Raw genomic sequence first — 125,890 nt, forward strand, 5'->3', positions numbered from 1 at the left:
TCAGACAAGTATAGCATTTAAAATATTATGGAGTTTACTGATAGGGGAATGCTGTTCTGATTGGAAAGATGCGCTAAAGAAAAAAGAAAAACATTTGTCAGCCAAACAAGAGTGACAATTGAGAAATGTACAGTATTACAAATGAATATAACTATTGTTCTGACAATTCAATGTCTGGAACATCCACAACAATACTAATGGAGTGTCTTTAATAGAGCGAAACATTATAAAGAATGAACCACTATGAAAGATTCCTGTAGCCAATACTCTTACATGTAAACTAAACCAACCAAAATACAAATGAAAATAAACCACGCAAAATAAAAGAAACAATGATATTATTGAATTGAAATAAATAAAATAAAGCTATTGTACAAAACTGCATTAATATGTGCAAATGCTTGTGAGATAAAACAAAATGAAAGAATGAAAACATGAATGAAAGCAAAAACCAGTGGGAAAAAAGGTACACCAGGGCAGTTGTTTGAGCCTGTAGCTTCACTTGGCTTATTAAAATAATTCCAGTACCATTCCACAGTGCTGACTCACACAGTATGCACATTACAGTACATGACATAGCACACCATGTAATGCATGGTATATTAGTATGAATTTTTTCTCTCCCCGGGCACACACACAGCGAGATCAGCTCTCCACTCAGCATGCCACACCCTAATCATTTCCCTGGCTGCCTGCTATAAATAGAAGCACTCATGCTATTTATAGCCCGGCCAGGTCTAAATATAACCCGCTGGCCCAGGAGACTGTGAACTGGACAGTGTAGGGTTTGTTCGTTCTACACATTGTAATTAGGATAAACTGTATGGCTGACTCCACTCTCTCTAGTCCTACTCCGTGGCTACATTTTGTACACTCCCCTTGATATTGCATTTATGCTGATCATGGTCACACAGGGGATATGGAAAGCCAAGCATCTATGCATCTGCAAGGATAACTTGTGCGTGTAGGAACGGCCCTATCGGAAAAACACAATTACATTGGCAGCAGTCTGCAAATATAATCAGATTCTATTTATAGCCCCGCTATGAATGCATATTGAACACTAATCACAAGGCTTGAGTGTGCATTTTTTATTTTTTATGAGTGTAAATTCTGTAACGCACAATTTCTTTTAGAAATCGTCTTTCCATTTTCATTTCAGCCCAGACACCGCCGACGTACAGGGGTTACACATGGCACAATTTACTGAAACAAGTGCGCAGAATTTCTCATATAATGGAAGGTTCTTGTATTGTGTTGGATAGAATTACAACAGGACAATAACTAACACGTATTGTGGTTCACTCTTAGTGTCTATGCATACATGTTACGCCTGCATCGCAAATTAACTTTCACTAGTAATATTAAATTACGGATACATACATTTCTGTAAATTGTTATCTTATCATTCAGCGTTTTGGAAAGGAAATTCTTTCCCCTGTTCCTTTTTTTTTTTTTTTTTTTACTTTACTTACTGTCATCCTGAAAGGAATGTTACAGAATTGGTAGGAAACCAAAATCGTGATGATCACAGATTTACATAAAACATACACAGTCTAATGGTGACGATAGTTGAAAACATCCCTTGAAATATTTCTGTCTGAAATGTCATATTTTATGAGAAATAAATAATCTAATTTCGCGTAATTGGTGTTTATCGCTCAGTAAGCGTTTTATTCATTTTTGTTTTGGCGTTGAATGCAATGCAAAATTTTAAATTGGTTTTTCACTATTCTCTCGTGACCGAGATGGCCGATCGATCTCAAACTTCTACTTTACAGGTTTGTCAGTTCATGTATATATAGTGGATTACATAAAATGCTTATGCCAGCAACTTTTTGGCTAGCAAAACCAATTCTGTAATGTTCCTTTGAAGAGAGAATGGTACAAAAATTGAGCTTTGAGACATTGTGTAATACAAGATCATCGGAATACGTAACCATAGTATTGGTACTCAAAAGAGAACAATTTCATCTGACGTACAACAAATCCTGCATTTTGGAGAGGAAGATGAACGTAAACTTCTCCGAATAAACCACAAGGAAAAAATTGTTCGGGGTTCTAAACAAAGACAAATTAACTAGAGTGGGATTTTAACCTTCCACCTCTGCGTTAACGTGCCAGCAGTCTACCACGTTCACCTTGCTTCAATTCAGCGTGCTTCGGCCAAAATGCCCAACAGATTTGACAAAGACCTGGGGGAGAGCCCTGTATATGAACTCACATGATCTATCTGACTTCACAGTACATGTACAGCATGTTAAATTGCACCATCTCTTAACCCCCCCCCCCACCCCTCCCTGATGAAAATCTATTCATTGGGCACCGGGCAGGCTTTTGTGTATGCCCCAGTCATTCCTAGTTACTACTCTGTCTCAAATCCTGTTATGTGCAGGCATATCTTGTTACGCTACAACAGCTTTTTGATGTACGCTTAATGCAAAATAATGTAGCTGTGAATTGGTTACTTGCAAGATACTTTAAAGGGATAGTACATTTTCAGGAGCGGCAGATACTTTTTGGATTTCTGCAATTTTTGTAAAAACATATATCAAATAAAACTAATCCATGACAGATCGATTGCAGTGGATATTTATTTATTTGTTCCCTTTTTAGAGAAAACAAGAATTAATTACAGTAATTGAGTATACGACTGTTACATGTAATACAAGATCAGTATGATTTTTAAAAGCTTATTCCGAAAGATAACTGCTTATGGAGTTTTTACCAGACCATTTTTCTGTGAAATATTTCCCTGAAATTAAGTTGTGTTCGAGAAAACTGTATCTAAAAACCTTTTAAAAGATACGCTGGAGCTGATTAAGATGTGATGTTTTTTCCCACTGTTTTTTCCTGACTCAGTCACAGAATTGATCATGCATAATTTTTCCCCCCGTTTGTTATTTCATGTTTTGTTGAGCACAAGAAACATAAACCCTGTCTGTGACTAATATGTAAATAGCATAAATATTCCTCTTATCAAAATCTTTCATAATTAAAGCAGAATATATTTTCAAATTCAAGTTTTAAGCTTTATAAATAGGATCATTGAGGAGACAAAAGAAAAGTAAGGTATTTTTTAAACAAGAAAAATTTACATAAATATTAAACTATTCTGAAAACAGGGTGTTTTGGGAAAACGTACAAACATCCGATCTGGAACTGAATTATACAAACAAATGTTTATCAAACTTAAAAAATCCAAAAGCTGCACGTATCAATTCACGTTTCAAAATCTGCCATCAATGCACTTTGTATGTAGAAAGTTAAATATTTGTGAAGGACTCTCAAAAACAAAACCCACACAAAGTTGCAGTGCTGTGTGCATCAAATTTGTTTGTGCTCCTCTCTTACAGAAAACATGACCACAAAATAAAAACCTAAAAAAAATGCGGGAAGAAAGAGGATTCAGATGTTTTGATTTACTTAACTCAGCAGGAATTGTCACAATATTGCTAGGTACCATTCAAACCATGCTTGTGACCACAAGACAGAGTTGTGTGGTGGGCAATGCTGATTTGAGTTGTCAGTAGGCCAAGTTGCACTCCAAGCCAGTCGTGGTTTTGACACTTTTTCTTTCGGTTAACAATGCTATATTTAGAAACAGTTTGTGCACGTTTCACTTTTCCTTCCTCTGCTGTCCCGAGGTTACTGTGAAAATTACTGAGCTGAGAAAATTTGCGAAGACTTTCAATCAGGGAGACTTTGTACCTGGTGAAAACCCTATGTACAAATTCTAAACAATTGGTTTTATAAACAGTCAAATAGCTGCTTCAAATATTATCTAAACATATTCCACTGTGTATCTGTCTGAAAGATACGTGTCCAAATTGTTTTGGAAAGTGTGCTGTTTATGGTGCTATTAATAGAACAGCAACTGATAAGTCTCAGTGTTGTGAAACACTAATGTTTTCAATAATACTGGGTAGGTGGGAGAACTGTACTCTGACCTCAAACCTGACCTTTGCCCTCATCAAGAGCAACCAATGTAAACATTTCATCTCATGTTTGTTCTGGTTGTGAAGTCGAAGACTCTCTTGAAACGGTGAACTCAATCAATATACAGGGTGTCTCAAAAATAACTATACACTTTTGAAATGGCTGCCAAATAAAAATATATTTGATTCTGGGGGAAAGGTTCATAATGGATAGCTTATGGACTCAACTTTCATATGACACCAAAAAGTCTGAAAAGATTCATGATTGGTTGTGAGCACTGCTCATTTTTGTAGTAGGGTATGCAAAGTAGTTTGCGCAGTAATTAGCCTTCCAATTTGTGATTGAAGCTTACAAAATTCACTCCAAGATGTCGGCTTCAGTGAGCAGTGCTCACCCATGAAATATTTTTAGACTTTTTTGTGTCATATGAAAGTTGAATCCATAAGCTATCCATACGGTTAACCTTTTCACCTAGAATCATACTTTTTATTCGGCAGCCATTTAAGAAGTGTAGGATCGTGTTTTTTGAGACACACTGCTCTGGCCCAAAACCAAATTGAGAGAGGACAAGCAAGGGCGTTTCAGCGAATTTCTTGCATCACAAGAACAGTTCTATCTAACTTTGACTGCTTGTAACACATGTTCCTTGTTTTTCTTATATCAATAGCCAAATAAAAAATACCATCAATGGGAAACTTGACCCTTTGGTTTTCCTTCAGACCTTAAGCATCTTGGCATCACTACACTGCCATCTTAGCTTAACAAATGGATTCGTCCAATGAGCAACCAGCTTTTGAGCTATGCACGAGGGCACCCTACAGCCATGATGTCATGTGACAGGAAATTACAACCTTCTATCCATAAGGTCATTCATTCACTCATTCCTTTTTGTTAAAACACCAACTGACAGCACAAAGCCTGTTGCAACACAACAAGGTAAGAAATCATCACAGACGACAGCCTTATCCAAATTTGCGTTTACAGCTACAGCTACAGCTGTTGCTAAGTGTGTTGCTAAGGACATCCTATACCTTAACGCATGATGACGCGGAATCTAGCTGTAGCCCTAGCTGTAGCCGCCAATTCAGACATAGCCAAAGTCACACAGACCGTCTTGAATAAATCAGAATCCAACAGAAGGAACTTAATGTTTTCTTGATTCCACTCGCACGGTTTAAGGGAAGGTACACATTTGGTAATTGTCAAATACCAGTCGTCTCACTTGGTGTATCCCAACATAAGCATAAATTAACACCCTTTGTTGGACGAATTTGTGTGCGTTCAGATAGGAATAAAAGACTTCTGGCTAGAAGCCTTTTATTATTTTAGTAACAAATTACCTCTTTCTCAAAATCTATAAGCTACTTCAGAGGGAGCCGTTTCTCACAATGTTTTATACTATCATCAGCTCTCAAATGCTCATTACCAAGTCACTCTTTAAGTTAATATTTGTTTTGATTAATTACCAAACGTGTACCTTCCCTTTAAAAAGCCTTACAGCAAACTGATGTGGGTCATGGCCTACAGTCATTTCTTTAGAGTCCTACAGTCTAGTACATTATGTACAACTAATGATTGGATACCAATAGATTCATTGGTGTTGTTGAAACCTTTTGGGAGCCAGGGTAAGGATTAAGACAAACACAACAACAACAACAACAGCAACACAACAACAACACCAGACAAACAAATCAAAAGAAGCAAATTCTACCAAAACGAGTTAAACCCAAAATAGGTATTAGAAGAAAGTTGACAAGAAATTGTTAGAGGAATAAAAAATCCAAATTGACTTACTATTGTGCACTATCTATAAGTTGATATTCGTGTGATCGGTCGTAACACGCCTGTACACCTCCATCTTGCCATAATCTTTTCGTATGCTCCCAAAATTCCTGCACAGAAAAAAAGGAAAAGCAAAACAAAATTTAAGTACAATTTGAAACTTTGCATGATGAAGGAACGATCTTGTGAAAAATGTTTTTTTCTTAACATTTCAAATATGTTGTTGAACGATATTTTGTTTTCAATTGTTTTAGATATAGGGGCCTAATATTAATTGTTGTCTAGTTTATTATTAGTTGTTGTATTAATATTTGTTTAACCAAAAATGGGGAAGAAATAATAATGGACAATAGAACGCCCACACCAAGGTGAGAGTGAACACACCCTCAACTGTACACGTATACATTGGTCCAGATGATCGTAGCAGCAGGCTTCGATGCAGTATGGTAAAAGACCGTAGATTAATGAAAGAAAAATATTGATAAAACATTGATAATGCCTGCCACTTGGCCTTGCACTAAAAATAGCTCACCTGGGCAACGCAACCATAAACAAAAACACCCCAAAATAGACTTGTTTTACATACGTGGAATATCAAAACACAGATTAGAAAGTCTCAGAACTCTAAGAATAGACCCGGCAAACCTCATGTGTAAAAATAATGAAAGTGTGGAAAAGAAGCCATCTACACATAGGGAATAAATGCGCTTTAATGGGATGATAGATCCTTGGGCTTTTTAAAGCAATGGACACCTTTGGTTATTGTCAAAGACCAGTATTCTCACTTGGTGTATCTCAACATAAGCATAACATAACAAAGCTTGACAACTTGAACTCAATTGGTCATTGAAGTTGCGAGATAATAATGAAAGAGAAAAACATCCTTGTTGCACAAATATGTTGCTTTCAGATGCATAATAAACGGATTCAGGCCTGAAGTCTATTAATATTTGAGTGAGAAATAACCTCTTTCTAAGAAACTACATTACTTCAGAGGGAACCGTTTCTCACATTGTTTAATATTATAACACCCCTTCTCATTATTCTGCCTTTTCATTAGTTTAGAGCACGTCAGATGATATGTCTTAGTTTTACTAGACGACAGCCCTGCGATAGTGCATCGGTTTGCCGTGTAATAGTGCATCTATTTGCTGTGCGCTAGTCCGAAGACTATCACACGGCGTGCAGTACCCAGACGTCCGTTGCGTGTACGAGGATGATAAATTATGTATTCGCGTCGTCCGTGGATTGAAACATTCAGGTCTGTAACTTAATAATAATAGTACAGTATTTAGAAATGTTTGGGGTGTTATAAAACAAATATTGACTGCTTTTACTCGTACAATGGTTAAAACTATGACTCCCTCGGTGATCCCCAGAGCGTTCTATTTTCCCTCCGCTTCGCCTCGGGAAAATAGAACGCTCCGGGGATCACCTCGGGAGTCATAGTTTTAACCATAGCACTCGAAGCAGCCAATATTTGTATATTCCAACAGCTCCCCATAGCTTGTTACCAAGTAAGTTTTTATGCTTACAATTATTGTTAGTAATTACCAATAGTGTCCAGTGCCTTTAAAAGGGCTGTGGCAGTAAATTTATTTAAATAGTCTTGTTTTCTATCGGGTACATGCGCAACAAACCTAGACCCATGGAATAGTGTTTGGTCATGAGGGTGTCTTTGGGTCTTGGGGGCCAGCCTATCATTACAATTTAAGAAGCCTTACGCTACATCTGCCATTTACATGCGAAAGTATTGTGATGAATGAATTCTTACTAATTGTTTTATATTTTTTTTTATTGGGATGAATGTTTTTTGGGGGATGTACGTTCCGTAGGAAAAAAAACACAATGTCCACAGGATTTACATTAAACTTACACAGTTTGAAGATAATGATGATAGAAAGCTTCCCTGAAAATATTACTTGCTGAGGTGCTGTAGTTTTTGGGAAATTAGTAAAACAATGTCATGAAAATAATTTTTGTCTCAGTGATCATAATACAAAAAATTATTTCAGCAGGTAAAAACGTATTGGCATGACATTGTTTTACTCATTTCTCAAAAACTACAGCACCTCAGCAACTAATATTTTAAGGTACGCTTTCTACTATCATTATCTTCAAATGGTGTAAGATTGATGTAAATCTGTGGACATTTGGTTTTGTGTTTCAAAAAGTACCAAAATCTTTTATAGAGAAATCTAAAGATTACTGGAGTGCTACTATCAAATTTTGTGAAAAAGTCAGCGCCAATATTTGCATCTTGCAATCAGGAAGACTTTCTACAACAATCGGACAATCTCGGTAGTCTAGTATATAAGACACTGCTCTAGAATTGAAAAGGTCGCGGGTTCAAATCCCACCCGAGTTATAAGCCTGTGATATTTTTCACAGGACTCGGGAAAGTACTGAGTATTCAGTGCTAACACACATCAGTGTATGGGTAAAAACCAAAAATTAATATGCTTTAGATGGGCTTTACATAAGGCATTACCTCAGTTAATACAAAATTAATTGAATATTCATTTCGGGGGTCAGAATTACCGTAGGTACTTTTGTTGAACATCCTTGCCCTTTTGCAAAACATGGCAAAACTAACTTATTTGTTTGTTTCCCCTCAGAACAAGACTGTTCAATGAGGAATATTCTGTCGCCAGAAGCAAGGAGTGGAGTAAATAATTGTCGCTTCGGGCAATCACCATAAACATGAAAGTCGTAATCTGCCGGTAATTTTTACCACATGAGGCCGTATGTCAGTTGAATTAATGTCATGCAAAAAATTAAATGAACTGTTTTTTCCCCATTAGTTAATTCTGTTATAACATATATTATTTATTGGTCCATTGATGCAAGAAAAAAACATACACGCGATAAAGTAAGATAAAACTGTAGGTTTGTGATAAGTTGAAAGCGTCCTCATGCAGTCAAACATTTGCAACAATATGCGCATACTTTTGTATTGTGAGGGCAAGTAATTTTTCCTTGAAGTAAAGGGAACCCCTCGTAACACACATGAGGGAAATAAGCCTACAAATGTATGTGTGTTGAGAAATGTCACACTGCTTGGAAGCAAAACTAAGAAGGAGAAAACTACATTTACAAAAAATATGAAAAAATGTCCACTTTGACTACAAAAAAAGTGCCAACACACATCGGTGTTACACCAGATTCAAATTTAACATCTAGCTGTTAGACAAAAAACTGTTGATGCTCAAAGTTTGATGTTTGCAAATTTCAACGTTTGATCAAATGTCACACACATATTTGAAGGAAGGATCCTAGATTATATGTTGTCAAACAAATATTAAAAATGATACAGTGCAAAGTCTACATGTACTTGCTGAGAGAGAAAAAAACGCCAATATTTTATAATCATTGAGTTTGATTTGTGTCTATATTGAGATGCATCCCATAGAGAGTCAAGTAAAATATGAAAGTGAAACCGTTTTTGAAACTGATGCTGATATTCTCGAACAAAACCATGATTTTCTTTTCAAGAAATATTTACAAGCTAGGAAAGAGAATAAGAAACAAATGGCAACAAGCAATTACAGCTTTCAGTGTATAGAGGCCTTCATGAAAATGCCGAGTGCAAACATTACACTCTAATGAATGCAAAGCAGTTCCTTCTTACTAGCTTTTTGAAGAAAACCGCATTCGCAAAACCCATTTCGTAGAAAAAGTTTGTCATTATATACATTGTAGGAAGCAATACAAATGTTGATAAGGGGTTTATTAACAACATGTAGCCAAAATGAAAGTTAAATAAAAAACACTTTTTTTGTTGGTGAGTTGTTTGAATTATTGGCGTGTCCATTTTCTATGGTTAATATTTTGTAATAATTTTTTAATGCTGTGTGAGTATTTCCTCTTCTTGTTTGGTGCTGTTTTAATATCTACAGTGTTTTGGGGTCCAGTCATGTATTTCAAGCATAGTTTATTATTACCCAATGTTCAGTGTAGTACAGTGGGTTCTACATAAATTTGTAAATAAATTGTTTAATTTGGCGTACAACTGATTTTAACTGAAGTTAAATTTGCATCTGGGGATAAAGAATACTAATTTAATTGTTTTACCTTTACACTGTAATGCTACACATATTGGTGTAAGGGTAAAACAAAAAATGACCAAAATGTTGATTTTATCTCATCTTTAATGAGTCCTCAAGAAACTTCACTCAGTACATGAAACATATTCATGTTTGCACACGTGGCAGTTCTACCTAAGATTTAATATGCACTGCATGCATCAGAGCACCAGTTTATGACATGTCCCAAGCATGGACGAAGAAGCATCCTACATGAACCTGTTTTATCTACTTGTGTGCGCAGAGCTTGCTTGTTGCTATAAATAACCAGGAGCTATTTATAGCAATGGACAAATAGTACAAAAAGGTTGCATGGGGTACTAATGGTCAAACTACAAGGAATAACAATGCCAAAGTGCAATGGCGAAGCCTAGGATGCTATAGCCTGTGAGATTAGCCACTTCACTGAATCACAATAGCCAGCCCAGCAACCAGACACAAAGAGGTGGGGGGGGGGGGGCTCTGCAATATATGTTAACCACCATCCCCAAAACTTTCTCCAGTATTTAAAGACAGTGGACACTATAGTATTGGTAATTGTCAAAGACTAGTCTTCTCACTTGGTGTATCTCAACTTATGCATAAAATAACAAAGTTGCGAGATATTACTATGACAGAAAAAACACCCTTGTCACACAAAGTTGTGTGCTTTCAGATGCTTGATTTCGAGACCTCAAAATCTAATTCTGAGGTCTTGAAATCATATCGTGGAAAACAACTTCTTTCTCAAAAACTACATTACTTCAGAGGGAGCCGTTTCACGCAATTTTTTATGCTATCAACCTCAAGTGTTTTATACCATCAACCTCTCCCAATTACTCGTTACCAAGTAAGGTTTTATGCTAACAGCTATTTTGAGCACATGTACCAATCGTGTCCAATGCCTTTAAACATGAATGCACAAATGATTTCTTTGTTAACATGAAGGTCTTGAATAACCTCAAGGCTACAATGTACACTTATAAGGTTGTTGTTTCAGGAAATCTTGCTAAGCAAAAACTAACATGGGACACATGACAAATGGCTTATTGGCCCCTGGTCCGGTTAACCCTCGGTACTCCTTGGCGCTCGGTCATTCAACACATCACGGAGGACTCTCTATGCATGTAACTCATATAACGGGCCTTTAGGGCTCTACACACAGTATCAGGCTCTCTAATAGAACGTCTTGACCGTACAAGAAGACGATGGGAGATGTCTTATCATGTAATGTATGTTTGATTTCATCAGTAAACCTCTAACAAAAGAATGATGGAATCCGATCTATACAAGATTATGAAGTCTATTACTCAACATGCATCTAATATCAAGAATTCAACATCAAAAATGCAATGGATGTGGGTTCTTACTTGATCTGTTGTGCATAAAGACCCCATTAATTTAAAGCATGCTCAATGCACCAGGAGAATTTCACAAGAAGAAAATGCGGGACACTGTACATGAATACCATTCTTGTTCACACAACCATAATAACAGTGTCTTCTTCTTGCCTTTGGAAAATTTCAGTGCAACCAGGAACAGGCGTGCAACTGTAACTTCACCAAAATGGAGGAAATTCCAATGGATTGGTAGTGGGTTTTTTCCAAGTTTGAATGGCAAAAATGAAAATATTATAAAAAAGGGACTCGGCTGATCCGAAGAAAAGTTGCATAATGCAGGAAGAGTATATTGATGACTCCTATTGAAAATATACTGATTTGCGCATTGTCCTAATTTACACGTACCGGCTTGAATTCACGCATATTGGCCAGAAGCGCAATTTTGTGCATGGGGGCGACTGAGAGGCCTGATTCTTCACAGAGGCAAGGATGGCGATTGCCTCCATGCCCTTTGGTCATTGCCTTGGTGCCCTTGAAAAGTGCCAGTAGAAATTAAAATTTTCTCTTTACCAAGAAAAAAAATGCCTCGGTGCCCTTGCCCCTTTAAGAAACAAAGCAAATAGCCCTCCAATGTAATGATGATTGCTGTTGAAAATGTATTGATTTGAGATTGCGTATTGGTCCTATGACTTGCACGTATCGGCATGCAATGCACACGAATCAGTCAAATATGCTTATAACTTGGAGAACCCTGAAAAATAAATGCACAATTCTTGACCTTTCCCTCCAAAATCATTAAGGCATGAAACAAAAGGTTGACATATCTACCTCAGGATAATCAAAATCCGGCGAGCTGGAGACATCTTGAATATAATCCAGTCTGAATTGGTTCTGTGGTTCTGCTAGTTGAATGGGCGGTGTTAAGGTGCTCATTGCCCCTGTTATTGTCTGAAAAGAGGGAGAAATATAGAATTAAAAAAATTAAAATACAGAAAAATTTGGTTACTTTATTGATCCAATAATAGATGTTAAATTTGCATGGGGGATAAAGCATATTAATTTTGGTTTTTACCCATACACCGATGTGTGTTAGCACTGTATACTCAGTACTTTCCCCGAGTCTTGTGAACAAAATATCACAGGCATGTTACTCGGGTGGGATTCGAACCCACGACCCTTGCAATTCTAGAGCAGTGTCTTACCAACTAGACAACCGAGGTTGCCCGGCAGCTAGAGGCAGTTGATCTTAAACATCCCAACAAGGCTTGAGTACTTCATGCCCATCGCCTTCATGCCATTGGTCATCATTGCCTTGGTGCCCCTTAAAATGATCCAGTGGAAATTGAAATTTCCTAGCCACATTTACAGTATTGAACCACCACATCCCTACATTACTAACCAATTAATATCGCCTACATGGGCTTGGTCATTGCCTCGGTGCCCGGCCCCTTAAAATGTTCCAGTGGAATTTTAAATTTCCATGCCATACGTGTAGCTAGCGTATTGAACCAAATCATTATGTAACGAGGCTTGATACTTCTTTCGCCCTTGGTGCCCCTTAAAGACACTGCTGTCGAACTCACAAAGAGTTAGGACTCGTCTTATCTCGAGTTAGGACGAGTAACTCTTCCTAACTTAGGATTAATCTTAAGGACTGCATGCTACAGTGCAGGGTTGGGACTCGTCCTAAGTCATAAGATTAATCCTAAGCTAGGAAGAGTTTTGTGAAATCGACGGCTGGACACTATTGGTAATTGTCAAAGACCAGTCTTCTCACTCGGTGTATCTCAACATGCATAAAATAACAAACCTGTGAAAATTTGAGCTCAACTGGTCGTCAAAGTTGCGAGATAATAATGGAAGAAAAAACACCCTTGTCACACAAAGTTTTGTGCTTTCAGATGCTTGATTTGGGGACCTCAAAATCTAATTCTGAGGTATTGAAATCTAATTGGTGGAAAGTTACTTCTTTCCTGAAAACTACGTTACTTCAGATGGAGACATTTCTCACAACGTTTTATACTATCAAAAGCTCTCCATTGCTCGTTACCAATTAAGGTTTATGCTAATAATTATTTTGAGTAATTACCAATAGTGTCACTTCCTTCTAAAACATTCCAGTAGAATTTTAATTTCCCTCATATGATAGACCTTCATCACCCTGCAGCCATTTTGATTTTCTCCCCTTCAAACCAATTTAACCAAACTCAAGGCTGGAAGGGCAAAAAGTCTGGTCCATTTTTCTCAATGAATATTAATATCCATTACTGCTGTTGGATGCAGGGAACATGACTATTACATACATTTTGTTTCCTTCTCCAATTCAATTCAATGTAAAATCCAGGCTTGGGAGCAATTAGTCTGACCCCCCCCCCCCTTTGTTAAGTAGCAAAAGAATTTAGCATTCAGAACCTTAACACTGCATACATACATACGGTGTATCATGATGATAATTTACAGGCCGATAATAACACACGGGCCATGGAGGTCATGCCTGCGTTGCCCCCTGGTCTTGGCCTTGGTGCCCCTTCAAAAAGTTCCCAATGGAAGTGCCCGTTGCAAAATTCCAGGCCTGCAACTACATTGTACACTTAAAATGCCAATTATTAAACAACGCATGCCACACTTTAAATATATCAGACGGGATTAGTATGGATACAAAACATAATTGCTTTGATCTTAGTCTGAAAGCTTACTGATTATGAAGTTCATGCTAGAACCTTTTTTTGTGTGAATCATTTCCCTCTGAAATAAAGACCAATTCAATTTGGAGACAGCTGTAGCTGAACACCTCAAAAACACAATCAGCTAATTTTGGTTGGTACAACAAGGACAATGTCTTTACACAATACATTCTAAATACGGCGCACATGGTTTTCTGTTATTCTCTCGACTCCTAAAAAGGATTAAAGACGCTGGACACTATTGGTAATTGTCAAAGACCAGTCTTCTCACTTGGTGTATCTCAACATATGCATAAAATAACAAACCTGTGAAAATTTGAGCTCAATTGGTCGTTGAAGTTGCGAGATAATAATGAAAGAAATAACACCCTTAGTCACGCAAAGTTGTGCATGCTTTCAGATGCTTGATTTAGAGACCTCAAATTCTAAACCAGAGGTCTCGAAATCAAATTCGTGGAAAAATACTTCTTTCTCGAAAACTACTCCACTTCAGAGAGAGCCGTTTCTCACAATGTTTTATACTACCAACCTCTCCCCATTACTCGTTACCAAGTAAGTTTTTATGCTAAAAAATATTTTGAGTAATTACCAATAGTGTCCACTGCCTTTAAGCCCAAATTTTTGACAGACTTGTTATTTCATGTAATGTTTGATTAAAAAAAAAAACACCGTATACTCTACCAAACCTGTATAAAACATTAAAGGTTATTCCATTTTACTTCACACCAGCAAGGGGCACGATGCTCTACATGTACATTGTAAACACTGAAAACACAACACAGTTTGCTTAAACGTGTTGCCATAGGAACCCTTAATGAAATGTCAGTTGCTATATGAGTGGGTGATGCAATGCAACCACGTCAGATCTATATTCGGAGGAGTGACGTGACGTTTCCCGGGACGAGATCGGATGAATGTAAAATCCCTCACAGGACCGATACTTCAAGGAGGCAATGGATGCGATTACCTCCGTGCCCCATGGTCATTGCATTGGTGCCCTTGATATGCTCTGACAGTAGAATTTTACAATTTCCTCAAAAGGTGCCCTTTACCAAGGAGAAAATGCCTTAGTACCTCGTGACCTAAGCTATACCCTCGTTTATCCACCATAGCTCCTGTCAGGTCTTCCAAACTGAGTCCTGCAGTGTCTCTGGAAAAATTTCTAAGGATATGTGAGTGGTAGCATCAAGAGTAAGACGTCAGAGAGCGGTCAGTTTGGTGTAGTGGTGTCTTGCCTCACCTTCCACATCTGGGACCCTAGTTCGAATCCCATCGGGGGCACTATGTAGATTGGGTTTTCAGTCTAATAATTCTTTGGGGTTTTCCTCCCACATCTAAACCTGAAATTTCTTCACGGTCTTCTCTCTTCTCGTTTGGCTCTGATAAAAGCCCTAGCATCAAAATCCAAAATCCAAATATTAACTGGAACTTATCCCTGAAGCAGTGTCCAGTAACTAGCACACCTCTGAGCAACACTTGTCGAGCCTGACAGTATACATGTATGCTCCATAGATGTTAGCTTTCCTTGGGTTGTTTCTCCAAGAAAGACTAGGAACCCTAGTCAGTAGTCTGTAGGGCATACTGGAGCTCCTTCCTTAGGATACATGTTTTTGACACCAGATAGTAGAATGGTTTTTACCATGTAGACCCTACTAGTTTTGGCATCGAATAGTAGAATGGTTTTTCCAGACTTCTAGGAGTTTTTTTCATGGACAGGTTGTTTGCCATATCATGGCTTGTATATATTGTACATTTTCAAGTCTAGGTCTTTTAGTTTTCTGGATATTTTTTTGCGACAGAATTGTGTGACTGGTGGAGTATTAATAGGTAGGAAATTTTGTTTACTCAGAATGACAAGACTCTTCAGGTTTGGATTGCAAACATTCGTAAATTTACCAAGAGTCTAGATGCAGTCTTGTTGGTCAGTTCCCTATGAGGATCCCAAGCTGCGGCATGTCTGTTCTCAATATGCGCATTTTTAAATTCCTCTGTCTTCAACAGTACTTGTTTTTCATGTACCTTAGTAGGCTATCTGCATCATCAAGGGCTATCTTGGCAATTCATACTTTGAAATGGTTTCCTCTGGTGGGGCGAGTAAGGTGTGCTTTTGCCCCCGATTTCAGAGCTGTCCTAACATTTGGCGCCTCCTCACTTTAAGCGCCGTTTCTTTTTTTACTCTTCTAAGGTAAAAAGTTTGAGTGCTATTTTAGGATCTGCTGTTTCTATGACGTTACAGTTGGACTGGTGTTAACGTGGGCAAGAAACTTCCGTACATGAGAGAGCCTGCAGTATACAGTAAACTGAGCAGTCTTCATAAAGTTTGACATCCGCAACAACCTGCTTCCAATCTCTATTCGTAATGGGATCTCTTGAAGGTACATGTACTTGGTTCCGTCTATAGCTGATTTGGAATCCTACAGGATACATTCCTATGGTCAGAACCAATCATTACAAAAGAGTTGCCCTTTGTTCTTATAATGGGGTTTTGCCACTTTTTCCCTGGCCAAATCGTCTACAGTCAATTTGCACAAGATGCTCATGTGGTTAGTGGTGAGACCACAACCTACAAGTATCTAATGGTGTAATGTGGCAGAGCGCTGAAGACACGCTGCACTCCAGCGCTGGTGTTTCTAATCAGCAGAGTGTGATGTGATAATGCTCTTATGAAAACAGAATTATCCTTCACTCCTAGGTAGGCTGGTGAACCCCTCGTGGCCAGATATGAAATCAGAGTTGGTGGGCTGCCAACCATGCCGCCCATGGTTTGAAAGACTTTTCCTTCTACATGTAGGTGAGCTGCCCAACCCCACTTGCCCAGGTTTGATGTTAGAGTTTTCCTTCTCCTTTGGCTGCCTTCTACGATTCACGAGCACCACCTGCCTGGAGCACTCTGATTTCAAGGTGGCATGGTTTGCTTGTGCGTAAAGAGCTCGCCTCTCACCAAGGTGACCCCGGTTCGATTCCCGGCCAGAGCCATATGTGAGGTAATCCTCCCTCGATCTTTGGCTGTGCTCCGTGGTCATAATGGGCTGATGTGGCTGGTAGCCAAAGGTGCCCTTGCATGCCTGCTTCTCAAACACGTTGTAGCTGCGTCCTTCAGCTCTTAGCTGCGAGTAAGGATGATTAAACCCCCCCAAAATTATTATTATAACAGCTCCCCTCACCGAACGCACACCTCTGCCCATGGTTTTTAAAACAGGAATCAGCATATGAAGCCAGGCAGTAGGAGTTTGATTAGAAGAGGCTGTTGGAGGCGCAGACCATGTTGGACATTTATTTTATGGGTGAGAGGTGTCTCAATACTGCTCACAATCCTAATCATTTGACTCTTCTTTTTAAATTGAAGCTTGGCTTCATATAAACCAGAATAAATTAAATGAAATGTACTTACCAAGATTGCATCTCTGATATTCCTTCTTATATCTTCTATTTTCTTCCTCCTTTCTCTGAATAAAAACAAATCAAAGTAAAGAAAACATTATTATTAAATGCTTGCTAACTCCTTGAGAAGCATCCATGCATTGGACAACATTCTGTAAACAATCACCTTTGCTTTGTTAAAATTTGCTTTGTTAAAACAGGTGCCCTTAAATACCGAGCAGAAAACGTCCTTGCCCTATTCAAAATAATAGACCTGCTCACAGTTGATATTTGAATATCCACTTTCATGAAACAATATCTCTTTATTTTGTATGGCTAAGCACACTCCAATACTCAGCAGAATTGAATGATTGTTATCAAACTCAAAGACCACATTCGAACATAATTTTTTGTTGATTTGAAGAAAGTCATGGGCTTGTCGAGTCATGAGTTCACTTGCCCCATGTTATAATCAGCGGCCCAAGTCGCACATTCCAGTGTCAATTTCAAATGCTTGAGACATGTTGTACATGTTTATGCGGGAAATATATATTGCGAAAGCAATAATTATGGGATGAACAATTAGTTATTGGTGCTTTCTCAGCAAGGTTCTATTCCTCCGACCTGCTTGCAGGTCATGCCGGTCATAAATCTATAACGATCATTTTGAACTTATTATACTATGGTGTCCTTCCTTTTAAATACAAAAATGAAATTAAACTTTCAAAGGTTGATTTAATTGTCAATACTTAGAACATAAAAACAATCAAACGGTTAAAAAAAAAACAGGGTACACTTTGCCTACGCAGTTTTACAAAATATTTTACCCAAAATTTGCTTAATGAGCACGTCTGGTTTTCCATTCTGAACGAGCTGAAAACATTTTGATGGAAAGGAAAAAAATTGCAAATTAACCACAGGCCTTGTTTTTAAAACCTTTGTCACAAAGAACAACATGTTAATAACTTGTCAAACAGAACAAAACACAGAAAATGTATGTACTGAATTTAACTCTATACTGCATTTTACATTATGCTGCATTTTGGTCATGGTGAAAAAATATGGCCTTTTGTTTGTTGAAGCCTTAAACCTTGCATTAAGTGTAAAACAAATGTTTTGCTCTTTCCTCACATAAAATTGGAGTATTTTAGAAACCAACCATGCCAACCGTAACCAAATGCCAACCAAAAAAGAACAAATAAAGATAGAATGAAACAGCAGCACTAATGCAGTTCACCATTTTATAAACATCCGCCATCACAATCAGTGTTTCACAATTTTTGTGACAAAATGACACCCACAATTTTAAATCGCTTGCAAATTTGACGAAGATGTACATTATTCATTCCAGATGAGCGTAGCCAAACATTTCTAGGTAGGGACTAGCTTGACTTTGAATGAGTTATTCCCTCTCAAGGCATCGCTCAGGATGCTGTCTAGATGCAGTCTCTAAACAACACTTGAATTAACATGACTAAGACAATCACTGGCTCTGTCACAGCAGGCTGCCAAGGTCATCGCCATGACAACGTGTACATAACATGTATTGTCTAAATGTGTTAAAGTGAACAGTTAAAACAAATAAACAGGCGGACATTTTAAGGGTTCGTGTTACCTAATCAGGTACATATAGCACACAATACCATTTCAACAACGTGACAGACACCTTGACAATAGATCAAGTATGTCAAAAATACTAATTTAAAAAGTTCAATCTGAGAGCTTCTTGACATGGACCAAATTCATAAAGCCAGAGAGCATAACACTTTCTAAGCACAAACAAATCCTGCTTAGCAAAAATATATTTCAAGCCAGAAAAACACAGTTCCAGATACTGATACCCCACTCATAACTTGCTTAGAAAAAGAAATTGCTTAGATATTTAAACAGCTTCATGAAATTTGACCCAGTAGGCCTACCAATCCTTTCAGAGAACATACTTCACAGATTGTCAGAGAATTTTAGCTATAGATGAACGTGCATACTCCATGTAACTAGGCATTCTTCGCTTGCACAGCTAGCGCAGAATTTCTGCAGGGGAAACGGGAATGGTGATTGTACATTTTAAGCGCAGAATCGGGCAGTAAGCAGAGCCATGAAATTGGGCCCTAAACTCCCACAGTTGCTTTTTACACTAACCTTAACATGTTTCTGGATGAAATCACCCAAAATAATGTGTCCCCGATTGCTCTTTGCATCAAAGGCATGCAGGCATGGAATTACACACAGTCCATGGCCCCTGGTCTTGGTGCCCCTTCAAAAGTTTCCCATTGACCTTAAGATTTTCAACATGGAAGTGCCCATTTGCAAAATAAAAAAATAGCCTTGCCCTTGCAACGATGAAATTCCAGGCCTGACCTGTCTAACCAGGGCTCAATTTCATAGAGCTACTCAAGCAGAAATTATTGCTTAAAAATGGTCTGCTTAGCTGAAATGAGTAGGAAACCAGTCACAAATTGTACATGTGACATAGCAGATTGGCTGGCAACCTTAATCTGGTAAGCACAATTTTGTTGTGCTTAGCTGCATTTTGTGGTTTCAAAAGCAGCTCTATAACATTGGGCCAAGAGAGCAATGCCAACCACATGAAGGTTGATTCACTTTACAACCTACTTTACATATTATTACAATACTAAACGGGTCACATCTCAATATGTTTAATCAGTACACGAGTACAGTACATGGCAACATGAAGGCAGCGCTCAGACTTGTGTCTTTGTACACGATGTTAACGTTAATCACAGTGTGAGAGCCAGAGAGATGTCTGGTGCATCTCGAATGCCCTGTTTTAAAATTCTGACCTCCTGTTTCATTGGAAATTTACACAAAATTGGGTGAAAGTGCACCCTGGAAACCCTTTTTTCCCCACTGAATAAATGCACAACAAACGTTGACATTTGACTGGCAAATGTCTTTTAAGCACTTTTTCTTCTTCATTAATAATGAACTTCATAATTTATTTCAGTTGTGCGAAGGTCAATTTGGATCAAGGTATGATCCATTGAGGGGGGGGGGGGGGGGATGTCAAATGTCGAATCGTGCTACCAATCCCCTTCATCCTCAGATCCTAGTAAAATTTAAAATGTTGATGCCTGTTTTATCTGCCAAAGTAAACAGTTTGGACACCCAGGTTTTTTAAACTTCCCACATTTGGAATCCCTGTGTCTGCTGTGTCTTGTCATGTTTGTCTCAGTTGTTGAAAATAAGACAATTGGCAAAATATTTAGTCATGTTCAAGTAGAAATTGTGTCAATTTTGATGCCAAAAATATGATAATCAATAAACTAGGCCTACATGTACGTATTTAACATCGGCGCGAGTAGAAGACAAACACAGGAATGATAGAACCTACTAGAGTGATTGCCTCCATGCCCCCTCCTCATTGCCTTGGTGCCCTTGAAATGTTTTGAAAATTTGCATTTCCTAATTTAAGGATGTGCCCTTTAATTGCCTTGGTGCCCTTGCTCAATGAAGCATACAGGCCAGCAAACACAGCACCATCATAATAAAATAATAATAATAAACCGCACCTATAAAGCAGACCTGACTAAAAAATACAGATCAAGGGCGCCAGTTTGCAATTGACAATTGTCCTGGTTTTGAAATGCCTTTTATAAGAAGAGATGTCAATGCTGCATAAAATTTTGTAATTTTTATTTCAATATTTTGTAAAAACTGTTGCTTTGGAATCAACCATCTAAAAAGGTGGCACAGTATTTGAAATGACGTAACTCACTGACTGTAAAATTAGGTAAGATTCCCAATCACCCTGAAAAATGCTTACACAGATGTGCCGTCTTCTTTATTAAAAATAATATTAATTAATGCGCGCGACATTGACATGTTCCAAAAAAAAGAAAAAATTGTGTATGTTTTGTTTAAAGTTTGTGCGTCAATATTATGATAACAAGTTTGAAATATGAATTGTTTACTTGTAATTAATAGCCCACTAATTTTAAGAACCTATATGCTGAACAAAACATGTTTTCTTTTAGATATTAATTTATCAAGAAATATTACACAGTGACGTTATGGTGCATCACTGGTTTGGGGACAACCTTGACAACCTTGGTTTTTAGAAATTGGGTACATTCTAAAGATGCTTCATGTTAAGTTTGTTATTATAGCTTTGCTTTTTATAAGATATAACTAATGTATTTACCATGTTTTGACTGCAGATAGGGGCATAAATGTTCCACGACCAGATCAATTATTGTTGTCAGAACAGTTCTAAAAAATAAACCAAGGTGGGGGGGGGGAGGGACACGTGAACCGATGCCTTGAACTTCACTCTTGGTGGGGCACAGCAAGTCTCCTATAGCAAAGGGGCACTTAAATCCATCGTGACAATTTTAAATGGTGTTTGAAGCTTTGCATGGTGTGGAGAATAAGAGTAACTATAAATATAAATATGAGTAGTAAACTTGCGGGTACAACCATGGGTAAAAACTCTTTTGAAGGAGTGGTGGCTCTGAAAGGAGCCAGTTTGGTCTTGAGGTTTCAAACAGTATACTGTGCTCGTCTTTAGGAGAATTATATTGGAACCTTGCAGAGGGCACCACAGTTAAATCAAGGGGCACCATGGCAGTTGCTGTCATGGGTTATTCAAAGCCTGACCTGAACTTTAAACAAATTAAAGCTTGCTTTTATTTGTACAAAATTTGAACGATAAACTAACCAGTTATCATGACATCCCTTCTCACAATAAACATAGGCCTAAATGAACAATTTTATAAAGCCGTTCAGCACAAAATTTTTGCTAAGCAAAGTATTTTCAAATTTATAACGACCGACAGCTTTATATGCACTGGTTTGCAACTTTTGGTTGTACACAATTACCTAAAAATTTGAGTTTCAATTGCCTAAAAATGCTACCATCATAACAAAATGAAAATAGTTTTTAAAGAGAGGATACCTAATTACTCAAAAAAATTGATGACCATAAAAATCACTTGGCAATAAGCACTGCAGCTGTTAATGATGTTCAACACACTGCTAAGAAATGTGGTTTGAGAGAGAAGGATTTCAATCTGAGAAATATTTCAGCGTTAAGCGTTTGACAGATTGTATTGGAACATAATTTTTTACAATCTGAATTTTTCGTTGACATAACTGCACCAGATTGTTGACGATATCTCAAAAACACTACCACCTTTTGAAACTGAAATTTTCACATTTTTTGTAAACATCTTTATACAAGATCGAAACAATCAGTGGGTTTCAAAATACAAAATGCATACTTTGCCCTTAGAGGCAGTGGACACTAATGGTAATTGTCAAAGACTAGCCTTCACAGTTGGTGTATCTCAACATATGCATAAAGTAACAAACCTGTGAAAATTTGAGCTCAATCGGTCATCGAAGTTGCGAGATAATAATGAAAGAAAAATAACCCTTGTCACACGAAGTATACCTTTGTATTTTTATCAGTTGATTGTTTAAATTCTAGATAGATGGTAAACATATTCATAGGCTCATATTTGTAGGGCTACATAAAAGATAACTTGTGAACATTTCATTTTAAAATTTGGTAGCGCTTTTGATTAGTTACCAACAATTTTGAGCAAGTCTGTTCACAATAATAACCCATAATTCAAGTACACAATCTGAGAAACATTTCATATAGAAACGTTTCATAAATTATGTTTTACAATCTCTCTCTGTAAAAATGTAACCAAAGTCTTTAGAAGAGATTTGTTTCTCGAAAGTCAAATTGTTACGGTCCTACTACTTGCTACAACTCGCCGACTTTCCGTCAACTCGCCGTCAACTCGCTGTCAACTTATTTTCGTGCAGTCAACTCATTAAATATTCATCAAAAATTTATAAATGGAGCATGGAAGTGTTAAGTCTGGGCTAAACTACATATTTCGGTAATGGTTTTTTTTCAAAAACGATTTTGAGTTGATAAATAAATAATACCAATCATTGACATCTCGGGCCAAGACTAATCCATATGCAGAAAAACCGTTGCCATGTTGTGTAAGCTCTGTGAAAAAGCAAGATGGCGGCCGATGGTTTTGTTGCTTTGAGATAATTTTTTTACAAGTTTTTACAAGAAAAAAACCTCAATTTTTATTCCGAAATGTAACCTAAAACTAAAGGGAATATCTTTTAGCTACTAATTTACAGTTCTATGCTTCTTTTGTGGGTTTTAAATGAATATTGGAGGAGTTGCACCGAGTTGACGGCACAAGTGAGTTGACGGCGAGTTGACGGCAAGTAGTGACCCAATTGTTATACATCACCAACAGCTGCAGTGCTTTTACCAAGTAAGTTTTTATGGTCATTAATTTTTGGAATAATTACCAAAGGTATACCCTCCCTTTACAACAAATTAACAACAAATATAATTATTTTTTAATAAAAACAAATGAATAAAACATTTGAAAACTTACTCTGGTGAAAACCCATCAACGTGAAGAATCCTCATCTGTTTGACAATGGTACTTTTTCCTGACTCACCCGCACCTAAATAAAAAAATAATTAATATTATTTATAAGTTAACATACACATGAACCTTAGTATAATGAAGAGTTGAAGTTCCATTTTAACAGGGGTATGGAGGGTAGGGTGGGGGGGGGGGGGGCCTTACAATACATTTTGTTAAAATGCATCGAGGGTACTTAACAAATTTGAAATTCATTAATTCCCTACGATATTTTGTGGGAAAAATTTCACTTGTAAATGCAAACCATATTGGTAAGACTTGAAGAGTGAACATGGAAACATAAAAAATCAATGAGAAAATACAATGTTGGTAAATGATTAAAACAAAATTCAATCCCTTTTTAATTGAATTGAATATTTTGTGCTTAAAATTTTACTTGTCAATGCAAACCAAATGGAAATAGTGAGGATGAACATGGAAACAGAAAGAGTTTTCAATGAGAAAACGTAAAAAGACGATCGTTTTGCTTCAACAATTTCTTCCTTTTCATCATAAATAGAGGTCTTGTTTATGTACAATGTTGTAACAACGTTCACATCAATAGTAGTTAGTACTGACCCAGCAGAAGTAACCGATGTGTTGCACGGTAGATTTGTTTGTCCTTTTGGAGTTGCTTCTCAATCTTCTTATTTGCATCTTTCCTCCTTCTTTCCTCGTCGATCTCTTCACTAGACATCCCATTTCCGAAACACCCCATCACAACATCAACTCTTGTGTGTCTTTTTGTGTTATATTATAGTATTTGTTATTCACCGGGTGTGTATATTAAAAATTCTCTCGCAATGGCTTTTTCGAGCCAAGCCAACACGGTGTACACACACACGGACGGGCTGTCCGTCTCGCTCGCTCTCGTCGTCTCACTGCAACAACAGTGAAAAGAATCGGCGCTCCCCACACCAACACAAAACAAAACCGTTTCCACCCGAGAAAATGCCGGATCCAGCACCACCAGAACCCCCCTTGCTCGTCGCCACGACGTCCCAAGTTGCTCCTCTACCGGTCCCAGTGCAATTCCTTGACGAAAAACCGTTCCAAATTAGGGGATTTTGAGGTCTTGTTTCGCCAACCATCAGTAACATATCACTCCATAGTACGGCAGTGGTTTATACATGTAAACATATTCACTATGGGGATTTTTTTTTTATTACTAACGTGATGGCAACAACGCGAACACGTCAGGCAGTGCCTTGCATATCGTGCATGCTGTATATAGCATGTACTGGGCGCGGTTTACGCATAGACTGTGCACCTTACGTTCACAGAGTATGGTCCTGCGCGGAAATGAGGTTTAATCATATGTGCGCAGGCGCAGACCAATTAATAGCAGACGACTGGTTAGCAGACGACGCCCTCTTCGTTGCCACCGAAAAATAACAACATTAATCTGCATGTATAATTTTATTGTCTAATAATCTTTTTACCATACAAGCTTTTAGTTCTTCGGAGTTACATTCGCAATTACTTTAAAGGCAGTGGACACTCTTGGTAATTACTCAAAATAATTATTAGCATAAAACTTTATTAATTTTTGTGTGAGAAACGGCTCCCACTGAAGTAACGTAGTTTTCGAGAAAGAAGTAACTTTCCACGAATTTGATTTCGAAACCTCAGAATTAGATTTTGAGGTCTCAAAATCAAGCACCTGAAAGCACACAACTTTGTGTGACATGGTTGTGTTTTCTTTCATTTTTATCTTGCAACTTCGACGACCAATTGAGCTCAAACTTCCATAGGTTTGTTATTTTATGCATGTTGAGATACACCAAGTGAGAAGACTGGTCTTTGACAATTACCAATAGTGTCCAGTGTCTTTAAAGGCAGTGGACACTATTGGTAATTACTCAAATAATTATAATCACGAAACCCTCCTTGGTAACGAGTAATGGGGAGAGGTTGATGGTATAAAATATTGTGATAAATAGCTCCCTCGTACCTGAAAGTTTTCGAGAAAGATTTCGAGACCCGACTTAGAACTATTTGAGGTCTCAAAATCAAGCATCTGAAAGCACACAACTTCGAGTGACCATCGTGCGACAAGGGTGTTTTTTCTTTCAATAGTATCTCGCAACTTCGACGACCAATAATTGAGCTAAAATGTTCACAGGCTTGTTATTTGTGCATATGTTGAGATACTCCAAGTAAAAAGACTGGTCTTTGGCAAATACCAATAGTGTCCAGTGTATTTGAGAGTCGGTTTCGTTACACTTATTTTCTGATTTTGTTGTTACAATAAAAAAAAAATGTTCTTATTTCTAGACAGTGTCCTAGACATGGTTCAATCTAGCAGTAATTGTTTCAACAGCTGACTGAGTATCAATTCTTGACGAAACAAAACAATTTTTATTATTTTATGTGTTTCGACTGGTACGTTTTGTGGGTATATGCCCCATTGTTAGTATAGTAGTTTGGGTGAAGGGGGAGTTGTTGCATAAAACAATTTTTTTTCTTAACCACATTTACTTCGAAGTGAAGTGTATTTCAAAAAATGCATTTTACTATCGAAAGCTGATGTAGCAAATTGCAAGGTAAGTTTCTACTGTCATTAATTTAAAAATCGATTACCAATTATATACCTTTCCTATAAATAATACTAAAACTATTAAAAGTATGTCCACGGTAGCCGCGGAATAAAGACAACAACTGTATGGTAATCTAACATTTTACCGTGGCTGGATTCGGGGTGTAAAACATTTATTTCGGCACAATTTCATGCACATAATTATAAATTCTTGCTGGTAGCAGAAGCCTATCCACGTTATCATAAAATCCAACGTGGGCCGTAGCGCATTTCCCGATGAGTAGCCCCCATTGGCCCAACCGCCTGGACTTTTTTCCACTTTTCTAGAGCACTCAGATTTCAAACAAAATTTGTTTAACTTTCTTTCTTGGAAGGATTTTCCAAATACGTCACATTTTGTTTTTACAAAGTCTGTATTGTTTTCCCCCATTAAAAACAACTATAGGTGATTGCATCCCAATAAAGATCATCATAAATTGAATTTCGTAAGCAAATTTTAAAAGGAGTAAACTACACAAAGCACCGACCTTTTTATTGACACAATTTGTCAGTAATGTTGGCTAATTGCTATTACTCCAATAACACTCAACATTATTCTTAATATCTTATTAGGCATGTAAATATTGCTTCAAGACCTCGTATAAAAAAATAAATGAACCTTTATAAAAACATTGAAAAAAAAATAAAAATAAAAAAAGAACAAGCAACAATCCTGTGTTGTGAAGGGGCATTACTGGGAAGCAATAACAGCAACAGAGGGCGGGCTTTATAAGTGGCTGCAGCCTGCCTTTTTCCATAACTAGCTAACAATGTTCATAGAATTACGCCCTTTTTTAAATTTATATATTAGACAAGTTCAATGAAAGTACATCATAACACTTTTTGCAACCAAAATGTCAGACGGTGAATTTGTTTATGGTGGCCCCGTACAGAAAAAAAGTGTAATGTAGAAAGTATACAGTATAAAATGGCATAAAGCCACAGAAAAGCCACCTATGATTATAGCTCTGCTTTTGGTAGTCCTCTTGTACTTTCCTTTAATCCAATTCTCTTATGTACGAATTTGCGGTCATGAAAAGTGCTATGTATAGCATATTAAAAAAAAAGGTTTTGACATTAGTGTAACCGTCTTCGTTGTTTTTCTTGAATAATGCAACTTGTAAAAACAATAAAAACAAAAACAACCTTTTTAGTTATCAGTGGACACTATTGGTAATTACCCAAAATAATTATTATCATAAAACCTTTCTTGGTGAGGAGTAATGGGGAGAGGTTGATGGTGTAAAACATTGTGAGAAATGGCTCCCTCTGAAGTGTCATAGTTTTCCAGAAAGAAGTAATTTTCCAGGAATTTGATTTCGAGACCTCAGATTTAGAAACTTGAGGTCTCGAAATCAACCATCTTAACGCACACAACTTCGTGTGACAAGGGTGTGTTTTCTTCTTTCATTATTATCTCGCAAGTTCGATGCCCGATGGAGCTCAAACTTTCACAGGTTTGTTATTTTATGCATATGTTGAGATCCACCAACTGTAAAGGCTAGTCTTTGACAATTACCAATAGTGTCCACTGTCTTTAAACAAAGTCTCTTACGTACGAATTCGCGGTCATGAACAGTGCTATGTATATATAATTATTCAAAAAAGGTTTTTGACATTAATGTAACTGTCTTCGTTGTTTTTCAAAAATAACGCAACTTGTAAAAAAAAAACATTGCCTTTTGATATGGTGAAGAAATCCATTTATAGGTGGAATGTGTTTTAAAGGTTAAAATTATTACAAGTTGCAAAACGTCTCTCTTAATTTGTGTGATATAGAAAGGTTTGCGGTAACACCATGTAATACTGACCGAAACGTCGAGTTGAAACTTCGGTTCTTTTCAGAACCACCTCAACTCATTAAAGATAGTCGTTACATGGTGTTTCCGCAAACCTTTCTATCGTATTTCCACCATGCAAAGATTAAAATCCTACTTAATTTGTGTGGTTTTCCATTTTCCCCTGTGAGCCAACACAGGCCACTATTTGTAGAATCATTTTTTTTTTATTCATCAAAAGGACCAACCATGAAGTAAAATGAAAACCACACAAAATTTGAGGGATATATGTGGTTTATTATATTTTATTTTTAAAACACATTTCCAACTACCTTAATTTCTTCACAAACGCTTATTATAGCACAAAGCGACCAAGCGGAGGGCAATGTCACATCACTTAAAGGCACTGTACATGTTTGGTAATTGTCAAAGACCTGTGTTCTCACTTTTGTATCCCATCATAATCATAAAGCACAAAATAACAAGCATGTGAAAATTTGGGCTCAGTCGGTCATCGAAGTTGCGAGAAAATGATAAAAGAAAAAACACCCTTTTTAGACGAATTTGTGTGCTTTCAGATACTAGGAATAGCTAGAAGTCTTTTATTATTTTAGTGAGAAATTACCCCTTTCTCAAAATCTATGCTACTTCATAAGGGAGACGTTTCTCACAGTGTTTTATACTATCAACAGCTCTCCAATGCTCATTACCAAGTCAGTTTTAAGTTAATATTTGTTTTGAGTAATTACCAAACGTGTACCTTCCCTTTAAGGTTTTGAAGTATTTGCGTAAGGCCTCCCAATAGTCTCGTCTAGACATGGTGGGCAAAAAGGGCAAAGTCATTATTTTCTTTTATATTGCGGAACTATTTTACATTTGTTTTGTGCAATTACCCCTTCTCCTTTGGGGGGGGGGGGGGAGGGGTGGTTATTATGAGATCTAAATAAAAACTTGTTTTACGTGCGTGAATGTTCGCACACTCAGTCAATTAGAGTTTTAAAAGAACAAAAGCACAGTTTCTTACAACAAAAATGAGAACATTAGGGACCAAAGAGAGAAGCTGTAAATAAATAAAACGGATGTTTGGATAAATAAAACGGATGTTTTGTCTCTGCCAGAAAAATGCAGCACAAGGACTGACAATGAGTTGTGGTTAGGACCAGTTGTGTTACTTTCCTTCATCGTCATAAGAGACAAGTTTCATTTATTATGTTGCTATAATACTGGTATGTTAGATTGCATAATGATGTCAGGAACAAACCCAACCAGAGAAACAAATAAAAAGGACATACTGCACTTTTAAAACAAACTTTGAGCTTGAGTTGTATCTACGTTCCGTAAATAATTCCTTACACCGAACTCACCTTTCCCGGTTTAGATGTTCTGCACACAAGCTTTTTATAGCAATTGGAAGGTATGTAGGAATCGAATATGAACAGCGAATTTGCCCTCATTAATTTGGAGGTTGAAACTGAGATCCATTTTTTACTCAATTGTCCATTATACAGTGCTCTTAGGGAACAAATGCTTAACTTTGTGAGTGGAAATAATGCACATTTTCAGCTGTTTACTAACAGTGAAAATTTTGAATTTCTTATGAGTTCTACAGATGAATCTGAGTGTTGCAAAATTCGTTTTTTTTTATTTATGAGTTTAAAAGAAAAACATAATGTCTGATTACCTCTGTTGACTTTATTTTTCTCCTGCCAATGTAAATTTATGTTAAAATGATTCAGGTTTGAAATGTTGTTGTAACCCTCCCCGGGGTTAAGGGGTGTGTTCCAAGTTGGAATAAAAAACAAATGAATGAATGAATATAGTTATGCATTAGGCTACCCCGAATCTCTGCCAATGCAAAGTTTCAAATCTTATCATCATCATCATCATTATCATCATCATCGTCATCGTCATCATTCTCTTGATCCATCAAGGGGGACGTAGAGCCGCCCAACCAATGCGCTCTGCTGCGGATTGCCACAGCTGCCCAGCCCGGGACCCGAAGTCTGCTTCCAGTTGGCCCACCCAGGGGCCATTTTCATAGAGCTGCTTAAGCAAAAAAATTGCTTAAGCACGAAAATAGCTCGCTTATTTTACACATGTTACTAGCCCAAATTTCATGCCATATGCATTGCTTGTGACTGATATTTAGCTGTTGTTTACTTAGCATAACAATTGAGTGGAGTCTTGGCAGGTAATCTTACTAAGCAAGTATTTTTTTGCTTAAGCAAAACTTTGTGCTTAAGCAGCTCTATGAAATTGGGCCCAGGTGCTATCGGACAAATACATGTCTTCTGATGAAAGGTCAAAGTGTTTCAAAGTCGAAAGTGGAAAGTTCAAAAGTTGTATTACTTGTTATAGTTGATCACTTTTATCAGAGACATATTTCGCCCGGAAAAAAGGGTAACGGAACGAATTGCTCTCTTCAAGCTGCCAAGTGATTTAAACAAGTGACTTGGCTTGGGGCTTTCACGTTAGTACAAAAGAAGGAAAGCGACAATTATTTTGACTATAAGCAAAATTTGCTATCGTGAAGGTAACTAACTATCGTATAACTCAATTACTACACAACGCTAACAAGCTCATGTCCAAATTTCAAGGAAAACCCTGGAAGTATAAACAGTCTGCACCACAGTTTGCTGGTCTACATTTGTCAACTATATTTGCCGCATTGACAATGATTTCAGAAACTACGAAGAAAACAAAATAACGTGAACGGAAAGACGATGATGTTCCCATCGGAGAAAAAGCGGATTAGATGATACAGCAATATGCATCTTCTGCTCCGCAGGGGAACATAAATTCGGACAATCGCGTCTAAAAATAAATTTACAACTGGGAGTCTAACCGGCAATTTACCACCGAAGGTACCGATTCCCCGTAACATTTAGAGAAGAAGGCTCGAAGCATTCCTGAGGCAAACGGATGGAAGGGAAGTCCGCTGCTCTTGTCACAAAAAATAAAGACATTGTGTTAACATAACTGTAAACCTAACTCAGGTTGAGTAAAACAAAAAAAATAGCTGTTGCAAACAACTTACCAACCAAAAGGATGGTACAATTCAGGTTTGATTGAATAGAATTATGTTGAAAAACCCCTACCAACCAAAGGGACCTATAATGCACGAAACAAAATTGTTAATGGCCTGACGTTTCGACCCTAGCAGAGTCTTTCTCGAAGGTTACAATCTGGTTATAATAACGTTATCCCATGACACCCCGGTTTGTAGCGGGCATGCACCGTTGGTGAAGATATCATAGTTCACGATACCGCGTATAAGACAGGCACATACACGGCATCCACACTGACCATTCCACTCAATTTGCAATCACGGACTATAGACGATTTTTTTTCCCGGGCATAAGAAATGAGCTTGTATTAGGGCAGTCTCCTCCCTGGCACTCTCTCTCAGTTTCTCCGTAGCAACCAAGGCTTGATAGTTGCTATTTTTAACCACGGCCAGGCTATTTTTAAACCCCGGTATAAAGACTTCGGGCGGCGTAAAGGGAGGCAGGGCGCTCGTCACGAGAGTCGCGTTTACATCCTCGGGTATTCCATCCGGCCCATTCCACCCGATCGCGATGGTACATAGCTCTTGCGGGAGTGCTGGTAGAAAGTGAGCCAATATTCACCCCCCACTTTCCCCCCCAAAGGATTACCCAACCAGAACCCTCCCTGTGGAGTGCCCTGCTTTCTTGCTTGATGATGGATATGAATAGTGAAATAAAACATGGTTGGAAGATGGTACGGAAGAGCCGAGCAAAGTAAGTGTACATTTTATGCTTACTTTCATATTTTAATTTGACCAACTATTTTTAGGTTACCAAACATTTATAAATAACAAAAATCGTTTAGTTACTCCCATTCAACCACACAATATAAAATGGGTCTGTTTTTTTGTCTGCACTTGTTTATGTCTTTGACGAAGGTCCGGTTTTGCTCAAAAGCTTAGGCCATCTACCCTACTCATATATATTTTTTTATAAAAAATATACGAAACAGCTTTCAAGAATTTACTGAATTGGTAAAACAGATTGAACTGCAAACCTCAAAAATTATCCCTTGTAGAAATCTTACAAGTTGTCTCACAGCCATTTTCGCACCCTACAAAACATCTTTACAAAATGAGGTGCACCGCACTGTATATTACAAAATATCACCTACGACCCATTTATAAAAAATTAAAAAAATCTTTGCGATCTGCAAAAATTGAAAATAATTGCTTCCATAAAAATACATAGGGAATCACCTCTGTATTTAAAACAAATCATTATTAGATGAGGTGGTTACACAAATCAATGAGTCTATAAAAACAATTTGAATATATCTTCTATTATGGACACAAAATGTTAATTACACTCACCGTGCCCATAATAGTCGTATCAGATTATAGCACAGCAGCGCATGCGCATGAGTCGATTTATGAAACGAGCATCTGGGCTCAGTTTTATAGAGCTGCTTATACCATTGCTTAACAATTTTCCGCTTGCCAAAAATGAGCTGGATAGGCCCCTACCAGTCACAAATTGTTCACGTGATATGATAGTTTCGCTGGTAACATTATTCTGGTAAGCATGTTAATGCCTTGCTAAGCTACTTTTTGTGCTTATTATGACAACAGTCTCCATAGCCTTTTCGAAACATGCTTTGATTCTGGCCCAGGCCCCGTTTGCCTGTATGAAGCCAAGATAGTGCAGGCAGATCTATCCAATTAACCGACGGAGCCGAAGATGAAGCTCGACCCGTTGTTTCGAAAAAGTCTTGTTTAAGTAGCCAAATTTTCGTGGAACTATTTTGGTGCATTTCAACCTTTTTTTAAAAGAAAAAACACACTTCGGTTTATAAAGCGTTTGTGAGTTGTTATAATTGTTTGTTTAGTGACAATAAAAGCAAATAAATCGATAAATAAAACACATCATTGTCGAAGACTTGTTGCAGCTCAGTTTGGATGATTAACCAATTTATAGATTAACATTTCCATTAACGTTTTCGTAAAATTGATGCTACCATCTTCGATGGCAATAAATATTAAGCTTTTAACTATTTTTTCCTTACATCACAATTTTGTTTTGTTTTTAAACTGTATCTGACGAGGATACCCTATATCCTACCTAGAAAAAAACACATGCACAAAACAAAAACAACATTTCAGGTAGGTTTTTATGATAATGTTTGTAGCCAAAATCCCGGGCTTGACGCCGCATAATGCATTTTGGCACATTTCCGGCTTAAACTCCGAAGCTGAATCTTAAAGCATAGAAAAAAGCAATAAATAACGTGACTGTCTTCTGTTATCTTCATATTATTCCTTTCGTCAAATCATAGTCCTTCCTCTGTGGTCGAATCACGCTTGACCCAGATGGGTCATCCTGAGCTGGGTTAGGGTTATATTATTTTCTTATCTGATTTAAAGGCACTGGACACTATTGGTGATTATTCAAAATAATGTTTAGCATCAACCGACTTATGATAACGAGCGATGGAGAGCTGTTGATATGAAACGTGAGAAACGGCTCCTCTGAAGTTGCGTAGTTTTTGAGAAAGATGTAACTTCTCAACAGCTCACTCAACATATTTTTTCTTAAACGAACTATTTTTTACTTGTAAATGTACTTTTTCGGCCTGCTTGGCCGCCAGTGCAGTTAATAAATAAACTATAATATATTTAGTCATTAAAATACTTCAAGCCTGAAGCCATTTAGGCATCTATAAATACATTGTATAGCGTTGTTAAGCCTACAGTTAGGCTGACAATCACCTAGAACCCCAAAATAATGTTTAACAATGAAATTTAATTGTCAACAATGATGCAAACGTGCGTTACAATGCTGCCCTCTTTCGGTTTTCCAAGAACGTGCATTTTTATTATTTGTATATATTTGAACTATAGTTAAAGGCACTGGACACCTTTGATCTTTCTTTTTGCCTTTTAGTTTTTATTGTTAGGCGCATTGAGGAATCGTTGACTCATAATGCGCCTTATAAATGCTGTTTATTATTATTATTATTATTATTATATGACATAAGATAGATATAAGATGGTATAAAACCTTGTAAACAACGGATCCCTCTGAAGAAACGTATAGTTTTTGAGAAAGAGGTAATTTGTCACTCAATTAATAACAAAAGGCTTCAACTGAAACATTTTATTGTGCATCTGAAAGCACACAAAGTTGTGCAAAAGAGTGGGTTTCCTTTTATTATCTCTTGCAACCTCGACAAATCGAACCCAAATATGTTGGGATATACCAAGGGAGAAAAGTGGTATATTGACAATTCCAAAGGTGTTCAGTGTCATATGCGTGTGTTACGCACGATTGTGTCCGACGGTGACGATTAAGTCCGACATCATTTTTGAACAATTGTGTCCGCCCGATTGTGTCCGTAGAACCATTGTGTCCGACCCATTGTGTCCTACAAACCATTGTGTCCGACCCATTGCGTCCTACAAACCATTGTGTCCGACCCATTGTGTCCGTAGAACCATTGTGTCCGACCCATTGTGTCCCACAAACCATTGTGTCCGACCCATTGTGTCCGTAGAACCATTGTGTCCGACCCATTGTGCCCTGCAAACCATTGTGTCCGACCCATTGTGTCCGTAGAACCATTGTGTCCGACCCATTATGTCCTACAAACCATTGTGTCCGCCCCATTGTGTCCTACAGACCATTGTGTCCGACCCATTGTGTCCGTAGAACCATTGTGTCCGACCCATTATGTCCTACAAACCATTGTGTCCGCCCCATTGTGTCCTACAGACCATTGTGTCCGCCCCATTGTGTCCTACAAACTATTGTGTCCGACCCATTATGTCCTACAAACCATTTGTTTTCCTCCGGTCAAGTCATCTTTGCTCAAGTCCAGTCAACTCACAAGTACTTTTTGCCTCGTCCAGTTAATCCACAAGAAATTCGCCAAGTCCAGTCAAGTCGCAATTCATTTCCCCCTAAGTCAAGGCAAGTCGCAAGTCAGCCACCGACTCAAGTCAACGACACTCGGTTTGTGCCGCCAACATGGTTGCGTTTTCTAGTACGCTAGTTGAGGCAAACCTTGGTGAGTTATTACCGAACAGAGCAATTTGAATTGACTTGTTATCAATATCATAAGAAAATAAGAAAAATTACCATAAATATTCTGCACGGAGAAGTACTTTAAAAAAGTTTCTCAACGAAGTTGTGTTTTTTTCTTTTTCAAAATTTAACTTGTTAAATCCGACGTTAAAATGTTTAAAATGGTATGTATTTGTGAATAATGCGACTTCTGACAACTTATATTGTAAAATGTATGAAGGTAGATCGGCCAGCAGTGGAGATGGAGTAAACGTGGATGTATTTTGATGCTTGCGCAGCCATTGACACATACCGTGATTTTGCTCGTCGTGACCGCTTGACGGACACTAATATTGTGGACGGCACACCGGTATCGTTATCATACTGTTCGATTTTGTTTAGCATGTATCAACTGGATCTTTTAATAGATGTCAAATTTGCATCGGGGATCGGGGGTACACTACTGTGTTTAAGCACTGTATACTCAGTACTCAGAAGAAAATAAATCACAGGCATAATATTACTTCGAACTGCCTCTACCTAATACCGGGCAACGACTGCTATAGATTTGCAAAGTTCGTGGGTTCGAATCCTCACAGAACTCGGGAAAGTACTAAAGTAAATATTTGTATACATTGCTATTACACATCGGTGTATTGTTAAAACACAAAATGAGTATCAATTGGATGGTTATATAAATAATGTGATGACATCCAAAAGGTTGACTGACTGAAATAATATGTAAACATGTCAGACAGTGTTTGTAAACCTGTATATCGTGTCTCAGAAACGGGCAACTAATTGACGGTCACTACATTAGTATGTTTAGACTCTTAAATTGCGGGTCTTCACTAATCTTTGCACACGAACAGTTGAAAAAGGGAAACGTTGATGACATATAATAATACGACAAAGTGAGTAGAAATTCTGTGAAATGCGTAAATTATTCATTAACATCTGCCTCTCGCATTTTTTTTTTGCGGCGTGTGTGCATGGCAAGAATGGATTCACTTGCATTTTCGGTATCAAGAACAACATGAATTCTTATTTTTATTTATTTATTAACTTTCAGAAACTATTGAAACATTATGAATTTTTTATTAACCTTCGGAAACCGTGAATGTGAAGATAAATTAAAACTTAGATTTTCCATTCATCCAGTTTTTTAAAGTTCCTATTTTTGATTAACATTATTCCGGTCAACCCTGTTTTCAGAATTGAAAATTTAATGGTTTTGGGTCTTTTGTCTAAATAAACTGCTCGTGCAATTGATAATTAAAAACAAAACAAAAACAGTTCTAGTATTGTATTTGTGATTATTATGACGATCAATGGTATTATTACGTCTAACAATAAATTTGACTGTTATTTATTATTTGAACCATATAATGCAATCTGATGAGTTGGTGGATGGACCAAACGGATAGTTGAACACACTATGTCGGACATAATGGATTGTCATTAAGACTCAAAATGATGTCAAAAATGATGGATTCTAATTTGAAACTGTGTCTATAGGTTTGAAGTAGATTTACATGTACATGTCACTTGCATGAGTAGGATTTAGAACTGTACACGATGGAGATACAAACTTTGCATGAGATAGCCTACATTCTAAGTAAGGTCTGAAGTAACCAGGGCCCAATTTCATAGAGCTGCTAAGCACAAAAATTTGCTTAGCATGACATTGCTTCCTTGATAAAAACATGATTTCCAACCAAATTTCAACGTGATTTTCAGGATAAGCAAACAACAGCTGAATACCAGTAACAAGGAATATGCAACAAATTGAAATTTGGTTGGTAATCCTGTTTTTACCGAAAAAAATTAATTCTTAGCAAATTTTTGTGCTTATCAGCTCTATGGGCCCAGGCTATATGTACAGGCCCACTTGAGTAGGATTTGAAACTGCACGGTGGAGATACCAGCTAAGTTTTGCCGTAGAACCATACACCCTAATGAGTAGGGTTTTAAACTTTGTAATGTGGAGATACCACTCTGGTTTGACACCATTGACATTACATGAATCGGCAGTGTAAAAACTCAGGGGTGTAACACCACAGTTTCGTTTCAGAATATATATTTATGTCAACAATAAATTCCCACAAATCACAGACAATAAATATATTCGTATAGAAACAGTTACTGAAAGAAACATCAGCACAAGTTTGTGTTTTTGAAAAAAGCAAAACAAGCTAATGTGAACAAATACAATTCATCTCCTTGACTAAAACCGAACACTAAATTTCCCTCCATGCCGAAACATGGCAACAAACATTGAGAGACAAATACATAAAGGACATTATTTCCATGCCAACATTAACAAAACTAAACCTTGAAATCTTTAGAGCGAGCGTGGACTGCATGCAACGAACGGACACGGCTCGTCCTACCACCTTCTGAGTGAGTACGGTCCTACCGTCGACTGCTCCGTCTTAACGGGTGCTATTCCTTACAACAACTCACGAATGAGTTACGAATGTCAAATTGTAGTCGCAACGTCAACTTCCATCCCATATTCAGCGAAAATCCACAGTATTTACGTAAGAATCCCAGCACTACCGTAAAAATGGACCAGACAGTGGACACAATTTTCAGCACCAATGCACGATGGAAATACTCAACACTTTAGCACCAACTACGATGAAGATACCGAACAAATAAGAGAAGACAAGGCCGAGAAAACCGGCGGTTGAATGGGCTGGAGCTGAAGAGGGTCCGTGGAAAGTCGTCACGTAACATCTTACCCCAAATTCTTATAGTGCTGCTGTTCGCCCTCACAGTGCCGCCTGCACTATATGTTATGTTATATATTCAAATCATTGAAAAACAAACACTCTCATACAAAGAGCCTTGTCAAAACATTATTATTTTGTTTTATACTGCAGACCACAAGTTACATTTAAAGCCATTGGACACTTTCAGTGAACAGTGTTGTCCAAAAGCCCACACTTCGTGTTTCTCAACTTAAATATAAAATAACAAGACTGTGACAATTTAGGCTCAATCGGTCATCGGACTCGGGACAAAATAACGGGAAAACCCACCCTTGTTTCCGCACGTTTCGCCGTGTCATGGCATGTGTTTACTATAAATCCGTTATTCTCGATATCAAGAATTTATATTGTTTTGCTGTTTTCTCAAAAAGTAAAGCATTTCATGGAATATTACTTCAAGAGAAGACTTTCACTATTACCTTCTGTAAACCCTGTAAGTTATTTGTAAATCTGTGAACGTTTAATATTTTTTTCTGTACCGAAAGTGTCGAATGGCTTTAAATATGATGATGCAATAATAAGTAGGATTTGAAACATCTTTAATTAGGTGAGGTTTGCGGTAGAACCATGCGTAATGTTGGTTCTGAATAGAACCGATATTGACAACTCAACGTTTCGATTACTTATGCTCTGTCGTCTTCAGGAGAATTGCAAGCATATAGGCTGCGCACACACAGACGCAAATGAATTGGAAATTGTCTCAAAAGCTAAATGGGTTGAAACATAGTTTAGTTGACTGATTTCTCCTCGGTTTCGAGCTTATCGTTGAGGTATTTTTAAGCATGCGCACAGCTTCAGTGTCGTGACCGCATAGATGACATGTTATGAGTTGACTCAGGTACACACGAATTTCCGACAAGCACTTGATTCAATTCAGAGCATCATTAATCCACCCATTCACAAATACAGTTGTTTTGATTGAGTGACCGATCTTCTAATTTAAAAAAAACAGGGAAAATAAGTTTAGCCACATTCGGCTCTCCATACTGACGTCACAGACTTTAATTTAATTCGATTGCATTCAAGCAATTCTATTGGTCAATGGCCGCCATGTTGTGATGTAAGCATTATTGACCGTCATAATAAGCTGTTTTCACAGGGACGAAATTAATTTGGCAACAATTCACCATTTTTAAATAAGGGAATCAATGTGTGGTGAAGAGGTTTTTAACTAGTGGTTTAAACCAAACGAAGTCTGGTTCTTGATCATTTTACCGAGACGAAGTCGAGGTAAATTATCAAGAACCAGGCCTCGGCGGGTTTAAACCACCAGTTGAAAACCGATTCAACACACTTTGATTCCCATTCATAAATACCTTTTCGGTCAAAAAAATCAACAATTTTTGGTCCAAAAATAAAATAAATGCAACAATTATAATTGTTCAATGATTTCTTTCACTACAACACCACTCCAGCTATGACATGGTATGGCCCTCGGGTAAACAACTCCTTATAAGGGAATGCTGTGCGCGTCGTGCGTATCGCGTGATGTGGCACAACTGTCCAGGCCGTTGCTCTCGACCAATATGAATGAAGAAATTGTCTTATAAGCACAGGTGCAAGCTCGCGTGTCACGCCCATGTTTTTAACACTTTTTACCGGTCATAAACAAAAGTGTATACACACCCACGTGACGCGCTCTCCACAATAGGAATAGCGAAACTGTCTGAGGTATTTGTGAATGTTTATTTTGAGGCGATAACTTTTGTAAACAAATTCTTTCTAGTACTTTCCATCTATTAAACTCGTTATACTTTATACTTGTATTTGTGCTAACTGTACATCTATTTATTTAAACTACAATAGTTTCCAAAATGTTCAATGAAGATAGTATCAACATTGTTGTAACCTGGAATAGCTTATCAAAGTTGAACATGAATTTAAAAATCTGACAATTTAAAGGAATAAACGTTTGGTATTACCTCTCCTAAAACTAATTACAATACAAACTAACTTGGTCAGAAGTACATTAGCTTTAAAGGCTGTGGACATTATTGACAATTGCTCCAAATATTAATTAGCATAAAACCTTACTTGGTAACGAGTAACGGGGAGAGGTTGATAGTATAAAACATCGTGAGAAACAACTCCCTCTGAAGTAACGTAGTTTTCAAAAAAGAAGTAATTTTTTTCCACGAATTTGATTCCGAGACCTCAAAATTAGATTTTGAGGTCCCGAAATCAAGCATCTGAAAGCACACAACTTCGTTTGACAAGGGTGTTTTTTCTCTCATAGTTATCGTGCAATTTCGACTACCAATTTAGCTCAAATTTGCACAGGGTTGTTATTTTAGATATGTTGAGATACACCAAGTGAGAGTACTGGTCTTTAACAATTACCAATTGTGTCCAGTGTCTTTAAAGTATTCTGAGAATCATTCACTTCGAAGTTATGTTGATATATGAAGAAAAAAAAGAAAAGAAATTATGCCAGAAAACTACAGCACTTTAAGTAATATTGCCTGTTAATTTAAACCGTGTAAGTTTTATGTGAATATGTGGGCATTGTGTTTGGTGTCACGTACCAAAAGCATTTAATGTTTCAATGAAACGGAAAAACAAAGTGAAATTGGTTTTGAAATAGTTAGATATCAAAGTGTTGAAAGTTCTAACCTTCAAAAGAGCAGTCATGAAACACTGTTGGTTTTTCGTATTTGTTTTATCTCTCGGGCAATCAAAACAAAATAGTCAAATTAGCACACACAAAAAACATAAAGGAAAACTACATTGAATGTATACTGTAGACCTTTGGAAATTGTCAAAGACCAGTATTCTCACTTGCTGTATCCAATCATTTGCATATAATACTAGTCTTTGAAAATTTTGTATCAATTGGTAATCGAAGTTGCAAGAGAATAAGAAGAAAACACCTTTATGCACAATTTTATGTGCTTTCAGATGACTAAAAGGCTTGAAGTATTTTAGAAATAACCTCTTTCTAAAAAAACCACACGTTTCTTCAGAGGGAGCCGTTCCTCACAATGTTTTTGCTTTGGTTTACTATCAATAAATTTCCATTGCTCATACTTTCTGTATGGTATACCCAAAGAAGTTTTTATGCAAACAATTATTTTGAGTAATTACCAATAGTGTCCAGTGCCTTTAAGATCAAGGCCTATAGAGAAAGAAGTAAATGAATTTGGTAGAGTTGGATTGCCTATAACAATCCAATTACTTTTCACAAAATGTGTTCCTTACCCAACAGAAGAAGCTTCGTCCAGTTCTTTAAATAAGCCTTGAACTCCTTGCCACTCTCCCGGAGAAATTTGTCGATTTCACGGCTTCTTAAGGTGGCTTCGTCCACCGGCCCACCCGTGCAATCATTTCCCATTATATAGTAATCAAGTCAGTCAATATATTATGAAATTCTCGAAGCGTTAATAATCCTTGTTGTGTTTTGTCACTCCTTTTGTAACAGCTGAAAAGACAACCTCATTTCCATTAAACTAACACTTGGTAGACATGCTTATCCTCTTAAATGGTTTTCCCATTATTTGCAGTGAAACACCGGTTGAGTTTACGCCAAGTATTCCAGAAATTTTTGGAGCGTTGTCCCAAGCATGCAGGCCTCTCAGCGTGGCGAATCTGTTGGCGCACGAATCGGAACGCTGGGCCCCACCCTGAAGTCGGGCAGTCCGTTTGAGCTTTCACGCAGAGCGAACCCGAACTCAAGACGTGTTCATTTACTTGAATCAGCTCAAATATAATCAGCTTGATGAACAGAGTTCACTCACGATTCGGGAAGACGTCTAAAATTTAACAACTTTTTACCCAAATCACCGTTGTTTAGTCGGAGTTTAACATGAAGAAACTTCAGAAGCTGTCAAGGTATGATTTTGCGTGTTGGCGGACAACTCTGTACACTTAACATAAATTTGCTCAAAGTTGTTGTGTGTGTGATGATACCTAACACAGATAAAATCAAAATATTTTATTTGGTTTTTTTTTGTTGTTGTTATCTTCTCGAAGTCCAAAAAAGTTGACCCAATAACCAAAAGAAATAGATGATGAAGTTTTGGTCCACAGTCTACAACCCGAACCCGCTGTAAGTTAAAGCGAATGTATCGACTCATTGGAACCACAAAACCATTTAATATTAGCTAATTATATTGTCATTAACAACGAAATGATGTCCATCAGTACCAAAGCCTGAAATCAAACGAGATTGAACCGAAGTCACGTATTTGTTTTTACAGGGTGGAAATCGACGTAGGCCTACACCATTTGCAATGGTGTATGATAACAATGGTAAATGTTGTAAGATGACTCGGATAGGAATTTAACCAAATCTCATTCCCCACTCTGCAGAGAAAATCGACCAAGTATATCAAATTCATTCTCCCATGATCCTCCACACCCCTACCTCAAACCACACTCAAACCATGCCTTTAAATCGGGCCCCTCAAATAGACCCACTCCAGTTTTATCGGAGTTTGTATTTAAACCCAGTTGCGGGTCGAGATAAGACCGGTGGCAGAGAGCGTTTTACCCGGTATGGTTCCTTCCAATCTCTGCTAGCGATAACGGAGTGTCGAGACCGATGGGCTCGAAGTCTGATCATATAGTGGCAATGTGAAGGATTTTGTTAACTTTATCAAAGTTTTCTAGCCTCTACATAACCCTTGTAAAACTAATACAATTGCCACGAACCAAAATACTCCCAGGCCTGAAGTCTATTAATATTTTGTAGGCATCTGAAAGTGCATAAATTTGTGCAACATTGAATGGTGTTTTTTCTTTCATCATTCTCTTGCAACTTCGATGACAAATTGAGTCCAGATGTTCACAGATTTGTTATTTCATGCATAGGTTGAGATACACCAAGCAATAATACTGCTTTTTGACAATTACCAAAAGTGTCCAGTGCCTTTAAGCAGCTTTTTCAAATTTGACCCCGAACATAACCAGCATCGACGCTGTCATGTTTTTTTAAAACATAAACGCACGATATCGTCCGCTGACTCGAAAAACTCAGTTGACGAGGAGTACGTGCACGTGTTTAAAGAAAAGTCCAATTGAATAAGCTTGATAATTTTTTCGGAAGGTACATGTTTGGTAATTGTCAAAGACCAGTGTTCTCACTTGGTGTATAACAAGCCTGTGAAAATTTGTGCTCATTTGCGAGAAAATGATGAAAGAAAAAACACCCTTGTTGGACGAGTTTGTTGCTTTCAGATAAGAATAAAAGACTTCTAGCTAGAAGTCTTATATTATTTTAGTGAGAAACTACCTCTTTCTCAAAAACTACGTTACTTCAGAGGGAGTCGTTTCCCACAATATTTTATACTATCAACAGCTCTTCAATGCTTCTTACCAGGTCAGTTGTTAAGTTAATCTTTGTTTTGAGTAATTACCAAACGTGTTCCTTCCCTTTAAGCCTATTAGTCAATAATTAACATTCGACATAGAAACAGAAAGCATGAAAATTACATGTATTTTGTTATTCATTTTGAACAGAGGCCTATACTTAAAATGGGCATGATTCTATAGGCCCTTTTTCCTATTGTTATAAATTAGCAGCATTTATTAATTAATCAATCGTACTACACAAAACACACAATAAGGCCTCTTTGGTAAAAATAATTACAAGAAAATTCTACAGAATCTTATACACATGCGTAATTGATATTCTTCATTTTAAACATAAAAAACAACATTTATCTTGAACTCTGCTCGTCTGATTTAAAAAAGAGCCAGACAGAAATGTTGAGAATATTGGCCAAGAGTTACCAGATCAAGAACAATCTTTCCGTTGTAAGAACACACTCCAAAAACAAATATTATGACATCTGAAAACATAAACAAAGTAAATTAGATTAATGTACATGTTATCAAGTTTGGACTGCACCAAATTAGTTTAGAGACCACGGATTGTCTGCATGCACATTGGACACTAACAAATTATTCATGGCATATCCTTATCACTTGATATTAAAAAGCAAATAAACAGAGATACGCAATAGTAAAAAAAAAAAAAAAAAAAAAATAGCCAAAATGATAATATCTTGACAATTAAATAATTCTATGATATTTTGTTAGAGGAAGAACCTTAGGTTGAGATTTTTAAAAGTTGTTTTTAGCCTAAAAAGCAACTTTTAAGGCACGTTGGGTCCGAGCGGCTTGGCACATCGGACTCGAGCTCTGGTGCTTTAACAGGGTTCAAATTCGAGTCATCACAGTGTCCTTTAGCAAGATATCAAACTATGACAATTGTGTCCTTTAGCAAGATACCTAACTATGACACTTGTGTCGTTTAGCAAGATATCTAACTATGACACTTGTGTCCTTTAGCAAGATACACTACTATGACACTTGTGTTCTTTAGCAAGATACAGTATGACACTTGTGTCCTTTAGAACTGTGACACTTGTGTCCTTTAGCAGGATAACTAACTATGACACTTGTGTCCTTTAGCAAGATACCTAACTATGACACTTGTGTCCTTTAGCAAGATACACTATGACACTAACGTGTGTCCTTTAGCAAGATACACTACTATGACACTTGTGTTCTTTAGCAAGATACAGTATGACACTTGTGTCCTGTAGAACTGTGACACTTGTCAGGATAACTAACTATGACACTTGTGTCCTTTAGCAAGATACCTAACTATGACACTTGTGTTCTTTAGCGAGATACACTATGACACTTGTGTCCTTTAGCAAGATACACTATGACACTAACGTGTGTCCTTTAGCAAGATACACTATGACACTAACGTGTGTCCTTTAGCAAGATACACTATGACACTAACGTGTGTCCTTTAGCAAGATACACTATGACACTTGTGGCCAAATTTGTATGCTTTCAGATGCCTAACATTATATTTGAGTGAGAAATATACCTCTTTCTCTTCGTTAATTCAGAGGGAGCCGTTTCTCACAATGTTTATACTACCAACAGCTCTATTTTGGTCATCACCAAGTAAGTTTTTATGTTAATAGTTATTCTCAGTAATTACCAATAGTGTCCAATGCCCTTAATAGATAAATCTCTATTAATAAAAGGAATGTCCTATGCATTCTTAAGACATTAGCTTTTTATTTGGACTAACTTGAACATAATCACAAAAACTTGTTCTTACGAAGCTTTACTGTTCTATAATGAGAAACAAATTAATATGAGCTCTTAAAACAATTGCGAAAATGTAAACTATTTTATGAATGTTTATTTTTTAACGAATCACAGGTACACTGTAACAATGACATGTCGACAGAGCGGTGAACGCAACAGTGCAATGCCCGCACTCTCGAAAGCCGATACAGCCAGACGGAACCATCTGTTATCTCCAAATGAGTTCAAACAATAATTTTATATCCAAAACTTGGTCACGTTCCCTGCATTAAGTAATAAAGGACACAGATCCTCAATGAACCGTTAGAAAAGTGTCAGACTACTTTGTCATCCAAGCCTCGTTTTGTCTACTTTGATTTTAGGAGACAAAAAATGTCAGCCACATGGTAAAGGGGAAACATTTTTAAGTAAAAAAAAATGCACAACATCTAAGAGCGACAAAAAAAAAAAAAAAAAACGAAACCCCCCCCAACCAAGAAACACCCCACCTACACTAGCCCAAAGTGTACAAACAACTCACTCTGAAATCTTCTATCATAGCGTCCGAATATTTTTTTCCCCATTCGAAAGCGAGGCTTGGTGGGCACTACTTATTGATCCCTTACGATGAAAACACAGGTATCAATGATTGCGATTCTCTACGAAGAGTCATTAACGAAGATGCAAGCAATATCATATTACGAGGGGAAGACACGAGTAGAGGTTTCGGGCAGTTTACTCCGTCCGCTCAGACATTGACCCGTAAATGATTTAATCCTAAACTTAATCTTCGTCCACAGTAGACCTATCCTCAATGATGTACAACACCCATGTAGGACCATCTCTCCATTACTACATCTTCCTACCATAAGTTCATTTGTATCAAAGTCTCATTAACTTCTTTATTCTTTTAAGAATTAAAATTCTTTCATTGTTAAGGAGAAAAGTGCAATGACTACCCTCCGTTTAACTTTGTCTGCTGAGGAGTGCCAAAGAAGGAAGAAAACGAACCACTCGTTAAAAATCGTGGATTTTGTTTTTAAATCTATGAAACAATTCAGTAAAACTTCACAGCTGGATATGAAGAACCGATGGCTGGCAATTTTGTATTGCTTTGATGAAATGAAAAAGCCCAAACACAAATCCACCAAATTTAACCTGCAATGCGAGACGTGCATTTGAATCACCTTTCTAATCACCTTTTCATTAAAACAAAAAATAAGTGAAGTTTGGTTCCGAGGAGTGCCGAGAGCTCACCCTCAATAATTTAAGAAGAACAGGTTCGAGGTATCGATGTGTTTCTTGAAATGAAGAACCGTCAACTAAAAAGCCAATGTCAGTCACACAACGCAACATTGTGCCTTTTTATGACAAAATTACGAATTGCAAACTAGTATTAGGACGGCCGCAACTACTATACACAAATATATGTTGGCTATCGCTTCTGGATTTTTGTATAGCGGAATGACAATTTTACCTATATTACAGTTTACTAATTTAATTTAAACTAAATAAGCTATAATTTAAGTAAAACATATCTGTCAACATTATTATTAATTTACCAATTTAAGTTTATCAGATGCTGAAGTTTGATTGCTAGCAGTGTATAAGACACACTTTTTGATAAATCAAATGAGAGTCGAAAAATTCAACTTCAAATGTAGACCACTATTGGCAATTACTCAAAATAAATGTTAGCATAAAAACTTACTTATTAGCGATCAACGGAGAGATGTTGATAGTATAAACCATTGTGAGAAACGGCTCCCTCTGAAGTAACGTAGTTTTCGAGAAAGAAGTAATTTTCCACTGAAATTATTTGAATTTTATTTCGATACCTCAGAATTAGATTTTGAGGTCCCGAAATCAAGCATCTGAAAGTACACAACTTGTGCGACAAGGGTGTTTTTCTGCCATTATTATCTCGCAACTTCGACGACCAATTGAGTTCAAATGTTTACAGGTTTGTTATTTTCTGCATATGTTGAGATACACCAAGTGAGAAGACTGGCCTTTGATTATACCAAAAGTGTCCAGTTAAAAGTCACTCCGGTATGAGCAGCATTCCCCTTATGTTGATGTACCGAACCTGGACCGAGAGGCGCCGGCACCGATGAGCGGGCTGGTGCTGAGTATTTCATACCCGTCGTAGGTGCGAGGACTCGGTTCGGTCTGGCGGCGTGGGTACGGTGGAGGCATGAAAGAAGCCGTTCTGCGGAGAGAGGAATCGAACCTGAGATTTTACTCAACCGAAACCGAAGATAGACAAGTTTAAAATCGTACTATTTAAAAGTTTCCTCAAAATGTCTTCAACAAATTATTTGTAAACCCGTCAAAACCATCTCACTGAGTGAATCAGTGAGTAAAAGATCTACTCGCTCCAGGTGTGAAAATGAGATTGTCTTTAATAGGCTATGACTTTGAACATGTCATGGTATTCATGATAATGAGGAAATCTATGAACAATTATTTTGACATTTGGCAAAAGTGAAAAATATTTATATAATTTTTGTGTTTCGACATAATGGACGACTCTATTATGGATTGAAGACCATAATATTAGTCAAAACTCCGAATAAGATAGCAGCTCTCTTTTAAAAAAATAACCAACTAAAAGCAGCAGGGCTTTATTTCAAAAAGCTGCAACTACACAGACATTGAACTTTTAAGAATACTGTTGACAGACTGAAGCTTTTGGTTAAAGGAAACGAATTCAAGTTTCGCGAAGAGAAACAACAAAATAATAATTACGATTGAATTTTTTTTTCTGCTAAGCAAACATAGCTGGACAAACTAGCAAACAAACAAACAAGCGAACGAAGAAAAAACAAACCCCAAGTCCCAAACACACAGTCCAACAACAACAATATACAAACAAACAATCACCCCAGTACAAACACAAACAAACAAACAAACAAACAAACAAACAAACAAACAAACAAACAAACAAACACATAAACAAACAAACAAACAAACAAACAAACAAACAAACAAAACAAATAAACACGTTGAAAAGACACGTGAAGTTCATACAAAGATATAACCATGACCTTACTTACGGTGATTTATAACAGCAAATTTTGAAGCCAAGCGGTGGTGCTATAAAAATGTCTTAACTATTTCGATCACAAAACAATGCCGTAAAAAAACATTTAAACAACACCATCTTTCCGACTGCGTGCATATACCCCGCAGTTTCTTCGATTCAAACAGTTATTGTTTGTGATAGCTCTTCACGGTGAGCAGCAGCTTCCAAAGATATCATTGTTCAAAATGTCTTTAAAACAAGAACAGTCAAGTAAATAATTCAAACAGAAAAACACATTTTTGTTTTAAAGAGCATGACATTTTCTTTAAATCACCCGTCATATAATACACAAACAAACTGTTGATTAAAAGACGAATCTAAAAGAGATCAACTTTCTGACTAAAATTCGCAGAATTCCACTGTACAATAATCCTATACAAAAATAAAACATCTTTAAAATAAGTTTGGTTCTCAATAATAATGTATCCACAGTATACCCCGATCATGCCTCTTCATTATTGATCCCAAATCCTACTTTTCCCGACAGAAACCTTACATTTATTTTGCAGGCATTAATTTCTGCGAGCATTTCCTTTGGGACCTTTTACCAAGGCTTTTTTTTTCTTTTCCGATGATTAAATCCGGAGTTTTTTTGTGAAACTTACGGTCACGTAGGCCTCGTCAGGCTCATAATCATATAAACCGATTTTGTTTCTTTCAATTCAAGTTTATTTCCTTAAATCTACTTATCCTCACACCGCCGTCGATGAACCATTGATACTGTGTTGTCATGTTTGTGTTTTGTCCATATTTATTATTTGTTCATACTAGTTTGTGTGCCTTCAAGTTATACTGTACATTGATCTGTTTGAGTTTCTCCATCCAACAAGCTTGCTTCAGGAGTCTTCCACGTAATCTCTACGTTTTTTATTCTGTCATGTTATATTTTGTCATTTTTAATGATCGGGTAGAAATAAATTTAACTAGAAAATGCGAAAGAATAATGAAAGTTTGTTGTCGATCTCGGGATTTTTTTCTTCAATTTTTTTTTTTTCGTGAGAATTGTCACTGCTCAATCGGGAATTTCACTAAATGTTTTGGTGGCTTTATGAAAAGCTGGAAAGCAGATTTAATGATCCGAAGCCCTCTTCTAAAAATACCAGTAGGTCTACCTTGCAAAACTCAAGCGAAACAGCGACTAGCAATAGAATGTCATGAAACACTACATGACAGACTTGTCAAAACATCCACCACTCCGATTCTTAAATGCAGAAGGATATCATGCGATTTTCGAAAATATATTTAATGCTGGAGTGTAAATATTAACTCCTGCGGTGTAAAAATACAAAAGTCCGAGAATAAATCTAGAGCCTGTTTACCATAATTGTACAGTGCTATACTTTTGTTTCTCATTTCATGTTGGCGGCGTGACTACCGGTATTGATGTCAGCGCAGACCGCGCAATGAGAGCCAACATTGGAAGGGGGCATGGGGGCCGTGGTGCGGAGCCCAACGGCATACGGCTAGGATTGTAGCACCAGTCGTCTCTCCTAAACCTGTCAGCTTCAGATTGGTGACATTTGATTGGACAGAGGTAAAGTAGAATGGCCGCACCTCAATGCAAGTCAACATTGCCCAATTTTCGGACGTTTTGTATTCTTACTGTCCATAATGGTTGCAACACACCATAGCTTAAAATTACCTTCGTAAAAGTTGAAAATAAATCAAAACTTGGGGAGTCGGCTTTCGACTTGGTTGTATACCTTGACTGCATGTAATTTTTAATGTAATTTTTATTTGCAATTTCTTAAAAAAAGAAGAAGTAATTTACAGCCTAAACAAGTTCTCTTCACAGTTTCAATCTCCCAATTACCCCTCAGTGGAAATAGTATATAATGCTAAACACTGCGTAAGGTTACTCAGACCAAGTCTGCAGGTAGAGGGAGCCGCCACAACAAGACGATTTCTTGACGACAGTAACGTTTTGAAAAACAAAAAAGTGGGTGCAGAAACCTTTAGGGGATTTGGTGCAAACGCAATTCCCACATGGAAAACAACTAAAGTGAACAAACTCTTCAACACAATCACTTCTCACATCTCAAACTCCTCAAATGGAGTTGGAAAGTTTTCCCCTATAATTGAAGCAACAATCATTCTTATACACTGTAAGCATTAAGCCTATAATTACAACCGCTTCTTGTCCTGTATGAACTTTCAAAATCCTTGGGACTAACGGCTACCTGAGTGGACATCGTACGTGGCAAACGCCCATTCTTTCACAAACTAACACCTTATTGAATCTGCAATGCCCAAGTCATAATGGACTTGAGTTTCATGCAGAGTTTTGCTGCTGGCATTTTTGGCACAAACAATCTAAGCTTAAAGTCACTGTAGACTTTAATAGAAGCACAGAGTATGGGCGAGAAGAAAGGAAAAGGAAAGAGGGTTCGTGAAAGATCAGACATTAAAATAAAATAAAAACCTGTATGACAAGCTATTCGACTTCCGGCCGCCCTGGGAAGTTTGACTATAACTAATTTGTTCTTTTGTGCAAAAGAAAACTAGCGTGAATTGCTCAGGTAACTCCCCGCCACTGACTCGCTTACTACATGTTTGGATAATTGACACGTACTTTCCAAATAGTAATACAGAACTGGGGACCAAAAACTCAGGTCAAATAAACATAAACAAATTTCAAGACTGTTTTAGTATTTATATATAGTGTGTATTTAATATTTAAGGCATTTTTAATGGAGTTTCTTATAAGTAAAGCCTCAGCATAACTATTTTACAAATTCTAATTAACCCCAAAATAAGAAATCTGGAAGTTTAAGAGTACAAATTGAAGTATAACTTAGTATTTCTACAAAAAGAGTTTGGGTGGGCGAGAGGAGGGGGAGGGTTTTGAAAGGGGATTCAAATACACTACTGTACATGCATTTATTTCTAGCTCTTTCACAGTAAATGTTAATAAGCGCTTGCTTTTTGTTTGACAATTTTTTTGGGTACAAATTCCAAGTCAAAATGGAATTGAAAACAGCCATCAAGGCACCAGACTATCCTTGTTAAGAATCATATGGCAAACACTAGGTTCTTAGTCCCGGAGCTCAAATCTTACACTGGACTACATGCCTCAAGCCAGTTGTTTTAGTGTTCAGCCATTATTTGTGATACCCAAGCCTACATCCATATGGACTGTAAAGAGTGTAACCCTGTTTCAGCCCTAGGAGTAGGTGGCAACAGCCTCTGGAATAAAATAATTGTAGCCCACACCTTGAAGTGGCCTTTAGGCCTTGTGTGTCTGGCGACTCTTGCATAATGACCAGACAAGTCCGGCAGTCTTGTGTTTTCAATTAAATACCACTACACATACCTCACTGGGTAGAACCTTAAACAGAAACAAATCATGTTCAGTTGCTGATTCCGAGTCTGAAACCTTTCATTTGTGAAATGAAGTACACATCCCATGTACTTAAAAAAGACTTGAGGCGATAAATCTTCTCTTGGGACAAAATGTCTCAGTGCAGTGATTATTCAAATAAAAACAGTTAAATGCATGTTGTTAGGACTCAGGAAGTTGGTTCTCATTTTGATTCTGGTATTGTACAACAATTTCTTTTCCAGTAAACATTTAGAGCTACTAGCCCCTACACTTGTTTTTGCAGTCTTGTGATTTTTCCCGCAAAAAATCGAGCCTCGTATCCCATCAAATCATTCCTTGTTTTGGTCACACATCTATCAGTTGTTGGTCCAAACCTCTCATCCCTTCGCTTCAACAGAACACAACGCAATGTGTTTGAATAAATGCCAAAATCGAAATCTTTTAAATCGTTGATAAAAAAAACCATTCATACTTGAATGCAGTTTTTCCTGGAAAAAACACCCAAGGGCTTTTCCGCTTAACCCTTCTCTGAAGAAAGCTTTTTGCCAGGGAAATGTCCATTTCTTGAACGGTTGCCAGAATAAGCAATTTAAGTAAACAAAAATTTCAAAAATTTCCAAGAAAATTTGACCAACATGAAAGGGTGTTTGGTTTGAATCACTGCAGAGGGGAAATTAAAATTCTAATTAAGACTCCCCGGGTCAGAATTGGTTAGCTATTAGGAGGAGATTGTTGTCAACAATTGATAGGTGAAATACACTATCGGCTTTCTGGACAGGCGAGCTAGAAAGGTTAAGGCTGCAGAAAGTAAACAAGAAGAAAAGTTTCTTTGGCCTACTCGCATGTCAGTTGAAAATGGAATGCTTTGGACAATGTTAAAAACAACAGCATGCCAATGCATGAAACAAGACATTCAAAAGGTAAAGCAAAAAGTAAATGCAAAAAGCATTATGAGAGATGTTAACAAAGTCTTGCCTGAAACATAAAGTTAAGTGAAATTCAACATGAATTTCTGGATTTGAGATAGCTTTTGGTGGAACAAAACAAAAGGAACTTCTTAGTGCTTGATCTCACGATTCAAGTATTATTTCTTTGCTGAAGTAAACAAAGGTTGCAGAAGTGGGATTTGAACCCATCATGGTAACAGTTCACTCTGAATACTCTCTTAGATATAAACTCTTGAAGCAGTGAGATCAAATATCTATATGAGTGAAACCACCGACAATGATAGTAGCAGAAGTGGGATGTGTTGTCTCATTGAATGCTGACAGAGAAAGGATCTGATATTTCAAATAAAAAGTTCTTAGATAAGCGTCTCAATGCGCTTTACATTAGTACCCTGGTCATTTGGGCCAATAACATTCCTTTAATGTTCACCAACTCCCTGGGGAGTGTGCAACCTATTTCAAAACAGGAAGCATTTCAAAGCTCCCAAATGAAGACAATCCCAGCAGTGGATCTCAAATACCCTGCGATGGTGGTGGCAGTAATGAGATAAGATCTCTTAGTTTGTGAATCATTGAATGGGTGCAGAAGTGGGATCCAATCTTTCTGTGCATGAAACTCACAAAGATAATGATTGGAGCCTGTCATGGTGATGGTGGTAGTTGAGGGATCAGATCTCTCAACATGTAAATCGTCACAAATTGAATGCATCCAATGACAATGAAGGCTGAAGTGTGATCCAGCTTCTCCAAACTAAAAAACACCACCTGATGAGAACGGTGGCAGCGGTGGGACCGATGGATGGCTAATGAAGAGGACAATGATGTGTACCATCTGCGCTTAAAATCTACAAATTCCTAGACTTTGTGATACCTTCGACTTTCAAACGTGGGTTCCTGTGCACCTGGTACTTGCCTGCCGCCACCCTGTTCTTGACTTGCAAAAGGCATAGCGGGTGGGACTGAAGTACCATCCCCTTTCATCTCTTGAATGCACTTCCAGTTGCCCAGATAGTTTGCTGCATTCATAGAAGAGAAAATACAAAACCAACCTTGAAATAGCAAGACAAGTACAAGCTCAATCTGCTTTAAACTCGTATACAGAGCTGTGTATAAGCCTTTTTGAGATATGGCGGACTCAATGCTACAACACTATAAGGTATGGGTAAATTTGTATACACCCAAACCAAACGGTGCACTCCTATCACGTCCGCCATACCTAAAAAAGGTTTATTGGGAAAGTTCCAACATAGGCCACCAGCTTTTTTCTGTCACATGGTTGCTGGACCCCATTTTCGGTCCAAATGCAGGACAACCCAATAAGTAATTTTGAGGTATGGTGGACACACTACTGCGGCACTTTTAGGTTTGGGTAAATTTGTCTGTATACACTCAAACCAAACGGTGTACTCCTACAGTGATCACCATACCTCAAAAAAGCTAATGGGGCAGATTAGTCTGGCTAGACACTAAAATGGCCCTTTTAGAAAACAAGACTTGGGCTTGAACTCGGTCTCCGCCGGACACGTAGGAAACCTGCGCTTTTCTTACAGGCCTTTAAAGCCATTATACACTTTCGGTAAACAGTATTGTCCAAGTCCCACACTTCGTGTATCACAACTTCTATATAAAATAACAAACCTGTGAAAATTTAGGCTCAATTGGTCATCAGAGTCGGGAGAAAATAACGGGAAACCCACCCTTGTTTCCCCACGTTTCGCCGTGTCATGACATGTGTTTAAAATACATCCGTTGGCGAGAATTGATATTGTTTTAATGTTTTCTCAAAAAGTAAAGCATTTCATGGAATAATATTTCCTAGGACCAAGCTGGTTCCAATTTGTTGGATATATTGAAACAAACAAAAAGAAAGTAGCGGTTAAGTTTGTTCTAAGAAAAAAAACAATTTCTTTTTTTTTGCGTTCTGCCCCCCCCCATTTATTTTTCAATGGTCGGGGCGACACCATTTTAACAACCGGCTTGGCTATTTATAATAAAAAAAAACCGACTGAAATCATTAGAATGTATCCTTTTTTCATTAAAAACAATGGGACAAAAAGGAGGTGGCCTACAGCATCAAACATGGCGTTTACCTTTCCAGAGGCGGACAAGTCCATCATCGCTCGAAGAGGCCAAGATGGTTCCTGTAACATTCCAACTCACTCTCCATACCTGTGCACAAGGCAAGAAGAAGTGATGTTTAAAGGGTCTATGTAACTTTTGTAGAAAAAAAAACACAATGTCCACAGATTCACACTAAACTTACACAGTTTGAAGATAATGATAGTAGAAAGCTTCCCTGAAAATATTACTTGCTGAGGTGCTGTAGTTTTTGGGAAATGAGTAAAACAATGTCATGAAAATAATTTTCGTCTCATGAGACGAAAATTATTTTAATCATTTACAAACGTATATTCATGACATTGTTTTACCCATTTCTCAAAAACTACAGCACCTCAGTAAGTAATATTTGAAGGGAAGCTTTCCACTATCATTATCTTCAAACCCTGTAAGTTTAATGTAAATCTATGGTCATTTTGAAAAGGTACCCAAATCCTTTAAAGCTTTGCACCTCATTGAACCCAAGTCTCGACACTCATGGGGTGACAGGTCTTTTTCTTCAGCCGCGCCACGCATCTGAAACTCTCTACCACTTAATCTTCGATCTTATCTTTGTACCACACAATTCAAGTCTCTTCTCCAAACTTATCTTATGTCACAAGTTTTCACTGACTAATTTTGTTGTGTCTGTTTTTCTTTGTGTTGTGTTTTTGTTTTTGTTTTGTTTTTGGTTTTTACTGCGCCTTGAAGACCCAGCAGGGTGGATATGTGCACATTACAAGTCTTATTATTATTATTATTATTATTATTATTATGGTATCGATCGAAAGAAAAATCCTAGTCAGCCCGTATTCCAATTGGCGTCTACAGCTACGGCTACAGCTGTTGCTAAGGAAGTAGCTTAGGATGTCATATACATCATTGCATGGTATGCTGAAATCTAGCCGTAGCCCTAGATGTAGCCGCCAATTCTTACGAGGCCTTACCATAGTAAGTAAACTTGATGATACAACCAAGGTATTAAATCCTTTTGGGAGAAGTGTTGCCTCTGATAAGAATTTTGAAATAAAATCTACAAAAGTTGCATGTTATACATTTTTTAACACTCAGTAAAATTCTTAAAGATTTTAGTTAAGACTAACAAATAATAACTATAATTATAAATAATAACACAAGACATTGACATTGCGTATAAATGCAGGAGCCTGTATAACAATGAAATACATGTACATGTATATGAAGCAATTTGTTACAAGAAAATAGATTAAAACAAGCGAGTCTTCAAAGGTCCCTTGTAAACAAAAATAAACAGAAGCAATCGTAGTAAAGCATTTTTAAAGGACACATGTGCCATGACCAGGATTCGAACCCACACTCTGATGACTAAACCACCAGAACCTGAACGTGATGCTCTTAACCACTACAAGGTTTTGTTTTTCCAATTAGGGCAGAGTGACTTTAAGCTAAAGGTAAGGTCAGCCCTAATTGAAAATGATGACTTAACCACCAGAACCTGAACGTGATGCTCTTAACCACTACAAGGTTTTGTTTTTCCAATTAGGGCAGAGTGACTTTAAGCCAAAGGTAAGGTCAGCTACGCATGGCCACGATACAGCAAGGTTCAATAGCCAATTAAGACTGAATCACTACTCTTTTATTCCCATTCATAAATTCCCTTTTTCATAAAAAAAGACGAATAATAATGGAAAATCTGTTAATTTGTAACAGACATATCCCCCGGTTCCGTTTTGAAAAGGGTTGCACTGCACACAATACTCGTACAATAAACTTACAAATTCAAAACGCTGTGATTGGTTGCCTTATTACCTGTTGATTATTGTGATCTAACTGCGCAGGCTGCTTTATATCCAATCCAATCGGTCCCATTGTATTTGCATCACGCCTAGGAAACAAAACACACATTGAAAAATTACATGATTGCAGGGTAACAATCGGACCATTCCATTAAGCTACACCCCCTTCATGCATTGACCAATCATAGCCCTCAACTTGGAACGCACAAGCTCTGGCAAAAATCCAAGTCCCACTCTGGCATGATACGTGATAGAGTACAAGGGGTGGTCTAAATATAGGACTACCATTAGGGGTAACCTTTGACAGATTTTCAGGGCCATTCAAAAGTAATTTGATGATTTTTCTGAGGGCAAAAAGAAAATCGGAAATCAGACTACGGGAGGAATAACATCCTACCTGATCCGACGACACAATGTAAACAAAGTACTGTCATTCTGGTTAGTGGGTGTGGCAAAAGTGTTCAGCAGTGAGGATACATACTTAATTATTCTCGTCATACTTTACTTTATTTCATCACCACCAGCAAACAGCAGTGAACAATAACAGCTAAGAAGTAAAGGCAAAGTATTTACTTTGATTTTTGGAAAAATACATGATTGTTTTAATCCAATATGAATGTAGATGTATACAAAAAACTAACATGTGGACATTTCATTTCCAAATGTGGTTGAGTTTTTGAGATATCACTTAAAACCCAGAGCTATTATGTCCACGCAGGAAGTATAATCCCTAATAGGACTTTACGATCTGAGAAGCGTTTTGTATCTCAGATTCAAATTTTAAAACTATCTTGCCAGTCTCCATAATTGAAGAATTTTCGCAAAACTTGACGGACAAAGAACTACCTGAGAGGCTTGAGGGTCATGATGCGGACGTCTTTGGTAGCCACGGCGATGACATGGTAAGATCGACCCATGTTGGGAGCGAAGGCCAGATCGTGGACAGCTTCCGTTATGTTCATCAGGGTCTCCGTTTTATTCCATTTCTTCTTCCTACCAAGACGTCACCAAAAACAAAAAAAGGTGTCACTGATTACAGTCGGACAGAATCGTGGTTACGAAAACTAAACCCTTATCTGAAAGTTTACACAAAAATTTCACTTATAGACCCCTTCAGAGCATTCACAGCGCATTCACACGCACCTATACTGTCCTCCATTTTGGGAGCCAAAATCGTGCAAAAAAGATGACTCCCGAAATGATGGAAATGGTAGGCACGAAAATGTTCGGAGGTGCATTCTCCATGTGTAAGGGGTCTTTATAAATCAATACTTTGGTGGGAGTAAAATTGCATGTAAAACCAACCAAACTAAATTATTCCAAAATGCCTCACCTCTCGTTCTCTTTGTACTCATAAATCTGAACCTTTCCTCCACTCGTTGGGCTTGGATCGTCACTTCCTACAGCAATCATTGGAGGGTGGACTCTACAAAAGAACAAAGAACCACTATTACAGATTGAAAGGCACTAGACACTATTGGTAATTACTTAAAATAGTTGTTTGCATTAAAGGATTTGGGTACTTTTTCAAAATGTCCATAGATTTACATTAAACTTACATGCTTTGAAGATAATGATAGTGGAAAGCTTCCCTTCAAATATTACTTACTGAGGGGTTGTAGTTTTGGAGAAATGAGTAAAACAATGTCATGAAAATACGTTTGTAAATGCTTAATATAATTTGGGTCTCATGAGAGAGAAAATTATTTTCATGACATTGTTTTACTCATTTCCCAAAAACTACAGCACCTCAGCACGTAATATTTTCAGGGAAGCTTTCTACTATCATTATCTTCAAACTGTGTAAGTTTAGTGTAAATCTGTGGACATTGTGTTTTTGTCCTACAAAAAAGTACATACACCCTTTAAAACATACTTGGTAACGAGCAATGGAGAGCTGTTATAAAACATGGCGAGAAACTGCTCCCTCTGAAGTAGCATAGTATTTGAGAAAGTGATAATTTCCCACTCAAATATTAAAAGACTTAAGCCTTTTTAGCCGTCTGACAGCAGACCATTCAACATCATCCAATGTGGTTTTAAATAGTAGATAAACTATGTCAGCCAGCATTACGATATCATTCAGTGAAGGCATTCACACACTACAAAGTCAACCCTCCTACTGTCTGACCATTCCATATCACCCTATGTGGTTTTGATTGGTAGATGAACTGTGCCAGCGTACAATATATCATGTGATCAATGCATCAACACACTACAAAGTCAACCCTCCTACTGTCTGACCATTCAACATCATCCAATGTGGTTTTGAATAATAGATAAACTATGCCGGCCTGCATTACGATATCATCCGGTGAAGGCATCCACACACTACAAAGTCAACCCTCCTACTGTCTGACCATTCAGTATCACCCAATGTGGTTTTGAATAATAGATTAACAATGTCAGCATGCATTACGATATCATCCGGTGAAGGCATCCACACACTACAAAGTCAACCCTCCTACTGTCTGACCATTCAATATCATCCAATGCGGTTTTGAATAACAGATAAACTATGTCAGCCTGCATTACGATATAATCCGGTGAAGGCATCCACACACTACAAAGTCAACCCTCCTACTGTCTGACCATTCAGTATCACCCAATGTGGTTTTGAATAATAAATTAACAATGTCAGCCTGCATTACGATATCATCCGGTGAAGGCATCCACACACTACAAAGTCAACCCTCCTACTGTCTGACCATTCAATATCATCCAATGTGGTTTTGAATAACAGATAAACTATGCCAGCCTACAATATGATATCATGTGATGAATGCATCAACACAGTGGGTACAGTGTGTACATGTACCCAAGTTAGTTCACTGCACAGCTGTGTCACCCTACAGAACCCATCCTGCTGAAGGGTTTTGAATGGTTGGTCACTGGGAGTGTCACCAAGAGAAGGAGGGTTCTTATACAAAAAAGTACTTTACCTGGATGGGTTCCACGATAGACAGCTGCAGTTCAACTTAGTTTGGATCTCTTCCTAGCAGAACAGACAAAATAAAAAAATTTAAAAAGTTTAGTTTAAGATTTGAACCAACAATCTCTGGATTAACATGACGGCGCTCTACCAACTGAGCTATCTAGCCCTATGTTGGCGTCTCCCAATTTTATCAACATCTATTTTTCAGGGGTGCCAGTCAGAAGGCATTCAACCTGTAACTTGGTTTGTTCTTGATGTTTCAAACAATGTACTCTTCTCGTCTCCAAGAAGAAGCCTCCTCCAGAAGATGTTACACTACCTAGAAATAATTATTTTACATGTTAAGGGTGCAGTCCTTTTTGTAGGACAAAAAAACACAATGTCCACAGATGTTCACTAAAGTTACACAGTTTGAAGATAATGATAGTAGAAAGCTTCCCTGAAAATATTACGTGCTGAGGTGCTGTAGTTTTAGGGAAATGAGTAAAACAATGTCATGAAAGTAATTTTGGTCTCATGGGACCAAAATTATTTTAAGCATTTACAAACTTATTTTCATGACATTGTTTTACTCATTTCTCAAAAACTACAGCATCTCAGCACATAATATTTGAAGGGAAGCTTTCCACTATCATTATCTTCAAACCCTGTTAGTTTAATGCAAATCTATGGACATTTTGAAAAAGTACCAAAATCCTTTAAAAGGGTCAGATACAATGAGAGTTTCAACCAACTGCGCCCATTCTTCCTCCAACTTTTTGTAAGGTGAAGTTACTTTGGAAGTTTACCTGTGAACTCCATATCGCTAGGTTTGTGACGTCACTTGCTTCGTAGAAACGTACCACTCCATCCCCTGAACACATCGCCTGAAAAACATGTACAACAAAGGATTGTTAAGGATTGTTAATTTTGTAACCCACATTATAGCTATCAATATAAACCACAAGGGAAACTGACCGGGTAAAATTTTAAATGATTTTTGAGATTGAAGAAAGACAAATTGACTAGAGTGGGATTCCAACCAATGACCTCTGGATTAACGTGCCAGGGCTCTACCAACTGAGCTATCTATGTTGACAGTCTCCCTTTCTGGTCAATATCTTTGTTCGTTATGCTCAACTCTACATTATATGTAACCGGACATAACATTATGTTAGAGTTGATAAATCTCCCGATGATGATAAGAGCAGGCTAGTTGAAACAATGAGATCAAATAACATTGTTAAGGTGTAGCCATGAAAAAGTGTCATTCGGCAGCCTGACACATCAAGTCATATATGTGACAGGCTCTACAAAAATGAGTCGCTTGTCGCACAACCCACTTTCCAGTACAGGGCTGTTGGGTGATGGGGGAGGGTAAACAAAAAACAAAGTTCTAACTTTTGTTGTATGAGGTTTTATGCTGCTTTAGGGTTATATTTTGTGAAAATTTTGCACAATATGTAAACACAAAACCTTTGTTTTTGATCAATGAAGGTGAATAAAACATTTACTTTTTGTTCATCCGCTAGACATCAATAGGTGATGTTTTTATTAAACAGCTGTTTCCCCAGTATGGGTCATTTTTAGATTGTGACATAATCTATTTTTCAAAAGGTCATAACTTTTGAACCAAACATCAAGTGTGTAAGATATGTCAAACTGAAACTGAAGCTTGTTGTTTGCTCTTTTCAGCTATGTTTACAACTCAATAAGTTAGTTTTTCCCCCTTGTGACTTATTTTTTGCAGAGCCCATCACATATGACCCAGGAGCACAGCCAGAGAGAGAAAATGTTTGATTTTTCTGGCGGGAGGCAAATTGTAGGCTGAAGGGCTTGGACAAGGCTCAACTCTAGAACTCTACTCACATAAAGGCCCAAGGAATAAACCCAGGGCTACATTGGTGAGGGGCAGCGCCTTGGCACGGTTGGCTTGTGTGTAAAGCGCTCTCCTCTCACCAAGGTGACCTCGGTTCGATTCCTGGCCAGGGCCATATGTGAGTTGAGTTGTGCGTTGGCAGCCAAAGGGGCCCTTGCACGCTTGCCTCTCGAACACGTTGTAGCCGCGTCCTTCGCAATTCAGCTCTTAGCTGCGAGTAAGGATGATTAGCCACCAAATTATTTATTTTTATTTATTTTTTACACACAAGCCACCAAAGCAACCTATCCAACAGTATGCTTGGGTCCTGCTCTTGACACTTCCATCCATAAGCAAGACATAAACGTTCATCATTCTGATAGCTATTTTCAGCCCTTAGTGCTGTGTAAAAATGTTAAAAAACAAAGTGCATTACTGTTAAGGGAAAGAGTTTTCCCTACTGTTCGAGTACATGAATCCCAGCCTTAAGATTAATCCCATGAAAGATAGTTCCTAGGAGGCAACTCAAGTTCATTCGTTCTAACTTAAGACAGGACAAGTTCACAAGTCTGTTAAAACACTCCCCTGGTGTGGTTGGCTGCAGATTGGGCCGGATTCTAACCCAACTTGTGTAACTCTGTCTTTGCTCATCCAAAATTGCTTGAACCTAACCTGTCCACCTTGTAGCTCCAAAAGGAAACCCTTTAAAGGGAATGTACACGTTTGGTAATTACTCAAAACAAATATAAACCTAAAAGCTGACTTATTGGAGAGCTGTTGATAGTATAAAACATTGTGAGAAACGGCTCCCTCTGAAGAAGCGTAGATTTTGAGAAAGAGGTAATTTCTCACTGAATTTTAAAAGACTTCTAGCCAGAAGTCTTTGATTCCTATCTGAAAGTACACAAATTTGCCAACAAGGGTGTTTTTCTTTCATTGTTTTCTCGTAACTTTGATGACCAATTGTTATTTTATCCTAAGTTGGGATTATACCAAGTGAGAAGACTAGTCTTTGACAATTACCAAACATGTTTAGTGCCTTTAAGCCCATCCTAAATACATGTCACGTATTTTGAGTTCACGACACACAAATGTAACAAAGTGAGCCTGTGATATGAGGAATGATGACCCAAGTTTGTATTTTTGTCCTGATGTCCCGATTGTCTAGTCTGGCACCCATTCGTTTCAATTTGCTCAAAACAAATTCACCTCAAAACAAATTCACACAAAAAATTATCCTAGTATTCTAAACAAAGAAATACTTTTTTTTATACATCATAATATGAATATGGATTACTTATTGACAGAGTGGTTAATCAGAATGGATCTGTCTGCCTGTCTAGATTTTTTTTTGTGGGGGGGGGGGGTGTTCCAATTGATCAAAGTGTTACTTTTTAAAAACTAGACTGATGGTGAAAAAGACACATAAACACAAGTCGGGATGCATGCCAAAAACCAGGCACTTCCGGCCAAAACATTGCTTTTCAAATAGATGAGAATAACAACTTTAAATGGAAGGTATACATTTGGTAAATCACTCTTAATGTTAATGCAAATAAATAGTTTTGGTTAGAAGCCTACAGCAGCTTTTGGTAGTATAAAGCTTTTTCAGAAGCATGTCACTTCGAAGCAATGTGGTTGATGTAGATGTCTCAGAAGCGTTACTGACGCTTCTCAAATTGTGTATTAGCGATTATTCCTCTTGCATTGACATATTCACTCCAGATATTTGGCATTTGTATCTCAAAAACATGACGACCGTTTGAAATTAAATGTTCACATGATAGTTTTTATATACATTTATTTAGGATTAAAACAATTGAACGGTTTCAACAATTTAAGTAAAAATTTAACTTTGCCAGTCTTACCAACTGAAGGCCAAGATGACGTGGAGAAAACTTGACATCCGTCACGGAAGTTCGACTGTCGACCAGTGCAGCACGCTTTATCTGAACAACAACAATAACAACAACAACAGCATCATAAAAAATGTTGCAAGTAAAAATTAACAAAAATCCTGATGCATACTACTTAATGTTGGTACAATGGTCCTCCTTCATAGCCAAGTAATTCTCGCAAAAGAACTCTTACTTTATGAACTAATTTTGAAGAAAAAAAAGAATTCTGTACAAAATAGTTTATAATAAAATAAAGAACTTACCCAGTGACTCTGACCTTTTTGAGTTGGTTTGGATTCACCGACTGAAAAAAAAACAAGAAATAAAATAATTAATGAGCCAACAAACAAGCCAATATTTTGTGCCAGCCTAACTTTCCATAACGGGGAAATGGCATTTCGTGGCCGAGTGTATAAGAGCACCAGACTAAAGTTCTGATGTATCTGAACAGCAGAGTGTGGGTTTGGGTCCCTGTCAACACACTTAAACAGTATTGCTTTGTCCTTCAAACGGGACATTAAAGAATCCAGTGCCCTTATCATAAAGAGAAGGGGTTCACCTCGGTGTTTCTTGTTTGATTGGCTGGTTATTGGACCATCTCACCATGTAAACAAATACCAGGTAGATCCACACCTTGCAGGTTAAAAATACCGAATGCTGGAGCATTTAGGATCACTGAGTGACGAACATTGGAAGCTATAACAAGAAGCCACGATTATTATTATTATAATTATTATTATAAATGGACCCTTCCCGTGAAATATGCTAATCACATTCACGCATGCGTACAGACCCTGTTGGTTGGCAAACGCCATAGAGTTGTGCACTAACCAGACGCGCAATCGGGTCTCCGTCACGCACACATTAGCCGTGTACAAACAGCGCGATGTTCCCTCATTTTGCCAACCAAAATGTTAGTGCGCAGGCGCTACGTGCAATTTACATATTTCATGGGAAGAGTTTATTGAATAGAGGTTGATTTGAACCTGCGACCTCTGTTTTCTTTCAGACAGGACATTTATTTAGGCCTGAGTAAGACATGACTTACCAATTTCTTCCCATATGACAGCTGTTCGATCAAATGAGCAAGAGGCCAGCACTTGACCAAACTCTGGGTGGGCCCAGGTTACCCTCCACACAGACCCACTGTGATGCTGTGATACAGTTCAGGAAAAAAATACAGAGGGAAGAAATTGTGAAAAGTGATTGTAAAGAATTGTGGTGTGTCTTGGTCGAGCGGTCTAGTTTTCACCAGATCCAAACATTGGTGCTGTCACAGCAGAGTGTGGTTTTGATTACCAAGTTATGACACTTGTGCCCTTGAGAAAGGCACTTATACATTTAGCTTTGTGAAAAGGTTAGAAGGCAATGCATTCTGCTCTACCAGCCAGGCACCTTATAGTGAATGATACCTATGCCTACATCCTTACTGACTGGTAAGAATGACTAGTTTGTCTTACCCTCAAGGCTGATTTATACACCCACCAATGTTGTTTTAGTGACTAGCCTTACCATCCAGTATGAATAGTTAGTCTGACCCTCAAGGACCCAGGCAATGATGTTCATTTCAATGAAAACTAGTCTTGCCTTCCAGTATGACTAATTAGTCTTACCTTCAAGGACCGAGGCAATGTTGCTCATTGACCAGTCCTACCATCCAATATGACCAAGGCAATGTTTTTTGCTAAGTAGTCCTACCATCCAGTATGACTAGTTAGTCTTACCATCAAGGACTGAGGCAATGTTTTTTTGCTAAGTAGTCCTACCATCCAGTATGACTAATTAGACTAGCCCTCAAGAACCGAGGCAATGTTGTTCATTGACTAGTCCTACCATCCAGTATGACTGGTTAGTCTTACCCTCAAGGACTGAGGCAATGTTGTTAATTAACTAGTCCTACCATCCAGTATGACTAGTTAGTCTAACCCTCAAGGACCGAGGCAATGTTGTACATTAACTAGTCCTACCATCCAGTATGACAAGTTAGTCTTACCCTCAAGGACCAAGGCAATGTTGTTCTTTAACTAGTCCTACCATCCAGTACGACTAGTTAGTCTTACACTCAAGGACCGAGGCAATGTTGTTCATTAACTAGTCCTACCATCCAGTATGACAAGTTAGTCTTACCCTCAAGGACCGAAGGCAATGTTGTTCATTAACTAGTCCTACCATCCAGTATGACTAGTTAGTCTAACCCTCAAGGACCAAGGCAATGTTGTACATTAACTAGTCCTACCATCTAGTATGACAAGTTAGTCTTACCCTCAAGGACCAAGGCAATGTTGTACATTAACTAGTCCTACCATCCAGTATGACTAGTTAGTCTTACACTCAAGGACCGAGGCAATGTTGTTCATTAACTAGTCCTACCATCCAGTATGACTAGTTAGTCTTACACTCAAGGACCGAGGCAATGTTGTACATTAACTAGTCCTACCATCCAGTATGACTAGTTAGTCTTACCCTCAAGGACCGAAGCAATGTTGTTCATTAACTAGTCCTACCATCCAGTATGACTAGTTAGTCTAACCCTCAAGGACCGAGGCAATGTTGTACATTAACTAGTCCTACCATCCAGTATGAATAGTTAGTCTTACACTCAAGGCTGACTATACACACAGGCAATGTTGTTTTAGTGACTAGTCTTACCATCTAGTATGATTAGTTACTCTAACCCTCAAGGCTGATTATACCCCCATGCAATGTTGTTTCAATGACCAGTCTTACCTTCCAGCAGGATGAGCAGAACCATCCACCATCTTCCCCAAGGTCCCATACCTGCACAAACAAAATTAACAGACCTCAGAAACTCTACAAAACAGAAAATAAAGAGATTACTTACTGAGAGTTCTGTCAAGATGGACTGTATCACCAGCCAAGCATTGACTTAAAAATCATCAATATTCCAGTTATTTCTTTGAGTCTTTTTGTCTTTTTGGAGCATATTTTTGTGGCTTGGTAGGACCTGGTGAAACTCATGGCAAATTGTTGACTGCGTTGTGAATTTGATTAAAAAAACACATCATCTGTTTTGGGGGAAGATCAAATGTTTTTTGAGAGTGAACTTTTCAAAACAAACCATCAATCTTTTTGCTCACTGAGAAGTCATACAAGTTTTCAGGACTATGTTAACAAAATTGCTTCAACATTCATAAATATAACATTTGGTTTGAAAACTAGGTTTTGTCGACCCCCTACAAATGAATTGGTACCACTCAAACTGAGTTACTTGCTTGGCGCTCCAATTAAATTGGACCATGGAGGAAGGAAGAGAAGGAGCTCGAACGAAGGGACTTCAAAAGTCGAACCCGTGGTTCCGCGGTCGTTTAACGACACCTCGTAATCACCCACATACCACAATGGGCGACCTGGTGTATGTGAGTTTGCGCGTGCGCACTTGGTTCTTCACTCAACTATGGTGTCGTATGTCGTATGGATATAATACAGAAAAAACAAATCAAAAAACACAATTGAATACCAATCACCCTCGTGTGCTAATACCCAAATTTTGAACCACCGCAAGCTAGCGAAAGTCACAAAAAATGTAAAAATATGCCATGATGTTTCCGTGAAACACCACAAACGGTAAATGAAAACGGTAAATGAAAACGTGTAATATTCACAATTCTTGTCTCCAATGATTCAACATAACACGAATAAACGGCGCAGTCTGGCGGTACCACACCTTCTGTACAAAGAGATCTAATCCTGCTCGTTAATCGGCCGTCCAGCAGAAAATTGTATTTTTCGACGATGTTTTTTAATTTCACTCAACAAAAAGGAAATGCAAGCATTATGAATGTATATTGAGTAGGTTGGGGAAAGCTTTAGGTGTACAGTACACAGGAAACTTCAGTTCTGGCTGGCTAACGGTCGTAAAACTTTCACCCATCAACGCTGATTTGAAAAACGTATAGCGTTAAAAAGGCCCTAAATATGAGACCCCTATAAAAAAAGTATAAGGCTCACAGGGGAGCCTTATAGTTTCTAGAAGTAAAGCTTGGGTATTTTTCATGAACTAGTTACATCGTGCGTGCGCGTAAGCAGTACACAAGCATAATTCACATAATATAGCCTTTGATTTGTATTCGCGCCCTCATGGGGCCACAGCTCGGCACCGATCCCGATGGCGTCATGCTGAGAGTTAGCTAAGAGTTAGGTGAACACATTCAGCCGGTTTATACTGCCGAGTGGCTCGTATTTTAGGGGGCGCCAGAACTGTTTTATTTTCTGGTTATTTCATAGCTGCATGAAGAAATGGTGTGGACGTGTGGCTATTTAGGTTTTAGCTAGCCTTGGCCACACAAGTGGGGTTAGGTCGGGTGGAAAACTTTCTGTATGCTGCCACCACTTTTTCACAAATTACTCAATCAAAAATTAGATTTTACTTTTTGTAAAAAAATGAGTGAAGAATTTATGGCAGGATACGGAAAGTTTTACAATCTTATTGACTATAATAATAATAATAATAATGGTAACATTTATAAAGCGCTTTATGCCCTAACGACCCCAAAGCGCTGTAACAAGAAACGAAAAAATATTAAAAAAGATTTAAACAGAAAACGATTTGAAACTACAATAACAATATGAATGAGTTTAAGAATAACTAACAATTAAAATAAAACATAAAAACCCGAGCCAGTCAGGAGTGATTAAAAATATACACAATTTGGGTAATCTCGAAAGGTGACAATACAACTAAACCTTTGACAACTATGATCATAATATAAATTATTTAATAAACAAATGACAATTTAAAAAGATAGGTTTTCAGAGCCTTCTTAAAATGGTTTAGTGATTTTGCAAATTTAATGTTATCGGGGAGTTTATTCCATTCTTTTGGAGCTGCAATGGAGAAAGCTCTGTCCCCATAGGAGGACAGTGATGTACGGGATGCTTGTGGAATTGTCAGTAATCCTTTGGCACTGGATCTCAAGGAGCGGGTAGGGGCATATGGATTGAGGAGATTCCTAATGTAAACAGGTGCCATGTAGTTAAGGGACTTGTAGACCATCAAGAGTGATTTGAACAGTATGCGTTTGCGAATTGGGAGCCAGTGGAGATTGTGTAGAATGGGTTTAACATGGTCGTGTTTTTTGGCACGGACAACGAACTATACCATTAAACTGAACTAAAACTAAGCAAAACTAAACAACTGAAAAGTGAAAGATTTAATGACAATTTGTTAACGATAGGTGGCGCTGTTTCAACAATAACAAAAGGTTTTTGCTTACCCGCACACTTTGATCCGTGGAACAAGTTGCAATCCGACGTCCGTAAAAATCATACGCTACATCGTGGATGAGATCTTTATGCTCGGCAGCTATACTTTTCGCAACGAACATCTTAACATTTGCAACTGAAAAACAAAGTTAAGATTTTTATCTTATTTAGGAAATTGCTAGGTGAAGTCGAACAAAGATTAGGAAAACAAACTTGCATGGTGAACTGCTGTAAAATAATACTCGGGTGGTGCCCTGCTTCCTTAATTCGTATTTGATTTTCGAGAAGTCCAGATACAATGCAGTTGGTTCAGAGACAGCGGACGGTGCAGTTTTTCTAAATTAGACACTTGAGGGCGGTATAACATTTCTGCTGCTTAATGACAGCATCAGCAAAAGGGACTTTTTTAATCTTGTTGGTTGTTTTGCAGACAATTCAATCGTTATTTTCGTCACGTGTATTTTGTTACTTCACTCTCCAAAATTATCATTGGATGGCCAATGAGAGATTCGACATTGAAAAGGTAAACTAATTAAATTATTTTGTACACATATTATGTGAATAAAATTTGAACTTTGTATGTACCAAAAAATAAATTTCATTTCTTTTTCTTCTTAAGTTCTTTCTTCTTGAAATTTAGAGTTGTTTAAATTTAATTGCAAATGATCTTTTGATCACAAAAGCAAGTGCTATGGTGGTGCTCTTTGAGATTGGGTCTATCATTGCATCAGCATAGGGAAAAGTTTCCGTATGGCGCCACCACTTTTTCATTCGATATGAAATAATATAGTATCTAATTTACCTCAATGAGATATCCCTTTTTGTAAAAATGAGTGAAAAGGTGGTGGCGCCATACGGAAAGTTATCCATCACTTGACTTATCAGACTATTTTCTTCATCTGTTATGTTTTTACAAACTAAAGTAAAACTTGACCCCCACTTGCTCACACCATAATCATTTATAATAAGTAAGAAGAGTGCAAGGGGACCTCATAGAAACCTTCAAGATTCTAACGGGGCTCGTGGATACAGATGCCAGCTGTCTATTCACACTCTCACAAACTAGTAACACAAGAGGCCATGACATGAAGCTCTTCAAAAAAGGCTAAACAAAGGGCTCAATCTCAGAAAACACTTCTTCACACAACAAGTTGTAGATAACTGGAATAGACTCCCAGCCAAAGTGGTCAAAGCCAAGACAACCAATCAGTTAAAAAACAGCTTCGACAAATACCTGAATGAAAATGGATATGGGGACCCCATATCCATTTTCATTCAGGTATTTGTCGAAGCTGTTAGGGTGTTAAAAGGCATAAAGCCATAAGCCTACAATATTAAAAATTCCATCAAACCTTAAGTGTACTGTAAGTGTAAGTGTATAATGTCAAAACAGTAAGTGAGTAACTAAATAAAACAGTTAGTATTTTTAAATTGTTGCTATTTGTACTTTATTGCTCTATCATCGTCGTCAAGAAATTGTCAGTCTCTTTATTGGATTGCATTGTTACAATCAGAGTGACAAGTTGTCTAGTAGTAGTTACTGACTGAATCCGGAAGATCCTGCAGGATATTTAGGCAAGCATGGGTTATAAGACCAGGTAGGACAAAAAAGAAAAACTTTGCATCTCTTTTTACAAAGGATTCTTGATATTGTAAAGTGATTAAAAATGATAACAACTTTTTGTGCATTTCCTCAAGGTTACTCAGCAGATGACCATGCACTATCATCTGTGAGGTGTCAAAAGATGAGCCCCTACAACAATGCCTCTGGTACGTTTCCATGAGAACCGTGGTGTCAACATTGAACTCCGCAGCGACAACCAGGTGGCCCGGCGCTCAGCCAGCTTTGCCAATGCCATAACATTCACCGATCGACCCCTGAAACCAGGGGAGCTCTTCTTGGTTGAGATTGAAGAGCAGGAACCAGGCTGGAGTGGTCACCTACGATGCGGACTAACCCAGCACCACCCTGCTGCCTTGAAAGTGAACAGACACGGGGATGGAATCTCGGAGATCACGTCACGTTTTTCAGAGTATTCGTTGGAGAGGCAGAGGGTCAGCTCGGCTCCCACAATCCCCCAGTACTCCATGCCTGATCTGACCAATATGGGGAAGTCATGGATTTACGCCATCACGAAATACCACAATAAAGTACAGGAGGACCGACAGGGTTCTCCTGAACTTGGAACTGTTGTCAAGAGCGACTTTATAAAGGACAGTGGGACTGTCCTTAAGATTGGGTGTTCAGAGATCCCGAAACACTGCCTAGTGCATGACTTCATAGCCCTGGATATGGAGGCTGGTCTTATGTCGGGCAAACAGCAGTACTTTGCAACATCTGTTGGAAGTAGGATCGGTGTGACGTACAACATTATCAATGACACGGCTTATATGCATTTTATTATCAATGGGGAGGATCAAGGTGCTTCGATAATGGAAGACGCCAAACCAAACTGTCCATTCTACGGTATAGTTGATGTGTACGGCACGTCAAAACAAGTCCGGCTTGTACAACTCGTTTATGGTAATTATAAAATAGCTTGGATTGTATATATTGTATGTTTGGCAATTGGAACTCACTATTTGTTTCAATCATAGTTGTAGTAATACCATAAACTTAACCTGTACAAATTGTATTTAAAAACGACAACCAGCACAGTGGCGTAACTTTAGGGGGGGGGGAGGGGGTGGGGGGACACACACACTTGAACCTCCTGGTCAGGGCCATTGCCCCCCCTCCCCCCTCCCCCATCCAATTGAGATTGTAAACTATAGTAACCGTGTGGTAAAGCTGTACCTCGCTTAAAATTACAAATGTAGTCTGAACTTTCTAAGCAATCATAAAAAAGCAGCACGATCTTTCATCTAAAATTCTTTAGATGAAGTTTGTTAATGAGGCAATAAATATTGAGTTAATAATTGCAAAAAAGAATGTTTAACCCACCTCATTGACTTTCATTCATTCATTGTTTGTTTCCCCTAGTTCCCAGCTTACAAGAATGCTGTCGCGAATCCATTCGAACCAGGACTGCATCTGAAGCATGTCTACGACAGCTCCCATTACCGAAAAAACTCAAGAGTTACCTACGCTACGAGCTGTGAAGGAGCCATTCAGCAATATGGGGGCTATTCACAACACAATAGCCCTTTTCATGCTACTCTATTCCCTGGGGCAACCCCAAGGAAAAATGGCCGGGCCTTTTACACTTTGCTTTACCCCTGATCTAACCTGGCAAATGGCGAACATAATACCCCGGTGAAAAGTCGCCCCTACTCTTGAGTAGGGGCAAGCGTTAAAACCATGGGGGATTCTTGAAACGTACAGCCGGAACCCTGGAGTAGGGACCTAGGCTGGAACAGTGTGAAAGTGAGTTTGGGTAACCTGGGATGAAAACAACTCCTGGGGCCTCTTTAGGGCTGTATTCCATGAGATACAGTGAGTGTGAAAATGGGCCATACAGTTTCCCAAAATGTGTCAATTAAAAAATATTATACTTGTAACTAAAAAAATATCAGGGCCCAATTAAAAAAAGGCTGCTTTAAGGAAAAGTATCTTTTTGTGTTTTTGGAACCATTTGATCAGTTTTCGAATATAAATATGAATACAATAAAACTAACCTGTGAACATTTCATCTCAAAAAGTGGTTGTGTTTGAGATTTTGCCAAAATTCTGGACTGATTGTACCTGCCAATGCATGAAGAGTATTTTGAACTGTAAACACATCCTGAGAAACGTTTCATGCAGAAACATTATCGAAGATGCATGTCAAGCAACCTTTTAAATTTTTTTTTACAATGGACAAACTCATAAAATATACCTACTTTTTATCCCGTTTGCCAAGATGAAAGCTCAAACCCCAAAACAAATCTCAGCTAGTAACTATCTTTGTAATTTTTAAAGGAAATACAATTCTATATTAGGAGTGATATTTTTTAAGCAAACTATTGGTTTCCCTGGTAATTTTTGATTTCGGGCTAATAAACTGCCAATTGAATTGTCACATTATTCTGTTTTGTGCAAAATTTAATGAATGCTCCCGACTATTTTGTTTAAGTGGAATTAGAACAGATTTTGTTAGCTGTTTGCAACCACTGAAGGCATCTTGCAGTAAGCCATTTCTGGCCGCTAAACGGTCCCCTGCTGCACTCCCACACCTTACCCCTGACCCATGTTTGTGTTTTATTAAATTCAGAATAACTCAGCTGTGCAATTTTGTGCGTTTTTATAGCAATATTTGCTGGTTTGGTTCACAAAAAAAAAAACTAACTACGGTATGTGTGTTGCCATAAGTTTACTTGTATTGATAATCTGGGTAGATAATATTGCTTAAAAAGTTGTTTCTGCCAAGCAGCAGTAAGCAGGATACCAGTCACAGATCCTACATAGGAAATTATTTTTTAGCTGGTAATCTTTTTCTGGAAAGCATAATTTGGTTTTGCTTAGCTAGTTGTTGTTCTTAAGAAGCTCTATGAATGTGGGTTCCGGTGAGCTATTGTAGCTTAGGGAGAGGACCAACCATTTATTAAAGCCATTAGACACTTTGGGTAAACAGTATTGTCCAAAGGCCCACACTTCGTGTATCACAACTTGTATATAAAATAACAAACCTGTGAAAATTTAAGCTCAATCGGTCATCGGAGTCGGGAGAAAATAACAGGAAAACCCACCCTTGTTTCCGCACGTTTCTCCGTGTCATGACATGTGTTAACTATAAATCCGTAATCTCGTTGTCGAGAATTGATAATTGTTATAATGTTTTCTCAAAAAGTAAAGCATTTCATGGAATAATATTTCAAGAGAAGTCTTTTACTATTACCTTCTTTAAACCCTGTGAGTTATTTGTAAATCTGTGAACTTTTATTTATGTTTCTGTTCCGAAAGTGTATAATGGCTTTAAAGGCACGGTATACTTTTGGTGATTGTCAAAGACCAGTATCATCACTCGATGTACCCCAATGTGCGAGTATACTCCAGAGGAGGTTTCTGCTCAGTATAGGAAGATGAACATATGCATAAAAATACAAAACCCGTGAAAACTTGGGCTCAATTGGTCCCCTAGTTGCATGAAATAATAAAAGAAAAAAAACACCCTGTTGCATAGGATTGGGCTTTTTGATGCTTGAGAAAGGCTCCATGCCTGAACACTTCTCAGATTCAATATTTGTTGATGAAACAACACCTCCTCCTTGAAATTAATTTTAAAGGGTGGCTCTCCCAAAAAATTTGTTAGAATTTGGACAGCTCTCAAGTGCACTTCACTATTATAAAGTTCTATGGTCAATAACTTTTTGGAGTTTCTACCAAACGTACACACTCCCTCTTTAAATGGAATGATCCATGCCAAAATCTGGCACATCTCAGAAATACTGAAGTGGCATTACAAAAAATGAAGATAATGCAGGCCTTGGTTATTGCTCTTGATGAGGCACAGAAATGTCCATCTAGTAAGAGGGCACTTCAGTCTTCTATGAGGAAAATGTAAATTCATTTTGGAACTTTAGAAAAGGGCAACTAGGCATGAGCATAGGGCACAGTGGCAGTAGTCGTTGGTGCTGTGGGTTAATACCAGGCCTGGTGATGTCTGAAACATTCTACATGTATATGTAGAGAAATGCTTACATTATAAGCCTGAACGTGGTGTTATTTGAATGCTCGTCTCGTTTATTCATTGAGAAAATAGAACAGTTTTGAGTTTTGTGGAGCAATGAAACAAAATTAAGTAGTTAAACTCGTGGTTGTTTTTAAATATTGTAATATTAACTATTTAAAAGAAAAATAAACCAAGAGTTTGCGAAGGTTCAAAGTAATGAAATAATGCTGTAATAAATGTATTTGTCATCTCAGTTCATCAAATTTGAGGAAAGCATTGTGTGCTCGATATGTGGCTAGTAGTTATCTCCACCCCCCCCCCCCCCCCTGAGATGATTTCAGAGGGGAGTGTTGAAAGGATTTGAACAGTCTCTTGACAATGACTAGGGTAAGCTAGTCGAAACGTTAAGAACTCACTTAAAGACACTGGACACTATTGGTAATTGTCAAAGACCAGCCTTCTCACTTGGTGCATCTCAACATATGCATAAAATAACAAACCTGTGAAAATTTGAGCTTGCTTGGTCGTCGGAGTTGCAAGATAAATATGAAAGAAAAAAACACCCTTGCCACACGAAGTTGTGTCTTTTCGAGACCTCAAATTCTTAACTTGGTGTCTCGAAATCAAATTTGTGGAAAATTAATTCTTTTTTGTCACTTCAGAGGGAGCCGTTTCTCACAATGTTTTATACTATCAACAGATCCCAATTACTTGTTACAATGTGAGGTTTTATGCTGATAATTACTTTGAGTAATTACCATAGTGTTCACTGCTTTTAAGGTAATAGCGATCCACTAAAAGATAAACAAAGTAGTTCCGGCTGATTTTCTACCTTCCGCCCAGGTAGAAGTTAAAACGCAGGAAAGTTCTTTTTAGAACTGAGAAGTCTCCAGAATTTCTAAAATCTACTCCCCGGAAGAAGAATATAAAGGAAGACAGTTTTCAAAAAAAATCTACCTGGCAAGTTGATAAGCAATTGGCATTATCGCAAACTAAATTTTGAGGATTTTAACATTCGGTACAAAATGTGAACAAGTTTTGCCATTTGGATCGGGGTAGAGCAAGACACCCATCTCCTACACCCTAACTCACATGGGTAGACGGTTATCTTGGGCAAGCTGATTAAAGGCACTGGACTTGTTGGTAATTACTCAAAATATATTAACATAAAAACTTACTTGGTAATGATCAAACAAAGAGCCGTTGATAGTATAAAACATTGTGAGAAATGAATTCCTCTTAAAGTAACAAAGTTTCTTAGAAAGAGCCAGTTTCTCACTAAAATATCTGAAAGAACACAAATTTGTGCAACAAGGAAGTTTTTTTCTTTCATTACCTCTTTGCACGACCAACTGAGAACAATTTCTGGAAGGTTTGAGATTATATTCATATGTTGGGATACACCAAGTGACAAACCAGTCTTTGACAATTATCAAACATGTCAAGTGCCTTTATAACCCTACAAAAAATTTAAACTTTTACACAACATTTTTGAAATTAAGCCAGATCAGAGATTCAGTTGAGTATAGAAATTTTTTCTTCTTTTCATTTTTTTCATTTTTTTAATCTTTAACAATGAACTATGTACAAAACTACATCAAGGGCAATATAAAATACTAAATATAGGTTTTTATATGTGTTAATTCAATAGGAAATTGTGATTGGTAGTATACAATTCAAGATTTGCGGTTTATTGTATTAAGTTACAAGTGTTTTACATTAGTAGCTTGCAGTGTCTTCATTTGTCCCGCTAGTATTGGTGAACACACCATAGAAATAAATCAGGGCCCAATTTCATGGAGCTTCTTAAGCACAAAAAGTAGCTAAGCGCAACAAAATTATGCTTACCAGAACAGCTGTCGATTTCACCAAACTCTTCCTTACTTAGGATTTATCTTAGGACTTAGAAAGAGTTAAGTTCCCATTAAACCAATCCTAAGTTAGGACGGGTTACTCGTCCTAACTCGAGATAGGATTAATCCTAGCGTTTCGTGAAATCGGCTGCGGGTTTTTATAGTTAGCAAGAAAACTCATTCAGCATTACTAGTCAATCTACAATGTCAGACATAACATTTTCGACTGGTATCCTGCTCATTTCTATATTCATTTGCTTCAGCAGCTCTATGAAATTTGGACACCGGTGAGTTTGCCCAAGAAATTTGCCATACATGTACATGTAAACAATTTCTCCGCGAGAAATTTGGAGACAACCTCTTCTGCTTAACAGCTTTATAAAATTGGGCCCTGGCTACATGTAGTTGACTGCTTGCCATCCCTACATGTAAACCAGCAATTGTTCTTCCAATTTGAGTCCCACATAAATGACAATGCTTAAAGGATTTATGATAGTAGAAAGCATACCTTCAAATATTAGATACTGAGGTGCTGTAGTTTTTGAGGAATGAGTTAAACAATGTCATGAAAATACGTTTTTACATGCTAGGAATTTTTGTCTCATGATCACTGAGACGAAAATTATTTTCATGACATCGTTCGACTCATTTCTCAAATCTACTGCACCTAAGCAAGTAATATTTTCAGGGAAGTTTTCTACCATCATTATCTTCAAACTGTGTAAGTTTAATGTAAATCTGTGGACATTGTATTTTTTGTCCTAAAAAAAGTACAAAGACCCTTTAAAGCCATTGGACACTTTCGGTAAACAGTATTGTCCAAGGCCCACACTTCGTGTACCACAACTTATATATAAAATAACAAACCTGCGAAAATTTAGGCTCGATCGGTCATCTGAGTCGGGAGAAAATAACGGGAAAACCCACCCTCGTTTCCCCACGTTTCGCCGTGTCATGACATATGTTAAATAAAAGTAATCCATAATTCTTGCTATCGAGAATTGATATTGTTTTAATTTTTTCTCAAAAAGTAGAGCATTTCATGGAATAGTATTACAAGATAAGTCTTTCACCATTACCTTCTGTAAACCCTGTAAATTACCTGTAAATCTGTGGACTTTTAATTTTTTTTCTGTACCGAAAGTGTATAGGAAATCAGTATTAGGCTCCCAACTAATGACATGTCATCCTGACTAGTCCTTCTTGAAAGCAACTGAAATAAGGGGATTAAAAAAAAAAAAAAAAAAAACTCAAGTAACAAATAGATTGACTTATTATCGTTATTACTAAAACAACACACACTTCTGTGGTAAAAATAATATATATATATATATTTTCTACATTAAAATTAACATTTCTGGAAGAAGTTAACTTCATTAAAACAATGAGGGAAGGGGGGGGGGGGAGAGAAAAACAGGCATTGACCCAAATTGGGATCTCCCACTAAACACAAAGGAGAAAAAAATAACAAAAAGAAACAATACTAAAAGAAAACCAAGAAGAACAGAAAGCATTGGCAAAATGGAAATCATCGAAAACTAATAAATACATTTTGAAAATTTTTGTCAATCACATTTGTCAAAGACTTGCTAAGGACATAAAGCCTACTCAACAGAAGTAGCGAGTTACCCGCTTAAGTTCTGAACATTGCGTACGACTGTGTTTCCTGTTTTTAGTGAGCAAGAAAACTCATTCAGCAGGACTTTCTGCTTATCAGGTTTTTTTTCAATTGGCAGTTAACATGGTTAAAAGAAAGGCAAAATAGGAGGGGAAAGGACTGAAATCTCAAAAATTAAACTCATATTTTCGGTAAAACATATCACAGTTTGATTTATGATAAGTTAATAAAAATCAATGTATAAGCCGAGTTTGACTTAAGTGCTCAGAATTTTGCGCTAAACAAGCAATGCCACTGGGGTCAATTTCATAAAAGCCTTTAAGCACAAAATCTTTTTAAGCACAAAAAAGCATTGCTTAACAGGAGAAGGTTACCAGCCAAAATTAAATTCAGTTAAAATTATTGCAACTCGGTCAGGAATCTTTTGGATTTACATCTGTGGTATCTCACAAGAGAATTGGAAAATAATCCTCTTCAAGGAAAGAACATTTGCATTATTTATGGCATTTATTTTAATAAGCTTCAGTTAACATCTTACATTTGTACAAGTGTCTGAAAGTGCAATCCTCCTTTGAAGGCAGTGGACACTATTGGTCATTACGCAAAACAATTATTATCATAAAACCTTTCTTGATTACGAGTAATGGGGAGAGGTTGATGGTATAAAACATTGTGAGAAACATCTCCCTTTGAAGTGACGTAGTTTTCGAGAAAGAATTAATTTTCAACGAATTTGATTTTGAGACCCTCAGATTTAGAATTTGAGGTCTGGAAATCAAGAATCTGAAAGCACACAACTTTGTGTGACCATGATGCGACAGGGGTGTTTTTCCTTCATATATCTCCCAACTTCGACGACCGATTGAGCTCAAATTTTCACAGGTTTATTATTTTATGCATATGTTGAGATACACCAACTGTGAAGACTAGTCTTTGACAATTACCAATAGTGTCCACTGCCTTTAACCCTATACACCAACTGTGAAGACTAGTCTTTGACAATTACCAATAGTGTTCAGTGTCTTTAAAGGTACTGGACACTAATGGAAAGACCAGTTTTCTCACTTGGTGTATCCCAATATATGCATAAAATAACAAATCTATGAAAATTTGGACTCAATTGGTCATCGAAGTTGCAAGAGAATAATAAATGCACAGATGTGTGTGCTATCAGATGCATAATAAAAGGCTTCAGGCCTGAAGTCTTTTAAAGGCACTGTTACACGTTTGGTAATTGTCAAAGACCAGTGTTCTCACTGTAAGTGTATCCCATCATAAGCATAAAATAACAAGCCTGTGAAAATGTGGGATCAATTGGTCATTGAAGTTGCGAGTAAATTATGAAAGAAAAAACACCCTTGTTTATGTGCTTTTAGATAGGAATAAAAGACTTCTAGCTAGAAGTATTTTATTATTTTAGTGAGAAATTACCTATTTCTCAAAAACTACATTACTTCAGAGGCAGTTGTTTCCCACAATGTTTTATACCATCAACAGCTCTCCAATGCTCATTACCAAGTCAGTTTTTAAGTTAATTTTGTTTTGAGTAATTACCAAACGTGTACTTTCCCTTTAATATTTGATAACCCCTTTCTCAAAAACTTTGTTACTTCATAGGGATCCGTTTCTCACAATGTTTTGTATACTATCAACAGCTCTCCATTGCTCTTTTACCAAGAAAGGTTTTATGCTAATGTAGCTATTATGTGTCCAGTGCTTTTAAAGCAATATTTACTATTGGTTGATCTCCGGAAGCGCAGTGCAAAAAATTCCACATTACACACTATCTCACGGTGCCACAATTATTTATAAAAAATTTACATAAGAAGTAAGATGATACCATTCTTGCAAGGAAACAATTAAGAACATTCATATCTTGATATTTTACTCGTTTAATTGCAGAGTGTCAAATGATGACACGATTTAACCATTGTTTAATTACCGAGTGTCAAATAATGACACGATTTAATCATGGTCTTTTAAATGTAATTAATATTTTGGGGGAATTTATTAATATTTTGTGGAAGTGAAATGTGTACTTCAAACTTTCTAATACTTGTGCATATATCCACATTAAACGGAAGAACTTGTTGATGGTCATCACAGTTTTCCAGTAAATCTGTGGTAACTGTTGTTTTTTATATAAAGTTTACATATACTGCATACATACTCTGATACTACAATGGCAAACCAAACCAAAAAAAAAATTAAAAAAAATGGAAGTCGTTTGGAACGGCTCTACTGCGACTTGGTTTCAGACATCGAAATGTAAATTTCTTTCAACACAACACCCCTCCAGCTATCTATGAAATGGTAAAGCCCTCCGCCGCCCTCGGGTAAACAACTCCTTCTAAGGGAATGCTGTGCGCGTGGCGCGTATTGCGTGATTTGGCACAACTGTTCAGCTGTTGCTCTCGACCAATAGGAATGAAGGAACTGTCTTATAAGAACAGGTGCAAGGTCGCGTGTCACGCCCATGAATTAACGCTTTTTACCGGTCAGAAACAAAGGTTTATACACACCCACGTGACGCGCTCTCCACCAATAGGAATAGCAAAACTGTCTGAGGTATTTATGAATGTTAGATTAAGTTCGCCTGTCTGAAACAAAAAGTGCCTGTCTGAAAAGGGTGTTAGAGACTTCAAAGTTAGAGACGTCATTAGATTGTGCGGTCAAAGTATTCAGTGCTCGACAACTATTGCACATCTGTGTCCAATATCATAGAGCTTCTGTAGTACAAAAAGGTTTTGTGTACAACATTATGCTTACTTAAATATGGTTACCTGCCAAACTACCATGTCACATGCACCATGAGCGACTGGTATCCTTCTCATTTCTGTTTAGCTGACGACTAGTGACGACTAGTGTGCTTTGTATTTGGTGCTGTTGCCCTGGTTTACTATAGCCTTCACATTTTTACAACCATGATACAATTTAGCAAGGGACCATTGCTAATTGTGTGAAAGGGGCGTGACTCCTTGCACAAATGTCACAGGTGGCTACTGCTGCCACGCTCATACCATTATGGGCGACAACTCATAAACGTGTAAATGCTACGCTGTCCCAATATGCACACTACACTGTTTACAAAGAAACATTTGGTTTCTACGAAAAAATTGTGGATTTTGATTCATTTTAAAAATGTATACGTATTTTACACTCAACAACCTTTTGATTATTATGAGAATGATATTTCAATTATCGACCTAATAGCACTGAGCCAACGATATATTTTTTATACAAAATGCCCATACCTTTCATTTTCAGAGAATGTACAATCTTTTTCTGAAAAGATTGTGACCATTCCAAATATTCAAGAACATACAAAATTGAAATGTCCACAAGTTTTATCAGAACTGTACATGGATGCAACTGCCTTCTAGCGCCACTGGAGTCTTCTGGCAGTAACACCTTGCTCGATTAATCTGTTCCACAATAAACATAAATATTTAAATATTACTGGCCATATGGTAGCTTTTTATACTGCCAAAATAATAACAAAGTATATTATAGTTTCAAAGTAATCTTCTAGTGAGATTTGCAGTAACATCCTTTCGATGAATATCAACGATGGAGTAACAACTCAACATTTCGATCAGTATGCTCCGATGGTCTTCAGAAGAAAGCTGTCGAGTTATTAACACTAAAGTCTTGTTCAGGACCACAACTCCTTAAAGGTGCAGCCCTCTCATCTTTCTCAGGAGTAGAATCTTTACTGATGTCTTCAGAATGACCGTTTTTTGACGATATCATTATTTCTTTCAAACTCTTTTCAAGTTTGAAACCTCGCTGGGTAAAAAATTGTTCGCTTTCATCGAGAAGTCAACCCTTTCATCTGTTTAGGATCTTGCTAGCTTCCTGATTAAGATAACAAGCCCAGAAGCCCTTCCATTGTCTGAACTCATCTAAATGCCTCCAACTTTTTTGATCCACTTTCTTCCACTATAACAGATGTTGTTCAGAAGGTTTCACTCCTTTAAAATTTAACGGATGTTTGTGTTTGTATCACTATACACTCAAATTAACATCCCTTTTTCTTCAACACACTAAAATTCACGTGAGCTCTAGATGTTTCCTGATGAGCCTGTTGCACTCGGAAGTTCCCCACCTCTCCTGAAGAGCGGCGCATTCACTCTCATTGGTAAACTCCAGCTTGGATTTCAAGTGACTTCTGACGAGCGACTTTGTCATTTGGATACCCTGGGTAAGAAAACAAAATATATCATTTTACACAAGCCTGCCGACATTTGGAGTATTTTGTGCATAATTGCATGGAGAGACGGGGGAAATCTTAAGAAGCAATGCTTGGAAGGACGTTTTTCTGGTCGCACTGGAAGAGGAAGGCCGAAAGCTAGACGGACTGACAGCATTCGTGCACAAACAAACGCTCTAGACGAGGAGACTTGGAGGGAGTTCATTTCTTGGACCAACATGGACGGTGAACGCCCTAATGAACTAAAACATGTAAGAGAGAGAGAGCCAACATTTGCATCTTGCAATCAGGGAGATGTTATCCAACCGCAGTCAGGGAACTAAACATAATTCTTCTCTAATGACCAAGTATAAGCCTGCTAGGAGCCTTAGATCTTCCAATTCGTCCTTTCTTGTTGTATCTCTCACTCACAATTCCTGGGGGATTGATCTTTCTCTAATGCTGGTCCTCTTCTTTGGAATAAACTTCCTCAAAACATACCTTCTTTGAGTAGTTTTAAGGAAACTCTCAAAACAGGGTTGTTCACTCAAGCTTATAGCCCATAAAGTTTTGTTCTGTTTTCTATTTGGTTTTTGTAGTAGCTTTGTATTTATTATACTTTTCTCTTTCAATTAAGTTTCCGGTTTGTGCCATGAGCATCTTGTGTGATGGATACCGGCGCATTATAAATATTCATACTATTATTATTAAGTATTTAAAGGATTTTGTTATTTTTTAGAAATGTCCATAGATTTACATTAAACTTACAGGGTTTGAAGATAATGATAGTGGAAAGCTTCCCTTCAAATGTTACTTAATACTGAGGTGCTGTAGTTTTTTAGAAATGAGTAAAACAATGTCATGAAAATACGTTTGTAAATGCTTTAAAAAAAAATTTGTCTCATGAGACGAGAAAATTATTATCATGACATTGTTTTACTCATTTCCCCAATCCTACAGCACCTCAGCACGTAATATTTTCAGGGAAGCTTTCTACTATCATTATCTTCAAACTGTGTCAGTTTAGTGTAAATCAGTGGACATTGTGTTTTTTGTCCTACAAAAAGTACGTACACCCTTTAATCTAAAAGACCGAAGCAATAATGGTGAAATGTCTAGCATAAGGGAATACAGGTGTCTGGAGTAAGCCTCAAACCCACACTCAGTTGCTGATCAGAAACACCAGAGATAAACAGCTCAGCCTGGGCACGACACGACTTTCGTTCCTTCTTACCTTAACCGAATTCCCAGAAATGACCTTGACCCTTGGGATGACCTCTCTCATGAAGCTATTCGGCCAGAGTACCTGGGAGACCAGACCCGAGGCACATGCTTCTAAGGCAGTCATTCTGCGGCCACTGTACAAGAGGTCGCATGCCTGAAGAAAAGCAAAGATCAAAGTCAGCCTAAAAAAATCTTTTACTTTTAGTCACGTGATTTCATTAAAGCCATTGGACACTTTCGGTACAGAAAAAAAAAAAAAAGGTTCACAGATTGGCAAATAACTTACAGGGTTTACAGACGGTAATGGTGAAAGACTTCTCTTGAAATATTATTCCATGAAATGCTTTACTTTTTGAGAAAACCTTCAAACAATATCAATTCTCGAGATCAAGATTTACGGATTTATTTTAAACACATGTCATGACACAGCGAAACGTGCGGAAACAAGGGTGGGTTTTCCCGTTATTTTCTCCCGACTCCGATGACCGATTGAGCCTAAATTTTCACAGGTTTGTTATTTTCTATATAAGTTGTGATACACAAAGTGTGGGCCTTGGACATTACTGTTTACCCAAAGTGTCCAATGGCTTTAATTGGTGAAATAACTCAAAACCATCCGAATATAACATCTATATATCCTACATTGTATAGCAATAAAATAATCTTATATACATGTAGTGCCAAAGTCCGCCTAAAAAGACGCACAAGGAGCTTAAAGGCAGTGGACACTATTGGTAGTTACTCAAAATAATTATTAGCATAAAACCTTACTTGGTAACGAGTGATGGTGAGCTGTTGATAGTTTGACATGAATTTGATTTTGAGACCTCTGAAATATTTGATTTTGGGGTCTCGAAATCAAGCATCTGAAAGCACACAACTTCGTGTGACAAGGGTGTTTTTTTATTAATTTATTATAATCTCGCAACTTCAACGCCCAATTGAGCTCAAATTTCCACAGATTTATTATTTTGTGCATATGTTGAGGTACACCAAGTGAGAAGACTGGTTTTTGATAATAACCAATAGTGTCCAGTGTCTTTAACAAAGAGACAATACAAAAAGCTTGAGCCAAACACATCATACAAACACAATTCAACAATAGTTAAACAAAGCCAACAAATACCCTTCTGATGTATGTATATTTGGTTTGCGGTAACACCATGTGTGTATCTACTTGCCAGGTAGAGTTTGTTCTTAGAGAACTGTCTTGCTTTATTCTACTGTCGCGGAGTAGATAATCGGAGGTTCGGGTGACTTCTCAGTTCTGAAAAGAACTGTCCTGCTTTTTAACTATTACCAGGGCAGATGGTAAAGAAAATAGACAAGTTACCACTTTAGCTTATAAGAACGTAATTAACTGTACTGCCGCAGAGTCAGTTCTGAATTGGTCTCAACGTTTCGACTAGCTTGCTCTAGTCATCGTCAGGAGACGATGAACCCCAAAAAAGGTTGGGGGGGGGGGGGTCATCATGAAGGATTTAACTCACCACTGGAAGACCCATGGCATTGGGAAAGGTGAAAGAGGAGCAGGCCTCGGGTGGCTGGCCGAGTGATGCGTATGGAAGATGAAACTCTGACTTGTCGCTGCTGTAGACAATGTCACACAAGGGGAGGATAGCAGCCCCAAGACCCACGGCAGTCCCGTTGACGGCCGCCACGATCACTTTGGGAAAGTTGATCATGGCATTGATGAATACCCTAAATAGGTTGAAAATGAAGATGTTGTAAATAGCAATATCTTTTTTGATTTTTTTTAGTTTTAGTTTTAGTTTTATTAGATTTTACACCGGCATAAAAATATAGAAATACAAATCGATACATAAAGAAATAAAGAATCAAATTAGCTATAAAAAATACCAAGCCAGTGAGTGACGAGGAGGAACAGGTGACCAGCACCTCTACAAAGCCCAAAACAAGGCTAAAAGCCACTCTAGGTTAAGGGCTACAAGGAAGAAAACATAGACATGCAGAAACTCAGTGGAGCTGAAGGTAGGAAGTTACGTTCCTCTTAAAAGATGGAAGATCATAGGATGAAGGGAAACATGCAAATTGTAGAAATGCAAAGTATACATTTTGTTTGTGTCCGTTTTGAAAACCGCTGATGTAGCAGTTATTTCAAGCTGGCATTTATATTAAATCAAGTTATAAGAAAACTTCAAATTTATTCACCGAAAAAATAAAACACAAACACAAATCTCTTCCTGACCTGAGTGCCTCTGCCAGCTTCCGAGCCACTTTTTTCTTGTGGTCCGTTGTAACCAACATCTGAAGATCCAACCCTGAGCAGAAGACGTTCCCTGACCCCGTCAGCAAGAGGACCCTTGTCTCATCCTTGGCCGATTTATCCAAGATATTGGTCAACTCCTGCAGAGCCTGATAATTAGGAGAAAGAAGTGTATCCAAATATAGAATAAAAAATCTGTGAAAATTTTGACTGAATTGGTCATCAAAGTTGCAGGAGAATAATGACAAAAAAACCAAAACACTATTGTTGCACAAGTTATTGTGCTTTCGCATACCTAAAAAAAGGCTTCAGGCGTGAAGTCTTATAATTATACAAACACTTATTCTTGGTAATTACCAATAGAACCCACTGGTCAATTTCACAAAGGAAGTCCTACATAACTTAGAACTAGTTCTATGACTCATTTGGAGTTATTAAACACTTAGGGCAAATCCTAAAATAGGAGGAGTAACTTGTCCTAACTCGAGATAAGACTAATCTTAACTCTTTGCGAAATCCGCCCCTGTGCCTTTAAAGGCAGTGGACACTATTGGTAATTACTCAAAATAATTATTCGCATAAAACCTTACTTGGTATTGAGTAATGGGGAGAGGTTGATGGTAAAAAAACATTGTGAGAAACGGCTGCTTCTGAAGTAACGTAGTTTGGAGAAAGAAGTAACTTTCACAGGTTTGTTATTTTACCAATAGTGTAAAGGGTCTTTAAAGCCATTGGACACTTTCGGAACAGACAAAAAATTAAAAGTTCACAGATTTACAAATAACTTATAGGGTTTACAGAAGGTACTTCTCTTGAAATATTATTCCATGAAATGCTTTACTTTTTGAGGTAACATTAAAACAACATCAATTCTCGATATCGAGAAGTACAGATTTATTTTAAACACATGTCATTACCAGCGAAACGTGCGGAAACAAGGGTGTGTTTTCCCGTTATTTTCTCCCGACTCCGATGACTGATTGAGCCTAAATTTTCACAGGTTTGTTATTTTATATTTAAGTTGTGACATACGAAGTGTGGGCCTTTGGACAATACTGTTTACCAAAAGTGTTCAATGGCTTTAATTAACAGTTAATATAATCCATATGAGAGAACAAAGAAGAGAGATAGAGGTCGATGACCTGTACCTTGATGTTGAGGGCGTTTCTGGAATGGGAGTTGGTGAAGAACCAGACCTGTGTGTACTCCGGGTACTTCCTCACACACACTTCCTTATATTTAAACAGATTGTCGCTTTGTCTCAGACTGAACCTCCTGTGAAAAAGTCAAGAAAGAGTAAACAAAACAAAAATTGTAAACACATGGCTTGAATTTGTAGCTTTTATTGTTCATCCATTTTTAAGTAGGATTTGAAACCTTGCATGGTGGAAATACAATATGGAAAGGTTTGCGGTAACACTATGTAATGACTATCTCTAATGAGTTGGGGGGGGGGGTTCTGAAAAGAACCGTTGGTTTCAATTTTCCATTTTTGTAAACATGTGTACTGTCGGCTATTTTTTAAATTTTCTTTTTGTGTAGCTTAACAATTTTAATGTTTTTAAACAAGCACATTGATGCCGTTGCTTATGCGCTTTATATAAATGTTGGCTATTATTTGAATTTAACACTAGACCGCGGGTCCAGTACTTTCAGTCCCAGGCCAGTAAACTCATGACCTGACAAGTCTGGTGGTCTTCCAATTGAGCAATAAATCGTCAGTATTTAAAATCAGAAAATCAGGTAAAACAATTCCGTTGAGTATGAAAATATACTAAACAAATAACACAAATGACTGAGAATTCTTTTCTAGTCTTATATGGTTGTGCTTCAAATAAAAAATAGTAACATACACTCTCTTGAAAGCTCTTTAAATAAAGAATCTACAAAACATTTTAGCTACAAAGCCCGGCTGTCTTTATGAATTTCAAAATCCAGCCATGAAATATTATACACATAATGAATGTTTATGAGTGCAATGGTGAGAATATGTTCATGAGTTGAAAGATGGAATGTTCTATTCAACGAGGCGGAGCCGAGTTGAATGGAACATTCCAGCTTTCAACTCATGAACATATTCGCACCATTGAACGAATGAAAAACATTCATTATTTGTTTTATATAACATCCAAGTAGAACCTTGTAATTTTGATTGAAAGATACAACTTTCAAAACAAACAATTTCAACTGTAGAAGCCGAATGCTAGTAATTTTACTATGCCTTCTTGCAGTAACACCTGCTGCGTTACCAAAGACACGCGCACGCAGTGATGTTTTTACTCAGCTTTTTCGTTCCATCCGAAAAGTACCATTGCACGCTGGCAGCGTGCCAGCGTGCAATGGTACTTTTCGGATGGAACGAAAAAGCACGGTGAGTGACTCAGCGTGCAACGGTACTTTTATTTGCTATCACGTGACGGACAATCCTCCAATCAAATGGCAAGGATCTGCTTGGGTGTTATATAAATTACAATAACATACATAGAGTAGAGTGTTTCACAAATAGTGCTAGGCGAATAGTGAAATTTAGGTATTCGGTTATCGCTGGCCAACTATCCAAAATTAACCGGATATTCAAATATTTTTTTTGCCGCTAGAGGGCGCTGTTTGTTTATGAATGAGATCTTATGGGCGGATTGATATTAATTTTAGACAGTGTCACTCGGTTCACTCATAAAAATAACCGGATCTAATTTAAAGATGGCGATTTGCTTTTTCTTTTGATCGTGATTGACTCTGCGTGAAGGAAAACTTTCGTAATCTTTGAACAAATTACGTCAGAAATGTCTTTGTTTAAACTCTTCACGGAGGTGAGCAAAGTTAATACTTAATTTATGCTGTTTTATGCTGTCTTAATAGAAGTTTCATAAGGATTCAAACAAAACATTCCTATCAGTTGTTGCCCGACGTCCGCGGATATTTGGATATTAAAGAATAACCGGTTACTTGGTTGTAATTACAGGACTATCCGGTTTATAAATAGGTATTCGCGCCCATTGCGGATATCCGGTTAAGAAAAAAAACGCATTCGCGGTTACGGATAGGAAAACCTATTCACCATAACCGGATATTTGAATTATTCGCCGAGGCCTATTCACAAATATAAAATGCAAGTTCAATATGCAAAAAGGAAGACAATAAAAATATTTAATTAAACAATTATGTCGTAGGTTGAAGCTTCGCTCTAATCAAGTTTCTTTGTTCAACCCAGGAGCGAATGCTGGCATGTCGAGCTGCCTGATGGAATAACAAGGACTAATACAAAACCAATCATTTGACGCACAGACTAATTGTCAAACTAACTGGTCCCGTAGGCCAGACACTAAAAAGGCTTAGGGCAAACCCTGCAGTTAACAGTATAAACATATTGACTGGCAATGAGGTAACTAGTGTACGTCTATTCCCCGAGGGACTTTGAGTGACCCGAAGAAGGACCTATTTCCCCCGAGGCCGAAGGCGGAGGGAAACATGCCCCTCTTCTGGTCACTCACAGGCCCGAGGGGGAATAGTTACCTAATTACAAGGTATGCCAATCAATATACAAGAACAGAAATCTGGAAAAGAAAGGAAGTTTTGTAGTTGCTGTTCACGGTACACGTCAAGAGAGGGTGCTGTAACAAGGCACTATTTTCAAAGATTCCCACAGAACGTGCGCACAATCACTAGACTATATTAGTTCACCCCAAGTGACCGTGTTTCAGCCAACCAGAATACAGAACAAGCAAGAGGTGTCACTGTGTGTTATAATGCTGTTTATTCGGCAATTATAAAAAAAAATATAAACAAAAATAATAAAATTTTGACATTGACTATTCTGAATGACCTTTGAAATGCATTAGTTTTCCCCAGGAATAATTCTCTGGGGTTTTCCTGTCACAACTAAAACTTTTTTGTCTTCTCTCCATTTGGCTTTTGACAAGTATCATAATAAAGTTTGCTTTTCTAAAAAATAAATAAATAAATTTTTACCTCTCTCCTTCGTCCTCCTCACTGCTGAGACTCGACTGTGAAACCCGTCGCAGCAACATTTCGCCGCTAAACCTGTCCGCTACATCCTGTTGTTTCTGCTTCAGTTTGGCCCTGAGGAACTTCTCTGTAGAGAGGAGAGACTTTGGTGATGGTAGCTTGATGTGATTCCCGTTGGTGAAGTCGTGGAGCTTGATAACGGGGGTCAACAATGGGACGAACGTGAGCCTGGAGTCACCGTTTGTTGGGGTGCTGGGAGGTGTGGTTGTCGGCGAGTTTACTGATTTCTCTGCAAGATTCGTTTTGTAAAAGTATTTTTTACAACTTAGATGCTGTTACCTCTACTCAAGAATTAGGCAAGTCTTAAAATTAAGATCTTCACACTAAATGAAAAGGCTGAAAGCGGTATAAGAACTCAGTATCACTAAGCATAATAATTTAATTTTTCGGTTTTTAATTAAAAAATTAAAGATTTTGCTGCGCATGTAAGCAGAAATTTCTTGGCTAAGCAAGGAATGACCAATGTACCAGGCGCAGAAATTGAAACTGTATGATGTTCAGGCTGGTAACATATTTTCGCTAAGCAAAGGTTTTTTGTGTTTACATGCTTTATAAAATTGGGCCCTTATTTTTTACTGATGGACACATCTAAAAGACAAAACCCCTCACCAGGCTCAACAAAAGACGCCAATGAATGGACGATAGCAGTTCTTCGTGCGTAAAAATACTTGCATTATAAGCTCCGATTCCCTGTAGCATTTGCGTTATGCAAAGGGGTCTACAAATAATAATGGATTTGGTTGAAGCTACCTGTAATATCTCCGTTGTCAACACGAAGGCTGTTGACTCTCCTCCTCTTCCTGTCATCATGGCCGTCTCCATTCATAAAATCAGTCTTCACTGAGGTATCGTACGGCATACACGACATCGATCTAGCACGGTGAAATTTCCTCACAATAATTGGCGAGACATTCGTCTTAACCTCCGACGTTGATGATAACGAAGAAGGAGATGGTTCTAGCGGCACTATACCGTCCAGAGGTATACCATTTCCATTCAATAAATTCGTTTCGTTCTTAATTTCAATCTTAAACTCATCTTGGGGGCGTTCTCTTTTGAGTGTCATTAGTCCATCCAAGGAAGTCTTTGATTTGGATTCCTTCGGGGTCTTTTTAGAGTGTAACTTCCGTTTGGAGCGATCCTTGCTGTAAGTCTTCCCACTCCTTGATTTATGGTGTGATGGGGACGACTTAGGGAAGAGACCCTTCTCCCGCATGATGCGATCGTTGAAGGCATCCAAGACATCTGTGCAGTTGCGGAGGTTCTCCACAGGTTCCCACGAATCATCACTGCTTCCGTAGTTTCTCCATCGGACGAGGTATTCAAGCTTCCCTCTCTTATTCCTTCGCTGTTTAATGATATGCGCCACCTGTGAAATTAACGAAGAAAAACGATTTTCAAAGTTGAGAATTTTATTTGTACTCGCGATCCCATGCATTGTTCTTTACTGTATGCGCGAAGCCTGGACGCTCGCGCTGTGACCGTGACATCACAAAGGACGCCTGCCCTCAATCCCAAAGTTACTACACGCTCGCGCTTTAAACTGTGACGTCACAAAAAACACATGCCCCCAACCCAGGGGTACCCCAAAATTTTCCCCAGGACGCATCTTTTTAGCAGGGTGCGGGCACCACTTGACATGAAAACAACATGGCAGCGCCCATGCAATTTAAGCGCTATTATAGTATAGATGAGTCCAGAGACAGGAACTGGGTGTTTGGGATTCAAAGTCATTCACAGTTGTTCTGAAAGCAATAATTGTTTTTATCAATATTGCAACCATGTATGCTTCATTTGTTAAAGGGCAAGGGTACCAAGGTATTTTCTTCTTGGTCAAGGGCACCCTACAGGTATGAGGAAATTGAAAATTTCTATTCAAGGGCACAAAGGCAATGACCAGGGGGCATGGAGACAATCACGGTTGTTGCCTAGAGGCAACAATGGTGCTGTGAATAATCAGGTCTGCTATTGGCAACCATAGAAAGGTGTAGCATTCTCTCATTAGTAGCGATATGCCCCTGGCCAATTGCCAGCTGAAACATCTGAGGACCAGAGGAATTTAAGCTTGGGTGATATCGATTTATTTTATTCACGATATATCGCCGACAATATTTAATACAATTTGACATCATCAGTCTTCAAACTCCCAGTGAAAGTTGTAGAAGAGACAGTGATAGCATAAGAGAGGTGTTCTTATGACCTATTCTTCTGGTTTTACTCCAAACCTATGGGGTGCATGATGTCTCAGCTAGGAAATCCATTGCGATATTGCGATACTTAATCGACATCGCGATATATCGATATTTTGATTAAAACCAAATCGATCCGATATCAAAATTGTTTCCAAATTAGTATCGCGATATTCGATAATATCGTGATATCGCCCAAGCTTACAGAGGATCAGTCAAAATTCTCAACAATTGGTCAAGCTGGCCAGCTGAGAATTAAGCATCCCTATTTATGAATATATGAACAAAAGCTGATGGACAAGTGAAACAGCAAGCTAATTGGTCCTGCTGGTGCTGGCTAGTCACTGATTAGGGATTAACTCCAAGGGTTTTTCTCTGACCAAATTTTGACACATGATGTTGTGCTAGTCTAGTTGTATCAAAGCAGAAACATACAACAGCTCTTGGTATAATGCCATGGACAACGGTCAAAGTACACATGAGGCAAAGTTGTTTGTACACGGCAACAAATACATTTTGGGATCCCACCAATAATTAATATTTAGTTTATAATTCACTACCACTTATAAATGTGTACTGTACATGTACATGAAATAATCAATGTTAAAAGCAATGGCAGCCTTCAGATTGATATTATATGTAATGAATGCATAAAATATAGGATTTGAGGCATTGCATGGTGAGGTATCAATGTATTTTTGGTTTGCGGTAACACCATGTGTGTATCTACTTGCCAGGTAGAGTTGTTCTTAGGGAACTGTCTTGCTTTATTATACTGCCGCGGAGTAGATAATCGGAGGTTCATACACTACTGTACACAGCCAACCCTCCTACTGTCTGACCATTCACTGTCGTCCACTGTGGTGCTGAATAAAAGACAATGCCAGCCTCCATTATTATATCATGAGATGAAGGCATGTTACACAATCTACATTATAATCCATTGTGGTTTTGAATGATAAACAAACTACATGTATGGATATAATAATAAGAAAGCCTGCACTGTGATGATGTTGTAATACATACATAAACACAGTCAAGGTTTTAAAGGAACACGTTGCCTTGGATCGGTTGAGTTGGTCTTTGTAAAAGGGTTTGTAACTGTTGTTATCAAATGCATGGTTAGAAACATATTTAAAATTAGAATACATTGATCCACACAAACATGCCTCAAAATTGCACGGTTTTCCTTTTACATCGTCGGATAACACGGCCTGCCATTTCTGGGAGTCAAATTTTTGGCCAACCGTGTTAGTTCGCAAAGTAAAAGGAAAACCACGCAATTGAAGGCAAATTTGTGTGGATCATTGTATTCTACTTTTAAAACATCTTTCTAATCATATGCATTTTATAACAAACGGTTACAAATGCTTTTTATAGACCAATTCGTCCGATCCAAGGCAACGTGTTCCTTTAATTAAATTGATACAGCACCATGGTACAGCAGCCTGCACTGTGACAAATTTACCCATAACCAATTAGTGTCATGAATACTACAGTGTTCTATTGGCTTTGGTATTATAAATATAGACACATTTACACAGACCTAATAGTGTCATAAGACTCATAGTATTGTTTCCTGTCATATCTTGAAATAGTAGACACTAGATATAGACGATGTGACCTATGTTTACATTCAAACCGCCCTCTGTTGATAAAACACTGTATACCTCATGTTTCGCTTGGCAAAAAGATGCGTAGACATGGTAAGATTGCATACACTTTCTAGCTGGCTGCCAAAACACAAAGGTTTTGCCCGGCGGTATGCGCGCAAATCATGTGTGACCCGACAAGATTGGTTCTTTATACAAGTATTTTATTCACAAGCACAAAAGATTTTTAAAAAGGGTTGATGCGTAAGTCTATAAAAGAACAGAAAAGAAAAAGATTATAAGCAAACATAAGATTATACAATAGAAATGTAGAAAATACAAACATTAAATCAAAATAACCAAAGTAAACCTGAAACATTAAATTCTATGGCAAAGAGCAAATGTCTCAAGCTTAGGAAGATAACTTTTACAATAGAGAAACACATTTAATTATTATACCCTTTAGCCAAAGATGACCACTAGGCTATAAGGACCATATAAGAAAACGTGGGTTTAAATGTATATATATCAACAGGGGGGATTATGATCCAGCGAAATAATTCTCGTTTCATGATTTTGCGAACATTGTCACTAAATATGAACTGCTAACGCCTATAACTATTAAGTAGGGTTGAAATGTAGTATTAGATGCCTTTAGGAGTTTTTGACGACGTCGTCAAAAACCCCTATTCAATTACGCACGTTCATCCACGGACGACGCCACCTCGGAGTCTAAGTTTGAAATTTGTTCACTCATTTCTCAAAAACTACAACACCACAGCAGGTAATATTTTAAGGGAAGCTTTCAACTGTCATTTTCTTCAAACTGTTGAAGTTTAGTGTAATTCTGTGGACACCATGGTATGTCGCCGTCGTCAAAAACCCCTATTTATATACGCACGTTCGTTAAACGAAAACCCTAAATTTTCGTGTACTAAGTATATTGGCCCAGAACTCGGTTAGGAAACGAAGAAACAGAGACTGTGCTGTGGTCCAGAACGTATGTAGAAAAACAAGAAAAAGAGACTTGAATAGACTCCTCTCAAGAAGTCACAACTCATGATAGGTACATACTGAATTGCATTTACCATAGAGAATGTTTAACAATAACATGAAAGTGACTGCATCCAGTTATGTTCAAACGCCTAGACTCATCTCAAGAAGTCACAACTCATGATAGGTACATACTGTATGGCATTTACCAAAGAGAATATTTCACAATAACATGAAAGTGACTGCATAAAGTTTACAAATTAAAAATTCAAATGAAGACCACGTGGTTAATTAATGAAGAATTTTTACACTTTTTTATTAGAGTAAAGCTTAGGCTCTAAGCTTCAATTTGATATATGATTTAACTATTTTATCCTAATACTTTAGGAGTAGGGGCCTGAACAAAAACGCTGTACAAACGCTATGGGGTTTTAGGCGGAAACAAAGAATAATAATAACAACTAGACATTAGGTGTTTGTGAACAAACACAAAGCTGTTCCGTGTTCTTTTGCTTTGATTATGTGTTAACATTACCAAGGAGTCTATAACTGAATGTTTGAAAAATACTGTACAGTGTCTTGAGTTACGGTGCCACTTCATGGGGTCACGGTAACCTAAGGCTAATCTCTAACGCCCAAGGATTCTTTAACTGAAAAAAAGTTAGAAAATCGGTTGTGTAGTTCTTGAGATATGGTGCCACTTTTGGTTGACCCGGAAGTAGAGGTCAACTTGGGGTCATGGATTTTCAAAGTTTATTTTTAATGCCTTAGGAGGATAAAACTGAACAAACAGGATTGAAAATCGGTTGTATAGTACTTGGCGTATGGTCCCACTTCCGGTTCACCCGGACGTAGAGGCCAACATGGGGTCACGAGTTTTCACAGTCAATATTAATGTCAAGGAGTCTGTAAGTGACAACAAATTGAAAATCGGTTGAGTAGTTCTTGAGATATGGTCCCACTTCCGGTTGACCCGGAAGTAGAGGTCAAATTGAGGTCACGGTTTTTCCAAACTACAAACAGTCGACATTCTTAAAGAAGAAAGTCGTCTTCCTGTGATAATTTATCTCGGAATGTCGACATCCTAAAAGTAGGATGTCGTCTTCCTGTGATAATTTATCTCGGAATGTCGATATCCCAAAATTAGGATGTCGTCTTGCTGTGATAATTTATCTTGGGAAGTCGACATCCTAAAATTAGGATGTCGTCTTCCTGTGATAATTTATCTCGGGAAGTTGACATCCCGAAAGTAGGATTTCTTTTGTTGAAAGGATTTTACTTGTATACCTTTTGTTAACTAGTATTTTATTTCCAACAATATTTATAATATCCATGGTCATAAACTACGTTAAACTAAAATAATGGACGAAACAAAATGTCCCACGTTAAACTCCATAAGGTTTGGAACATAATGGTCCCGCAAGTTCAAATACGCGCGAGACTTGCTTAGTCTACACAGAAGGTAATAAATCATTTATTACAAGCAAATGCAATCGTACAATAATAGAAAACAAAAACTAAAAATCAATGCAAAACACATGTAGGGGATGGAGGGGCCCATAAAAAGCAAACCTTAACGAGTACGGACCCCCCCCCTTTTTCTAACGAAGAAAGCAATGTAAGCAATTCTATTTAGTGGGTGTAATCGTATGTAGCGGCAAAACAATTCAAATTTACAGGAAGAACAAACACAAAAACAGTTAGCATAAAATAAAACTTAACCATATATTTAAATGAAACAGATAAACAAAATACCAAAAATAAATACTAGAGAAATTGGGCCCCACAACTCTTGCTGGGAAAAAAACCATGTCGAAATATACCATTGTTATCCATTAGAGACGTTTTGTAGTCACTTTGGTTGGGGAGCGAGGAATCTAGCAAAAACACACGAAAATACAATGGCTGGGACATCAGTTTATACACCAGACAAATCTATTATATGGATATTCTTTTGAATATTTTATTTTGTGCATATGGTCCGTGATTCATGGTCCGTTGAATATAAGTGGGCGGTTGTATCGACAACAGACTTTTATCCTTTTGATCACCATCAGCCCCATGTATAATAAACTTCAACGGCTGACGATTGCACTTTTGGTATTGTCATTGTTAAACTCCGGTTCCATTGTGTGCTGTCTGTTATCCTCCACACATAGATTTTCTTGTGAATAGTAGCTGTGTATGATTCATGGTTCGCTGAATAATGTGGCAATAACAAACTTTTATCATTTTGAACTGAATGCTTGATTTATTATCTAGAGTTAAATGCTTGAGGCCAGTAAAAGTATTGTGCACGTACACCATATAGTTTTTGTTGGAAACCGTTTGCTAACAGCCATTTATGTTACCCTTTCAAATAAAATCAGAAAATTTATAAGTTTGCTTGTTGCATAAAATTAAATTGAAGATGATGCCTGAATTGATTTTTACAATCAGAGTTGGACTCTAGACTGACGTGTTGGACTCCTTGAACACTCCAAGTTGTTCAATAGGTAGTGAAATTCCAATACTTATGCTGATGTTCTCATGATGTCAGCATCAACAGGAAGTTCCAACAACTTTGTCCCCTTGTACAATTAAATATGCAAATATGGGTCACGTGGTTAATTAATTACGAATTTTAACAAAATATTTCGGTTGGTGGTTTGATGTTTGATCTAGTACAAGTTGATTTCATAGAAATCTTAACCACCAAACTCTGCGCTTATGATCACCATTTTTCGCCTACTGTGTTTTTAAACATCATCATGTCATGCATGCACACAGGTTATGTTTGGCTAACAATTAAGAAAAAGAAAAGGCAACACTATCGATATTCAGATAAGAATCAAACTTAAATATTACAAAAAGAAATATATTTTTAGTTTGGGGGGATAAAAACATTCGAACTCGCAATTCTCAGATGTGTAGACACGACTGATGACCACTAGGCTAGAAGGGTACGATGCAAAACTGGTGGGTTTTTACATGTGTGCATCAATTATGATTATGATCCGGCAAATAATTCTTGTTTCATGATTTTGCGACCAATGTCACTAAATATGAACTGCTTAAAACGCCTATAACTATTAAGTAGGGTTAAAATGTAGTATTAGATGCCTTTAGGGTTTTTTGACGACGACGTCGATGTCGTCAAAAACCCCTATCTAATTACGCACGTTCGTTTTAACGAAAACCCATGCACAGAGTAATTGGTCCAGAACGCGGTTAGAAAAACAAGGACAAATTTAACGCACGTTCTAACGAAAATCCTAAACCTCCGTACGTTGTGCGTGTACAGAGTAATGTGTCCAGAACGCAGGTAGGAAACAAAATAGTATAGACTCCTCTCAAGAAGGCAATAACTCATAGAGGTACATACTGTGTTGTATTTACCGAAGAGAATATTTCACAATAACATGAAAGTGAGGTCCAATTTCCGGTTGACCTGGAAATAAAGGTCAACATGGGGGTCTCAGTTTTCAAAGTTAATATTTAATGCCTAAGTAGTCTATAACTAAAAAAAAAAATTGAAAATCGATTGTGTAGTTCTTGAGAAATGGTCCCACTTCCGGTTGACCCAAAAGAAGAGGTCAAAATGGGGTCACGGATTTTCCCTAACAAAATTTAATGCCTTAGGAATCTATAACTAAAGAAAAAAATTAAATCGGTTGTGTAACTCTTCAGATTTGGTCCCACTTCCGGTTGACCCGGAAGTAGAGGTCAAATCGGGGTCACGGATACCCGAGGCAATTCCCCTATGCCTAATGAGTCTCATACTGAAAAAAACTTTGAAATCGGCCGTACACTTCTTGAGATATAGTGCTGCAAAGAAAAACTCATGAAAGCTTCTAATTAGCATAAATTAACATGTGATGACGTCACAGTCTTAAAATTGTATTTTTCGTACTAATAAATTTCATAAGGTACACGATGGTATGCAACTTACCCCAATCCAATGCCTTTTGCAAAATCTCAATTTTGAATTGCATTAACCGTGGAGAAACTATTGCAATGCGTTGAATGTGACTGCATCCAGTTTATGAGGAACTACGTTGTACCCATGATGCCAAGCTTTTTAATTAATCGTTAATTATAGACGTACTTTGATTGATTTTAATGGACTGAAACATCTCTTATTAGAATCAGTTACTCCAATCCCCAAGGTGTCTATATCTACAAACAGTCTGTTAAACGGCTGTGTAATTCTTGATATATGTTGCTACAAAGATTTCCCAATCAAATATGCAAATGAGGGTCGCGTGGTTAATTAACTAAGAATTTTAAAACTTTTTTGTTAGAGTAAAGCTTATGTTCTAAGCTTCAATTTGATATATGATTTAACTCTATTGACCTTATGGTTTAGGAGCTAAGGAATAAACAAAAAACGGCGGAAACAAAGAATTATAATAATAATAATAATAATAATAATAATAATAATAATAATAATAATAATAATAATAATAATAATAATAATAATAATAATAATAATAATAATAATAAAAATAATAAAAATCTTGACGAACAATAGCTGTTCCGACTGGATCGGAACAGCTAATAAAAATCTCGACGAAAACAATAGCTGTTCCGACTGGATCGGAACAGCTAATAAAAATAATAAAAATCTCGACGAAAACAATACCTGTTCTGACGGTAGGTCGGAACAGCTAATAAACACAAATATGGATTGTAGTCTAGCAGTAATAAGAAACAAAGAAAGATTTGGTACTTACATAACAAGGATGGGAATAACTCTGAAACTGGAATAGCTCTGAGACTCTTTGAAAAATAACTTGTACACATGATGATAACTTGCAATGGAATGACTTAGTTGCACAATAGCTACACTATACCTGGGGTAGAGCTGGGGCTGACCACACTGACCATGCCCTGGGAAACAAGACCCTCAGCAGGTGGGCTGCTGCTAAGTCAACAATTAGTTAACTTAAGAGGGGGCAGTCACTTAAAGTGCCTGGTCACACATGTAATGGTTTCGAATGACTTCAGAGGTCACATTGTCTATAGTGCACTGTTTAGTTAGGGTATGAAGACAGACAAACTTACCCAGAACCTACAAATGGTTGAGGTGGACGCTATACATGTGTAGGAGTGCACAGTGTTTTGACAAATTTACCAAACAGTGTCTTCTTGGATGCTTGGATTAATGGGTCTACCACTTATCTCAAACAGGTTTTTTGACTTCCTGCAACTACAATCCCCAGACACTGTTTTAATTGTTTGTTTTACCGGTATGTAATGAAAACAGGGAGTCAGTCAGACAGACAGCCCTAAAAAAAGTCATGCAATGAAATAAAGGAAGGCCACAAAATATTTAAAATGAGAATGGAATAAAAACATTTGACTGGCACAAGTGCCAGGCCTGATACTTCATCAGAGGTAATGAAGACGATTGCCTCCATGCCCCCTGGTCATTGCCTAAGCTTGGTGCCCTTACAGTAAAAATTTACAATTTCCTCATATAGGGTGCCCTTTACCAAGGAGTGGTGCCCTAGCCCTTTCAAAAAAAAAACATACAGGCATGAAGCCCACATCGTGTGGTTCACGCATTTCATATTTCTTCAAAATATTACATACACAGGTGGTGATTAAAATTATTCCCCCAACATTGAGCATCACCACATAGTCCATTTCATGTACAAAAGACATGAACCATTCTTTAAGAAAGACGTCCTTGAAGCAATCTGGAGGAAATGATTCATTCATGGCAGGTTGGGGGGGGGGTAGGTGAGAATGTTCTTTCAAGAGCCTGGCTGGCCTAAAAATTCCTTTGTCGCCCATGTTTTTTTGCGGCTAGAAATGTACATGTAGCTCATGTAGTAAGCAAGGAACTCTTAACCTTACAACATTGGCAATTGTTGCTCACTAATTTTTAAACAGAGCTTTATCTACAGACGAGTCAACCCACTGCACTGGGACACATTTCACTTATCATGAACCATTTCCAGACAGGATTTTGGAATTATGAGACCCATTTTGTAACAAACACCTTGTAAGGGTTTACACTGTGCTGTGGCGCATTCAGGCTTCCGCAGCCACTGCTAAGGGAGTTGCAAGAAGTGTGCGGTTTGACTACTGTACTAGAGGTGGGGAACACCACAAAAAACAATGACGGGAAAGTGGAGGAAAAAGAACTATGTGTTCGTTGTGTTGTGATGTCATTGCTACAGTCACTAACTAATTTTTGTATTTTACCACACACCTTATTCTATTTTCTCAACAATGAAAGTGAACACTTAGAATAATAAATATGTCAAGATTTAAAAAAAAAAAACAGAGGCAAAATTTCTGTATCCTGCTACCACTTTTCAATTATAATATTTATATAGTAGCATTCTTTATAATATAAAAAGATAATTTTAATTAAAAAATATTTACTCTGAAAATGAGATATTCCTTTTTTTTTTTCGGTAAAAAAAGCGGTGGCAGGATACAAAAGTTTTCAAAAAATTGAAAATAACGCGAAGGACAAGGACTCAGGAGGCCACCACAAATAATTAAAAAAGTATTAATATAATAATAATATGGTAAACAGTTAAAACCGACAATATCATCATCATGTCGCACTCTTTTTATTTAGTCTTCATTCAAAACGGCGGTGCTTAGCTAGCTGTCAACTGATGAATTAAAAAAAATTAAAGTAATTTTAAGACTCTGCAAAAAGACTGAGTCTGTAAGACTAGAAGTATAGTCATAGATAGAATTGAATATTGATAAATATAACTAGACATAACTAGACATGGCTGACTGATTATACAGTACAGTGTAACTGTATGCATGGAATTTCCTTAGGCAGGCAAAAGCGTTACTTAAAAAACAAGTGTCGAAACTGTACCCTAACCGCTTGAACGGACGCAAATGACGCAGGGGGTACTATACACGGTCTCCCCCGCGTGAAACGGCCCCACGCTCTCCCGCGCCGGCCGCAGCTGTCACACACACGACTAACATGTCCGTCGTTTATTTCCAAATCTCATCTTCTCTGCCACATGTCCCTTTTTGGAGGAATAAACTCGGCAGCCCCGCCACAATATACCAACACAATTTTCACCAAGTAATGAGAGCAGATGTTTTATATCAAACAGGTATAAATAATAATGTTGTTCATTGACGTAAAAGGTGTAATTTCTGTCAAAGCTCACCTCAAAGTTTTCGCTACTGTCCGAGTCCGCCATATCTTTACAGTTGGAGTACAAAGCTAGAGCTAGAACCCATGCAGTAGAGGAACACTTGCGCTTTATGCAATTAAACCAAGACGTATACCGATGACACACGAATGTAAATAAATATGGGTACCCAAATATGACGTCATCATAAGGCGGTCCTGAGCAAAATCTTCAGCTTGCATTGCAAGAAGCATTACGAACTGACTGAGACCCTATCGTGGTATCAATTCAATGATGGCTGTGTGTCGATTTATGCCGAAAATCCTTAGGTTTGTATGGTTTGTGTAATATAAACTATCATTTTTCTGACTAATATTAATAATAAAATCCATTCCAAAAATCCTTCGTGCTCTTATTTTAGCAAGTTTGTACGGGTTGGTTGTTTAATTTGCAATGTTAATTGTTATCATCTGATCTTATTATAATTAAAACTTCCAATTAAATCAACATTATAACAAAAAATATGAATATGAATTGATGCCCGGCGTTATAAAAAAAAAAAGTAAAGTTGTCTTTATTGAAGTTTGATTTGAAGTGCACAATTTTTTGTTCCAGGTCGAGGAGCCAAATTTTATTACACGCTAAAATAAATTGATTATAATATTCAGGTATTCAGCAGATAAATTTATCCAAAAAGAAAAGTATTTATTCAATTTCGGAGGTTTTCGATCACTCGACTAAATTGGCTTTTTTTTCATCCTAAATTATGATTCCATTGACAATAATTATAATCCCATATTCTGTTATTTCTTATTAAAAGTATACCAGGGCCCAATATCAAGGCTCTTCTTACCGTAGTAAGCACAGAATCGGCGCTTACGGAAGCAGGGAATTATGTGTGCTTATGTACGGCAAGCGTATTCACTATTTCACGAGTAGCGGCGATTTTAGACGGAAAAGTTTCCGTATGGCGCCACCACTTTTTCATTCGATATGAAATAATATAGTATCTAATTTACCTCAATGAGATATCCCTTTTTGTAAAAATGAGTGAAAAGGTGGTGGCGCCATACGGAAAGTTATCCTTTTAGACTTCTGCGCTTGCGTACTCCACGTTAATGGGCATTCTAAGGCTAGCGCAGAAATTCGGCGCTTGCAGATAAGCAGGGAATTGGATCGTAAGAGCAGAATTCGGCAGTAAGCAGAGCAAAGAAATTGAGCCCAGTACATTTCATAGGGTAAACCTTAGTTCTAGTTTACGTTAATACGAGAACCTCTCGTTACGTTTTTGTTGGTTTACTCAGCAGGATCCACAAGTTTCTTGGCAGAAAGGTAATAAATTAGTTTTAAGGATGGTTGATTAAATCATTACATAATGCTCCATCTTCCCGACAGTTGGGAGGTTGGAAGGTTCTGATTTTAACATCGTACTACTAACTACGTAAACCAGGGTAAAATAAATGTAATTTTTCAGATTTTTAAAGGGAAATAAAGTCTAAAATTCATAAATATTAAATGGCCTGACTTAGTCGCATTCAATCGGTCTTTGCAACTATTTCTGAGTCAATTGCATTGCTTTAGTTTTGATGGTCTATCATGTTGCTTGGTCATTCCCACGGATAACTTTCCGTATGGCCACTACTTTTTTACTCATTTTTACAAAAAGGGATATCTCATTGAGGTAAATAGTCTTAGATACTATGTTGTTTATTATATCGAAGCAGGTTCTTAAGATTGGTATGTAGATGTTTCACGAGCCTCAAAGTGTTTTAGTTGCACGATTCAGGAACACCCTGGGGTTAACCCTTACCCCTACTTTGGAGCAGGGGTGGCTTTTCCCTGGGGTATGCCCATTTGTCGGAGGGGGGGGGGGCAGACCTAGGGTAAACCGATCATAATGTGACAAGGGTGTCCGCAATTCCCTCTGAGAAGCCCCGGTGAATGTGAAAAGGGTTTAATATGAGGGGTGTGCCTTTAAAAAGCCTTGGACAAGTCTAGCATTTACCTCAAATCAAATGAGGTATACATTTGATACCATGGAGAGCAAAGGGCAAAATCATTGTTCAAAAATTACAGAAAGACTGATAACAAAAAACGTCTACAATATCTGTAGTCATTGTATCAGTATACTGATAGTTAGCTCACTTGTGTATTCATGGTTATTACAAATCAATGCAGAAAAGGTAAGGTAACAGATTGGTTTTTGTCAATGTAATGCTGAATTATAGGCCAAATTATCATTAATAAAAAGTTACATGGAGGCCTAAGTCGCCTGTAAAAGTTTCAGCTGAATACCTTATTTACTTAGCCGGAACCTATGGAAATGTCCTGAACCATTCTCAATGCTTTCTTTTATCATCATGACAGTGGTCATTGCCTTGGTGCCCTTGAAATGCTCCAGTAGAAATTTCCTCATAGGGATAGGGTACCCTTTGCTAAGGAGAAAATGCCTTGGTGCCCTTGCCCTTTCAAAAAAGAAGCATACAGAACTGTAGTTCTTATGGAAATGTCCTGAACCATTCTCAATGCTTTCTCTTATCATCAGACTTGGGAGCCTACATCGGATATCCCTGGTGCCGAGACAGTGCCTTCATAGAGGAGCAGTGATGGGCGTGTCTGACGCAGACTTTACATCCGCTAAGGACAGAGTGGGCACCCTCTCGGAGGACCCCGGAAATGAGGTCAAATTGAAGATGTATGCACTCTTTAAACAGGTAATAAAAGGCGGCAATGTGTAGGGAGCAGTTTTGGCAAGCAATTTTGCAAAGCAAAAATATTTAGACTGAACATGTTTAGGGCACACTGAATGCTAATTTAAGTAGCAAATCCTGATTTTTTAGTAGCAACTGATACATTTTGTGTAACAATGTTAACTTTATGGAATTTTGGCTTGTACCCAGTTTCTGCTTAGTAAGATTTTTCTGTGTTTAGCAAGAATGATTCATTATTATATGTGTTATTATCATTGATTCTTTCATTGTTTTGCTTTGCACAGAGTACAGTGGGAAAGTGCAATGCCCCCAAGCCAGGCGCGTTTGACTTTGTCGGCAAAGCCAAGTGGAGTGCATGGAACGAGTTAGGCAATATCACTCAGGTGAAGTATGGTTTGACGTTTTGAGAAGTTACATACAGATTGAAGACTTGATGATAGCAAACTATGCCAGCTTGCAGTATCCCCAATCAAAGTACACAGTCAACCCCCCTACTGTTTGACCACTCGACATAGTCACTGTGGTTTTGAGAGATGGGCAAACTATGCAAACCTTCATAGACCTTTTCGCAAATACTCGGGCCAGACTCGGGCGTGCGCATAAACCTTGGAATCAGGTGCATTGTGGTTTAGCTGATGATCAAAATTTGATCCATAGCTATCCCACAATGCACCACACTCAACAGTTTGCACTTGCGCAATGGTATTTGCGAAAAGGTCTATGGTGAATGCATCTACAAAGTACACAGTCGACCCTCCTACTGTCTGACCAGTCAATCTCATCCAATGTAGTTTTTAATAGTTGATAAACTATGCCAATCTACAAATGTTCATTATGTGGTAAATACCACTACACAATACACAGTCAACCCTTCTACTGTTTGACCATTCAATATCGCCCACTGTGGTTTTAAATAATACATATAAACTATACCAACTGACTTTATGATATGATGCCGTCAATGCATACTACACAATACACAGTCAACCCTCCTACTGTCTGACCAATTATTGATTTGCTGGAGGTTAGAAACGTCCAGTAACTTTTGCTCAGTGCAGCCTGGTAGTTGACAATTCAAAATGGAACTAAATTATTTGTTGGGGGTTAGCAACAAAACTTAACAATCTCTTCACTTCTTTCAATTGACTCACAGGATGACGCAAAACAGAAGTACGTTGATATGGTCAACGATTTGGTAGCTAAGGATTCCAAAGCCTCGGCAGCAGCTGCTGCTGAACAGTCAAATGCCACGCCTAGTGGGTATGAAAACCTTGTCGTTACCGTGGAGAAGGGCGTGTGTAAAATCATGATGAACAGACCAAAGAAGAAGAATGCAATCAACAGAGAGGTCTGTAGTCCATTATATTGATATTTTATTGATAACGATTCAGAGGATGCATCCCACAAACGACACTTAAGGGGAAATTATTATCAACAAGTTTTCTCTCATCATTTGTGCGCTAACGAAATACCGGTACCAGTTAAAGCCATTATACACTTTTGGTAAACAGTATTGTCCAAGTCCCACACTTCGTGTGTCACAACTTTTATATAAAACAACAAACCTGTGAAAATTTAGGCTCAATCGGTCATCGGAGTCGGGAGAAAATAACGGGAAAACCCACTCTTGTTTCCGCGCGTTTTCGCCGTGTAACGACATGTGTTTAAAATAAATCCGTAATTCTCGCTAACGAGAATTTATATTGTTTTACCGTTTTCTTAAAAAGTAAAGCATTTCATGGACTAATATTTCAAGAGAAGTCTTTCACCATTACCTTCTGTAAACCCTGTAAATTATTTGTAAATCTGTGAACTTTTTTTTTTTTTCTGTACCGAAAGGGTCCAATGGCTTTAAACAACACAAACCCAAGTAAAGCACTTTACATCCAATGGCTTTTTCTCAGCCTAAATTTTCCAAGCTGAATTACGGTTGATGTTTATGAACGCACGGAGCAACTTCAGGAGGTTCCCTTGAGGTTGTGGCCAGTATAAGAGACAGGATTCCCTTCAAAGTAATATGTTTTGGATACTTTATCACTCTTAAAACTTTTGAACCTAGAAATGGTTTGTGTCCACTTGTGAATGCTGCGGCCAGGGATCCGATTGGTACCCGCTGTCACCTCACTAAAGGTGGATGAATTGCTATGAAAATACTGTGAACATTTGTTGTTGTTTTTCGCAGTACTAAGACACTGTAGTTAGGTGAAAATATTTTCAAGTGACTTTTATTGTAGTTTTCTTTTGCGCCTGTAGTATGCATCATTGACAAAACCAATCAATGACCCAACCTTAAAGACACTGGACACTATTGGTAATTGTCAAAGACCAGTCTTCTCACTTTGTGTGTCTCAACATGTGCATAAAATAACAAACCTGTGAAAACTTGAGCTCAATTGGTCGTCGAAGTTGCAAGATAACAGTGTAAGAAAAAAACACCATTGTCACACGACTTTGTGACTTTTATTTCAAGACCTTAAATTCTAATTCTGAGGTCTCGACCGTCTCGAAATCAAATTTCTGGAAAATGACTTCTTTCTCGAAAACTACTTTACTTCAGAGGTAGCCGTTTCTCAGAATGTTTTATACTATCATTGCCCATTACCAAGTAGTAATGTTTTATCCATTAATTAGTGTCCACTGCCTTGAAAGCAAGTCATGAAAAGTAGGTCAGTAAAATGATGAAGATTTTGTGCAATACGTATGAAGTTAACAATGCTGTAATTTGCTTGAATTAAACTAAAAACGATTCTTTACAAACTGTTTCAGACGTATGAAGAAATCATAAAAGCTTTGGAATCAGCAGGAGCAGATGCTAATGTTGTACTAGCTGTTCTCACTGGTAAGCCTTCAAACTGTGTCTTGCTAGTCAGTCAAGGGTATTGGACTTAAGGCCAGGGTCCAATTTCATGGCTCTGCTTCCCGAAAGCAGGGCAAAATTTCATGAAGCTGTTTAGCAGAAAATTCTGCTTAGCCTTTGCTTAGCAAGAAAAAGGGTGGGGTACCATTCACAGCAATGGTAAATGTATGATATTTGTAAGTCCAGAATATTAATAATAATAATAATAATAACCAGTTTTTTATAGCGCGTTTTACACCTCAGGGCATCTCAAAGCGCTTCCGACATTATTACCCTAGGTCACTGAGCCTTAAATCATTTCCTTAACCATCTCAAATCCCTGGGGAGTATACTGCCTGTGTGACAATTATATGCGCTACTCGGCTGAACCAATCACAAGAACCATCTCTGCCCTCACAGGTACCCATTTACCCCTGGGTGGAGGGAAGCATCAGAGCTTGAGTTCGGTGCTCTTATCCACTCGGCCATGACACCCCATATTGTCTTTTTTGCATAACACTTTGCTGAACACTCAACCGTCGAAGCAACGGTTTTGTAACTAATCAATCAATCAATCAATCAATCAATCAAAAAACATTTATTTCCACATTCACATGACTAGTTATTCATTCAGATATGAGATATAAACAGTGGATTATTTCTTTAATAATTGGTAGGTGCTGGAGACTTCTACTCTGCCGGTAATGACCTCAATAATTTCATGACCGTCACTCCAGAAACAAAGGTGCAGGCAGCAAAGGAGGGAGCAGTGCTTCTAGAGTAAGTTTGATTTTAGAGGTAGGGTGGGGGGTTGCAGAGAGGTCGGTCGGGGGGGGGGGGGGGGGGGGGGGGTGATGATGTGAGCCTGTGACATGGAAGACTCTCGTTTGTTAATTGTCAAAGACCAGTAATCTCACTTGATGTACCCTATTGCTACAGGCCTGAAGTCTTTTAATATTTCAGTGAGAAATTACCACTTTCTCAAAAACTGCGTTACTTAAAGGGAAGGTACACGTTTGGTAGTTACTCAAAATAAATATTAACTTAAAAACTGACTTGGTAAGGAGCATTGGAAAGCTGTTGATGGTATAAAACATTGTGGGAAATGACTCCCTCTGAAGTAACTTAGTTTTTAGGAAAGAGGTAATTTCTCACTAAAATAACAAAAGACTTCTAGCTAGAAGTCTTATATTCTTAGCTGAAAGCACACAAATTCGTCCAACAAGGGTGTTTTTTCTTTCATCATTTCCTCGCAACTTCGATGACTAATTGAGCCCAAATTTTCACAGGCTTGTTATTTTATGGTTATGATGGTATACACCAAGTGAGAAGACTGGTCTTTGGCAATTACCAAACGTGTACCGTCCCTTTAAGAGGGAGTCATTTCTCACAATGTTTTTATGCTACCGACAGCTCTCCATTGCTCGTTACCAAGTAGTTTGTATGCTAAAAATATTTTGAGTGTTTACCAATACTGTCCAGTGCCATTAAAATGACCTGCTTTACTTTTATCTTTTTCTTGTGAGCACTGAGCCACTTTCCTAACAATGTAACTCCACCTTTTGAAAATAAGGAATACATTTCCTGTTTTGCTTTGCAGAAGGTTTGTAGCTGCCTTTATTGACTTCCCCAAACCACTCCTAGCTGCTGTTAACGGACCCGCAGTAGGCATACCAGTAACAACCCTTGGGTTATGTGACATCGTCTTCGCTTCAGACAGGGTAAGGATTTAAATGATGGAGAAATGGCAGGAGACGCTCTTCCAAACAAAGTCTAACCGTAGGGTGCCATGGTCAAGTTGTTAGGAGCATCAAATTAAAGTTCTAGTGGTTTAGTCACCTCGGTGTTGGTTTGAATCCCGGTCCTTGAGCAAGATGCTTTACTATAACTGCTTCTCTCCACCCAGGGGTATAAATGGGTTCCTGTTGATATTGTGCATGGAAGCCACTGGAGCACCTCGGCAGCTCGGGCTGATACTCCCCACGGAGCTGAGAAAGATTACAGGCCCAATGACCAGGTCACTAATGTAAAGCGCAGTTACCAGGTCACTAATGTAAAGCACAGTGACCAGGTCACTAATGTAAAGCGCAATGACCAGGTCACTAATGTAAAGCGCAGTGACCAGGTCACTAATGTAAAGCGCAGTGACCAGGTCACTAATGTAAAGCGCAGTGACCAGGTCACTAATGTAAAGCGCAGTGACCAGGTCACTAATGTAAAGCGCAGTGACCAGGTCACTAATGTAAAGCGCAGTGACCAGGTCACTAATGTAAAGCGCAGTGACCAGGTCACTAATGTAAAGCGCAGTGACCAGGTCACTAATGTAAAGCGCAGTGACCAGGTCACTAATGTAAAGCGCAGTGACCAGGTCACTAATGTAAAGCGCAGTGACCAGGTCACTAATGTAAAGCGCAGTGACCAGGTCACTAATGTAAAGCGCATTGATAGGGTCTCCTGACGATGACTAGAAATGTTGAGACCAATTCAGATCAGAACTGACTCCGCGGCAGTACAGTTAATTACAATCCTATAAGCTAAAGTAGTAGTCCAGTCTTTTTTCTATACCATCCGCCCTGGTAATAGTTAAAAAAGCAGGACAGTTCTTTTCATATCTGAGAAGTCTCCCGAACCTCCGATTATCTACTCCGCGGCAGTAGAATGAAGCAAGACAGTTCTCTAAGAACAACTCTACCTGGCAAGTAGATACACACATGGTGTTACCGCAAACCAAATATACATCTCATAGATATTGCTATTCTTAAATGGGCTTTATAATATAAAAACTAGCTTTTATTATTATTTATTGTTCAACCTCCTGCAAATAAGGATGATAAGCCTCCCACACTATTATTATTATTATTTGATGTCAATATTCTTGTCCTGTATTTTTGATCATGAAAAAATCCCGATACTTGGTTAAAATGCTTTGATTGTTTATTTGTTTTTCTTTTGTCCTGTATTTTTTATCATGAAAAAATCCCAACACTTGGTTAAAATGCTTTGATTTTTTATTTGTTTTTCTTTTGTCTTACAGGCAACATTCCATACGCCATTTGCATCTTTAGGCCAGTCACCAGAGGGGTGCTCCTCCTATATCTTTCCCAAGATAATGGGACAAGCCAAGGTACAAAATATATGTCACGGCCAGGTGTTCATAAAATAACACTTCCTTTTAATTTTGGTTAATTCCTGCTTTGCCTAGCGCCCCCTATGTTCTCATTTGTATTTCCCGCCGTAAGCGTCATTCTTAAATTGGCTGAACTATCATCAACATCTCTGTTCATCCAATTTACAGGTATGATTCTTATTAATTTTATTACATCTTAATGCATTATTTTTAAACTTTCAAGTCTTACCTATTTATCAATAGAATGCATGGGAATTGATTGTTTCTTTAAATCATCCTACTCGGGACCATCCTTACTTGTTGCATGTCATTCCTCAGAATTTTATTTTCTGGTTTAAGGATTTTTCATTGATCCCCCTGCCATAGCCTTATAGTCTTTTGATTTCATTGAGAGGGAAGAAAGACATTATTATTATTATTATTTATTCGACCAATACAAGTTACAACAATCAAGTTACAAAAGCACAAGACAGAACATTAACAGAAAAACAATTTAAAAAAAGCAAGAAATAAGGAAAATAAATACAGAATTAAATAAAAGAATAAATAAGGTTAAATAAAATAAAATTAACTTAAAGAAATTCCTTGAAAAAGAATACAAAAGCAAAAAATAAACACAATAAGGGGGTGGCTGAGGGCAGAGCATGCAGGAGGAAAACAAAACCAAATGGGAACGACAGCCAGAAGGGATAGAAAACAATGACAAATCATGCGGGTCAGGGGTAACAAAAGTAAGCCAAACTATAGAAAGGTTTGCGGTAACACTATGTAATGACTAGATAGTCATTACATGGTGTTACCACAAACCTTTCTATATCGTATTTCCACCATGCAAAGTTTCAAGTCCTACTTAAACCAAACTACTGTTGCTCAGAAGCATGCTGCCCCATAGTCCATGTTCTGTAAGCAATCCTCTAGATTTCTGTTCCAGGGGACAGGATGTAGAGCCATTGGTCATGTATGTTGTGTCATGCGCCCACACTCATGGCTAAGAGAAGGGAGTTGCCCTCGTGTTTCTGGTAGTCGTTGCTGAGTGCACTGGGAAAATGAGAAAATTGTTCATTAATTAATCTGTTTTCTAAAGCTTTCAACCATGTGTACATGTTAGTCAGCCGTTATTGTACGCAATGAAATGTTCCTACTTTTTTTCTTGGACCTAGTACATGTACCATGCCTGTTAAAATGTGCTACATAAAACGGTCCCAAAATTCATTAAAGGCAGTGGACACTATTGATAATTGTCAAAGACCAGTCTTCTCACTTGATGTATCTAAACATATGCATATAATAACAAACCTGTGAAAATTTGAGCTCAATTGGTCGTCCAAGTTGCAAGATATGAGTGAAAGAAAAATAACCCTTGTCACACGAAGTTGTGTGCGTTTAGATGGTTGATTTCGAGACCTCAAGTTCTAAATCTGAGGTCTTGAAGTCAAATTTGTGTAAAATTATTTCTTTCTCAAAATCTATGGCACTTTAGAGGGAGCTGTTTCACACAATGTTTTATACCATCGACCTCTCCCCATTACTCGTCACCAAGAAAAGTTTTATGGCAATAATTATTTTGAGTAATTACCAATTATGCACTGCCTTTAAAAAAAACTTTGAAACCTGCCGTAAAAGTCTCCTTAAAAATTCTCTCTTTTTGCAAGTGCCTCGAGCACCGTTTTTGGGTATACATGTGCTGTGTAATAAGATTCCAATATTGATACTATTATTGTAAATACAAAGCCCCCAAGACATGCAAGCCATCTTTCAGGATTTTGCACATACGTCAAATCTCATGTTATCTCATATCTGTAAGGTAATCTCATTTCTGTTATGTAGGCCAACGAGGTTCTTTTGTTTGGACGCAAGCTGACGGCTCAAGAAGCTTTTGACCGGGGTCTGGTGACAGAAATCTTCCCAGACGCTTCTTTCCAAGAAGATCTTCAGAAGAAGTTGGACCAATATGCACAGCTACCAAGACAGGTGTGTAACATTCACTATTTCTTTGTTTAAAGGCAGTGGACACTATTGGTAATTACTCAAACTAATTATTATCATAAACCTTTCTTGATTACGAGTAATGGGAAGAGGTTGATAGTATGAAACAGTGTGAGAAACAGCTCCTCCCTCTGAAGTGACGTAGTTTTTGAGAAAGAGGTAATTTTCCACGAATTTGATTTCGAAACCTCAGATTTAGAATTTGAGGTCTCGCGTTCAACCATCTGAAAGCACGGTGCGACAAGGGTGTTTTTTCTTTCATTAATATCTCGCAACTTCGACCACCGATTGAGCTCAAATTTTCACAGGTTTGTAATTTTATGCACATGTTGAGCTACACCAAGAGAGAAGACTGGTCTTTGACAATTACCAATAGTGTCCACTGTGTTTTATGTTTAACCCCTAATCATTTAAATACCATTCATAAATACCTCAGACAGTTTCGCTATTCCTATTGGTGGAGAGCGTGTCACATCATGGGTGTGTTAACCTTTGTTTATGACCAGTAAAAAGTGTTGAAACATGGGCGTGACACGTGAGTTTGCACCTGTGCTTATAAGACAGTTTCTTCATTCCTATTGAACGAGAGCAACGGTCGAGACAGTTGTGCCACATCACGCTATACGCGTGACGCGCACAGCATCACAGGCCTTGACTGGGCCTTACCATTTCATAGCTGGAGGGGTGTTGTGTTGAAATGAATCATTGACAAATTATAATTGTTTGCATTTATTTTACTTTTTGACCATAAGTGTTGATGTTTTTTGACCAAAAAGGTATTTATGAATGGGAATCAAAGTGTGTTGAATCGGTTTTCAACTAGTTGTTTAAACCCGCCGAGGCCTGGTTCTTGATAATTTACCTCGACTTCGTCTCGGTAAAATTATCAAGAACCAGACCTTGTTTGGTTTAAACCACTAGTTGAAAACCTCTTCACCACTTATTGATTCCCTTAGTTAAAACTCCCAGAGGACCAGTCCGAAATCGGTATAAGTGGTTTCGTTTGTAGCCACGTGTTATTATCCATCATATTTAACTACATTGCTTTTTATTAACTTTGGTTTTACCAATATCCACGTACCCCGATGTGTGTTGGCACTGTATTGTACTGCGTGTTGTACTTTGCTGAGCTCTGTAAAAGCAATAAGTGACAGGCATTTGACTCGGGTCGGACTTGAACACAAGACCTTTGCAATTCTAGAGCAGTGTCTTACCAACTAGACCACCGAGATTGCCTGGTAGCTAGAGGCAGTTCAAATCCTTTATTTTAGCAGGGAGTACCGCACCGATTTAATTGATGAAAAATTTGCATTTGGGATAAAGAATCTTAATTTTGGTTTTACACATACACCGATGTGTGTTAGCACTGTATACTCAGTACTTTCCCTTTGCTTTTTGTTTCACTTCTTGCAGTCGTTGCGAATTTCCAAGACACTTGTTCGCAGCATTGAACGAGAGAAGCTCCACCAAGTCAACAAGGAAGAGTGTGAAGTCTTAACCGAAAGGTGGACATCGGACGAGTGCCTAGAAGCCATTCTGAATTACTTCTCTAGTAAATCAAAGCTTTAACCACCCACCATTCAAGGCACTGTAAATATTGTTTGTCAGTGTAAAAAATATTTACTTCGTTTTGGCTTTAACGACCCAACGAGCCATTATTACACTTTCGGTACAGAAAAAAAAAAAGTAAAAAAATTTCCAAATAATTTACAGGGTTTACAGAAGGTAATAGTGAAAGACTTCTCTTGCAGTAATATTCCATGAAATGCTTTACTTTTTGAGGAAACATTAAAACAATATCAATTCTCGATAGCAAGAATTACGGATTTATTTGAAACACATGTCATGACGCGGCGAAACGTGCGGAAACACTAGTGGGTTTTCCCGTTATTTTCTCCTGACTCCGATGACCGATTGAGCCTAAATTTTCACAGGTTTGTTATTTTATATACAAGTTGTGATATACGAAGTGTGGGACTTGGACAATGCTGTTTACCGAACGTGTATAATGGCTTTAAGTCACTGGACAGACCTGGGTCCAATTTCATAGAGCTGCTAAGCATAAAATTTTGCTTAGCATGAAATGTTTGCCTTGATAAAAACAGGATTTCCCAACCAAATTTCTACGTGATTTTCAAGATAACCATACAACAGCTGATTACAGTAACTAGGAAATGCAACAAAATGGAAATTTGGTTGGTAATCCTGTTTTTACAGAGGAAGAAATTTTATGCTAAGCAAATTTTCGTGCTTAGCGGCTCTATGAAATTGGGCCCTGTTGTTGTCCATGTAAAATCATTGAAATCCACTACATACCACTTACAAGACTTGTGAGTTTGAAAACTTTACAACTCTTGTGTCTAGCTAGTTGAGCTTTCTCCGATGGCCATACATACATGTAATGGCACGAAGACAATAACATTAAAGCCATTGGACACTCGGTAAACTGTATTGTCCAAAGGCCCACACTTTGTGTATCACAACTTATATATTAAATAGTATACCTGTGAAAACATCGGTTATCGGAGTCGGGAGAAAATAAGGGGAAAACGTCATTATATGTCTTTAAAATAAATCCATAATTCTTGATACATCGAGAATTGACAACTGTTTTAAAGTTTTAATTGTTTTAAAGTTTTTGTCAAAAAGTAAGGCTTTTCATGGAATAATATTTCAAGAGAAGTCTTTCACCATTACAGTCAAATGACTGGGTTAAATTTAAAAAATAATTGACTAGAGCAGGATTCAAGTTCTTCTCTAGTCAATTGTTTTTTTTCCCCCAGGAAACTTGGAGTGTAATGTTACCTTTAAAGGAGCTTGACTGAGGTCATGAAACTTGGAATGAGAAACGTTATTTTAAATTTGCTCAAATGAATTATTTAATTGTGGTTCGGTTGACATGAATAATAAATTTCTATTTACTGTTATTAAAGTAAAAAATATAATAAATGTATTGCATACTGTGTTCATTTGATGCCTCATTTGTTGGAATGTCTTAATTTCACTCGAATTCAATCAGACAAACAAAGAATCTAAAACCCTTGTTATTTTTTAGGGAGCATATTTTGATAAGGCCAACATTACTCTGTCCTTGCGTCCTTGCTAAATGAAATTAGTAAGTCATCTAGGTGGATTTTAATACAACATACTTTTTAAAAACTCAAGTTTCATGCAGATGTTCTCAAGTCAGTTGCTTCTTTATGTAACAATTTTACACACTGTTTAAAGATCCATTCATTCTTAGACCCATTTGGTTGACGCCTTCTGTAGGGACGCGCATGCCATTGAAACTATTTAATGGAGAAGCTATTATCACCAATGTAAACAGTGCCCTCTGTTGACGGGTATAAACATAGATATTGTAAAAGAAATAGTGCATTTGAAAAGATTTTGGCCCACCAAATAACCAGCGAGAGAATAGCACCGTCAAGCATCACTACATACTGAACAAGAATTTGTCTAAGGGTGCCCCCCCCCCCTAAATAGTGAGAAAACAGAGGTTTGCAGACCCTTCAAAATATTCTATATAGACAAATTTAAAAAGAGCCCAGAAAAGGGATAGTGTACATAAACTGCTCACAAAAAGTAAGGAAACTTTTTTCAATCCAGTATATTTGTTATTATTTAATACTCTCTTTGTATATGGTATATATCAATACAAAGCTGAGCTGTTCCTCTTTAAAATGATACCACATTTGCAATGATTACATGTTGCTGAACTTGGCTACACGAAAAACAGTGAGGCAAAGTCACAAATCAAATGTGCCAAAATTACCATTATTTGTGCTGAATGGTCAATAGGTAATGATCAATAATCAAACTGATCAAGCTTTTCAGAACCATTAATGCGGTTTACTCAAAGATTTGCACAAGTGAGCTCACCAGTCACAATTAACCCTCACCTCATGAAAAACACCTTTATTGATGGGTCTTTGTAAGACGATATTCTACAGCCGATTGCAGTCCTTGGACCAAATGCCATCTTTCAAGATGACAACGCTCGCCCTCATCGAGCCCGACTGGTGACTGACTACCTGAACAATGTTGGGGTGCACCGGATGGATTGGCCCGCTAACAGTCCAGACCGGAATCCCATGGAACATCAGTGGGACCAGCTGCGTCAAGGGCGGAGAAATGTACAGACAGTGCTAGTATAAACAAAACGTGTTGCTGATGAGCTGCTTCAAATTGTAGTCCGGACATCTGACGTCACACTTCGAGGCTCGTGAATAAAGCGAGAGAGGTCTCCAGCCTATAGGTCCCGTCTAATAATCACATCACCTGAGTTCATATCACACACAGTCGAACACTACATACCAATGGGTGCGTTCAATTAGCTTCCCCGGGTCAACCCCGATCTGCCCCCGTCACGTTTGAATAGCTTTGACGTCATTCCAGGGGATCACCAAGGTAAGCCCAAGTGCCCTGCTTGTGGAACGAATCACTTGGGGCTGGCCCTAGGTGCGTGACGTCACCACGAGAGGATGAGTGATCGTTCGATTAGCTCTTGTCGGGGGCTCACACCCGGGTAGCCTCCTGGGTCGACCCCGGTCTGCCCCACCACGTTCGAATAGCTTTGACGTCATTCCAGGGGATCACCCGGGTAAGCCCAAATTGCCCTGCTTGAGGAACGGATCACTTGGGGCTGGCCCCAAGTACATGTCGTTACCACGAGAGGGGGTGATTGATCGTTCGATTAGCTCTTGTCAGGGGCTCACCCGAGTAGCTTCCCTGGGTCGACCACGTTCGAATATGCCCTGTTTGTGGAGCGGGTCTATTGGGGCTGGCCCAGGTGCATGTCGTCACCACGAGAGGGGGTGAGTGATCGTTTGATTAGCTCTTGTCAGAGGCTCACCCGAGTAGCTCCCGTGTGTCGACCCGGTCTGCCCCCGCCACGTTCGAATAGCTTTGACGTCATTCCAGGGGATCACCCGGGTAAGCCCCAAGTGCCCTGCTTGTGGAGCGGATCACTTGGGGTTGGCCCTATGTGCATGAAGTCACCACGAGAGGATGAATGATCGTTCGGTAAGCTCTTAGCAAGGGCTCACCCGAATAAGCATGGCAGGGCTAGGGTCGACACAGAGAAGCTAATCGAACACACCCTATATTAGTTACATGCGGGAACTGCAGTGTGCATAATACACACGTGGACGCGTAATGCAGACAGCCGAAAGTAAGCCTTCCATATAATGTGTTTGATTGGTCCAAGATTATGTTTGTCTGCTTCACCAACATCATCTCGGACCAATCAAAACACAGGCTTACGTCACTGCACGTTTAATCGGTGGCATCACTGTATCCAATGAAATCACTGGTTCTAAAAAGCACGTTGGGGACCAGTCTATACTTCAGTGGTTGAACCCTCAGTGGCATCTGTAGATTGTGTCTACCGTAAGATTGCAAAACGTGTTGATGACTTTATTGATTTAGTTTGATGCGCGAGGTTTCGGTTTCAGGCAATGTCAACGAAATCTTTATTGTTCTAAAAAAATCACAACTAAAAGAGTCGTTAAAAACGACTCAAGGTTTATAAATAATTGTCCCTGTCCTAAATAACTTCTTAACCTTGCCATCTGGTGGCTTCTATGTGCAACCATTTGATATGATATGTTTGCTGGATATAAATACCGTCACATAAAATAATGTATGTTTAAAAAAAAAAAAAATATTCGCCAGCAAAAACACAAACAAACAAAACAAACATATTAATTCAAGCTCAAGTTGGAACTTCATGATAATTTCATTGATTGAAAATTTATCCTATTGCTAAAAATACTTTGTCGAGTTAAAAAAAACAATCCCTTATTAGCACAAACAAAATATAGAAGACTCTTCTATGGTCCCTTATTGCTCTCACACTGTGGCGAATGTGCTATAGCGAATGTGCTTACGAATGGAAATATTTGACAATCGATCAAACAGCCCAGGTTATTCCCCACCTACTTACGAAGAACGGTCAATTTAGAAGGTGCTTTCTAATTTCAGCGTTTGTTGCGAAGGAGAGAATTCGCCGTCGATAAACCATTCAATGGTGATCCACAAAAGTATCACTTGAATCTGCGTGGTTTTCCTTTTTCCTGGTCGACTAAGACGGTCGGCCATTTTAGGAGTCAAATTTTTAACTCCCATGGAAGAGCTCATTTTTTAATGAGTATTGGATTGACCTCACAATGATGACAATATAATGCTGCATGATATTGTCATCATTTTGGTGAGAAATTACATCTTTCTCAAAAACTACGTTACTTCAGAGGAAGTCGTTTCTCACAATGTTTTTATGCTATCAACAGCTCTCCATTGCTCGTACCAAGTAAGGTTTTATGCTAATTATAGATTTTGAGTAATTAGCAAACGTGTGCCAGACCTCTCACATTATTTATTTATCGTTATCTGCTAGTGTGTTATTAATAAATTAAAATAAGCAAGGTCAACCAAAGTAAAAAAAAAAGAAAGAAAAAAAAGTGGCCTTCCAAAATAATGCCTGCTATTATAATATTCTTTGTAAAAAATACTGGCCAATGCTAGGGCAAGGGATAGGAAACACCTTGCCAAAGTTAAATTGCCTGCTGCTTCCGTTGCAAATGTGTGCTCTATATTATTATGTAACCAACATTCAATTCAAGTCAGTGTATTTTACAGTGTATATTTATTGTTCACATTTAATGCATCATTTATTTGTATTTATTGCATGCTGCTGATCTAGCCTTCTTTTTAGACACAAGTTAGTTTTTATAGTTTTAAATTGCAAAAAATGTATGTTGAGGGTTTCTTTTTAAAAGAAAACATTTTAATATTACCCAAAGGTTTATCCTTGGAGACAAGTGACCAGAAACAGGAGCATCTACACTAGCTTTATAGACCTTATCGCAAATACTCGGTACGTGTGTTGCAGGTGTTGAGTGAGGGGATTCTGGTCTAGCTAGCGCCCTAGTTTGATCAGATCCCTAAAAATAGACCAGCAGCCGATTTCACAAAACGCTCTAGGATTAATCCTATCTCGTGCCGTAACGAAGGGGCGCGTGGTTGGCACAGGAGGCGGTTCCCTCTGAAGTAATAACTTAGTTTTTGAGACAGAGGTAATTTCTCACTCGTTTCGGATGAAGTATTTTCTTATGCATCCAAAAGCACACAAAGTAAGCGCAAATGGTGTTTTTTTCTTTTCATTATTTTCTTGCAACTTCGATGACCAATATTGAGCCCAAATTTGTTATTGTTATGCTTATGTTGGGACACACCAAGTGAGAATACTGGTCTTGGACTATTACCAAACTCGTCCAGTGCCTTTAACCACAGAAAACCATGAAAGGAGCAGATTGCCTGAATACTAATTAACATCACTATTGACAACCACGCTTACGATTGGTGTAAGGCACCTTTCACCATCGCAGAAAACCGTGAAGATTGGTAGCGTTTGGCGTAGTTCTGAGGCGGCTGGGGGTACACGTTCACACGCTAAACTTGACTACTGTTTTGAGTCAGCTTGTGGATTGGAGGCACAAATTAATTCTAACCCTAACCCTAAAACTACTCTATACACAAATTGGTCAAACTTACAGTAATTTCTTTTTTAAAAAGGCATGAGTCATGTCTGTATATCTTATTATTTACATGGTGTTGCAAATACCTGTGGTTTACGGGAAACTCACGCCATGGTGTGGTGTGATTGACTATGCTTTGGTTGGCCGGAACTACACCACCATAAATGCCACCAAGAATCACAAGCTGTGTTACCAGGCCTGTCTGAAGGATTCACCCAGATGTAGATCTGCAAATTACCGGCCTAGAGATAAAGAATGTGACTTGAACTGTGCCTCACACTTTGATGTTTGTGCGGGTGGGGGATTGGTCGAGCAGCCGGGGTCTCGCTACACCTTTACGGCATCTGAGGTATTGATGTGATTTTTTGTTTTGTCAACAATATGTTTTGATAATTTTCGATACCTAGACCCTCTACTATCTTGTCGTGTACGTACACGCTAAGTTCAAACCGTGTACGTACACGATATATTCAAAAATAAGTAATCGAGTACGTACACTATAAGCGATACGTACACTAATAAGTTTATTTTTTAACTCATTTGGTGGCAATACGCTTCCGTTCATCCTTGTGTATACTACCACTTGAACCATGGTAAAACCATGACATAACATTATAGAACCATGATAGAACCATGATAGAACCATACTAAATCATTATAGAACCACGATAAAACCATGAAAGAATCATGCTAGAACCACGTCAGAACTATGATAGAACCACGATAAAACCAAGATACAACCATGATCATGGAACCAGGGGAACCCTTTTTGAGCCATGGTAAAATCATGATAGAAGCATACGATAGAACCATGGTAGTACCATGATAGAACCATGCTAAACCACGATAGAATTATGGTAGAACCACGATAGAACCAAGATACAACCATGATATAACCATGAGAACCATGATTGACCCATGATAGAAGCATATATGATTTGAACCATGCTAGAACCATGATAGAACCACAATAGAACCTTGATAGAACCACTTGAACCATGATAGAACCATGATAGAACCATGATAGATCCAAGATAAAACCATAATATAACCATAATAGAACCATGATATAGAACCATGATAGAACCATGATTTGAACCATGCTAGAACCATGATAGAACCATGCTAAAACCATGATAGAACGATGATTTGAACCATGCTAGAACCATGATAGAACCATGATAGAACCACGATAGAACCAAGATACAACCATGATATAACCATGAGAACCATGATTGAGCCATGATAGAAGCATATGATTTGAACCATGCTAGAACCATGATAGAACCACAATAGAACCATGATAGAACCATGCTAGAACCATGATAGAACCATGATCTGAACCACTTGAACCATGATAGAACCATGATAGAACCATGATAGATCCAAGATAAAACCATAATATAACCATAATAGAACCATGATATAGAACCATGATAGAACCATGATTTGAACCATGCTAGAACCATGAGAGAACCATGCTAAAACCATGATAGAACGATGATTTGAACCATGCTAGAACCATGATAGAACCATGATAGAACCACGATAGAACCAAGATACAACCATGATATAACCATGAGAACAATGATTGAGCCATGATAGAAGCATATGATTTGAACCATGCTAGAACCATGATAGAACCACAATAGAACCATGATAGAACCATGCTAGAACCATGATAGAACCATGATTTGAACCATGCTAGAACCATGATAGAACCATAATAGAACCTTGATAGAACCACTTGAACCATGATAGAACCATGATAGAACCATGATAGATCCAAGATAAAACCATAATATAACCATAATAGAACCATGATATAGAACCATGATAGAACCATGATTTGAACCATGCTAGAACCATGATAGAACCATGATAAAACCATGATAGAACCATACTAGAGTCATGATAGAACCATGATATAACCATAATAGAACCGATTGATAGAATCATGCACATCCATATAGATGTTTGATGTTCACTTCATAGATAGGCCTAAGCCGAGACATTTGATGACCTTGAAAAGCCTTCCTCATTAAGCCGTTTACGGACCCATACCTGACTTCAACGTGACATTGCGAAAGGTTTTAACCAACCAACCAAGTGATAATGCGAAATGTTAATATTCTGGGTCGATTTCGCTCTTAAAACAAAAGGGGGAGGGGAAGGGTTCTTAACGGCGGCAAAAGGTCTACAATGTTAATTAAAACTATACTTTTTTTATTTATTATTTTTTAATGTTAGATGGGATGTGACACTCAGTTTGACTCAACCCATGCTTCATCTAATCCTCAAGGTAAGCTTGATTAGCTATAGTTGTCCTTCAATAAATAATTTACCAACTTAGCAAAATGCCCACTATACACACTTTATTTTGACCGTTTAGTCACAGAGCCGACCAAGGTTTTATTGCCAACTAAAGAACTTTATTGCCTGTAATTGTGGAGTGGTAACCAAACGTACACCTCCCTTGTGAATTGTAAGCTTTGGTAAATTCTACGTTATAAACAAACAATCTTACTTGGTATATTAGGGAGGTTTAGATGCACGTTACGTGAGCAAAACGTGGACGTGAACGTCAAAAAATAATGCAAAACTCACGTTTTAAGCAAACGTGAAGTAACAATTTTTCACATCAGGTACGTATGTGCAGACGCCCTACGTGAGCATGAAATAAGCCCAAAGTTGTTACGTCCCCTTTAGAAATGACACACTTTTCTGAAGTTCACGTTCACGTTTTTGCTGGCGTACGTGCAGCTAAATCTCCCTGTTAAAAGAAGCGCTACAGCTGTTGATAGTTAAAGGCAGTAAACACTATTGGTAATTACTCGAAATAATTATCAGCATAAAACCTCACTTGATAACGAGTAATGGGGAGAGGTTGATGGTATAAAACATTGTGAGAAACGGCTCCCTCTGAAGTGACGTAGCTTTCGAGAAAGAAGTAATTTTCCACGAATTTGATTTCGAGACCTCAAGTTTAGAATTTTAGGTCTCGAAATGAAGCCTCTGAAAGCACACAACTTCGTGTGACAGGGGTGTTTTTTCTTTCATAGTTATCTCGCAACTCCGACGACCAATCGAGCGCAAATTTTCACAGGTTTGTTATTTTATGCATATGTTGAGATACACCAAGTGAGAAGACTGGTTTTTGACAGTTATCAATAGTGTACATTGTCTTTAACATTTTGAGAAACGACTTTACTCGAAGGATTGTGATTTTAAAGCAAGGGATTCAAACAATTTCAATTTGGAAAACGTTTCTTGCAGAAACGTTTTTCAGAGGTTGTGTTACAACTACAGACCATTCTTCCTGCATTGTTATTGTAAACGGGGCAATTGGATGGTATTTTAATACAAAAGTAAATATGGGATTAAAATGAGACAAATGCGCAACGTCTTAATATAAACTGGAAAAATGCGATTAACTAATGTTGACATTGATGTGTAAGATGGATTTGCTGAAAGTTAAATAAAGGAAACGTGCAACAGGTTAAAAGTAATTTGTATTGTAAAACGCCTCTGAAAAGCCATTATTACACCCATACATGGTTAAAAAAAACCGATATATTTCTTTAATTAACCGATTTTATAACATAGTTTCTATTCTTTGGTTATACAATAATAACAAGCAGAGGCCGTTCAGGGAAGGGCTTAAATAATAAAAAACAAAAAAATAAAAAATGTCATCTGAAAAGATGTGCCCTCCCAGACCTTGCTTCAAAAATAGTAAGATTCGTAAACTTATATAACACGCTCTAAAATTGTAGTGAAAGTTAAAACAAAAGCTGACAAGTAAGAGCAATACACAAACGATATAAACAAGAACCACATTATTAAAACTACAGAATTAAAAAAGCTAAGGGCCCTAATTTATAAACCTCTAAAAAATTCATTTCAAAAAGTGGTAGCAATTTAATATATCGCCGAAAATTTAGACCATCATCGCTTCCAGTAGTGAAATTGCACAGAAACGTGGATAATTCGCATTTTCCGTCGACATGGCAACGTTCAAAGCCTTTAATCAATTTATCGCGTTGTTGCTTGCAGGAAGCAATACTTGATGCCCCAGTTTTCTCGGCTTAAAGGGAAGGTACACGTTTGGTAATTGCTCATAAGAAATATTAACTTAAAAACTGAATTGGTAACGAGCATTGGAGAGCTGTTGATAGTATAACACATTGTGGAAATTGACTCCCTCTGAAGTAACGTAGTTATTGAGAAAGAGGTAATTTCTCACTAAAATAATAAAATACTTCTAGCTAGAAGTCTTTTATTCTTATCTGAAAGCACACAACATCGTCCGACAAGGGTGTTTTTTCTTTCATCATTTTCTCGCAATTTTGATAACCAATTGAGCCCAAATTTTCACAGTTCTCATATTATGGTTATTAGTTTTGGTAGTTAGCACTGTATACTCAGTACTTTCCCGAGTCCTGTAAAAAAAATGTCACAGGCATGTTACTCGGGTGGGATTCGAACCGACGACTGTTTTGGCAGCGGGTACCGCAACGATATAAGAGATGATAATTTGTATCGGGGATAAAGAATATTAGTTTTGGTTTTTACCCATACACCGATGTGTGTTAGCACTGTATACTCAGTACTTTCCCGAGTCCCGAGTCCTCTTATATTAGCGGTACCCGCTGCAAAAACATGTGATTCGAACTGCCTCTAGCTACCGGGCAACCTCGGTAGTCTAGTTGGTAAGACACTGCTCTAGAATTGCAAGGGTCGTGGGTTCGAATCCCACCGGAGTTAACATGCCTGTGATATTTTTTTCACGGGACTCGGGAAAGTCTGAGTATACAGTGCTAACACACATCGGTGTATGGGTATAAACCAAATTTAATATTCTTTATCCCCGATGCAAATTTAACATCTCTTATATATTATGGTTATGATGGGATACACCAAGTGAGAAGACTGGTCTTTGATAATTACCAAACGTATAGCTTTCCTTTAATACTCGTGTGATATATTTTTGAACTTGTAAGCCTAAAATTAATTACTGTCAACAGCTCTCCATTGCTGTGTACCAAGTAATGTTTTTTATTGAGCAGCAAGTCAGAAGACTGGTCTTTGACATTAACCAATGGTGTCATGTCCACTGCTTCATGCTATATATATCAGTCCTTTACGACAGCGAAGATGTACGAGGGAAACATTTTTTCGATTAAGGTGCCTTGCAGTATACGCATGTTCATTTCCTTTCAGGGTCTGATGAATGGCAACTAGTCTTCAAAGGGGTAGCTGGGGCAGGAGATCATCTATTTCATCTGTGGAATGACAATTCATGGGATAGCAGCTCAGACGAGAACTATCGAAACGAAATAGTGTACAATTGTTGGACCGGCGGGCAGTTGAACATCAAACAGGCGAGTCCATGATATTATAACACACCTCTTGCTTTTTCTGTATTGGGGTGGTTGAAACACGGTCACGTGTGATGAAGTTATATACACATATTGACTGGTAATGGGGTAACTAGTGTACGTCTATTCCCTCGAGTGACTTTGGGTGACCAGAAGAGCGACCTTCTCTACTGGTCATTCACAGTCCCGAGGGGGAATAAACGTTCACTAGTTACCGAATTATGGCAGTCAATATGTGTTTTATCAGCTCGGTCTTAAATGTGAAATAAGAATATAAATCTGGTAAAGAAAATCTGGTAAAGTGCTGACACACATCGGTGTATGTCTAACAACCAAAATTAATATTCTTAATACCCGATGCAAATTTAACATCAGTTATGAAATCCGCAATGTTGATTGTGAAGATCAAACAATTTTATGACAATTGTATGAATTTCTGTCCAGGTGAAGCTGTCCTTGTATAAACAAGATGAGGTCCAAGTTGAAATGATATTCAATGGAATAGATTCAAACATCATGAACTGGTTCGCCAAGGAGCGCATTATATCATCCACGAGTGACCTGACACCAGCGTCGACATCATTCTACTTCTCTATCATTGGAGACCCGTATGTAACCATTGTGTTGTATTGTTAGACCGGGTCACTTAATAATGGTTTCCAATTCAAAACGGTAGTGTTTTCATAGTATTCAGTTAACACTTATAGCCGTTAATGGTTTAACACACTATCAGATCAAAATATAAGAGAAAACTGTTGACAAAATGCCAACATAGGCAAATAAGTCAGTGAGTCAGCAAAATCAGATTTCCTATAGAGGAGAATGGTGCACGCTGTGATGGGGCGAGTTTTGTGTCGGACTGTTGATGTACTGGTCCAAATTTCTTAGATTTGCTAACTGAAAAGAAATTGCTTAGCATAAAATATCTTCATATGGAGAAAAACAGGACGACCAACCAAAATTAATTTCAATTTGTTGTATATTGCTACTGGTATTCAGCTGTTTGTAAATCTTCAAAATCACGTGTTAATTTGGTTGGTTATCCCGTTTTCATCAAGGCAAACATTTCAAGCTAAGCACTTTTTTTTGCTTAGCAGCTCTATGAAACGAGGCGCTTGAAGTTTCCATCAACGGCCCCATGACGCACGAATATGGCACTGACGAACTATGGGTGCGTTCGTTTAGCTCCCCTGGGTCGACCCCGGTGTGTGGCGGGTTTTTTTTTCGAGGACGAACGTGGGCAAGTATCTGCACACGTTCATCCTGGAAAAAAACAACCGCCACACACCGGGGTCGACCCAGGGAAGCTAAACGGACGCGCCCTATATGAATCAGGCAGTTAGCTTAAGTCTATTCAACGACGCTTAAACAAAAAGCAGCTTTTAAGTAATTAACTTCTGTTGTGAAGTCTTTCTGGTCTTGTGAAACCAAAAAATTGAAAACCATTGTTCAACTGTTGTTCTTTTCTTCACATGTATCCACTTTTTTGTTAGACCTCACAATCGACGGTTCTTCATCAGTCATAGCCACGAGGGTGGATGCGAATATGAAACTGGCTGGCTGGCGGTGGTAGAAACTTCAGGCGACTGCTCATCATGGGAGAAAGGTTACGACAGTTATCCGATCATACTGTACAGCACAGACAACGCAATCAGCTTCAAGAATGCACGAATTGGTAAACTGTTATTTATACCATGTAGTTTGTTCGGCCTTATACCCTTGATTTAACGCCACACACACTGG

At 37.9% G+C, this 125,890-nt stretch overlaps 5 protein-coding genes across 5 annotated transcripts; 2 read left to right on the forward strand and 3 right to left on the reverse strand.

Moving 5' to 3' along the window:
* Window positions 1-5,732: 5,732 nt before the first annotated feature.
* On the reverse strand, window positions 5,733-24,835 carry LOC117289169 (guanine nucleotide-binding protein G(s) subunit alpha-like). Its single transcript, XM_033770167.1, has 5 exons — window positions 24,180-24,835; window positions 23,568-23,640; window positions 17,201-17,255; window positions 11,954-12,073; window positions 5,733-5,831 (listed from the first exon to the last, which is right to left on the reverse strand). Exons 1-5 carry the CDS (start codon window positions 24,316-24,318, stop codon window positions 5,733-5,735), a joined length of 486 nt encoding a protein of 161 aa, XP_033626058.1. The 5' UTR covers window positions 24,319-24,835.
* Window positions 24,836-46,811: 21,976 nt separating this feature from the next.
* Window positions 46,812-68,236, reverse strand: LOC117289209 (nucleoporin SEH1-like). Its single transcript, XM_033770222.1, has 13 exons — window positions 67,969-68,236; window positions 65,462-65,512; window positions 63,783-63,888; window positions 62,998-63,038; window positions 62,705-62,785; window positions 59,788-59,865; window positions 59,007-59,059; window positions 57,398-57,490; window positions 56,911-57,057; window positions 56,078-56,153; window positions 54,283-54,361; window positions 53,064-53,208; window positions 46,812-47,047 (listed from the first exon to the last, which is right to left on the reverse strand). Exons 1-13 carry the CDS (start codon window positions 68,077-68,079, stop codon window positions 46,906-46,908), a joined length of 1,203 nt encoding a protein of 400 aa, XP_033626113.1. The 5' UTR covers window positions 68,080-68,236; the 3' UTR covers window positions 46,812-46,905.
* Window positions 68,237-68,323: 87 nt separating this feature from the next.
* On the forward strand, window positions 68,324-72,220 carry LOC117289642 (neuralized-like protein 2). Its single transcript, XM_033770855.1, has 3 exons — window positions 68,324-68,480; window positions 69,656-70,481; window positions 70,941-72,220. Exons 2-3 carry the CDS (start codon window positions 69,719-69,721, stop codon window positions 71,057-71,059), a joined length of 882 nt encoding a protein of 293 aa, XP_033626746.1. The 5' UTR covers window positions 68,324-68,480; window positions 69,656-69,718; the 3' UTR covers window positions 71,060-72,220.
* Window positions 72,221-79,572: 7,352 nt separating this feature from the next.
* On the reverse strand, window positions 79,573-100,639 carry LOC117289651 (chromodomain Y-like protein 2). Its single transcript, XM_033770871.1, has 8 exons — window positions 100,605-100,639; window positions 89,439-90,057; window positions 88,632-88,917; window positions 85,811-85,937; window positions 84,645-84,811; window positions 83,926-84,136; window positions 82,446-82,589; window positions 79,573-81,219 (listed from the first exon to the last, which is right to left on the reverse strand). The coding sequence occupies exons 1-8, from the start codon at window positions 100,635-100,637 to the stop codon at window positions 81,073-81,075; spliced, it is 1,734 nt and encodes a 577-aa protein (XP_033626762.1). The 5' UTR covers window positions 100,638-100,639; the 3' UTR covers window positions 79,573-81,072.
* Window positions 100,640-100,796: 157 nt separating this feature from the next.
* LOC117289726 (enoyl-CoA delta isomerase 2, mitochondrial-like) lies at window positions 100,797-112,914 on the forward strand. Its single transcript, XM_033770983.1, has 10 exons — window positions 100,797-100,897; window positions 103,114-103,282; window positions 103,564-103,662; window positions 104,433-104,627; window positions 106,046-106,118; window positions 106,793-106,895; window positions 107,716-107,836; window positions 109,150-109,239; window positions 111,070-111,213; window positions 112,642-112,914. Exons 1-10 carry the CDS (start codon window positions 100,860-100,862, stop codon window positions 112,795-112,797), a joined length of 1,188 nt encoding a protein of 395 aa, XP_033626874.1. The 5' UTR covers window positions 100,797-100,859; the 3' UTR covers window positions 112,798-112,914.
* The last annotated feature ends 12,976 nt before the right edge of the window (window positions 112,915-125,890 follow it).

This window comes from Asterias rubens, chromosome 4, assembly GCF_902459465.1.
Source record: "Asterias rubens chromosome 4, eAstRub1.3, whole genome shotgun sequence".
Lineage (NCBI taxonomy): Eukaryota > Metazoa > Echinodermata > Asteroidea > Forcipulatida > Asteriidae > Asterias > Asterias rubens.

Coding starts and splice junctions, on each gene's coding strand:
- LOC117289726 (XM_033770983.1), top strand. CDS start 100,860: ATGATGGCTGTGTGTCGATTTATGCCGAAAATCCTTAG. Junction 107,837..109,149: donor TCGTCTTCGCTTCAGACAGG/GTAAGGATTTAA, acceptor TTTGTCTTACAG/GCAACATTCCATACGCCATT. Junction 111,214..112,641: donor ATGCACAGCTACCAAGACAG/GTGTGTAACATT, acceptor CACTTCTTGCAG/TCGTTGCGAATTTCCAAGAC.
- LOC117289169 (XM_033770167.1), bottom strand. CDS start 24,318: ATGGGGTGTTTCGGAAATGGGATGTCTAGTGAAGAGATCGACGAGGAA. Junction 17,256..23,567: donor GTTGATGGGTTTTCACCAGA/GTAAGTTTTCAA, acceptor GTTTTTATTCAG/AGAAAGGAGGAAGAAAATAG. Junction 12,074..17,200: donor ATATCAGAGATGCAATCTTG/GTAAGTACATTT, acceptor CCCTCTTTTCAG/ACAATAACAGGGGCAATGAG.
- LOC117289209 (XM_033770222.1), bottom strand. CDS start 68,079: ATGTTCGTTGCGAAAAGTATAGCTGCCGAGCATAAAGATCTCATCCAC. Junction 62,786..62,997: donor AAAAAGGTCAGAGTCACTGG/GTAAGTTCTTTA, acceptor GTTGTTGTTCAG/ATAAAGCGTGCTGCACTGGT. Junction 53,209..54,282: donor ACTTGTCCGCCTCTGGAAAG/GTAAACGCCATG, acceptor CTATGAATGCAG/CAAACTATCTGGGCAACTGG.
- LOC117289651 (XM_033770871.1), bottom strand. CDS start 100,637: ATGGCGGACTCGGACAGTAGCGAAAACTTTGAG. Junction 90,058..100,604: donor ACAGTAGCGAAAACTTTGAG/GTGAGCTTTGAC, acceptor TTAATTTCACAG/GTGGCGCATATCATTAAACA. Junction 84,137..84,644: donor AAGCTGGCAGAGGCACTCAG/GTCAGGAAGAGA, acceptor CAACCTATTTAG/GGTATTCATCAATGCCATGA.
- LOC117289642 (XM_033770855.1), top strand. CDS start 69,719: ATGCCTCTGGTACGTTTCCATGAGAACCGTGGTGTCAACATTGAACTC. Junction 70,482..70,940: donor GCTTGTACAACTCGTTTATG/GTAATTATAAAA, acceptor TGTTTCCCCTAG/TTCCCAGCTTACAAGAATGC.